The sequence below is a fragment of the Cuculus canorus genome, chromosome W, assembly GCF_017976375.1.
Source record: "Cuculus canorus isolate bCucCan1 chromosome W, bCucCan1.pri, whole genome shotgun sequence".
Lineage (NCBI taxonomy): Eukaryota > Metazoa > Chordata > Aves > Cuculiformes > Cuculidae > Cuculus > Cuculus canorus.
Genome location: NC_071440.1, coordinates 1,736,753 through 1,858,648, shown reverse-complemented (window position 1 = coordinate 1,858,648; position 121,896 = coordinate 1,736,753). Strand labels below are relative to the sequence as shown.

Genomic DNA, 121,896 nt, shown 5'->3' with positions numbered 1-121,896 from the left:
CAGTAAACCTTGAATAGCATGCACAGTGATGTGGAATTTTTAATGTCTTCAGAAGGAAGACTTTTTTTTCTTTTTAAGATCTTACTGGAAATAAACATGAACTATTTTTTTTTCTGTGAGACAAAATAAAGTCCAGTTCTTATACTTTTCCATTCCTAAACCCAAGCATGACTTGTTGACTTCAGTCTGAATACAATTGGTTTTCATATGTATTTCCATAAACTTGTTATTTTTACAGGGGAGCAGAAAAAGTTTTACTTGTCCTATCATTTTCTTTAAAGACTTTTTTTTTTTCTGAATAAAAATTAAATCAAAACCTTTTAAAGTGAAGAGGGCAATCTGCCCAAGACAGAATACCTAGTAGCCCATGAAGTGCTTAAAATGAGGGATTCAGATACTACCCACTGCTCATTGAAATTTCAGGATTAGGTTTTAAGAGGAAGGCAGTCTTACTCCTTGTTTTCTTTCTTGTAAGCCTTTCTTTTGACCACCTCTTCCCTTTAATCGGCTGCCACTTGTCTGAACCATTGGTCAAACTGGCTCAGAAAAAATGGAAAATTAGACTACTAAACTAGCCAAGGAAGAAGAACAGAAATGAGTGGTGGTGGTTTTGCCCAGTTTGCTGGCTTACCAAGTACCAAGGGATGACACAAAGGAGGGGTAAAGCACCATGTAATGAGACTCAGGAACTGAGGAGGAATTAGAGGGTGGTTCATTTTGGCAGCAATGAGCTATGAAATTGGGTCAGCTGTTTTGTGAAACTTCACTGTCACTGATACTAGAAGTGTTCATGAGCCACAGGCAACTGCATATTTTGTGACGGATGAAGCTCTGTTTACAAATACACTGAAACTCCTAGGTGTTTTGGACAGTATAGTACAAAATGGTTTGGCAATCAAGTAATATGATCATAATGTGTGATAGAAGTTTATGTCACAACTATGCACAATTTATCACATAAATACAGTTTCTACATCTATTTCACATATCTAAATATCAAAACTTGCACTTGTATTTTTGTTCATGTTATTCTCAGACATAAAGGTAAAATAAATCCTTCCTCACTGATGCCTCTCCTTCATATTCTGCAACAAGAAAGAAAAATAAACGGCAATCCACTGAAGTCCTTACGTAGGCAAGTTATTTGTATTCCAAGAATCTTATTTAAACTGTTGTAATCATTTTTTATAAGTGGCCTGAAATTCTGTTTCTTCAGTGGTAAAGATGTGAGATCCGATGATTGTTGTTCAGGTATGAGTCAGAATCCTGAAATGCAACATTTAGGCATCTTTCTATTATTGCTGTCATCACTTAGGCAAACAAAATGATTAAAGAAACAGTCTGCTCTTGCAGTACTACTACAATCATGCAAAAAACTTAAGTAGTTCACTTACCCCACAAATTCTGAAAGTTTTCTATAAATAAAGACAGATTATTACTTCTTTTTCCCCATGCTTCTGAGTTTCTGATCTACACAAGCCAAAAGATCTTTACTAACAACGTCAAATAACTGTATTCATTCTACTGAATCTTGAATTTTTTTAAATTTCTGAGATAGATATCCAAGAAATGTTAATATACGAACAATGAGGACAGAGCATGTATAATTTAAAAAGTAATCACTGGAATAATGCATCTATAGAACATTTAGCATAAGAAACATTTTGGGAGAACAAGAAGCCCAAATATATTTCAGAAAAGCTAAATGTCAAGGCATGAAGATACTATAGTACAAAGTTATGGACAAAACCACTATTTTTAACCATTAATTTTTGAGGAGCAATACTTATGCATTAGTTTTTTCAACAAAAATACGCAACCTATATTTGTCCCCCAAACATTAGGCAACACATGCATTTAAATGACACTTTCAGAATAGCAAATGCGATCTTTATTTTTTTAAACTACTGAAATTAAAAAATATATCTAACGCACTCCAATATATTAGTCAAATAAGGATTTCCTGCAGTATGATAAATAAGGAATCTAGCAATAGACTTTAGCTTAGACCATCTTTTGAGAGAAATAAAACAACAAACAAACAACAAACACAAACCCAGCTTTAGAATAAGATTGATCTGGTTGGTTTCTCTTGCATTTTTGACACTATCTTCAACATCAACTTTGGTCAAATAATTGTTCTATTCCTTTCTTTTACACAGGATGGCTATTGTGAAAAAGCTTCAGTGAAAGTTACAGTAAAATCCCTGTAACTAGATAAATAATGACCCACAATTGATTACTGATTACATTGAAATGCTTGTTTTGATTAATACAACTCAAAATATTATGGGTAAATAAAAGCCAGGAAAAAAAAGGAGGAGATATAAGTGGTTCTTATCAAACCAAAGCACACTGTTTTTCAAGATCTCTACTGAACTGACAAATTGGACAGGGACATATGACCTTAGCTGTTTATGTCCGAAGAGGGACTGTCTCTACAAAAGTGTGAATTTTTAATATAGTCATTAAATATCTAGAACAGGCCATTTTAATTTCCTGACTTGTGACAGTCTCTCCAAAATGTTTTTACTTTATTAGTTTCTTAATTAGAGGTAGGTCATTTGTAGGCCTTGTTAATATACTGTACACACTTTAGTAGTTTACTAATGTAATGTAGGATAACCATGCACAGAGCTCCAAGAACAGCAACACACATAATAAATTATTTGGGTATTTTTGTGTGTGTCTTTGTTTTCTCTGATTATTTTACTATTTTGTGAAGAATGCATAACAAGGGAAGGGGCATTCAGCTGAGTAACCTGAAAGTCTTTTGCATCTTACAACCAAAATCTTGGAGTCTAGTGATGTCTTCATACACAGCCCTTTTACCCCCTTTTACAGTTTTTGCAAATTATGCAGTCAGTTCTGACTAACAGCCAACAAACATCAAGTCTCATCTCCACTTTCAGACTTAAAAGTGTTTCACAATCATGCGTGAGTACAATTAAAAATTACAGTTCATATACCTTGGAAGTCCAAGCAGTCTGAATTATAAAAGCAAACTGCCCTTATAGCTTCATCATTCTATATATGTCAGGACAGTGCCAGTTACTAGTGAAAAAAACAAGTTTAAGGTTTCTGTAAAATACATATTAGAGTTGTCTTGTACTAGTGAACACGTAGAATACACAGGTTCCCAAGATGTTTTCCTTCCCTCTGCTTCCATTTACGACATTCAATGAAATCACATAATTTTGGCAAAGTTAAAAGGGTTTCTGTCTTGGTTTTGCCTTCAGCTTCGTTAGATGCACATACTTAAGGACTCAAGCACTATAACGCATAGTGGAAATCAAAGTTAAAACAGCAACAGGAATGGAACATATTGCAAGTGGGAACAGTTATGTCATTTAAAAAGGAAATGGTTTTGTAAACACTGTCACACTCCAATGCTGTGTTAGGTGATTCATGTAAAGCTGGCGTTAGCATGCTATTTTTTCAGAATATGATCTAAACATAGCCACATTTTCAAGTCAAATTATACCAGAAGTAGCTCAGTGGCACACACTCTTGAACTTCGCAATCACAATATATCTGTAATGCATGAGTAAACTTTTGGGTTTTTTTATACAAAACTTAATACCATACTCTTACCCCCTCCAATATCCCATAACAAAGCAAAACAAACCCCAAACCTTCAGCAGACACCTTTTTTTTTTTTCCCTACAGTTCTATTTATATCACTAAATCCAAGGTGGCCACTGTATTACCAGGTTAAAAGAAGGGATATTATCACACTCTCCAGAGTCAGTCATGGAAACAGAAGTGTTGTTATGTTTATAAGCAAGATCAAGACCAATTTTATAATGACATATGTAACAAGAATAACTGTTCTGATCACATATTCAGAATGTCAGCGTCACATTTTAAAACCTACAACTACCTGCTTTAGCTTTATTAAATAAAATTCTTTAATGCCTTAAAATTGTTAACACTAGCAACTTTGGTTTTTGAGCTAAGGTTTATGTAATTTCTGAAATAATGTTTAACTGACACGATGTTCTGTATTTTTTCATGATATTTGTAGGGAAATACCATATACCCATTAGTACTTATATTCAATGGTTTGAAATGCCTCTAAATTCACTTTTCTAATAAAGACTATTAGAAATGTAAAATTAAGCAAAGATGAATCTGCTAAATACAAATCCATATTTAAGAGCTTATGTTCCAATCCTAGATATAATGGCATAAATTCTCTGAAGAAAAATGGTGTCTACATCTGTATAAAGCTCTGATAAGATTTAAGTGTTGTTTTGATTATGAATGTCCTCTGCAGGTCTTCAATTTACTTTTACTCAGAAATGTACAAATGATTTTTTACAGCACAATGCTAGTACCAGTCTGTACTATAATAAACTTGTTTTTGCTTTTTAAATAAAAACAACAAATCCCTAGTCAGAAATAAACTGACAACATTTACATTCTTCTCTTAAAAAAGTAAATAAAATAACATTATAAAATGTGAATTAACTGTAAGAAATACGATACAATTACATAGATATATATCAATGCAGCACATTCAGTTTTCCAAAAATTAATGATTGCAAAGCCAATATGGACGTTGCCATATATATAGAGATGTATGTACAGTGATTATAGCATTCATAATTGCACTACACCTACAACCAGTTTTTAATTATAAGGTGTTTTATGAGGGAGCAAAAAATAGCAATTGTTATTATTTTTGTTTTGGAGTTGGAAGGGTTAAGGATGAAAAACATATCATTAGGTTTTTTTAACTTTTTTACTCAACTAATAAGTCATTCTTTTTTCCACCTCTCCCCCACTGCTGAGAGACAGCAATTTCTGTGCTAAAGTGCATTCTAGTACTACTTGGCATTGTAGACAATCCAATTACATCTGACCTTTGAGTTCTCTGTAGCTTGCTAGCAATCATGAACTTTCAACCTAAGGTGCTTGTCAATGTGTACTACATTTTTGTTGTTAAAAATTTGCCTGTTTAAATTGCAAGAGTGATTTTTCTGTTTCATTTACATTGAATCTTTTTAAAGAACATCAAGAGAGGCTATTTTGCATGAAGCCTATCAAATGCCTGTGAATCAGAGGCAACCTTATCAAGAAAGGTTCTTGAATGTGATCCCTCATCAATAATTTCATGCTATACAAAGGTGCTTTGATATTACTACTGAAAACATTGAATACAATCTCATTCTATCTCTGACATAAGGAGAGAATTAAACTGTCTTCTATATATATACCTAGTAGCATATTCACTCACACTGTTGTTTTTTGGCAAATGGAATGCTTCCTAAAAAAAGAGATCATACGTTTGTTTATCATTTGGCAGTTGACTCAATCAGGTCAGTTCCCTATCCATTGGTTTGGTATTTCAGTTGGTATCTTATGTTTTAAAAGTATTGGCTTTATAAAAAGTCAGATTTGGCAAGATTTTATAAAACAAAAATTCTTTTCTACTGTGGAAAAACACTTAAAAAAAAAGTTCTAACTTAAGAAAAAATGCACACAACTGAAAAAAAAAACAAACAAAAAATCCACTACTGTTTCAGGCTCTAGCCACTGGGGAAAACGTGTTGTCCATTGGCATTTGTGAATAAAGAAAAGACAAAATAATAGCACATGGCAATTAGAAATAGATTCTGTGATATTTCATGAATACCCCAGGTTTGTGTCCTTATTTCATTACTGTCTTCTATGCATAATTCTGAACTGTGAAATTATGGTTATATTCCAAATCCATACACAATTATTTCGATTTTGCAGTCCCTGTATTCTAGCCTCAGAAGTTAAGACAGAATGAAAACACTCACGTCAAGAAAATAAAAAAACCACTATCAATACTTTTGATACATCAGAGAAAGTACATTCTGTAGAATTCGAATGACTGATAATTTCAGTTCTGATGACAGCAATTTTCCTGACCAAATCACTCAACAGAAAATATTTTACCAAGGAATGCAACTGGGAAAATGGCCATTGTACCTTTAAAATCATAAGGAGGAGGAGGAGGAGGGAGAGAGAAAGGGTCAGGGAAAGAAGAAACCAGCTTGATTTTGCTTCAGCTGCAAAAAAAAGTGTTATCCTCTGTGACTGTATGCCTGAGAATTTGAAACACATTGAGTCACAAGGTTTTGACTAAAAAATAAAAAAATGTACTGTGAAGGTATTTCAGCATCTTTTGTTTTTCCTCAATATAGTTTAAATAAAAACATAATGTTAACTAAAAACTTTGTGGACATTCACAGAGTCCAGGCTGGCAATAAATTAGCATTATGCAATTTGTTTTCACAGATAATAGTCCCTCTTGTGTATCTTCAGTCATGCAAAGGTGATCTTGGAGGGCCTCCTAGGCACAGTTAGACCAGGTTGTACTCCTTCAGGTTTAACTGTAGGATTGTGTCCTTGACAGCAGCAAAGACGAAGCGTATATTCTCTGTGTCTGTAGCACATGTGAAGTGGGAGTAGATAATTTTGTCACTGTCTGGATTCAGATCTACAAACATCTTCAAGATAAACTCTCGTGCTGCTTGTGCATCCCGTTGTGGTCCTGATAATTAAGAAGAGAAATCAGTTTTTCCTAAAGTCAATTCAATATTTGTTGTTGTCAAAATAGTTTCTTTAGGAGAGGGAACCTTAAGAGTGAAAAACAGAAGACAGACTTTATCTGTGATCATCATATAAGAGACGAGGGGAATTTTTTTGATAATAAATACTACCATATACTACTTTTTCCGAGTAGGAACCACTAAAAATTAAAAAATGGAAGGAAATTCCACAAGTTGATCATGGAAGAGCTTCTCTTCCTGCTGATTATCCTCTTTCTTCCATAAGATGTTTAAAATGGAGAGATGAAATAGATGATGTACAACCACACAAAATGAACAACAAAAGAAATAGTTGCTTTATACTAATAATTTTTTTTTAAATAATAGAATTGGTCCATTTTCAGTCTATATCTACTATATTTAAACTATACTTAAGTAAGTTCTTTTAAAATGTAGCACAATCAAGATATATCGTAAACTGGTCTGACACTGTCTTCAATAGAATTTCATTTACTTCAGTGATAATAAAATATAGATGCTTGCTTGTTGAAGCTGTTCAACTGCAAAAAGCTAATGTTCTAACAAAACAATTATCTAAATTTTATATAACAATCCTATTAAATCTAAATTAAATCTGTAATTCTCAGAAGAACACTAAGTCTTTGAGTCTATGTAACCAAACTGTATGTTCTGCTTTACACAAGACAGAAGGCAAAAAATAATTACTTCCTATCCAGAACCGTGAAGATTTGTTCATGTCCTCAGCCAAAAGAGCAGCACAGAAACAGGAACATTAGCAACAAGCTATTGTTTTCCTATACTGCAGTTCTGTTCCAGTGCAATTTTCATAGGCCATTATTCCCTTGTCCTGTTTCTGCAATGTGGATTTTTACAAAACATGTATGTTTGCTGTGCCTCCTCCTCCTATCTCCTCATCAGTTCTGGTCTTGTTACACGACAATATAAATATCAGCACTCAGCTGTTGTATGGTTCTGTCCTTCAGTGGTTATAAAATCTGTACTTAAGGGATTAGTGTGTGCCCATCTAACTTTCAATAACTGCACAAAGAAACTTATTTTTAATATTTAAATAAAATTGCAAACATTTCTAATTTGGATAACTGAAAAAAAATAGGTAGTAAAGGAAGCACAGAAGGAGAACATGATTCTGCAATATCCTGGTGTATGCACATGAATATATATGCATATATACAGATACATACACAGAATACGTAACTGCTGAGATGTAGAGAAAAACATGCAAACAGGTAATAACTTCTCTGAGGTAGGACGGAGAGGGCTGTTCGAACTTTTTAAAATTTCTAAACACAACAGATATCAGCCTTTAGCTTCAGCACATATTCTATCAAAACAGCAGCAACAATAAATTTCACTACTATTCTTTTTCTCTTAATAAGTTTAAATATTAGTAAAGGAGGCTCCTAGACTTTCAAAGGCAATAATTTCTTCAAAATAAGGCATTTATTGTTTTAATCAATTTTCTAGAAATTTGTTAAACAGCTTTACAGTGTGTAGACACAGGTAGCATTGTCCCTCTCAGAATCTGCTGCGCTATTCAAAGCCTGTATCCAAAGTTTGCTTACCTAACAACATGTCTGCTGATTATCATGTAATTAAAATTGGTTTTGACTGGGGTTCAAATACAGAAAACTGAGGTTAAAAAGAAAGTTTTCCACCTCAGGAATTTAGAAAAAAGGGAATGAGTCAATGTTAGATTTACAGTGCTAAGTGGTTATAATCTAAATAACCTTGGAAAAGATTTATAACACAAATCAGTAGGTTTCTTGTTCATTGCTTCCTAATTAGCAGTCTTTAAAGGATATCTCGATATGATAGTCAATTCCTATATTAAAAAGTACTATAATTTGGCTTGACTACATTAGCTTTGCGAGTATAATAATTTCTTTTCTTTGAAGACTCTGGAGAGGAGTGTGCTCCTGTGAATAGACATTTTTCTCTTCTTTCCTTCCCAACCATGGCCCCTTTTTTGATTTTTCCCTCTCCCATCTCTTCATTCCAGTCTGTAAGTCAGTCTTATCTGTGAAAGCATACCTTCATGTGATACTCTGACCCTTGAGCACATCTCAGTCTGTCATCCAATGTTGTTATGACATACTACGCAGTACAACTGCTTAGTTTAATCAGTGCAACTTGACATCCTGGTTAGCATTTCTCATCCTTATGCTACTTTCTTCATTGTGCTACCACACAAGAAAATGCACAGAAGTTAGCCAGCTGAAAAATACCTAATTCTGATGAGTTCTCCAAACCTATCTACAAGATCACCAAACAGGGTTCTGGAACAGCAGAGAGGACCACACAGTGACCAGTACAAGACACAGACTGTGTAATCACTCCATCTTTCAATCAGAATAAATCAAATCAAACAATAACCTTGTATAAGGAGTTAAGTCCAGCAAGATCTGCAGAAATAGTGTCAGATGCTTTAAAGACTTTCAAGTCTGGCCTACTGGTCCATAAGCTTCTTTCGTTTCCCTTACCCATGGCAAAGGAGAAGAGGAAGAGGGTTTCTCTGAGCTGACTGATTGAAAATCTGATAACATTCTACGATGAAATGACCGACTTGGTAGATGAGGGTAGAGCAGTGGATATTGTCTATGTAGAGTTCAGCAAGGCTTTTGACATTATCTCCCATAACATCTTCATAGGGAAGCTGATGAAGTATGTGCTGGATACATACATGGTGAGGTGGATTGAAACCTGGCTGAATGGTTAAGCCTAGAGGGTGGTGATCAGTGGCATAAAGTCTAGTTTGGGCCAGTAACTAGCAGTGTACCCCAGGGGTCAGTACTGGGTTCAATCCTGTTTAACATCTTCATTAATGATCTGGATGAATGACAGAGCAGAGTGTACACTCAGCAAGTTTACTAATGACACAAAACTGGGAGGAGTGGCTGCTATCTGGAGGGATCGCAACAGACTGGAGAAATGGGCTGACAGGAACTTCATGTGGTTCAACAAGGGGAAGTGCCAAGTCCTGCACCTGGGGGGGGAACAAGCCCAGGTACCAATATATGCTGGGAGCCACCCAACTGAAAAGCAGCTTGGAAGAAAAGAACCTGTGGGGTCCTGGTGGACACCAAGTTGAACATGATCCAGCAACGTGCCCTTGCTGCAAAGAAGACAAATGGTATCCTGGGCTGCATTAGGAAGAGTGTTGCCAGCAGATCAAGGGAAGCAATCCTTCTCTTCTAATCAGCACTGGTGAGGCCACATGTATACTTGTGTCTAGTTCTGGGTTCCTCAGTACAAGAGAGACACGGAAATACTGGAGAGAATCCAGCAAAGGGGCACAAAGATGATTAAAGGACTGGAGGAAAAGCTGAGAATCAGAATCAGAATGGTTTGAGTTGGAAGGGACCTTAAAGATCATCCAGTTCCAACCCCCCTGCCATGGGCAGGGACACCTCCCACTAGATCAGGCTGCTCAAGGCCCCATCCAACCTGGCCTTGAACACCTCCAGGGATGGGGCAGCCACAACTTCCCTGGGCAACCTGGGCCAGGGCTTCACCACTCTCATGGTGAAGAAATTCTTCCTTATGTTTAGTCTAAATCTGCCCCTCTCCAGTTTATACCCATTGCCCCTCATCCTATCCCCACAAGCCTTTGTAAACAGTCCCTCCTCAGTTTTCTTGTACCCCCCTTCAGGTACTGGAAGGTCACTATAAGGTCTCCTCAGAGCTTTCTCTTCTCCAGGCTGAACAAACCCAACTCTCTCAGCCTGTCCTCATATGGGAGGTGGTCCGGCCCTCTGATCATCCTTGTAGCCCTCCTCTGGACCCGTTCCAACAGTTCCATTTTCTTCTTATGTTGAGGATTCCAGAACTGGACACACTACTCCAGGTGGGGTTTCAGCAGAGTGGAGCAGAGGGGCAGAATCTCCTCCCTTGCCCTGCTGGCCACGCTTCTTTTGATGCAGCCCAAGACACGGTTGGTCAGGCAGGCCTTGCCCCTGGTGAAGCCATGCTGACTGCCTTTAATCACCTCCCCATCCTCCATGTGCTTTAGCATAGCTTCTAAGAGGATCTGTTCCATGATCTTCCCAGGCACAGAGGTGAGGCTGACAGGTTGGTAGTTCTCAGGGTCATCTTTTCTACCCTTTTTAAGATGGGCACAGTGTTACCCTTCTTCCAGTACACCTGTGTTAAATGCTTCTCCAGCAAAAACCAGACAAAATTCACACAGAATGGCTGAGATTGGAAGGGACATCTGGAGATCATCTGGTCCAATCCCACTGCTCAACCAGGGTCACCTAGTGCCAGTTGCCCAGGACCATGTCCATAAGGCTTCCAGCCTTAAACAAAAAAAATCCAACAAAACCAAATACACACGCACACAATAAAAAAGAAGAGTATGTCAGACACTGTGTAAAAATGAGAAATGTATTTTTATGCAATTTTAGCTTTATACTTCAGTTCAAACTGTCACTCCAACTTATGAACAAGGACAGAATATGATGTTACTCATCTAGAATCAATAATTTCACATGAAAGGTACAGTCATCCACAATTAATGGAAGCATAAAATGAAATCCTAGGAATGTAGAAAAGGCCACAAGATTTCAACTGCTTTAAAATTTTGGAGTATTAAAAATTGCTATTTTTAATCACTTTTTCCTTTTCATCTATTTTTTTAAAAAAACACATGACCAGCAAGTCAAACGAACTATTTGGAGTACTAAGTACAATTTTTAAAGAAGAAAATGGGTGTAATGAAGAATGGGTGATAATCTCTGTCCTAAGAACCTCTAAGTAAATTATGGGCAAGGCTTTTACATTTTGTCATTACTGCAGTGTAAATGAAACACGAGCTCTGGTGACAATATACTTACCATCATACTCTGGGAAATAGTCAACTAAATGGGAGTACATAATTTTCTCGTCCAAGAGATCTTTTTTATTTAAGAACAGAATGACCGAAGAATTCTGGAACCATGGATATGTGATAATTGTCCTAAAGAGTGCTTTGCTTTCTTCCATTCGATTCTGGAATAAAAAAGAGAGACAAATTTATGTGAAAATATTTTTTAATTTTTTTTTTTAAATCAATCCATGCAATTTCATTTCATTTGATAAACAGATCCATTTATGCTTTCCAACTTCTTACCAAAATGCAAGATTTAACTGATTCATTTACAATTCATAGGTAAGTGGTAAATTGAATATGCAGGCAGTTTCCTTTTGCAAAGTCAATGACAAGCATAATTTTTCTTTAAAACATGGGTCACGGACATTATAGCTGTAACAGGTAATGTTTTAAATACTGACTATGCACAGTTATGATCAGCCAGCAAATTCATGGGTACTGAAACGCATGTGGTTCAAGGCAAAGACAAGTATACAACAAGACATAATAACCAAGTTTTAAGAACCTTTCCTGAACTTTAAATGCAAGTAATACTTAATTTTCTGAAAGACATCAGCTTTAAAATAATTCCAGGTAAATTTGGAATTTACTCTTTAATAACATGAGAATGTTTCCCCAAATCAAAGGCTTATGACATAAAATCTTCCAAATGGTAAATTTGTTTCTAACATCATTGAGTTAGCCTTTACTTTAATTGCTTAATTGCTTCTAAAAAGCATTTTGCATTATAGTAGAAATGTAAATAAGTGAAGCATACAGTTCTGTTTGTAAGGGCCTTCTGACACTGTAAAATGCTGTTGTGCTTCGATACAATTCTGAAGAACTGTTAGACTGACAGGATGCAGTTAATAAAGAGTTGGAACAAACTGAGTAAGGTAACAGGAATTAACTCTACTTCTTTCTTTATTTGGAAAACTCTAAAGCAGGTCTGATTAGCTATCCATGAAATTGTTTTAGGAGATACCTCCTGAAAACAACAGTTTCACCACAAAACAGGACTCCAGAGAAGAAAATCAAGGAAGTGAATCCTGCAAATTCTGCTGTTAGCCATAGAATTATCTGAGTTGGAAAAGACTCTTAAGATTATCGAGTCCAACCATAAGCCTAACACAGCCAAGTTCACCACTAAACCATGTTCCTAAGCACCACATCTACCCATCTTTCAAATACCTCCAGGGGTGGGGACTTAATCACTCCCCTGGGCAGCCTGTTCCAATGTTTCACCACTCTTTCATTAAAGAAATTTTTCCTAACATCCAATCTGAATGTCCCCTGGAAGGACTTGAGGCCATTTCCTCTCATCTTATCATTTGTTACTTGGGAGAAGAGACCAATACCCACCTCTCTACAACCTCCTTTCAGGGAGTTGTAGAGAGCAATAAGGTCTCCCCTCAGCCTCCTCTTCTCCAGGCTAAACAATCCCAGTTCCCTCGGCCGCTCCTCATAACACTTGTTCTCCAGACTCTTCACCAGCTCCATTGCTCTTCTCTGGACACACTCCAGGACCTCAATGTCTTTCTTGTAGTGAGGGACCCAAAAGTGAACACAGGATACAAGGTGTGGCCTCACCAGGTCTGAGTACATGGGGACGATCACTTCCCTGGTCCTGCTGGCCACACCATTTTTGATACAAGCCAGGATGCTGTTAGTCTTCTTGGCCACCTGGGCCACTGCTGGCTCATATTCAGCCGGCTGTCAACCAACATCCCCAGGTCCTTTTCCACTGGGCAGCATTCTAGACACTCTTCCCCTAGCCTGTAGCGGTGCACAGCATTGTTGTGACCCAAGTGCAAAACTAGGCACTTGGCCTTGTTGCATCTCATACAATCGGCCTCAGCCCATTGATCCAGCCTGTCCAGGTCCCTCTGTAGAGCCTCCCTACCCTCAAGCAGATTGACACTTCCTCCCAGCTTAGTGTCAACTGCGAACTGACTGAGGATGCAGTCATCCAGGTCATTGATAAAGACATTGAACAGGACTGGACCCAGCACCAAGCCCTGGGGAAACCACTTGTGACCAGCCTCCAACTGGATTGAACTGTGTTTACCACAACTCTTTGGGACCAGCCATCCAGCCAGATTTTCACCCAGTGAAGAGTGGGCCTATCCAAGCCATGAGCAGACAGCTTCTCTAGGAGAATGCTGTGGGAAACAGTGTCAAAGGCTTCACTAAAGTCAAAGCAGACAACATCCACAGCCTTTCCCTCATCCACTAGGCAGGCCACCTGGCCACAGAAGGAGAACAGGCTGGTCAGTCAGGACCTGCCTTTCCTAAACTCATGCTGACTGAGCCTGGTCCCCTGCTTGTCCTGTACACGCCATTTGATGGCTCTCAAGGTGCTCTGCTCCATAACCTTCCCTGGCACCAAGGCCAGGCTGACAGGAATGTAGTTCCCTGGATCCTCTTTCTGACCCTTCTTGTAGACGGGCATCACATTTGCTGACCTCCAGTCAACTATGATCTCCCCAGTTAGCCAGGACTGCTGATAAATGATGGAAAGCGGATTGGTGAGTGCTTCCACCAGTTCCTTCTGCACTCTTGGGTGAATCTTATCTGACCCCATAGACTTGTGTGTGTCTAGGGGGTGTAGTAGGTCACTAACCATCTCCTCTTGGATTATGGAGGCTCCATCCTCCTCCCTGTCCCTGTCTTCCAGCTCATGGTGCTGGGTACCCAGAGAACAACTGGTCTTACTATCAAAGACTGAGGTGAAGAAGGCATTAAGTACCTCAGCTTCCTCCTCATTCTTTGTCACTAAGTTTCTCCCCTCATCCAATAAAGGCTGGAGATTCACCTTAGCCCTCCTTTTGTTGTTAATGTATGCAACATTCTGTTAGAAAACTCAGACAGTTTTGCTATGTGTATTTTCACTTATATTACTTTACATTTTGAAGTGACCTGCATAAGAACGCAAATTGGAGCTCTAAAAAAAACCCCACTGCCTAAAAAATTCAATTTTGTAGAAGATGATAGTTTAGTTATCTTGTATCACCACAGAATCTTCAAGCAATTTATTAAACTTAACAGCATGTTGGAGTGGTGAGTGAAAGAATATAGACAAATTTATGGATGGAGAAACTAAGGCAGAGAAAGAAAATCTGATTTTTTTTTCAATTAGTTGCATTGATTTAAATGGTACAAGACTTTCATTCAAAAAGGATAAAAACTGAAATATTAACAGAGTTGAGCATAAAACATAAGTCCTTAGGTTAATTGTTAAAGCATAATCATGACCATTCTTTTTATAACTTTATAATATATATAGCTAATAACAATATCATAGTTAAAACTTAAGGGGATTCAGAAGAGAGGAAAAAATGAAGGAATACATGTCTTCCTCACCAAATTGCTTCAAGAAATAGCCTATTTCAGCTGCAATGGAAAAGGTTGCAGATAAAAACTTGTGAATAACTAATGTACAGAAAGATGCATTTTAAAATTATGAACTTGTGCTGTGTATATATCTATGTGTGCTGGTTTAGCATTGGCTAGCAACCAAACTGCCACTCAGCTGCTCTCTCACTCCCCTGTCACCAGCAGGATGAGAGGGAGAAAACAGTAAGAAATGGAACAATAAAGCTTGTGGACTGAGATAAAGATACGGAGATCAATTACCAATTCCTGTAACAGGCAAAACAGTCTTGACTTGGTGAAATTTAGCTTAATTTATTGCCAATTGAATATTTAATTACTGATGCAGGTAGTGGGAAAGAAAAGAGAAACATTAAAACAACAGCATTCCTCCTCAATTTCCCAGACTCAACTTTACTCCTCTTCAGAATCTTCAACCCTGCACACATACACACACCACCAGCTGCACAGTGGGGTTGGGAGTGAGGGTTATGGTTAGTACATAGCATTTTTCTCTCTGTTGCTTCTTCCTTCTCAGACTTTTCTGCTGCTACATTGTGGGTTCTCCATGGGCTGCAGTCCTTCAGGAATATCTGCTCCACCACAGGTGTCCTGGTTTTAGCTGGGATACCATCAGTTCTTTTCTTAGAAAGCTACATTTCTAAGTAGCTGCACTTTTCAGTAGCTAAAGTATTCCAAGTTCTGAGAAGAAAGGTGATAAGACGTTATGACTTAGTACTGTGACAAGACATGGAATGGTGTTTCCATGGAAATCAAAGACTTTTGCAGATTCAAAGTGCCAGATGCAAAATCCTGTGAGGAGCGGATCTTGTCCAAAGCGAGTATTCCATACCATAAATGTCATGTTCCCTATATAAGCGAGAAACTCTCTCTGGAGAGTCTCTTCTCGATGTCTGCCGTCCCTCAAGGGCCTGCTCACAGAGCTGCTCAGAATCCAGATGTTGCTTCGGCTCCAGTTTTGGTTTTCCTGATCTCTCCATGACAGCTGTGACACCTTCAAGAACTGGAGCCGCAGCGTTCAGAACTGCTGTGCTTGGAGTGTGCGCCATCTTGCGACCATTGCTTGTAGCGCATTTTGAGACTATTTTTATCTTATATTTTATATTATTTTAATTATTATTAGTTGTATTAATACTAAAGGGAGGTTTATTAAATCCATTTTCTATTTCAACCTTTGGGTCCTTTCGTTTCGCCGTTCCCCTTTCCCTGGGGGGGGCACTGAGACTACACTGCCCAGCGTTTAACTGCCAACCTGGGTGTGGCTAAACTGGGACAGTTGGGTTTCCATGGACTGCAGTTCCTTCAAGAATATCCATCTGCTCTGCATTGAGTTCTCCAAAGGCTACAGTGAATATCTGCTCCATCACTGAGCTCCAGTTCCTTCTCTAACCTTGGTGTTCCCTCTCCTGTTTCTCACATTTTCTCTCCATCCAGCATTTATTTATATTTTTCCCTTCTTAAGTATGTTATCACAGAGGCACCACAAATTTTGCTGATTGGCTCAGCTTTGGCCTGGAGTGGGGCTGTTGCAAAGCCAGCTGGAAACAGTTGTGTTTGCTTCTTTCCACAGAGGCAGCCTTCTCCTTCCCAAAAGCTTAGCTCTTTCGGCGACATCCAGCAGCAGGACGGTGAGTACTGCAGCAGGGTGACAGCTTAGGGCAGTGGGGTGCTTGCCAGAGCCAGGGAAAATCCAGGAAAACCCAAGAGGGATCGGGGCGGACGGCTCCTAGCTCCTGACAACCGGAATCGGCAGCTCCCACGTGGTGCCTGACGTAGTAGGGCGGTCCCGGCAGCTACCGCGGGATATTTAAACGGCCCCTAGGGAAAGCTGTGACCTAGAGCGACGCGAACAGGGGTGTGTCAAACAGGTGCGGGGCGTGTTAGAAAAACAGGGCAGTTTGAGTGGCGGTTCGAGCGAGCAGGGAGGGCAAAGAGAGGGGCTGGAGGTCGGCCAGAAGGGACGTGGTGGCCACCCGGCAGAAAATTAAGGCTGCTCCAGGTACTGCACCAGCCAGGACTGATGCAGCCACCCAGACGCTGGGCTGCAGGGAGTGCCCCCCTCTCACACTGACTCCAACCACCAGTGGTGACTTCACTTGTGGAAGCTGTGCTCGGGTGGGGGAACTCCTCTGCTTGGTGTCAGAGCTAAGGGAGGAAGTAACTACACTGAGGACTATTAGAGAGTGTGAGAGGGAGATAGACCAATGGAACAACACTCTATGCTCCCTTTCACAAATTAAGCAGGCAGTCAGAGCTAGCATGGCTGAGAACTCCCCATCCACTACTTGTATGGCTGAGGAGAAGAATGATGGGGAATGGCAGCAAGTTCCTGCCCGGCGCAGCAGGCGCATTGTCCCCATTCAGACAACAAACTCCCAGGTTCCCTTGCAGAATAGATATAAAGCGCTTCAAGTGGAATCAAGCTCCACAGAGGAGGATGGCTCCCACAGCCTAGAAACATTCCCCAGGTTGAGCCATCCTCAATTGACCATCAAAATAACCTCTGAGAAAAAGAAGAGAAGAGTCATTGTCTTGGGGGATTCCCTTCTGAAGGGAACAGTGGGCCTGATCTGCAGACCAGACCCACTACATAGGGAGGACTGCTGCCTGCCTGGGGCCTCTGTGAAAGACATCTTAAGAAAGCTTCCTTCCCTGGTAAAGCCTATGGATTATTACCCTCTGTTAGTGTTCTGAGTAGGCAATAATGATATCCGGAGGAAGAAACTGAGGGCAGTTAAGAGGAACTTCAGGGCCCTGGGAAGAATGGTGAAGGGCTCCAGGGCACAAGTAGTGTTTACCTCCACCATTCCAATAACAAGGAATGAAGAGGGAGAGAAGAAGAAAAATCAGACAATTAATACCTGCCTCCAAACCTGGTGTGAGGAGCAAAACCTTGGGTTCTTTGATCATGGACTGGCCTACACACCTCCAGGCTTCCTTTCCATGGATGGGGTACACTTGTCCCCTAGGGGTGCAAAAATTCTGTCCAAAAATCTAGCAGGGCTCATTAATAGAGCTTTAAACTAGACATGAAGGGGGAGGGAAATGAAGCCAGGCTTGATGGAGGAGCCTGGAAATGGCACTCCAGTGCCTGAGAGATGGTGTACTGGCGAGGACCTCCAGTGTGTCAACTCAGAGTGAGTGGGGGCGGGTACATCTCGTGACAGAAAAGATGCAAACGGCACTGATGAATTAGATAATCTAAGGGCCAGTCATTGTGTTGATTGACAGCCGACTGAATATGACCCAACAGTGTGCCCAGGTGGCCAAGAAGGCCAATGGCATCTTGGCTTGGATCAGAAACGGTGTGACCAGCAGGTCCAGGGAGGTGATTCTGCCCCTGTACTCGGTGCTGGTGAGACCGCACTTCAACTCCTGTGTTCAGTTTTGGACCCTTCACTACAAGAAAGACATTGAGGTCCTCGACTGTGTCCAGAGAAGAGCAATGGAGTCTGGAGAACAAGTGTGATGAGGAGTGGCCAAGGGAACTGGGGTTGTTTAGCCTGGAGAAGAGGAGGCTGAGGGGAGACCTTATTGCTCTCTACAACTACCTGAAAGGAGGTTGTAGAGAGGTGGGTGCTGGTCTCTTCTCCCAAGTGACAGGTGATAGGACAAGGGGGAATGGCCTCAAGCTGCACCGAGGGAAGTTCAGACTGGATATCAGGAAAAAATTTTCACAGGAAGGGTCATCAGGCACTGGCAGAGGCTGCCCAGGGAGGTGGTTGAGTCCCCATCCCTGGAGGTATTTAAAAGACAGGTAGACAAGGTGCTCAGGGACATGGTTTAGTGGCAGATAGGAATGGTTGGACTTGATGATCCAAGAGGTCTTTTCCAACCTGGTGATTTTATGATTCTGTGATATGCATCCAGTACACTGTTTATATCTATAAGAGAGAATTATCTGAGTGAGAGAGAATTCAGTCAGAGATAACTGCAGATGAAGAGGGGTTACTGACACAAGAGAGCTTCAGCCCCCCCTCCAAAAAAATCACAAAGCAGGGATTAATATTTCTGAAGTTATTTAGCTTCACAGTGATGCACTGACAAAAGTTTGTGCATTTCAGTCTTTTTTCTATTGAAAATTGTATATTAATTTGGAATATCTCCATTCTCCAGATAAGACTTAGAGCAATTATTTAAGTAGCAGCACTGTCTGACTGCACAGGCCCTGTAGTGAATACTTTGGCTGGAAATATAATAGGGCTGCTACATGTAAGGTTGGGAAATAAGAGGAAATCATATGTGCCAAGTCCTCCACTATGTAAAAAAGTAAATACAGTTTCAAACCCAGAAACATTTTAATTTTTTGCCATCAATATGAAATATAATCATGCAGTGATAACTAGCTATCTTAGAGAGAATGTAATGGTTCTACAGACCATTGTATTGAGATGAATAACTCAAATGGGGTAAGAGACTACTTCAAACACATACAGAGCTCAGGAATGATTCCTTTATTCTCCTCACTTGTTTTAATCTTTCTGCAGACCAGCCTGATGTAAAGAACTGCTGGTAGAAGACTTAGAAGACATCTCTGTAGCCAAGAACTGTATTTTTAAATCACCTTAAAGAACTCTAACCTCTCCAACAACTTAAATTTGCAACATTCAAAATATATTGCAATTTTATGTATCCATAAGAGAGACAGACAGATGAAATGACAGCTGAAACCCACTGAAATAAATTTGTTCAATAACCATTAAATCACAAAAATATTGTCCAAAAAATGTGATCCAAACAGTGGTCAAAGAACATAGTCCAAACACTGTTGTCAAATTACTTTTTAAAGAAAAGATGGCTGTTAAACAGTTTTTTGATGAAATATCATGAATGCTCGGATACACAGTTTTTCATAAATACCCACATATTTTTGAGGAAAACAGGTAAAAATATTTTAAAATAAATTTGTTGATGAAAAAGGCCCTTTTCTGGTCAGTTTTGACACTGGTTACTGGAAAAAAAAGCAGCCAGCCGTCTTCTTTGTCAGCAATCACGGCCAATAGTAACATTTACATCTGAAAATGGGTGTATGATAATTAAAACTCCTGTTTCCTTTATGAACCATCCATTTCAACACAGAGGAACAAGCTCTAGCTCTTCATTATGCAAATGCTTCTTAGTACTGATACTTTGTATTCAAAAAGGTTTTTTTAATATACAGAAAAAAAAGAAAATATGCATATGCATGTGTGTGTGAACATGCATGTAAAGATACCTAGAGCAAATAATTTGGGACAAATAAACAATGAGTTCTGGAGATTTAATTTCCCATGGAAATAGTATTTTAATTCTATCTGAGAGTTCATATTATTCCTCTGCTCCATGCCCAATTGTTCTGGACTGCCGAATGCCGATGAAAAAACAGGTAACTAAATGTTTTACATGTTTTTTTTACACAGTGTAGAAAAATAAGTGCTCTGTTCTCAACATTGTTTTCTTTCAGCCTTCATAGTAAGCCATGTAGGACTAGACTGTGAATAAGGAACTGAAAGTGCTGGAAGAAAAGTGGAAACATGCCTAGATGTGAAAAGAAAAATAGTTCTGATTTAAAAATGAAATACATTCTTCAGATCACAGAATCACAGAATCACAGAATCACCAGGTTGGAAAGGACCCATTGGATCATTGAGTCCAACCATTCCTAACACTCCCTAAACCATGTCCCTAAGTACTTCATCCACCCATTCCTTAAACACCTCCAGGGAAGGCGACTCGACCACCTCCCTGGGCAGCTGTTCCAGTACCCAATGACTCTTTCTGTGAAGAATTTTTTTCTGATATCCAACCTGAACCTCCCCTGACGGAGCTTCAGGCCATTCCCTCTTGTCCTGTCCCCTGTCACTCGGGAGAAGAGGCCAGCTCCCTCCTCTCCACAACCTCCTTTCAGGTAGTTGTAGAGAGTAATAAGGTCTCCCCTCAGCCTCCTCTTCTCCAGGCTAAACAACCCGAGCTCTCTCAGCCGCTCCTCATAAGACTTGTTCTCCAGATAGTTGTCTCTATGAAGAATGAAAGTATTCTGAACTCCATGGCTTCATGTCATTTCATATTTTTGACCCACATGAAAAGAAAGTGACTGGAACATTGTACCAATTTGTCATAACACGCTGAAGTTCCATCTGAACTTTGAATACTCATCTATTTTATAGATGTATTTTGTCCAGATGCAAAACATGAGCATATAGGCCTGCATCTACATACCTGTATACAAGCATAAATGAATGCATGCTAAAAATATCTATCCTATATGGATGTATTTAATGTAATTTTAATACAACAGACTTTAACTTGAATATTTTTAACAATCGAAACAACTTTCATCTACTCTACCTAGGACAGCTTAAGGATAATAAATTTTCTTATATTCATATTGTTTTAAAATACTAAAAATTTTAGTTGCAGCTAACCTTAATAATTTAAGATGCAATATGTTTTAGAACCCAAACAGAAGCTAAAAACAGGAGCAACACTCTTTATTTGAAAAGAATCTTTTCCTTCTCTAATTAATTAGAACCAATAACGTAAACAACTCTCTTAAGAGAGATTTATATGCAGTTTTAAATGCTAGTGAAATTTATTTCCAGTCCTCTTACAAACTCACATTTTATGTTCATGTTTTTATATATATATATATTTTTTTAATCAAAGCATATTCACTCTGACCAAAATTATTTAAACTGGCATTTCTTCTGCAGTAATTTTGGCCAATGGATGATCTGCTTTACTTCTAAAAATTATCTTTTATCAATGAATATTTTATACCTGTAGATTTTCAGTCTCCAATGATATCTCAGAAAATACTTTTGATTTTTGATAGCTTAAAAACTTTCAAAATTTCATTTAGCCTATTATAAATTTAGCAGTGTTTAATCCATTAATTTAGCTGATCTGGGGAAATCATGTCCTAAGCATCTTTTCTGTTTTACTCTGGGAATACATACAAAAAAGATGCCTCTATATAAAAAGCCCACACTTTTATAGACCGCCATAGACCTACAGAAGTAATATGAAAACGTGTAACTTACAACTTTTAGCATATTAACATGGAAAAGACATTCATCCAAGCATCAATAAATACCATTCTTTGTTTTGCCATTCCTATTATTACTCACTATTTAACGAGCTCTACAAAGGTAATGAAAATCTCTTTTCTATGAACCTAGATTTAAAAACTATACTCTGCTATCTTTAGTCCAACAGATTACTAGTTCTCCTGGAAAACTGGAACTGATTTCTGTATTTATTAACCTGAGACCATGAGATTTTATATATATATATATGAGTTACCTGTGATAAGTGTTTGAAAGCAGTTTATCCTGCAATATGGAATAATAATATATTTTATGTAGGAAAAAACTTTTATTTATTTAAAAATAAATGTAACTTTTTAAAAATATAACTTATTTAAAAATAAGTTCTAAACTCTGCTTTTTGATAAAACTGCAGTTTTCTTTAGATCCACTGGTATAACTCAGGGAAAATTTAACATCATAAATCCCTTCATTTTTCCTCTCTCTGCTAATTCATAGAATCATTAAGGTTGGAAAAGACCTCTAAGATTATCGAGTCCAACCATCAGCCCAACACCACCATCTCTACTAAACCATGTCCTGAAGTGCCACGTATAAAAGTATTTTGAACACCTCTACAGATGGTGACTCCACCACTTCCCTGGGCAGCCTGTTCCAATGCTTCACCACTCTTTCTGTAAAGAAATTTTTCCTAATATCAATCTGAACCTCCCCTGGTGCAAGTTTAGGCCATTCCCTCTCATCCTATCCCTTGTTACTTGGGAGAAGAGACCAACACTCACCTCACTACAGCCTCCTTTCAGGCAGCTGTAGACAGTGATAAGGTCTCCCCTCAGCCTCCTGTTCTCCAGGCTAAACAACCTCAGTTCCCTCTGCTGCTCCTCATGAAGCCTTGTTCTCCAGACTCTTCACTAGCTCCATTGCTCTTCTCTGGACACACTCGAGGACCTCAATGTCTTTCTTGTAGTGAGGGGCCCAAAACTGAACACAGGATTCAACGTGCGGCCTCACACATGCCGAGTATAGGGACACGGTCACTTCCCTGGTCCTGCTGGCCACACCATTTCTGATGCAAACCAGGATGCTGTTGGTCTTCTGGGCCACTGCTGGCTCATGTTCAGTTGGCTGTCGACCAACACCCCCAGGTCTTTCTCTGCCAGGCAGCTTTCTGGTCATTCTTCCCCAAGCCTGTAGCACTGCACAGGGTTGTTGTGTCCCAAGTGCAGGACCCGGCACCTGGCCTTCTTGAATTTCATACAATTGGCCTCAGCCCATTGATCCAGCCTGTCCAGGTCCCTCTACAGAGTCTTCCTGCCCTCAACTAGATTGACTCCTGCCTAATTTAGATTCATCTGCAAACTTATTCAATCCTCTTATCCATCTGATAATTTAACTTATGTTTCCCTTCATCACATCATATCAGACTGAGGGAAGATTTACTTAATTTACAGTGCTAATAATGTAATAAATATATTAAGTCATTGGATCAAATTTTGTCCTCATTTCCACCAATGGATACACTTACTGTATTATTAAGAGTAGAACACATAAGTATCTGCCCTTTTATACTCATTTAAGAAGAGTCATTTCAAATCTGTACAACATCTGAAATTTTTGAGACTGTTTAAATATACTATACCTTAGTATTTTTTCACATTTTGTATTTATTTACCAAAATCTTATGCTTAGTTACGTAAAAACTAGACACATAGTTAAGAGAGGAGAGATGACATTGTTTCTGAGCACTGGTTGTTAGAGGAATCATAGTTATAATACAACTTTGGTACCTATCTATGCATGTTTTTCTTCTCGTTTGAAACCTCCAATTGTTTAATTGCAGATCTTTGTCACTAGTTTGCAATTTCATCAATATATCATTAAGAATCATAGAATCATAGAATGGTTTGAGTTGGAAGAGGCCTTAAAGATCATCCAGTTCCAACCCCCCTGACTTGGGCAGGGACACCTCCCACTGGTCCAGGCTGCCCAAGGTCCCATCCACCCTGGCCTAGAACACTTCTAGGGAGGGAGCATCCACAACTTCCCTGGGCAACCTGTATAGTCCTCACCACCCTCATTGTGAAGAATTTCCTCCTTATGTCTAGTCTAAATCTCCCCTCTCTCCAATTTATAGTCATTGCCTCTACATACCTTTGTAAACAGTCCCTCCCCAGCTTTCTAGTAGGCCCCCTTCAGGTACTGGAAGGTCACTATAAGGTCTCCTCGGAGCCTTCTCTTCTCCAGGCTGAACAAGCCCAACTCTCTCAGCCTGTCCTTATATGGGAGTTGCTCCAGCCCTCTGATCATCCTTGTAGCCTCCTCTGGATCTGTTCCAACAGTTCCATATCCTTCTTATGTTGGGGATTCCAGAACGGGACACAGGACTCCAGATGAGGTCTCACAAGAGAGGAACAGAGGGGCAGAATCACCTCCCTCAACCTGCTGGCTACGCTTCTTTGGATGCAGCCCAGGATACGGTTGGCTTTCTGGGCTGTGAGTGCACATTGCTGGTTCATGTCAAGCTTCTCATTAATCAGCACCCCCCAGGTCCTTCTCTGCTCTCAATCACATCATCCTCCATCCTGTACTGAAATCGGGGATTGCCCCGACCCAGGTGTAGGACTTTGCACTTGGCCTTGCTAAACCTCACGAGTTTTGCACAGGCCCACTTCTCCAGCCTGGCTAGGTCCTGATGAATGACATCTCATCCTTCCAGTGTGATAGCTGCACCACTCAGCTTGGTGTTATCTGCAAACTTGCTGAGGGTGCACTCGATCTTGCTGTCTGTATCATCGATGAAGATTTTAAACAGTACTGGTCCCAGTATGGACCCCTGAGGGACACCACTTGTCACGGATCTCCATCTGGACATCAAGCTGTTGACCTCTACTCTCTGAATGAGACCATCCAACCAATTCCTCATCCACCATACCGTCCACCCATCAAATCCATATCTCTCTAATTTAGAGAGAATGATGCTGTGGAGGACCATGTCAAAGGCTTTACAGAAGTCACGGTAAATGACATCCGTTATCTCTTCCCTTGTCCACTGATGTAGTAACTCTGTCATAGAAAGCCACTAGGCTGTTCATACAGGCCTTGCCCCTGGTGAAGCCATGCTGACTGCCTTTAATCACCTCCCCATCCTCCATGTGCTTTAGCATAGCTTCTAGGAGGATCTGTTCCATGATCTCCCCAGGCACAGAGGTGAGGCACAGAGGTGACAGGTCAGGAGTTCCCAGGGTCCTCCTTTCTACCCCTTTTGAAAATGGGTGCAATCTTTAATTTTTTGTTTTTAATTTTTTTGCTTTTTTATTCTCTACAAAAACTTGTGTCAAGAGTTAATTCTCAACAGATCACAGAGAGGGAACAGCTTTACTACATACAAACCCTTGACCCAGAATCAGATCGTGTATGAATGATTTAGCACCTTGTGCACCATGAACATGTGGTATGTGATGGGGGGGGGGAGGCAGTACCGCATCTGCCCACTCCTCCAGTCCCAACTGGTCTTTGCACCAGGCCCAGCCCTGTGTGGGGTGGGCAGCCAGCTTTCATGAGCCCACTGAGGCATCAGTGACGCTGCGGTATTGCTACGTCTAGGCAGGATTCTGACTTAGAGGCATTCAGTCATAAGCCTGAAGATGGTAGCCTCGTGCCAGTGGCTCCTCAGCCAAACACGCATCAGGGATCTGAATCTGTGATTCCTCTTGTACTGAACAGGAATAATATTGCAACAACACAGTATTGGGTTTTTTAATAATGGGATGGCCTACATGGCACCGGGATTACAGGCTTCAGATGGGAGCCACCTTTCTCAGAGGGGGAGGAGAGTCTTTGTTCAGGAGCTTGCGGGGCTTGTAGATAGGGCTATAAACTAGGTATGAAGGGAGTGGGGGATAATATCAAACTAGCCTGAAACAAGTGGTGGAAGGACAGGTCTCAGGGGTCAGGTTTTAGGGAGGATACTTCTCCAAAACACCTTATAGGTAATAAAGGGTCCACTGGGAAGGTGATGCAACTGGGAGCCCAGATGAAGTGCCTTTACACTAACGCGTGAAGCTTGGATAACAAGCAGGAGGAGCTGAAAGCTACTGTGCTACTTGAAAGCTATGATCTAGTTGCCAACATGGAAACAATAGTGGGATGAATCCCATGACTGGAGTGTGGCTATCGATGGCTACAGGCTGTTCAGAAGGGACAGACCGGGAAGGAGGGGTGGAGGCATTGCCCTCTATCTCAGGAAAGGGATAGAATGTGAAGAGCTGTCATTGAAGAGTAGCCACGAACAGGTTGAAAGCTTGTGGGTAAAAATTAAAGATGGAAGAACCAATGGGAACCTTGTGGTTGGTGTATACTACAGGCCACCCAATCAAGGAGAGACAGCTGATGAAGCCTTCTTCCTCCAGCTACAGGAGGCTTCACACTCACAAGCTCTCATCCTACTTGGGGACTTCAACCACTCCGATATATGCTGGACAAGTAGCACAGCGAGCTGTAGGCAATCCAGGAGACTCCTGGAGTGCATTGAGGACAATTTCTTAGTCCAACTGATAGACACCCCCATCTGAGGAGATGCAATACTGGACCTTATGGTCACCAATATAAGTGAACTCATCAGTGACATTAGGATCAGAGGCAGCCTGGGCTGCAGTGATCATGCACTGGTGGAGTTCAAGGTCCAGAGGGATATGGGACAGGTGAGGAGTATAGTCAGGACACAATTTCAGGAAAGCAGACTTCCAGCTCTTCAAGGAATTACTCGGTAGGACCCCCTGGGACATGGTCCTCCAAGACAAGGGAGCGGAACAGAGCTGGCAAATATTTAAGGAAGCTTTCCATAAAGTGGAAGAGCGCTCTGTCCCTGTATGTAGAAAATCAGACAGGAAAGGGAAGATGATGGCTTTCTGTGATGGGGTAACCGCAGTAGTGGACATGGGTAAACCGATGGATGTGATCTATCTGGAGAGGGGCTATTCACAAAGGCTTGTGGGGATAGGACAAGGGGGAATGGGTATAAACTGGAGAGGGGCAGATTTAGACTGGACATTAGGAAGAATTTCTTCACCATGAGAGTGGTGAGACACTGGAAAAGGTTGCCTGGCGAAGTTGTAGATGCCCCATCCCTGGAGGTGTTCAAGGCCAGGTTGGATGGGGCCTTGGGCAGCCTGATTTAGTGGGATGTCCCTGCCCATGGCAGGGGGGTTGGAACAAGATGATCTTTAAGGTCCCTTCCAACCCTAACTAATCTATGATTCTGTGACCTGTGTTTGTTTAGCCTGGAGAACAAGGCTGAGGGGAGACCTTATCACTGTCTACAACTGCCTGAAAGGAGGAGGATTTTGGTCTCTTCTCCCAAGTAACAAGGGTTAGGATGAGAGGAAATGGCCTCAAGTTGTGCCAGGTCTCACTTAAGACCCTTAATCAAAACTGAATTTTCTTATCTTAATGATGAAGATACAGACCCCCACATAACCACCAAGGAAATGCCCTATTCTGCCACTGAACTGGCAAAGTTGAAAAAGGAATACGGGTGTCTTATCAAAGAATCTGAAACAGAATATGTGTGGCATGTGTCTATAACTGGGGGTGACCAAATTCAATTGAGCGAAAAGGAGGCCGAGGGTTATTGGGGCCACGGAGTTTTCTTAACAACAGGCGATCGCTGGACCCCATAGTCCTTAACTCAGCGCGCTGCTTACTGGGCTGGAGGGTTAAACCCTCTGGATAGGGGAGACCCCTTGGCAATAACAGGCACAGCTGACCAATTACTAGAAAGCATACACAAAATTGCTTGCCTACAAATGATACATGAAACAAAATTAATTCCTGGATGTGAATCACCAATGATGTTGCCCGTTAACCCTGGAATTATGACTCCGTTGATAAGGGGACTCCCCGAGACACTTAAATCCACGGGGATAAGTCTCCAGAGAACCATAGCGTCAATGGGTCCTGTGGAGAGGTTGGAGGGGTTTATGCGCAGAGGTGATAATAGCAGAAATGCAGGCAGTACCGTTACAGACTCTTACGCAAATTCCTCCGACTTTTCAATGCCAGCCCCGCTCGGTAACAGACCTCATGCTAGACCTAAAGTCTGGGCATGGGGGGAGGTAGCACAAGAATTAATTGATTACAGTAGGAAATACTGTCTTCTGAAGCCTTTGGAGGAAAGATCAAGGGGCATCCAACATGTAGGAGTTAAAAATGCACTCCCCCATCCCAGTAAAACTGCAGATGTTGCTGAAGAACAGTCACAACCTAAATTCATTTGGGCCTGACTTGATTGGTGGCATTTAGGGCTTAAAAAAAAGGAATTCCTAAGGATTTAATGGATGGTTTACCTTTGGATAAATTGAGCAAACTGCTAACCCAGTGGCATGTGCTAAAACCACATTCCTTTTCTTCTGTGAAAGAAAGTGCACCTGTCACGGCTTCAGCCCCTCCTTTCATTGATGGCGAAGACGAGACATCAAAGCAAACTTTTTCCCCAGAGCAGGGAAACTAGAATCTCCATTTCCTAGTGGTGGGCGGGGAAATGGAGAATGGATTTTGGCAGCTCACTAAAACAGAAAAGGGAGATGTGTTAATCACAGCTATTGTGGGACCTAAGCGTGCACCAGTGACCTTTTTAATTGATACAGGTGCAGAGATTTCTGCCCTGACTGAGGAGGATGCTAAGAGGTGTGGAGTTTCTCCCTTAAGGCAAAATCTATCCGTGCCAAATGCTTTGGGGCCAACATAGATCATGAATGTCACTCCGGTAAAATTAACCCTGCTGGGGGAAGAGAGCTCGATTACTATTGTAATGGTGATTGGTAATATTCCTTTTAACTTGTTAGGGATAGATGTCCTTAAGGGAAAAAAGTGGGAGGATACAGGACTACTCTGTTTTTTCGGGATACCCGAACTGCACATCAGATTGTTGCAAGAAGCTCCACCAGTACTGTTTAGCAAGATCACTAATGTCAAGCAGTATCCCCTTCCTTTGGGAACTAAGGAGGGTATAAAAACCATTATGCAGGAGATGAAAGAACAGGGAGTTGTGATAAATACTCATTCTCCTTTCAACTCCCCTGTATGGCCAGTGAAAAAGCCTAATGGAAAGTGGCGGCTTATAGTTGATTTTCGAAGGCTAAATGCCAATACTGACCCTTTGACTGCCACAGTCCCAAATTTAGCAGAACTGATAACATCTTTTCAAGAAAAGGCTCATCTGACTATGGGAACAATAGACATCAAAGACATGATTTTTATCGTCCTATTTCTCAGGACAACCAGTTCTGGTGGAACTCCCTACTGTGGAAAGTGTAAATATGCATGGATAGCCACCAATGCCCTGGGAAAGAAACATAGGATTAATACTCACTGGATTGTTCCATCGTCTTAATTCCTTTTTGACTGAAAAGGCAAGAAGAAAGTAACTTAACATGTGGTGAAGCCCAGCTTTCCTGGAGATGGCTAAACATCTGCCTGTCAAAGGGAAGTAGTGAATGAATTCCATATTTTCCTTTGCTTATGTGTGCAGCTTCTGCTTTACCTATTAAGCTGTCTTTACCTCAAACCACAACAATCTGGAAAAATCCTCCTGCTATATTGCTGTATATTATAGTTACAGAATCATAGAATCACCAGGTTGGAAAGGACCCACTGGATCATCGAGTCCAACCATTCCTAACGCTCCCTAACCCATGTCCTAAGCACTTCATCCACCCGTTCCTTAAACACCTCCAGGGAAGGCGACTCAACCCCCTCCCTGGGCAGCTGTTCCAGTGCCCAATGACTCTTTCTGTGAAGAATTTTTTTCTGATATCCAACCTGAACCTCCCCTGGCGGAGCTTCAGGCCATTCCCTCTTGTCCTGTCCCCTGTCACTTGGGAGAAGAGCCCAGCTCCCTCCTCTCCACAACCTCCTTTTAGGTAGTTGTAGAGAGTAATAAGGTCTCCCCTCAGCCTCCTCTTCTCCAGGCTAAACAACCCCAGCTCTCTCAGCCGCTCCTCATAAGACTTGTTCTCCAGCCCCTTCACCAGCTTCGTTGCTCTTCTCTGGACACACTTCAGAGCCTCAACATTCTTCTTGTGGTGAGGGGCCCAGAAATGAACACAGTATTCAAGGTGCGGTCTCACCAGTGCTGAGTACAGAGGGAGAATAACCTCCCTGGACCTGCTGGTCACACCGTTTCTGATACAAGCCAAGATTCCATTGGCCTTCTTGGCCACCTGGGCACACTGCTGGCTCATGTTCAGTCGGCTGTCAACCATTACCCCCAGGTCCTTCTCTTCTGTGCAGCTCTCCAGCCACTCTTCCCCCAGTCTGTAGCGCTGCACAGGGTTGTTGTGCCCCAAGTGCAGGACCCGGCATTTGGCCTTGTTAAACCTCATGCCATTGGTCTCGGCCCAGCGGTCCAGCCTGTTCAGATCCCTTTGCAGAGCCTCCCTACCCTCCAGCAGATCGACACTTCCTCCCAGCTTAGTGTCATCTGCAAACTTGCTGAGGGTGCACTCAATGCCTTCATCCAGGTCATTGATAAAGACATTGAACAGAGCTGGACCCAGTACTGAGCCCTGAGGAACTCCACTTGTAACTGGCCTCCAGCTGGAGTTAACTCCATTGACCACCACTCTCTGGGCCCGGCCATCCAACCAGTTTTCAACCCAGGAGAGTGTGCGCCTGTCCAGGCCAGAGGCAGACAGTTTCTGAAGCAGAATGCTGTGAGAAACTGTGTCAAAGGCTTTACTGAAGTCCAAGAAGACTCCATCCACAGCCTTTCCCTCATCCAGTAGTCGAGTGATTTTGTCATAGAAGGTGATCAGGTTAGTTTGGCAAGATCTGCCTTTTGTAAACCCATGTTGACTGGGCCTGATCACCCGGTTCTCTTGCATGTGCTTCATGATAGAACTCAAGATCACCTGTTCCATGACTTTCCCTGGCACTGAGGTCAGACTGACAGGCCTGTAGTTCCCCGGATCCTCTCTGCAACCCTTCTTGTATATGGGCACAACATCAGCCAGCCTCCAGTCTAGTGGAACTTTCCCAGTCAGCCAGGACCGCTGGAAGATGATGGAAAGGGTTTTGGAAAGGACATCCGCCAGCTCCTTCAATACTCTTGGGTGGATCCGATCCGGCCCCATAGACTTGTGGCTGTCTAGCTGGGCAAGCAAGTCTCTCACCGCCTCCTCTTGGATCATGGGAGCCTCATTCTGCTCCTCTAACTCTTACTTGTACTACTGTTGGTTATTCTGACAAACCCCTCTTTTGAATATGCTGTGGATATTGTTCTTAGGGACAGTCCACCAGTGCCTTGCAAGTTGGGATCCTAATTTGTTAATTCTCACGTTAACAAATGTGAATGGGCACTGTGAATGTCACATAGGGAACTGATTGCTGGTTTTGTACACAACGTCCTGCATCTGGCCAACAAGGGATTCCTGTGGTGGGAATGCTGGTGTTGGTAGCATTTTAGGGCCATGCACCTAAAACTTTTGTCAGATATGTGGTCTAACAGACTTGCTAGTCCCTGGGGATGGCAAACACCAAATTCATTGTGAGTTTGTAAAGGAGAGCTTGTTTTTGCAAAAGAGAGCGGCTGGCAAGAGGGAGCAGCCAGCAATGGACAGTGCATCTGGCAGAACAGATTGATTGAGAGGTGGCCTGACACTCATACTGGGGTGAGATGATGGCCTCGCAGCCTGGTGTTGCTTCAGTTAAAAACAGAAACACCCCAGAAAGCATGGACTGAGCTACCTGCCTTGAAGGCGTGACGACACAAGCGGCCTTGCCAAGGGCCAATCAACACCTATGAACTCAGTCCCCACCTTGCCAAGAGGCGACAAAGAGTTTGCAAAAACTATAGAACTGGCACCTGAGACCCATTTCACTTTGAGAGGAGGAGTCACACGACTACATTACCTGATGGACAAGTCAATGGGCCTGGATCTTACAAGAAGGATGTTGAGGCTCTGGAGTGTGTCCAGAGAAGAGCAATGAAGCTGGTGAGGGGGCTGGAGAACAAGTCTTATGAGGAGCGGCTGAGAGAGCTGGGGTTGTTTAGCCTGGAGAAGAGGAGGCTGAGGGGAGACCTTACTACTCTCTACAACTACCTGAAAGGAGGTTGTGGAGAGGAGGGAGTTGGCCTTTTCTCCCAAGTGACAGGGGACAGGAGAAGGGGGAATGGCCTCAAGCTCCACCAGGGGAGGTTCAGGTTGGATATCAGGAAAAAAATTTTAATGGAAAGGGTCATTGGGCACCGGAAAAGGCTGCCCAGGGAAGTGGTTGAGTCACCTTCCCTGGAGGTGTTTAAGGGACGGGTGGATGAGGTGCTGAGGGGTGTGGTTTAGGGATTGTTAGGAATGGTTGGACTTGATGACCCAGTGGGTCCTTTCCAACCTAGTGATTCTATGATTCTATGATCTCTCTTCCTTTTCCCAAGAAAGGATGCCTTCTTGGTAAGAGTTGCATGCCTCTGACTCTGTTGGATGTTTCCCCAGAAAATAACTACTAACTTGAGTTTTTATTATTACTTGGTTTTTATATATATATATGTATATATATACACACTCCTTGTTAACTGGTTGTAACTAATTATGCACTTCAATGGCAATACTAAATTTTTTTCTTATCTGTTGCTCTAATTAAATCACTTATCACCTCAGCATTGTGAAATTTTCTCTCTGACAGGCATTGCTGCAAGCTGTTCAGTCTGTGAGCTGCAATTATTAACCCTGTGTGTACCAGTCTCTAAGGAGACTCTCACAGGTAACTGGATTCAGACTGGTGGCAAAAATATGTATCAATGCACACACATAACCCTTCAGTCATAAACCATCTACCCGGTCTGGGACTAGAGATGGATTCAACAACACCTAGGCTCCTCTCTGAGGGGAAGCTTAGAAAGCAAGAAGGTCCATCGAACCTGGTGACCTGATGGGAGGGCTTCTGATGAGCAAAAGCAGACGGGGGGGTTGGGAATGCTCACTGGAACTCATGTTGTTTGTTGGTAAAGGCCAAGAGCATTTCTTGGAGGAGATGTTTCAGTTAATGGAATTATTCTTATGGATATGTTTTTTTTTTGGAGGGAAGGGATGAATGGAGACAAAAAGTGATTATTCAGGCCTTTACAATTAGATATTCTATCAAAATATCAGTAATGAACATTTTGATAAATTCATGTTTCTTTTATTTGTTAGGCAACAGCTCAATTGATAGTCAGACAACGAGAAGTTTTTATATGGGAAATATGAAACTAGGACAGTAAGTGACAAAACAGACACACCTTTTTTTTGCCCTGCAGTGTAGCATAGTGTTTATTGTCTTTGTGTCTGATGCAACTTAAAAGTAAATAAGAAAACAGGAAAATGCAGGGCATTGATTTTGGTTGATGAGAAGCTAGACATAAGCCGGCAATGTGCGCTTGCAGCCCCAAAGGCCAACCATATCCTGGGCTGCATCAGAAGAAGCATGGCCATCAGGTCGAAGGAGGTGATTCTGCCCCTCTATTCCTCTCCTGTGAGACTTCATCTGGAGTATTGTGTCCAGTTCTGGAATCCTTAACCTAAGAAGGATATGGAACTGCTGGAATGGGTCCAGAGGAGGCTACAAAGATGATCAGAGGGCTGGAGCACCTTCCTTATGAGGACAGGCTGAGAGAGTTGGGCTTGTTCAGCCTGGAGAAGAGAAGGCTCCAAGGAGATCTTATAGTGACCTTCCAGTACCTGAAGGGGGCCTACAAGAAAGCTGGGGAGGGACTGTTTACAAAGGCATGGAGTAACAGGACTAGGGGCAATGGGTATAAACTGGAGAGGGGCAGATTTAGACTAGACACAAGGAGGAATTTTTACACTGTGAGATTGGTGAGGCCCTGGCCCAGGCTGCCCCATCCCTCGAGGTGTTCAAGGCCAGGTTGGATGGGCCTTGGGCAGCCTGATCTAGTGGGAGGTGTCCCTGCCCATGGCAGGGGGTTGGAACTAGATGATATTTAAGGTCCCTTCCAACCCAGACTATTCTATGATTCTGTGATTCTATGATTTCAGTGTATGATTTCTGATTTATTCAGCTACTCTGTAAGCTTTCTCTGAGCCCTACTAAAAATAAAAAAAAAGAAATATCATAGGTGTAGACATGACTTGTTTTCTTCCATTACTCCAGTGTTTTCTTATATAAAAGTATTACAGTTTAAAGACACATTTTGAACTGAGTCACATTTAAAACTTAAGTTACAAGATATTTTCTTTAAATCTTTCTTTATTGTTTTACTTTAGTGCCCATGAGTCATGGGTTTGTTTAGTCTAAACATGTTATAGACAATGAACAGTAACAACAAAAGTATTCTTTATTGCAGACTCAAATTTTTAGATTCTGTTATGTGCCTGTGGAATTCTTTTTCAAAGAGCATATGCTATTTTTCCTATTCAAATTTAGAATATAAAATAGCGGAGGATGACAAATTCTTTTTTTAGGCAGTTTTGATACCTACTGACCTTTTTCAATAACTGGAGTATGATTAGCATTGTACCAAGGATGCCATCAGCCTTCTTGGCCACGAGAGCACGTTGCTGCCTCATCGTCAACTTGTTGTCCACCAGGACTCCCAGGTCCTTCTCTGCAGAGCTGCTTTCCACCTGTATTGGTGCATGGGGTTATTCCTCCCGTGGTGCAGGACTCTACACTTGCCTTTGTTGAACTTCATTAGGTTCCTCTTCACCCATCTCTCCAGCCTGTCCAGGTCTCACTGAATGGCAGCACAGCCTTCGGCCACTCTTCCCAGTTTTGTGCTATCAGCAAACTTGCTGAGGGTGCCCTCTGTCCCCTCAGCCAGGTCACTGTTGAATATATTCAACAAGACTGGGCCTAGTACCAACCCCTGGGGAACACCGCTGGTCACAGGCTTCCAACTAGACTCTAACACCACCGGTCACAACCCTCTGAGCTCTGCCCTCCGGCCAGTTCTCAATCCACCTCACCGTCTACTCATCTAACCCACAGTTCCTAAGCTTACCTATGAGGATGTTGTGGGAAACAGTGTCAAAAGCCTTGCTGAAGTCGAGGTAGACACCATCCACTGCTCTCCCCTCATCTACCCAGCCAGTCATGACACCATAGAAGGCTATCAGATTGGTCAAGTCTGGTTTCCCCTTGGTGAACCCATGTTGACCACTCCTGATAACCTTCTTTTCCTCCAGATGCTTAGAGATGACATCCAGGATGAGAAGTTCCATCACCTTTCCAGGGATGGAGGTGAGGCTGACTGGCCTGTAGTTTCCTGGGTCCTGCCCTTTTTGAAGACTAGAGTGACATTGGCTTTTCTCCAGTCCTCAGACACTTCTCCTGTTCTCCATGGCCTTTCAAAGATGATGGAGAGAGGCTTAGCAATATCATCTGCCAGTTTCCTCAGCACTCATGGGTGAATCCTATCAGGGTCCATGGATTTGTGGGTGTCCAGTTTGCCTAAATGATCTCTGACCTGATCCTCCTCAACCAAGGGACAGTCTTCCTTTCTCCAGACTTTCTCTCTTTCCTCCAGGGTCTGGGATTCCTGAGGTCCGGCCTTAGCAGTAAACACTGAAGCAAAGAAGGTATTCAGCAACTCTGCCTTCTCTGCATCCTCCATCACCAGGGTACTCACCTCATTCAGCAGAGGACCCACATTTTCCCCAGTCTTACTTTTTCTTCTGATGTACTTGAAGAAACCATTCCTGTTGTCCTTGAAGTCCCTTGCCAGGTTTAATTCCAAGTGATCCTTAGCCTTCCTCATTGCATCCCTGCACACTCTGATAGTGTTCCTATATTCTTCCCAAGTGGCCAGTCCCTTTTTCCACATTCTGTAAACTTTCTTCTTCCAGTCGAGTTTTTCCAGAAGCTCCTTGCTCCTCCACACACGCCTCCTGCCTCCTTTGCTCAATTTCTTATTCCTAAGGATGCATTGATCTTGAGCCTGGAGGAAGTAATGCTTGAATATTGACCAGCTCTCTTGGACTCCCCTATCTTTTAGAGCCCTATCCCATGGGATTCCTCCAAGTAGGTATTTGAAGAGGCTGAAGTTAGTGCTCCTCAGGTCCAAAGTTTTAATCCTGCTTATTGCTCTACTTCTTCCATGCAGGATACTGAACTCCACCATCTCATGGTCACTACAGCCAAGTCTGCCCCCGGCCATCACATCCCCAACCAGACCTTCTTTGTTTGTTAGTACAAGGTTCAACAGCACACCTCTCCTCATTGGCTCCTCCTTCACCTGTGTCAAGAAGTTATCATCAATGCTCTGCAGGTATCTCTTGGACTGTGTGTGGCTAGCTGTGTTGTCTTTACAGCAAATATCTTGGTGGTTGAAGTCCCCCATGAGAACCAGGGCCTGCAACTGTGAAGCTATTTCCAGCTGTCTGTAGAAGGTCTTGTCAACTTCCTCCTCCTGATCAGGTTGCCTGTAGTAGACACCCACAGCAGTGTCACCCACATTAGCCTGCCCCTTAATTCTTACCCATGAGCTCTGAACTCATTCTTCATCTGCCCCTAGGCAGAGCTCGATACATTCCATGTGCTCCCTCAAATAAAGAGCAACTCCATCACTTCGCCTTGCTGGCTTGTCTTTTCTAAAAAGCACGTAGCCATCCATCACAGCATTCCAGTCATGCAAGCTATCCCACTGTGTCTCTGTAATTGCAATGAGATCATGGCACTGCAACCACACACAGATCTCTAGTCCTTTCTGTTTATTCCCCATGCTGCATTTGTTGGTGTGATGAGTGAAAGCAGACAAGGGGGGTTGGGAGCGTTCGTTAGAACTTGGCGTTGTTCGCCTTGAAGACCTTGGAAGTTGATAACAAAGGAGCCAGCTAGCAGAAGTTTACTGATAAGTGGGCACTGGAATGCAGAAAGCTGGCTGCATTTGGTTCAGGAGTTTGAAAACAGCCAAAGGAGACTGCGTCTGCGCAAAGTTCAAGAAGAAAAATATTCATCCCAAGGAAGACTTCCTACTTCATACCTAAGACCCCGGCCAACGACCATCAGGAGACACTACGCAGGTGCAAGACTGGAGTGAACTTTCCAGATCTAATTATAATATGAAGCGAGGAAAGGTTATGAATATGTAGTAGACGCTTATACCTATGCATGTCTTTGCACTATAAGTAGTTGCTTGTTGGGTTATGCAGTGTGCAAGCTAGGAGAACCCCCTTGCACCCCAGCACTGGAAATAAACATACCTGCTTTATAACTCATTTTGGGTTATAGGGTTTGATTCCGCAAATCAATTTGGCACCCCAGATGGGACCCCCTCTCTGCCCGGCTGCAGGATTGGTGGGGAGTGGGACATTCTAAGGCACATCCCGGTAAGTTATTTCTCCGGAGAATCTCTCATCTCTACTCGATCGCTGTGGGGGGAGAGACGGCCTATCAGTGGGCGGACCAGGTACGTGATTTATGTATGATATGGTATGATAATTTGGATTTACCTGCAGGATAGGAGGGGACGAGTCTGTAAATCGTGTATGGGATGCCTCACATGATGGCGAAGGGTTAGGGTCCCTTATTGAGATCCCGTAATCCCATGAGGGGGGATATGAATCCTCTACTTGCCCTGGGTTAGAAGGTGGCACTGCCCGTCCCTGGGAAAAATAGCGAATTCACTGTTGTGGTCTGGTCTGGGTGGTCCCTGCTGTGATAGCAAAGAACCAGGTAAAATATAATCCCCAAAATCTCGTTAGACGGAGACGCAGAGTGAGGGATTATGGTAAAATCCCAAGATTCTTGTAAGGCGGTAAATGCAGAGTGAGGGATTATGGTCTTATATACGGTATTATAGATAAGATAATGTTATTATTATATATAGTATTATTATGAATTGGGTACTCCTTGCTGAGGAAGCAGGAGTGCTGCATATGAGATAACTATCATCTTCTACACTTGTTGCAAATCTTCACTATCGGTACCATGTATATTTTAACATCGTTAAGAGCTCATTTTAAATTTCTCCTAAAATGTTGTGGAGTGTTTGTATGTGAGACGTGCAATTGAGCGCGAAGCGAGTGAGGAGTTCCAATCCGCGGTTCTGCTCTCCTGCGAAGGAAGCAGCCGGAGACGAACAAAGCAAGTGATCACTGCTATGCATTGTGTGTTTTATGTCATAAGTATACTCTGTGAATTGTTTGACGTATAACAGAGTACCAGCGGAATTGAGAGGGATAGCTTACCGGGGGACGTTGTTCCTCCATAGACAGGAGCCAGAGGTGGACTGAGCTCAAAATGTTGAAAGACTTGCAAATTGTTTAGAAGCCCTGTTTGTCTTGATCCTAGGAATGCACCTACGAAGCCTTTTAATTCCAAACGTCCATTGGACAAATGGCCAAAGTGAAAAGGCATATTTTTGTGAATTTCAAAGATATAAACTGGGAATACAGTGGGGCATCCACAGGTTCTTGTATATGCCCAAGTACCCAAAGGCACTTTTGGGAGAGATTTATTAGAACAATTGGGTGCAATAATCAAATTTGAAAAGGGAGAGATTACTCTGGAGGTAAATGACCAGCAGTATATGCAAATAATGGGTTTATCCTTAGTCAGTGTTCCCAAAGAAGGAAAAATCAGCAAACAAATCATGAACCAGGTATACCCCGAGGTATGGGCCACCGATGTGCCCAGGACTTACAAGCTGTAAATAAAATAACAAAACCCCTTTACCCAGTGGTGGCAAATGCATATACCCTGTTAACTGTATTAATACCTGAAGTAACCTGACTTACTGTTTTAGACCTGAAGGATGCCTACTTTTGCCTCCCTCTCCATGAAGCCAGCCAGAAAATATTTGCATTTGAATGGAAAACCCTGAAAGCAGGTGCAGAACTCAACTCATCTCAATATTTAGTAATCAACTTGCAAAGGATCTTGACGCCTGGAAGCCCCACCTGAGGAAGGGAAGACTGTTGCAGTATGTAGATGATACCCTGATTGCCACCAAGACAACACTTGCATGACCTGGATGGTGAGTCTGTTAAACTTTTTGGGGCTCCAGGGATACCGGGTATCTAAAAGAAGGCTCAAATAATTCACCGCGAGGTAATCTATTTGGGCTATGAAATCAGCACTGGACAAAGAACTTTGAGATAGGCCTGAAAAGAGGCAATATACCAAACCCTGAGACAGTAAACACTGAAAGAGTTATGAACTTTCTTGGGGATGACTGGGTGGTGTCAGCTATGGATCTATAACTATGGACTGCTTGTTAAACCCCTGTATGCACTAACCACCGCTGCAAAGAGGCTGTGCAAGCCTTTGAACAGCTGAAGAAAGCCCTGAGGTCGGCCCAGGCCTTAGGACTCCCAGATGTGAGTAAGCCATTTTTCCTTTTCTCTCATGAGAAGCAAAGGATTGCCCTAGGGCCTGGCTGTTTATGAGCAGTTGCGGCCATCATGTCAAACATCCAGGAGGCACGAAGATTTACCCTGGGCCTGAAAATGACTGTGTTAGTGTCTGGAAGTGAAAGGTGGGCACTGGCTTTCTCCACAAAGGTTCCTAAAATACCAAGCTAGAATGTTGGAACATGATGATATGGGAATTGTGGTTACTAACATCATTAACCCAGCTTCTTTTCTCAGTGAAAATACAGGAGAACCAGTGCACCAGGACTGCTTAGAGACCATCGAGGACACATACTTGAGCTCTTCAGACCTGAAAGACAGTCCCATGGAAGACGCTGAGGGCTGGTTCACAGATGGAAACACCTATGTCTTAAGCAATAAAAGACATGCCAGGGCAAAAACATCAAGCATGCAGAGGGATCCTGACACTGCTGGAAGCAGTCCAGCTACCTGAGAAAGTGACAATCATGATATCAAGGTGCACCAGAAAGTGAATTTGGAATTGGGGAGAGGAAATGAGCTGGCAGATAGAGAGGCAAAACTGGCAGCAAAAGGTGAGGTAAAAACAGAAGGGGCTTTGATCTCTGACAGGCGAATCTCCATAGAAGGGAAGCCAGAATATACCAAGGATGATCAGATAATCAGAAATTTATTATAGATCTGGAAGGGTCATATAGTAAAGAGGGGTGGGTCCTCACTCCTCAAGGGAAACTAATCATTCCCCCTTATTTAACATGGCCTTTGATGAGGGAAGAACACAGGAAGAGACATGAGGGGGCAGAAGCTTTATATAAACACCTAATTAAAGGGATTGCAGCTAGAAATTTAAACACCACTGTGAGACAAGTGACTCAGCAGTGTGACCTTTGCCTCCAGACTAATCCCAAAATTACCCCAAACCAGAAATGGGCCAAATTGGAAGAGGCAACGGGCCTGGGCAACAACGGCAGATTGATTTATCGAAACTCCCAAGACAGGGGGGATGTCGATACTTATCGGTATTAACTGGTACCTTTTCAGGTTGGCCAGAGGCATTCCCTACTAGAACAAGGAGATAAGTAGAACATTAATACAGGAGATAATACCACGCTTTGGGGTTCCAACAACTCCTGATAGGGGACCACATTTTATCTCAAAAGTAGTACAACAGATCAGTCACAATTTGCGTATGAAATCATGACCTCCTACATGGTGGCATTGGACAAACAGCTCCAAAAGACTGAAAAACATGAGGTTGAGACGTGAAGTAGGGGTTTGGATGAACCTGTGCATAACATACGACCTGGAGATTATGTATATGTAAAGTCTCTTGCAGAGAGGACTCTGGAACCGCAGTGAGAAGGACCGTTCCAGATGTTCCTTGCCTCCTTCACAGCAATCAAAATCAAGGAGCAGAGTGCATGGATCCATCGCACCCGAGTGAAAAAGGCACATAGATCTCCATGAAGGGTCACGCAAGTCCAACCAGGAAAATTATTTTTCTCATGATTTTAATTATAATCCAGGGAGGGAAAGGCACCTCTAGCCAAAAGAATACTGAGTGGCCTTTGTCTCAAGTTTTTCTTGGATATACTGGAGCCCTGGGAAATATTCTGATCAAAAGGGTTTAAATCTATCAACTGTGGTTATGCATGAAAATCAAGTATATGTGAGGCAAGAATGGATAGAGAACAGGGGACTGTAGGAGGAGAAATCAAAGTAGGATGCTGAATGGTTAATAGGACTATCCATAAAAAGGCATCCCAAATTACTATCTCAACTACGCCTACAGATAAGAATACAAAAACTTGTATTTCCAATAAATTAGATTGTTGGCATAATTTTATATTAGTACAGACTGTTAAGGTCATTTGTCTCTGAGCCTATGATACCACTGGGCTCTCATTCAAATTTAAAATAAATATTGTAGCTAAGCCTGTTACAACCCAGAATTTATGAGATTGGTCCGTATATAATCAGGAATACAGGCCAACAACAAATGCTGTCCAACCCAGAATGGTCTCTTAAATGTGTTGAACTGCTAATGCAAACTGATATTTCTGAAATTCAACCAGCATGCTCTCATTTCCTGAAAACATCCTTCGAGGGCTGGACAACCTGGCTATGAAAGCAAGTGCCCTTCAGGAGTAGAACACAAAGGGGCCTAATCAGAGTGTTACAGACAGGATTGGAGGTCCTAAATGGAATTGACTGTCAGAAATGTTACCAAAGTGGAAAAGGTGGAAGAACAAGACCATGAATTAATAGGAAATGCACTCGTTGTGATCCAAGAAAACGTTTCTTTGGCCCTCAAATGTATACAGGCACAATTATGGATGCAATGAGTGGCTGCCTTAATTATAAGAGAAGGTGGTGAGGGTACTTTCCCACTGAAATCCGGAAAGTGGTTTGGGACAGTGCCACTGGATTAGAGAGGAAGCTTCAATCCTGGTAGATTTGAAACAGTTAATGAAATATCAGGACTTGATTATAATTCTGGACGAGGTCCAGGAAAGTGGGAAAAGACCCTGATAACATTCCACCACGACACAGAGGAAAGAAAGGGGGTCCTAAAAGGGTAAAGAAAATGTGAAACATCATTGGAGGGACATGTTATTTGGATGATCCTCTACCGTGACTGTCATTCTAAATAAGTTGTGTCATCCCATTGTCCTTCTGATGCTAGTTTTAGTCAGCTTTGTTTTCTCTGCTGTGTTATTTATTTGGAATCGGAGAATGCTACAAGGATTAACAATTTTGACTTCTATGTCTAGTGCCCGTGAGAATGAATTAAAAGGGTAATTTTCCAACAAAATATCATCCATTTCCCCTTGGAGAGATAAACTACACAGTTGGCAAATGAATTTGCCCATGTTAAAAAGACAGGAGGGAATTGATGAGCAAAAGCAGACAAGGAGAGTTGGGAGTGTTTGTTAGAGCTTGGCGTTGTTCGCCTTGAAGACCTTGGATGTTGATAACAAAGGAGCCAGCTAGCAGAAGTTTACTGATAAGTAGGCATTGGGATGCAGAAAGCTGGCTGCATTTGGTTCAGGAGTTTGAAAACAGCCAGAGGAGACTGCATCTGTGCAAAGTTCAAGAAGAAAAATATTCATCCCAAGGAAGACTTCCTACTTCCCCTACTTTCTAAAACTGTAAAGAAAGCACTGTGTACCACTGCATTTTGCCTGCTTACTTCATACATCACCCATCATGAGTTTCTTACTTCTATTATTCTTTGAAGTAGCAATACAGGTAGAAAATATAAGCCAATATAAATCCTATATTTGAAGTCAATTGAATGAAGCTTACTATTTTAGTGTCTGTTCTACCAAGGAACCTATGAATTTTGTTTTATTATAATTCCCACTGTTGCTTTTTATGGCCGTGCTATACAACATTAACTATGCAAATAGCTACAGTAAGAATATTTCTCTACAGCAACTATTCCACTTTTAACACAAAATAGATAGGTTCCACTGACCCTCCATAAAGGAGATGAGTTTGTGTCATATTTGAGGATTAGCTTCTTAAACCCTGTAGAACTTCTCATTTCATTACATGTAGTTGCATACAGCTGCTGTTACACATTTGGAAAATAGCCAGGACTAGGCAAGCCAATCTGCTTTGAAAATGAATGAAAGAACTAACAATTCTGAGTTTTGCTGTTTAGCATGAAGTATTCAATCTATCATTATACTTTACAGGTCAAACAAATTTAATATCCAAATAATTATGTAAAACCACACATTTCTACTGAAGCTCTCTACAAACTTGTGCTTTAATCAAATTTTAAATAAGATTTAAAATTTAAAATTAATTTTAGTAAAATTATTTTTTCTTAAAAACTGATGCTTGCTTACCTCATTGTCTGACTCCACAAGCACTTGATCGTATTCACTAAGAGCTACTAGGAACATGATAGATGTGACATTTTCAAAGCAATGTATCCATTTTCTTCTTTCCGATCGTTGGCCTCCTACATCCACCATTCTGCAAAATTAACAATGACCACATCAACTCCACAAATAGCTTAGCAGATAAACATACAGTCACATATGGAACACTGAATTCACAAAATTACTTGAAAACACAATTTGGTTTGTTTCTCTTAAAATTTTTACCATTTGTGTTGCAAATTAATGGAATGTGTTCTAAGTAAAGAGGTTATCACATTTGCTTTTTAGTCTTATATTCTTTCTGAATTGTAATTATTATGGGTATCAAAGTCCTCAAATTTATAATATTCAAAACTCTCATGACTCTGAGCCACAATTCTACAATGCATGCCCTGTATATTCAGCAAAAACACATCTCTACAGAATGAAGTTGGTGACTTGTCTTTCTCCCAAGAAATATCCAGAGTCAAAATTCCAAAGTTGTCAAGGCTGGCTAATTTTAAGAATTTAAAAAGAATACAGTCTGTATTTACTGAAGTTGTTAATAGTCAAAAGAAAAATTCAAATTTGCTGGCAAAGTGTAGCCTCAGTTAATTATGGGTCTCAATGTAACTAGACACTCAAGAGTCTAACTTGAAATAGTAATTGCATATTCTTTAAGCAATTGTATTTGCACTCAAAATGAGCTGTGGGGACAAAATGAGCTGTAGGAGTGGTATTAAAATTACAACATGTCACTCCTCTCTAAAAATCAAGTACAGAAGTGGTACCTTTACATTTCATAATTCATTATTCATAATAAAACCGATATACTAATTTTATTGAAAAATTACTTCCAGCTTTTCTGTCAATAATAACTACCTTCAGAAAAAGACAAGTCTATTTGTCTCTCATCCTGTTGACATCTTTAACAACAACTGCTAATTTTATAAGGACAAAACCATGAAAATAAAATGAACAAGCTCAAATGTTAAAAACATTGAATGAGTTGTACTTTTAAACAATGTTCTGTACATGGTATTACTAAAGTAAAAGGAAACAAAAGAAACAAAGCACATGAGTGTTAAATTTTTTTTCTACCTGAATATGACGCTTTGTAAGTCGAATGGATATTCAATGATCCCTGTTGTTGGGACTCGAACTCTAAGCACATCTTGCTGAGTCGGCAGATATGCCGAATCTGCTATGCGGTCCAAGTCGTTAAGATAACTATAGATGGGGAGAAACAACAGGAATGCAAGACAGTGATACTATAATTCCACTGAGGAAAACAGAAAGGAAGACTTGGGAAAAGAAATGGGGTGAGGGACAGGAAGAACTGCAAGAGAAAAAAAAGCAATATTGACATAAAAGAGGGAAGGAAATATACAAGAGTGCTCCATTCTCCCTTCCTAGTAATTTTCAGAGCTCCAAGTAAATTCTACAAAACGACAGCATAATTATCATGATTTTCATATAAATTTGCTTGGCTTTCACATGTTGAATCACTAACAATTCAAAATTTTGAGTTACTCATTTCTGGTTAATTTAAAGACAAATAATATGATGAAATGTGTAAGAAATGTAAGAAATATAAGCCTATAATTTTATCTGAAACTATAATGTATTTCTTGATAATTACTCTGCAATGTCTACAAAGGATAGATAGTCATGAATCCCCCAAGTGATAGTGAACTATTAATTATCAGTTTTAAAATAGTAGGAGGATAAACAGCACTCTTTCGAGATAAAATAAAAATAAAACCCACACTGACAGATTTATAAAACTCTCCACCTGAAATTCCTGCATCCAGACTGAAACTTCTGATCAAGTTAATAAGCCCGCAGTACTTTAAATGCATCCCACTCAGTTAGCAAATAATCTGAAAATGCAATAAAATTGCTTGTAAAGGCCTGTTAACTACAAAACACAACTCTTCTGCTATTCCTTAATGGTGTTTTTCAAGCATAAAGTAGATGTGTACTGGAGGTTTTAATTAACTTTCATAAGAGATGCTTCAAAAAAAGAGGGATAATATACCAATGTGTGATAAACTGTTTGGGTCCAGGAGTTGCACATTCCTTGGATTCAGTACACCAGGCAGCTTGGGTTCTCCCCAGGGTTTGTGTCTGGGAAAAAGACTGCTGTAGGAAGTTAAGTTTCTGTGTATTTGATTACCTCCAAAACCAAGAATGACCTAGTTGGTCAGTTAGCTACTGGTAAAATAACCTAAGGTTGCCTTGATTAATTCCAAGGGAGAGTAGCACTGTACTCCTTGCAGTTTACCAAATCATTAAATATCACTAAGTTCTGAATGTATTTTTTTCTTTGTAGTTATTATTCAAGGTGTTCTTTTTTTTAATAAATCCACATAAGGAATAATTAGACTACTTTTAGGCACTCTGAATGATTTGTTATGCAATAGTGAAAGTAAGTTGTTATGAACAATGACAGAAGCAAAGTGATTTGTGTTCTACCTTACAGCAAAAACACAGAATTCATTTGTTAACTCTGGGAGAGAGCCAAAAATATTATCACATTTTCCTTGCTATGAATTTATACATGAAAGATTAAACTGATAATAAATGCGGAATGTGAGAATATTACACATATTCAGAAAGATGTACTGAACCATCTATCTCAGAAAAATGTTCGTATTCAGAAGTTACTACTCTGAAAATATTTTCTCAGAACCCTGAACTTTCTGCTAGTAGGAAAAAGGGCTTGAAAATCTGAGCATTTCACCTTCCCTTGGTTGTTTTCCACAGAAAGCAGAATGGATAAGCTGATCATCAATGTGCAGAGGGGTGGAATCCATTACAAATCCATAAGCACCACAACAGGAAATCTAAAAATATGCTGAGATAGTAATTGGTCTCTTTTTTTCCCTCCTACTCCACCAAAAACATTGGTTTGGTTTTGTGACTTCATTTCAGAAAAAGAGGATACAAAGAAGCACTGTGGACCATTACATGCTATAGTGGTATTCATGAAAGCAGGAGAGCTTTAGGAGAATAAATATGTAGGTGACCTGTTCATATAATTGCTTGTTGCATTCCTTTGGAAAGACTCAGCTGTAGTCTCCAGTATGTGAACCTGGTTACTGTACATCTGCACCATGAGCATAGTGGACATACTACTAAGTAGTGCATACGTGACTGATTTTTAGAAATACAATAATTTAAAGAGACATTATTAGTCACGTCTCATTTGTGTTACTGAAAACTGTGTAAAGAACACATGGGGATTTTTCTGTCCTAGCACAAAACACTGATATCATGAAGTTCCAAAAGAACTATCTTACTACTTTATCCTTTAAAATTACATCTTTTCCCCATTCTCATTCAGTTCTGCTCAGGTTCTGCTCTTACACATGTACTAAACAGAAAACTTCTTACTCATTTCACCAGTAGCACCTTGTAGAGGCTATACAGAATCCTTAAACAACTTCACAGTCGGATTTCCTCCCCTAGATATCTTCACTTAATAGATCAAAGGCTGTAGGGTGCTCTACAAAGTCTCTTAAATTGTGCATTCAAACGCAGAATCATGGAAGCAGTGTCAAAATCGGTAAGAGTACCTCACAAAAAATTCAAATAGTATGCATAAAATCCTTCCAAAAAAATCTTTGTTACTAACAAATCACAACTAGAAAATATAGTGCAACAAAAGACATTTAGAATGCAATTTGTTTGAATAATGACAACAGTGAGCCCCTATCACTTCTCCTTCTCACGAACTTAAAATGTAATATATAAATATATCACTGTATTAATGATAATAGATTAAAAGTTCTTTGACGCACAACCTCTCTTTTCAATCTTTTATTATTTTTATATTCCTGTAATGAGCCTATAAAAAATATTCAAAGAATTGTTTTAAAATAAAATGAGCTTTTTCACTATACTGGGCCTCTCTGGCATGAACTTAACTTTCTTCATAGCAGCTGGCATGGTGCTGTGTTTTAGATAGGTGACCGGTGTGTGCGAAGAAGAGCAATGAAGCTGGTGAAGGCACAGGGCTTATGAGAGGCAGCTGAGGGACCTAGGGCTGTTTAGTCTGGAGAAAAGAAGGCTGAGGGGAAACCTCATCGCTCTCTGCACGTATAAGGTCATAGAAATCATAGAATCAAAGAATGGTTTGGTTTGGAAGGGACTTAAAGATCATCCAGTTCCAACCCCCCCTGCAATGGGCAGGGACACCTCCCACTGCATCAGGCTGCTCCAAGCCCCATCCAACCTGGCCTTGAACACCTCCAGGGATGGGGCAGCCACAACTTCCCTGGGCAACCTGGGCCAGGGCCTCACCACCCTCACAGTGAAGAATTTCCTCCTTATGCCCAGTCTAAATCTGCCCCTCTCCAGTTTATGCCCATTGCCCCTCATCCTGTCACTCCATGCCTTTGTAAACAGTCCCTCCCCATATTTCTTGTAGGCCCCCTTCAGGTACTGGAAGGTCACTAAAAGGTCTCCTTGGAGCCTTCTCTTCTCCAGGCTGAACAAGCCCAACTCTCTCAGCCTGTCCTCATAGGGAAGGTGCTCCAGCCCTCGGATCATCTTTGTAGCTCTCCTCTGCACCCGTTCCAACAGCTCCATCTCCTTCTTATGTTGAGGATTCCAGAACTGGACACAATGCTCCAGATGAGGTCTCGCCAGGGTGGAGCAGAGGGGTAAACTGTCATGTAAACTATTAATACATAAAATCAAGATCTGCTATTCCGCAGCACAAATTATGCAAAAATATATCTTTAGAACCTTCAAGTACACTTTTAAAAGTGGAAGAAAAGCAATGAACAATATAAAGATGTTTATTATATGGTGGTGTGCCTGTGTATATTATTATAAATCATGAGTATGAGAATTTGGTTCTCACATCAGACAAATAACTTTTTACAGATAGTTGTTCAAGAGCAATTTTATTCACATATGCATTTTTATTATTGTTGAGGTGTAACAAACAGGTTTTAGCTTAAAACGTTTTTTTCCCACCCTTTACGAACTGAAATCTGTTTTCAGTTATGTGCTTGCCTTCTTGGCAAACATATTATTTCAAGATTAGGTCTTGTTTGTATAAAAGAAAGGCAGTTGAACAAAATACAAGAATACTTGCTTGGTACTATTTACCTCATCACCAGGACCGCAAAAGAGAAAGGAAAAAAGAGAAAGAAAAGGGGAAAAGGAAAAAAAAATGGGAAAAAGGTGTTCTAGGGTATTATAATCTTTGTGACTTGCATAGAAGTCTACCCTTGATTGCACTACTCTAATAATAAACTTAATGTAAGATTTCAAATTATCATAGGCTTGTGTTTTGGGAAACAAACACACACATATAATACTAAACTAGATACACTACCTTCCTTACAGTAGCCTTTACATTCAAGCTATTAAGTGTATGTTTGTGCTGAATATGCATGCACACAGAGATACTTGTACACACACACAGAGAAAACCCTGTACATGTACATGCAAAAAAATATAGTATAAAAAGATAAAAAGTAAGAATTACTTTATGTTAGAAAGAACAGAAAATAAGTTAGAAAATAAGATACAGCTGTTTGTAACCACTATATACTTACTATTTAGTTGAATCCGATAACTGATATTCTCGTCGCCTATCGTAACATTCCTGGATTCCAGGGTCATTCCACAAACTTCTTATTGCATCTACATAGGGGATCTCAAAAGTTGACACTTTCTCTACATCGACTTCTCGAACTAACTGTGCATGAGCCTAATTTGAAACAAAGAAAACAATAACATTTACTTAGTTTTCTACATTTACAAAAAGTTCATATACAGTGAATATGATTAACAGGAAAAATTTTTCAGATTGGCCATCTCACCAATGTGAGGTTATGAATGAATGACGATAAGATGTGTCCAAACTAAGAAAAATACTAATAGGGATGTTATGAGAGAAGGTTAATTAATACATGTGTATATGGGCCCTTATTTCAGAATAAACTCATCCTAATCCAGTATTATTTAGCTGAAATGGATAAAATGTTCACATTAAAATTTATATTTAATTAAGTCAACTTTTAAGGAAGTTCATTTTTCAGGTACAATTTTTATACCTGCTTTTTAAATGATAACCAGTTAACCAACTTTGCAGAGTTTGATGGGAGCAGAAAGAATGGGGAAAAGGGAGGAAATTTGTCTTTTAAATAGATTCATTTATATGTACATACACTAAGAGAAAAAGGACAGATGAAAACTTAGTCAATCAAAAACCCCAAGGGATTCTATTCTCCAATCTAGTCTGCATTTCAGATAGGACACATTTCAACAAGGACAAAAATCTATTTGCATTTTAAATTGCACACAGAAAGGACTGGGGTTTGGTTTTTTTTTTTTAAAGTAATTTATCCTGTTTGCACATGTACAACCCATCACCCCCTCCTTTTAGACAGTTCTGAAGAATGCTATTACTCATTACTTAACAAAATTTTATACCTGGAGCTATTGTTCACTCACATGGAAATCAAGAACTCTAAGTTCAATGTGAAAAACGTTTATCTTCAAGATAAGGAGAACATATGCTCTCTATTATAAGAATGCAAGTCTCCAAGTTATAACAAAGTATATTTTTTTATGGAATATCATGTCCACCAACCCCAAAACAGGATGAATCATGAAAGGTCTCTACTGCCTCACAACAAATTAACGAAAAAATTGTATTCTACCAGGCACAAGGCAATTCTCTTGTGAAACAGGAAAATATTTTTTTCCAAAAGATCTTATATTTTTTTCTCAAACTCAGTTATCTATTTAATTTAGACATAAAATTAGTACAAAACAGTCCAAGATTTTAAATTGTTTCATTTACCAGTTCTGTATGTCCTGCCCTACAACTAATATGACTTTGCAATATGTGGCAAACTTTCTGAAACAAACTCCAACATATGTTCATTACTTGCATACATCAGAAATTTAATTCAGTCTTTTAAAAATAAACTATTTCCCCAGTGAACACTGTTTCTAGTTCCCTGTGAAGTCTCACAGGAGAGGAATCGAGGGGCAGAATCACCTCCTTCGCCCTGCTGGCCATGCTTCTTTTGATGCAGCCCAGGATATGGTTGGCCTTTGGGGCTGCAAGCGCACATTGCCGGCTTATGTCTAGCTTCTCATCAACCAAAATCAATGCCCTGCATTTTCCTGTTTTCTTATTTACTTTTAAGTTGCATCAGACACAAAGACAATAAACACTATGCTACACTGCAGGGCAAAAAAAAGGTGTGTCTGTTTTGTCACTTACTGTCCTAGTTTCATATTTCCCATATAAAAACTTCTCGTTGTCTGACTATCAATTGAGCTGTTGCCTAACAAATAAAAGAAACATGAATTTATCAAAATGTTCATTACTGATATTTTGATAGAATATCTAATTGTAAAGGCCTGAATAATCACTTTTTTCATCCCTTCCCTCCAAAAAAAACATATCTATAAGAATAATTCCATTAACTGAAACATCTCCTCCAACAAATGCTGTTGGTGATCAACCTCTATAGAAAAAAAAAAAGAACAGATTTGGAAAAAAAAAAAAAAAAAACAGAGAAAAAGAGAACTGAAGTGTCCATAAGCAATATAATCTCTACTAAAATGACAAACAGGCAGTTGAAGTTAAATGAATCAGTCTTTCCATGATTCTAGATAACTTCAACCATTAAAGTCTCTGTTATCGCTTTCTCTCAAAAGAAAGCTAGATTTTGGATGTGCATCGTAATCCTGCTTTTTGTGTTAAGTCTAAGCAGAGCAATTTACAAAAAAAGCTGTGAAAAGAGAATCAATTCCTCCACATTCAATGATAAAAATCTTCCTGAACTGATAACTCTACAAAGCAAGTACTGACATTTAGATTTTGTGTTTTATAATAATAGAATAGAATACAATGTATGCTATAGCTTACTTTCTGCTTGTGGAAAGAACTAATTTTTTTTCTGGCAGTTAAAGAATACTCTGTTCTTTGAAGTTGAAGCATATCTTTCTATACCTAATTCAGTCTGGTTTCCTAATGTATAATTTGTCTTTTAAGGATTTTTAAAGAAAAAAAAACACCTCTTTTTGATGCAAGACCCAAGAAGCTCCCCCATCAAACCCATGCAAACCCATGAGCCTCCCTTTCATCTTTCTGTATTTGTTTTTATTTCCTTTTCTTTGTTTTTCAAGATAGTTTTCTGTTCTTCACTGCTCAAAGAAAGAGCATTTTACTATAGTGTGTTGTTTAAGTGTACTATGCAAAGTGTTCTGTGCCAAGAAACTGTCGAGGTTTAGCCCCACCTGGCCTGGTTGGCAGCTAAACCCAAGCAGTTGTGGAACCATTTTCACCCTCCCACCTCTCCACAGGAAAAAGGGAAAGAGAAATGAGACAAAGAGAGAATGAGACAAATATACAAAATTGCATGTCTGTCTGTCCCCTCCAACTACATCACCACTGATGCTGCAGGGCAGGCACGGGGAAAGGTCCTAGACTGGACTTGGTGGCAGGAAGGAGCTGGGCTCAGGAACTGGATTCAGGAATACACAGATCCAGGATCAGGGGGCATAAGGACAGATGAGGTCCTCGCTGGATGCTGACTATCAAAGAAAAGGGCTTGACCTTCATGATCCCTCAGCTTTATACTGAGTACAATGTACATACAATGTAATCCTCTGTTGGTCAGTTTGGGGTCACCTCTCCTGTCCACCCCTCCCTGCAGGTGCGACCCTTTTTCACCTTTTTGACTTATGGCATCCACCAGCTCAAGGATGGCCTTGGTTCCTATAGGAATAAGTATAAACAATGGCCTTTCTGCACACCAATGGCCCATTCCTTTGGTGGTTACTATAAATATTAAGCGTTATCACTTCTAGAGACAGACACTGTCTGAAACACATGCACTTAAATTTCAGAAAATGAAGTTACTTAGACGAAGTTAAGCTGAAAAGATAGAAAACTGATTCTGCTTTAGCTCAAATCCAGAACAAACACTATGGCTCCAGGATGACAAAGAGGATAATTCTGATACAGAATTATATATTCTCATCATTCCCTCTAACCAAAACACTACAATTCTACATATTCCATCAGATACACCAGAGAGCTGTGCTGCTATTCAGAGGGACACTGACAAGCTGAAGAAATGGGCAGACAGGAAACACATGAAGTTCAATGAGGGGAAATGGCAAGTCCTCCATCTAGAGATGAATAACCCCATGCACTTGATATATGCTAGGGGCCAACTGGCTAGAAAACAGCTCTGCAGAGAAGATCCTGGGGGTCCTGGTGACACAAGCCAGCAATGCACCATTTCAACAAGGAAGGCCAACAGCCTCCTGGGCTGCATTAGGAAGAGCACTGCCAGCAGGTGGGGGGGGGGGGGAAATCCTTCCTCTCTACTCAGTATTGGTAAGGCTGCATTGAATAATACTATGCCCATTTCTGGGCTCTCCAGTACTAGAAAAATATGGACTTACTGGAGTGAGTCCAGCACGAGGTCACAAAGCTGATTAAGTGACTGGAGCATCTTGCATATGGGAAGAGGCTAAGAGAAATGTGATCGTTCAGCCTGGAGAAGGGAAGGCTCAGGAGGACTCTTACCAATGTGCATAAACACCTGATGAGAGGGAATATTCTCAATTGTACCCAATGACAGAAGAAGAGGACACATGGACACATGAAAGCACACATGAAGTTCCATTCAAACGCAAGAACACACTTTACTCATTATTTATGTTGAGTTAGAAGGCTAATATTCTGCCCTGCAATTGCTCAAGACAATCTGCATATTTAAACATACTATTCTATTACTGTCACTTCAGCTGACACCTTAAAAAAACGTATGTGCAATGGTGTTCTAATTGTGAACAAAAGAAACAGTTTCCACTTCTTTGATTATGGAATTCAGTATGGTCCATTTATATTAAGTGCTTGATTGGGACCTTATTCCATTAATTCAACAAGTTTAGTTTGTTTTCCATGGTTTGTCTAGTTTTACTTTGAAGAAAATACAGTAACAAGTAAATTTCAGACCCTGTAAATAAAGGGTGATCCAGATTGCTGAGATCCAAAATTCTTTTACTATGTATTTTAAAGCACAAGTCTTCTTTTGACTTATTTTCAAAATGTTACTTTTGCCACCAATTTTTCATAGTTTTTTACCAGAACTTTTTACCAGATGAAGTGGTGTCAAGATTATGGAATTTATGTTCTAGTTCAGATAAATCCCTAAGATTTCCAAGTAAGCAGTGGAAGGTCTTGGTGAAGAAGCTCTTACTGAGTTCTGAAGGAGTTTGAAATTAATTGCAGCATTTGGATTTTTAAATTATTGCTAATATAAAAAATCTGAACATAAAACTAAATTCAGTTCTTGGACATAGTCACTAGCAACAATCTTACAAGCCTCATGACCTCACAATTAGTAACTGATAAGACCAAGTGGTAAAATCTTTTTCAAGTGGTAAAATCTATATAAATTTCACACAAATCTGCAATGACAGAAATAGACTTATAAACATTTCAGGTTTGAAACAACATGAGAAAGAATTTACAATAAAATTTTCCCCCACAACAGTTATTGTAGCTAACATAAATAATCCAAATTACTTCTCCATCTATATAAAGACAGAATTATCAATAAACGTTTTCATAAACACATCCAAGCATGCATATAAAATCAGGTTTTCAGAAAAAAATATGAGCATCCTGGATATATATTTTAGTATCTGCTCATAATCTAACATTTTCAAACAAATGCTGTTCAATAATTAAACACATAATTATGATACGGACAAAAAAGCAATCATGCCATTGCTTCTCAAGCTAGCTAAAACAGTATATACATGAAAAACATAAGCAGTGCTAGATGGCTTCTTACTGATACTCCAGTTGAACCCCCAAATAAATGCCATTAAAACTACAATATCAAGCTTATATGAAGCAGAACAGACTATGCAAAGGCAGAGCTGGAGCTAAAAAAAAAATCACAGAGCTACTTCTATTTTACATGCATCATGGGATTTAAGAGCTTTATAGCAAGCTTCATGTCCTAGCATCTGGCTGACTGGGGAAGTTCCATTGGACTGGAGGCTGGCAGATGTTACATCCATTTACAAGAAGGGCCAGAGAGAGGATCCAGGGAACTCCAGGCCTGTCAGTGTGACCTCAGTGCTGGGGAAGGTCATGGAGCAGGTCATCTTGGGTGCCATCTCACAGCACACGCAGGACAATCGGCTGATCAGGCTCACTCAGCATGGGTTTAGGAAAGGCAGGTCCTGCCAAACTAACCTGATCGCCTTCTATGACAAGGTGACCCGCTTGATGGATGAGGGACAGCCTGTGGATGTAGCGGACCTGGACTTTAGTAAAGCCTTTGACATGGTTTCTCACACTATCCTAGCTGAGAAACTGGCAGCCACTGGCCTGGACAGCTGCACCCTCTGCTGGGTAAACCACTGGCTCGATGGCTGGGCCCAAGGAGTGATGGGGAATGGACTTAACCCCAGCTGGAGGCCGATCACAAGTGGTGTCCCCAGGGCTCAGTGCTGGGTCCAGTCCTGTTCAATATCTTTATCAGTCACCTGAATGAGGGGATCGGGTGCACCCTTAGCAAGCTTGCGGACGACACTAAGCTGGGAGGAAATGTTGATCTGCTGGAGGGTAGGGAGGCTCTGCAAAGGGATCTGGACAGGCTGAATCATTGGGCTCAGGCCAATGGATGAGGTTCAACAAGGCCAAGTGCCGAGTCCTGCACTTGTGACACAACAACCCCATGCAGCACTACAGGCTTGGGGAAGAGTGGCTGGAAAGCTGCCTGGCAGAGAAGGATCTGAGGGTGTTGGTCAACAGCCAACTGAACATGAGCCAGCAGTGGCCCAGGTGGCCAAGAAAGCCAACAGCATCTTGGCTTGTATCAGAAACAGCATGGTCAGTAGGACCAGGGAAGTGATTCTCCCCCTGTACTCTGCACTGGTGAGGCTGCACCTCGAAGCCTGTATTCAGTTTTGGGTCCCTCACTACAAGAAAGACATTGAGGGGCTGGAGTGTGTCCAGAGAAGGACAATGAAGCTGGTGAAGGGGCTGGAGAACAAGTGTTATGAGGAGCGGCTGAGGGAACTGGGGTTGTTTAGCCTTGAGGAGGCTGAGGGGAGACCTTATCACTGTCTACAACTGCCTGAAAGGAGGTTGTAGCGAGGTGGGTGTTGATCTCTTCTCCCAAGTGACAGGGGATAGGATGAGAGGGAATGTCCTCAAGCTGTTGCAAGGGAGTTTCTGATTGGAAATTAAGAAAAACTTCTTTACCGAAAGGGCAATCAAGCACTGGCAGAAGCTGCCCAGGGTGGTGGTTGAGTCACTGAAGGTTTTTAAAAGGCAGATAGATGAGGTGCTTGGGGATATGATTTAGTAGCTGACAGGTACGGTTGGAGTTGATGATCTCTATGCTCTTTTCCAACTTAGGGATTCTTTGATTCTATGAAACAAGGGCACACTCAAATTTTCATTCCATTTTCAAGTGAAATAAGTGGCCATGCTTGACAAACCCCGAAGAAACCACTGCTTCAGTCAACCACTGCTTCAGTCAACCACTGCAGTATAATAGTGAGTGCATTTAAAAACAGAAGTCTGCGAATTCTAACCTAAGCAGCATACACATGCACAGAACTTCTCCTGAGCCTCACACCTGTGCAAAGCCAGAATGCATCTTGTAGAACAGCTGCTTTTAAGGATCAGAGGAATAACAGCTTTGCTTGGCTTCATGGACTTAAATAGCTAGAATTGCAAAAACTGTATGCCTCTTTGCAGACTAGAAGATATGGTCAGTTGGTTCAGAAATTCAGCAATCCCATTCAATTGCATAATCCAAGGAACTGGAGAAGTTTCACTGCCTTTAATATCTAGAGAAGAGCCTAAGATGTATACAGGACAGGTAGAGGGAAACAAAGTGCAAATCCTTTTTAAAAACATCATGCCTTCATATCTCTGTCTCAATTTAGAGGAGGAAGAACTACATTAAAAGTAATCTTGTACTTATAAATTATATTTATGAAATTTAAAACTGAGATAAGTTAAATAAAAGCACTGTGAAGAGAAGTTTTTATTCTCTGTACTGTTAAGCCATTTTTTTCTTGTATTTTCAAAGAAAGAGAGTGCCCTCTGCTGACTATTATAAAGCAAAGAAAGCACTAATTTAATAGCATCATAAAGTGGTTTGGGTTGGAAGGGACCTTAAAGATCATCAAATTCCAATTCCGCTGCCATGGGCAGGGACACCTCCAACTAGATCAGGCTGCCCAAGGCCCCATCCAACCTGGCCTTGAACACCTCCAGGGAGGGGGCAGAAAAAGTTATTTGCCCAGTTTTTTATTTTGTTTACATACTATAACAGTGCCTGCAGCAATAACATATCATAACAGAGAAGAGTTATTCTTTTTACTCATTCCAGTCATCTGCTGATGCACTAAGGCATAATTAGTAGGCAGAGATAAATCACAGAATCATAGAATGGTTGGGGTTGGAAGGGACCTTAAAAGATCATCCAGTTCCAACCACCCTATGATGGGCAGGGACCCCTCCCACTGGCTCAGGCTGCCCAAGGCCCCATCCAACCTGGCCTTGAACACCTCCAGGGATGGGGCAGCCACAAGTTCCCTGGGCAACCTGGGCCAGGGCCTCCCCACCCTCACTGTGAAGAATTTCTTCCCTATGTCCAATCTAAATCTTCCCCCTTCGAGTGTAAAGCCATTCCCCCTCGTCCTATCACTCCATACCCTGGTAAAAGGTCCCTCCCCAGCTTTCCTGTAGCCCCTTCAGGTACTGGAAGGCTGATCTAAGGTCTGCCCGGAGCCTTCTCTTCTCCAGGCTGAACAAGCCCAACTCTCAGCCTGTCTTTGTATGGGAGGTGTTCCAGCCATCTGATCATCTTTGAAGCCCTCCTCTGGACCCATTCCAACAGCTCCATCTCCTTCTTATGCTGAGGATTCTAGAACTGGACATAATATTCCAGGTGAAGTCCATCAGAGTGGAGTATATGGGCAGAATCCCCTCCCTCGCTCTGCTGGCCACATTTCTCTTGATGCAGTCCAAGATACACTTGGCCTTCTGGACTGCGAGCGCACATTACCAACTCATGTCAAGCTTCTCATCCGCCAGCACCCCAAGTCCTTCTCTGTTGGGCTGCTCTTCATCACATCATCCCCCATTCTGTATTGAAACTGGGGATTGCCCTGATCCGGGTGTAGTACCTTGCACTTGGCCTTATTGAACCTCATGAGGTTCTCACAGCCCCACTTCTCCAGCTTGTCCAGGTCCCTCCGGATGACAGCCCGTCCTTCCAGTGTGGCAACTGCACCACTCAGCTTGGTGTCATCTGCAAACTTGCTGAGGGTGCACTCGATCTCGCTGTCAATATCATTGATGAAGATATTAAACAGGACTGGTCCCAGTACAGACCCCTGAGGGACACCACTTGTCATGGATCTCCATCTGGACATCGAGCTGTTGACCACTACTCTCTGAATGCGACCATCCAACCAATTCCTCATCCACCGAGCAGTCCACCCATTAAATCCATATCTCTCCAATTTAGAGAAACCATAGACATATAATAGCATAGTGATGAGTAACTATTTTAAATGTGCCTTGAGGGAAATTGTTCTGTCAAGTTTGACATAAAAAAAGTGGTAACATCTTTATAAATTAGACACAATCATTGTTAGAAACATACTTATTTTGTCTCTGCCAAATCAGATACCAAGCAGAGTTCATTTAAAGAAGGACAGCAAAGCACTGCTGACTTGTCTTTCATGGCTTCAGTCAACTACTATTCTACCGGAACACGGCATCAATTTTTATCATTAGGAAGGAGGAAGAAAACCCAATAAAACCCACATCTCTCCTATTTGCAAAAAAAAATGAGTCTTGTTTATATAAGAGTTAGAAACCTGCTTCTGTGTTGCCTAGTGTGTGCAAAACTGATCCATACTCTGATTTAACATGTGTTTTGAAATGATTAATTCTGTTTACTAACTAATCAGTATTAACAGGGAAAGGCTATTATTTAACAATTATTTTGGGAAGGTTTATTTATCTGCCAAAGCATAAATGAAGTATCCCCTCAAGATTTTAGCCAAAACTGGATACGGTCCCTATAAGAAGGACCATTAGTCATTAAAACAGGTTTTGGAAGTTTGTTTGTATTATGTTTCTTGTAAGCCCCTGTTTGCAGTGTGTGTTAAATATATGTGAAGGAAGGCAAAACTGAGCTTTTGGGAATTAATTTAGATTAAATTAAATATGGAAGAAGCTTTTGGGAACTGAATAAAATGGGTAGAAAAGTGACAAGTCTATTGAGAAAAATGATGTATTCTCATTCTTAGTATAGCAAGATGTCTATACTAAATTGCTTAATCATTCTGTGCAATATACTCTGGAGATTCACCAGAACGCAACAAGGAGCTGAAGACCTTGGGACAAAGTCAACAGCAAAATAATGACATATTCTATCAAATCTCCTGGAGTCAAAAGGTTCTACTTAGCCACAAATGTTCTGAATCTATCCCTGTAATAATTCTTTCACAAATGCTCAGAGTAGTTTCCCAGAAAATCTGGGAAAAAAATCAATCAAGTTAATTTAGGGAAAGTGTAGACAGGCTGTTTGTTAAATTCTATTATCCAGAAAGAAGAGTATTAATAGGACCTATCTACTCTGTTTGTAAGTACTATCAGAGAGAGAAAACTACTTAAGAAATTAGCATGCAGCTACCACACAAGCAAGCACTTTGAACTGGAATTACAGTTTTAATGCAAATTAAGATTGAACTAGAGAGTTAGCAAAATAGCCTGCAGGTTAAAACAGAAGACAGCATTAATTCACATTGAGGAACAAGAGAGCATTATATTGAAAAAGCCAACAAAACACTACTGACCTGACCCAGTATCAACTGATGTTAATACTAACATTTCTATTTTCTTCAGTAGGCTTTAAACTCCCGCTCAATAAGAAAATTATCATAATTAATTTTGTATCTGGCAAATAAGTTGTTTTGGGGTTTGGGTTTTTTTTTTTTCAGAAAAAATAGGTCAGAAAGTCTTTTGCTCTTTGTAGGTCACCCTCTATTAAATTTAAGCAGCAAGAAGACAAACGTTTTCAGTGTCTGTTCCTGAGAGTCAATGCAAAGCTCCAGTATCGGGGGGGAGGCATGACAAAATCCTGCACATGAAAAACAAAAAGCTCTGGATAAGAACAGAAGGTTCTGCCTATGCACACTTCTGTGGCTACTGCTCTGCAGATGCTGTCTCAATATCCTGCACTGCACTATCACAAACCCTGCAGTGTTGTGAAGGTCACAAATACTGTTTCAGCTCTGATAAGTGGGCTCTGTGCATATTTACAAGACTCATTAGTGAAGAAAAAAGTACCAAATTTTTGAAAATGTGGGCTCTTGAGGAGGAAACAAAAAGTTAATTAAAGATCATAGAATATTTTGGGTTGGAATGGACTTTAAAGATCATCTAGTCCAGTCTCGCTGCAATGAGATCAGGTTGCTCAGAGCCCCGTCAAATCATATTTTGATTCCTTAAAGACCAAAGGCTTAACAAGCAATTTCATCAAATTGAGGCAAGCATAATTTTCTGCTCAGCCTCTCAGTGTTATCAGATCTAATTGTTTTTCTCCTGTATAACCTACTAGATTCACAGGAGCCCATGAATTCTGTCAATCACTCCTGATACATCATAAAAACCATAACTCCCTGTAACTTCATTGCTATGTCTGTGAGCAAAACCTTTGATTTACAAAATCATTAACCACAGTGGTTGATTGATACCAACTTTTAGATCTATCAAAACCTTTTTCACCTCCATGACTAACATTATTTTGAGTCTGGCACTAATACTTCTATTTAAATAAATAAATAAATAATGAATGAATGAATGAATGAATAAGCACTCTAGAAATTACTATCCCTACGTGTACCAGATAAATTAGATAAATTCTGTAAGGGCCTCACAAAGATCTGGGCACTGTGTTTTTCTCCTTGCCTTCATATCAGACCATAATGGAAATCCAAGTACCATATCTATTTGATGAATGATGATAACTGGTTCAAAAGGCTGTGTTGCCTACTTACAGGTTTCATATGCTGAAAAGTGCCCTGTAATCTTCTGTGAGGATTATTCGGTGGCCTTAATTCACAGTGCTGCCCTAGGAGTACAATTATAAAAGGAACGGTGTATATCTTAAAACTAAGGGAATTATTTAAAACATTCCTGAAACACTGTTTTAGAAGCATATTTGAAATTATGCTGCTATATTGATCTCCCCACTTCTATTCAGAGATTAAATGAGTCAGACAAATTATTTATTAAAAGTAAATGAGAAACTGTAATAATATTAGCTATAATTACATATTTTAAAATTATTTTTCATGGTAAAGGCACCACTATATTAGCTGTTTTGATGTAGAACCCTCTCAAAATCTCATTACAGAGAAGTCCATTTTCAGTATTAAATGTTCAAGTGATGTTCTTGGTACCAAAACAGGAACTTGACTACTAACTCTTAAAGGTTACTAGGAGTGCATGCCCCTGAAAAAAAAAAAGAGGTTGATAGCATTAGTAGCCCTTTTCTCTTCATCAAGAAGCATGTCCCAGATTAATTCTGGTTCTTCTTTTCAACATGATGAGTAAATAAAGATGTTAGAAGAAGCACCAAGCAGAACAAGTATTCTGGGGAAAAAACAAATTACTTATTCAAACATTGGTGGCAGCTTGCCAAGAACTTGTGAGCCATACACAAATCGTAGAATCATAGAATCATTTAGTTTGGGAAAGGCCCTTAAGATCACTGGGTAAAACCATTAACCTAACACTGCCAAGTCCACCACTAAACCATGTCCTTGCATGCCACGTCTACCTGTCTTTTAACTACTTCCAGGGATGATGACTCAACCCCTTCCTTGGGCAGCCTGTTCCAATTCTTGACAACCCTTTTAGTGAAGACATTTTTCCTAATATCTAGTCTAAACCTTCCCTGGTGCAAGCTGAGGCCATTACCTCTCGTCCTATCCCCTGTCACTTGGGAGAAGAGACCAAGGCCCACCTCTCTACAACCTCCTTTCAGGTAGTTGTAGACAGTGATAAGGTCTCTCCTCAGCCTCCTCTTCTCCAGGCTAAACAACCCCAGTTCCCTCAGCTGCTCCTCATAAATTTGTTCTCCAGCCCCCTCACCAGCTCTGCTGCCCTTCTCTGGACGCACTCCAGCCCCTCAACATCCTTCTTGTAGTGAGGGACCCAGAAATGAACACAGGATTCGAGGTGCAGTCTCACCAGTGAAAAAAGACAGAGCAGAAGACAGCCGTCCCTACAAATATTTCTAAACTCTAAAATGAAAACATGAAGCTATATTAGGAAACAGCAAGGGAACCTAAGATACTTATCAACTACATCATATCTCAAAATGTGTGCTAGAACATACCCTAAAGGAACAAATGGGGAAGCTACTGTGGCTTGAAGTAGGACCTAGAAAAGAACTGCATTTATTTACTTGTCAGAAATAAGCACATTTATAGTCTAAAGAGGATTTAAAAAAAATAGAAAAAAAAATCAGTGATGGGGAAAACAGGCAAGAAAAAAACCTTCAAGGTTAAAATTGTTTTCCCTGATATCATGCAATATGGATGAAAGGGCATTCTGCATCTTATAAGTAGAATGTATCATTTATCTATAAAAAATAAAAAATCATGTCTATTTAACAGCTGAAATCAGTGATCAAGCATTCAGAATAGAGCTCTTTGTCTATATCACAATTAGCCTGGAGTCTAATGTCTAAGTATTTATACAGCTCAGGTTGTGAAAAGAACAGTAGGACATAAAAACTATAAAGAAAACATATAATTGCATTGATGACATGTTAGACTGCTGGAAGACAGTCTTCTGGTTACTTTGGAGACAGAGAGAAATCTTTTGAAGCCAGCAGAAAGATTAAATAGATTTCTGGAAAACTAAATTAAAACTTCATTTGCTATTGCACTGCAAAATTCTTATTACTCTTGCTTTCTTGTGAAACTTAGTTCAAGACCCTGACATTTAACCCTTTATTTCCTTTCAAGCTGCTAAACTGTTCTGGATTCTTTCAGACAGCTTGGAAACCAGCTAGCTTTTATGGTCTTGAACATAGGCTTATCACCAAAAAAAGACCTTCTTGGAAATAAAATTGAGCTCATTCTTTAGCAGTATGAGAGTTTTTACTGACTCACAGGCTTCAATGGATTCCAAAGCCACATACATTTCTCGTGCAGTTCTTGACAATAAGGGTTTGAAATAATGGCTTTGATTTTTTTTCTGGTACATTATACTTGCTGTTTTATATCACAGCTGTAGCTCCAGTAAGTGCTATGCTTGCTTCAGTTATGCTCACTGATTTATTTTCGTATAGAATTAGGTTATTGCTTATAGGGAGCATTTTATTTTTATATTGATAATTGCATTTCTGTGACCCCTTTTGTGAACAGTGAAAAATATGGTACCACACCATAAAGCTAGTTTAAGAATAAGTTAAGTACTCCCTATATTTTTTTTTCCACTGTAAAAAAAAAAACCTCCCTGCATTAGAAGGCATTCACTATTAAATCAAATTATTTCTTCACAGAAACACTTGTGAAAATTAATTAGAATTCACTTTTAAAATGTTTATCAAACCACATTGCATCATTGTGTATGCATACTCATTCAGCAAACAGTCCTTCATTCAAATCAGCCTTTGGAAACTAAGTCTACTCTTGAAACATTTTATTGTTATTATAATAAAGACCTAATCTTTGAGCTCTGCCCTAGTTTGAACTTTGATACAGAGGCATTTGAAATGTTAATACATGAAACATACTAATGGAGATTGTTAGTTAACCTTTTCTCAATTACTTGCTCAATGAATGAGATACTGGAAAAGCCTTCTGTGTGATTTTTTGGCCTCTTGAAAGGATGGACTAATGTAGTTTTCAAGGGCCTAGATTTGCTTTTCTATAGAAGTACATTACAATAAATGTTCAGGAGTTTGTAGAAAAATAAGGTCATTTAGATTCATCACTATATATTTTATAATATTTATTATATATAATATATAATGTACATAATACATATATATTATATATATTTATAACTATATATTCACTCAAGTTATATTTGCCTCAAAGAATCATGCAGACAGGAGCCTGCAGGCAGAAAGCCTCTAAGGATTTCTGGTCAACATTACAAAGCATCCCAAACAATCATGTTTCACTATGAAAAATAATGTGAGGAGGAGGTAACCAGAAATGGTCAGTATATTGTGTGCCCCTGCTGCAAGTTCCACTACAGCAGCCCTTGCCCACCCACTAATAAAAGAGAAAGATGGAAGAATGACTGTATGGAATATTAATGAGTCAAACACTAAGACAGAAACTTTTGGAATGTCTATTTCTTTTTTTTTTAGTTTCGTTTTATTTTGGTTTTTTGCTCATGTTAGAAGAAAATTTCTGCTAGAAATGTGACATATAAATGGTAATAGAAGAAACTAACTTTTTTAACATTTTACAGTATTTTTTTAGTACAATCTCAACAAAATTGTTCAAAATGCGCAATCCTTGGCTGACAGAATTCCAGAGATATTCTGATTTCTGACATCTAAACTGCAATAATAGCTGAACAAAGAGATTTATAACACAGCATTTACTTTTTTTTTGTTGTAAGCATAACAAATTCTCTCCAAAGTTGACCTAGGCTAAAAACCTTTTATTAATAAAACAAATCAAACAAAAACTTCACAGAAATTTTGGTTATTGTTTGCAATTTTTTTTAATGAGATCCAATGTTACATCAATATCACTCCTCTCTCACTAAAAAGAGAATATTAGCTATATATTTATTACACTAATAAAACTTGATTATTTTTTGAAAAGTTGAAATCTTTAAATGGGATTTACTGTATTAGAAGATATGGACTTACATTATATTTGAAATAGAATGATTTTGTCTCAAAGCAAAATGTAAAAGTCTTAAAATTTTTCCTTTTTATTCAGTATAAGTCTTAAGAAATCTCTTCCTGCCACTCTCTGTTGAATGAAATGTATTACCAGTGTTCATAGTATTATTAGAATCTCTTAAAAGAATCTGCAACTGAAACAGATCCTGCCTTTCTATATGACAAACATCTTTTATGGTATATTATACAACAACAGAAGAGGGAGATTCAGAGATTTATGGCTTTCTGTAACCATTCAGCAGTATCTAGATTTGACCGCATATATTATTCAAAAGATGTACAGTTGAAAAATATCAGGATCTAATTTTGTAACAAACAAGCCTTTGATGACAATGTTGATTTCTTTCATCACATTACCAACTACACAAAGTGCCCAAGTCACTGTTGTCTGGTTTGGCTGGAAGAAAAAATGCTATTTATGTGCATTATGGTATCTATTATGTAGGAAACACCTTACAGTGTGACATATATTTTGAAAATAAAAGGAAAGCACTAAGCACAAAAATAAATTTAAAGATGAAAATATTTATTTTCTTTCAGAAGTTACAGTTCATTTAAATATCTTGGGACAATTAAGGAAAAAATATTTCTCTTGTGCTAAAAAGCAATATTTTAGAAGATAAAAACACATTCCCTTCCAAAACTTGCTAAATCAGTGAAAGATCTCATTAACAGTAATCTGTAATCATTGAATGCAGGGCCAGCTGATGTGAATCAGTGTGGATACATTGAAACCAATATTGATTTTTCAAGACTGAGAAGTCTTTACCAGTGTCTCATTCAAAACCTTTCCTTATATCATCAAAATAAACATTGCTTTTTGATAAATATTACTCCATCCCAGTAAACAGCAGATGTATGAATGGTAAGAATTCAAAATCCCTTATGTCAAGTAGATTATTAGTGTTCACAGTCATTCTGGAAAGATGAAATAACTATCATATATCTGAAGTTAAAGGTTAAAGGAAGATTATTATATATCAAGTAAATCATTCTACTAAGGGGGATCTAGTCTGATATTAATTCATCTAAATACCACTTGGTTTGGAATGTAGGTCTTCATAGTTAAAATTTATAGTTTATGTTTCATTTTCCATTTAGATGTTTAAACAGTATATGATATTTCACACCAAAAAAAAATGTGACTGTGCCTGTCTCTTTTTATTTAACAAATTAAGAAAGTCAACCACCGTCACCTTCAAAATAGTTTCTTGAGTTGACCCACAGCTGCATACGATGCTGCCAATGTTCAAAGCAATTCCACAGATCATTTTCTGAAAGGCTGTTTTTGCTCTCCACTGTTTTTGCTTTCACATCTTCTACTGACAAAAAATGGGTTCCTTTGAGTACCAACTTGATCTTTGGGATCTCTTCACCGTAAGCCTCAGTCAATACTTGAAAAGTTACCATCACAGATTTCTTCAGTTTTCCCAAGAAACTTGATGTTCACTCACTGGTCACTCTTGCACACTGACAGTTTCCGACAGAGGGTAAGAAAATGTCTGTATTTGAACACATCCACTGGTACTGAGTGAAGGGGTGGAGCTGAGCCTTGTCTCACTGTGACAGGTTACAACATGTTCTAGAACCAGCAGTTTGTCTCCCCCTTCCCACTCTTGGTTCCCAAGCTGTAGGGTTGGTCTCGAGGTTTTTGTGTTAAATCTCATATATTGCAATCCATAGAAAATAATATAAATTCAAGAGGATTCTCATTAACTTTGTCTCATTAACTTTGATTTAAATCTGAGTAAGATGTAAAGTTATACCGGAAAACAAATTTTTAGCCTGGTCTTTGATGGAAATACTAGAAAAAAATTAATTCAGAACCCATGTGGATTGGAAGGTGGACATGAGCTAGGAATGTGCGCTCGCAGCCCAGAAGGCCAACGGCTTACTGGGCTGCATCAAAAGAAGCATGGCCAGCAGGGCGAGGGAGGGGATTCTGCCCCTCTGCTCTGCTCTCATGTGAGGGAGACCACATCTGGAGTATTGTGTCCAGTTCTGGAGCCCTCAGCACAGGAAGGACATGGACCTGTTGGAGCAGGTACAGAGGAGAATACTAAAATGATCAAAGGCCTGGAACACCTTCCCTATGAAGAGGGGCTGAGAGAGTTGGGGTTGTTCAGCTTGGAGAAGAGAAGATTCTGAGAAGACCTTATTGCAGCCTTTCAGTACTTAAATGGGGCTTATAAGAAAGATGGGAAAAAACTTTTTAATCAGGGCCTGTAGCAATAGGACAAGAGCAAATGGTTTTAAACTAAAAGAGGAGAGGTTTAGACTAGATATTAGGAAGTCATTTTTTACACTGAGGGTGGTGAAACACTGGCACAGGTTGTCCAGAGAGGTAGAGGATGCCCCATCCCTGGAAACATTCAAGGCCAGGTTGGATGGGGCTCAACAAACTGATCTGGTTGCAGATGTCCCTGCTCACTGCAGGGGAGTTGGACTGGATGACCTCATGGTCCCTTCCAATCCAAACCATTCTATGAGTCTATGATTCTATGAGTCTATATTCGAATTGTAAAGGCTGAATGCTATTTTAAAACAAGCTAAATTCATTCAAAGTTGTACTGGTTCAGAGTGGGATAGTTAATTTTCTTCACAGTAGCTGGTATGGGGCTGTGTTTTGGATTTGTGCTGAAAACAGTGCTGATAATACAGGGATGTTTTAGTTACTGCTGAGCAGTGCTTGCTCAGAGTCAAGGCCTTCTCTGCTTCTCAGCCCACCCCACCAGCGAGCAGGCTGGGGGTGCACAAGAAGTTGGGAGGGGACACAGCTGGGAGAGCTGACCAAAGTGATGTTCCATACCATAATGATGTCATGCTCAGCAATAAAAGCTGGGAGATACAGGTTGGCCAGGGCTGCCATTGTTCAGGGACTGACTGGGTGTTGGTTGGTTGGTTGGTGGTGAGCAATTGTTTTCTTTTGGGTTTTATTTTCCCCTCCCTTTGTTTTGTTGGGTTTTTTTTTACTTTTTAAAAAAAAATTATTAAACTGTCTTTATCTCAATCCATGAGTTTTATCACTTTTCCCCTTCCAGTTCTTCATCCTATCCCACTGGGAGGGAGTGAGCAAGCAGCTATGTGGTGCTTAGTTGCTGGCCGGGTTTAAACCACGACACTAAAGCATAGTATTATAATTATAATATGTTTCATAAAATCACTGGCAAAGGACAAGTACAGTGCTCTGAGATAGTTATATCTAAGCTTCAATTGTTTTTTGCTATCATTAACAGTTGAATTTTAATTAATTGATCTATTCCTCTTACTGTGCATTTTAAGTAATTGCACTAAGGGAACAATAAGGAACAGCATATATAGGGAGTTTTCTTCATTATGTTCTAATTACATTTATTTTCCTCAAAAAAAGGGCAGATGTCCAAAGAATGAGAACTCCCAAAGCTACACATAATTTTCTGTTTTCATAGAAACCAAAATTGAAGTAACTTTGAATTACTGTACAATCACTATAATAATGCATTACAAAACAGATTATCCAATGCATTTGGAGAAATCTAAAATACAGGCAGAAAGAAAGAATTGGGAAGGTGCTTCATTACTTCAGAAGGCAAAACTGCAAGTGGAAAAAGAAAAATTTACAGAATCATGTTTTCACACCGCTACAAGTTCTTTATACAGGGTAAACAAGGACAAATTTTCTCAGATGGAAACTAAAGAAAAGAATATCAATTTGTAATTCCTTATATATCTCTTTTCATACTTATCAGTTTAGACTACCAGTAGTTTCGCAGTCCTACATAACTGATCTACTTCAAAGAAATTTTATCTAGGAGATGTAAGTAAAATGAGAAGTGTAAACAATATAACCAAAATATTTCTGCTGTCCTAGACTATATACAATATTATGGAAAGTGCCATTAAAAATTCCCATTCAAGAAGTTAAACTTCTCTGCTTCCCTGCAACCTAGTAAGAAATGTGTTCCCAACTCCCAGTGCACCTTCTTCTGGTTCCCAGCTTGATAATCAGCAAGACTATGAGAAAAGAAGAACAATTTTCAGAGAACAAGTTGTATCAAGTGTTTTGAGTTTGGATGTTCTTTCATGTATGTCAAGCCTGGACTTTATGTCAATAATCCTTAAGAGTGAGGACATAACAGATTTCACAGAAAGCTTATATTTCAAGGAAAGTTGAAAGCAAGTAAAGAAAAAAAAATGCAGAAAGGGGATATTATATGGTGTGGAATATGCCTTCGGTCAATTTGGGTCAGCTTCCCCAGATGAATTCCCTCCCAGTCTCTTGTCCACCCCCACCTTACTTGCTGGGAGGGGCAGACTGAGAAAAAGAGAAAGCCTTGATGCTGTGCAAGCACTCTTCAGCTGGTATGTTATCAACACTGTTTTGGTCACAAATCCAAAACACAGCACCATATTGGCTGCTGTGAAGAAAATTAACTCCATTCCAGTCAAAACCAATATAAGCAGGAAGGTAAGCATGGCTGTTGTGGGAATTACCAGATGACAGTCTAAAATTGGTCTCATGATCCATGGAGATTGTGTTAGAAAATTTCCTCTTAAAAAAGAAATCTACATAAGACCCCATAGAACATTTTTAAAAACTGAATTGTTCCAATATTTACAAACTCCCTAAAAGGAAAAAAAAATTAGGATATAAGTGATTTTCCCCAAACACTAGAGAATTTTGAAATTCAAAGCTATTATTTCACTTGTTAAGAAATATATTTTAAAAGAACCATAAAAAATATGCTCCAGAAATAATTAAAATTATAATGAAAAATGATACAATGGTAATACTGCCCCAGGTAACAGCAGCAAACACAAAGCTATCTTTATCTCATCCAGACTCTGAAATTTAACAAGTGATTTGAGCAAAGTTGTTTGTTACTGTACTGTAACAGAGTAACATTACATCAGAGTAATCTGATCTTAAAACAAATCACTCCGAAAGGACTATCCAACCACAGAAAAGGATATCTACATGTCTTTACCAACCAGTTGTCAAAACAGCGGATAAACCCATTTACCTAAATCCATGAAGTTGCAGAAGTAAAAGTATCAGTGATCCACTGCAAATTTTAGCATAATACTAGGAATAAAAGTACTCAAGAATGTGTTTGGCACAATTATAAAAACATTTTAAGCACAATGTCTTCATTTTATCAGCACATATCACAGGTATAGCTACAGAAACTTGCAGGAGAAAGAGTGCCCATTTAAAACTGTACTAGTGATATCAACCTTTTCAAATTATAGGGGGTAGGAGGAAAAAAAGTCCATCGTGTAATATCCTGGGCCCCTCACCACAAGAAGGATGTTGAGGCTCTGGAGCGTGTAGAGAGAAGAGCAATGAAACTGGTGAGGGGGCTGGAGAACAAGTCTGACGAGGAGCGGCTGAGAGAGCTGGGGTTGTTTAGCCTGGAGAAGAGGAGGCTGAGGGGAGACCTTATTGCTCTCTACAACTACCTGAAAGGAGGTTGTGGAGAGGAGGGAACTGGGCTCTTCTCCCAAGTGACAGGGGACAGGACAAGAGGGAATGGACTCAAGCTCCGCCAGGGGAGGTTCAGGCTGGACATCAGGAAAAAATTTTTCACGGAAAGGGTCATTGGGCATTGGCAGAGGCTGCCCAGGGAGGGATTCAAGTCACCTTCCCTGGAGGTGTTTAAGGGACGGGTGGATGAGGTGCTGAGGGGCATGGTTTAGGGAGTGTTAGGAATGGTTGGTCTCGATGATCCAGTAGGTCCTTTCCAACCTAGTCATTCTATGATTCTATGATCCTGGCCAGTAGTTCTGATTAATGAGAAAGTAACAAAAATAGCACACAGCAAGCTTCTCTATTTAGGGCTTTTCCTTTAAGTATGTAAAAGCTTAACTACAGCTCAGCAAAATGGGGGTGATGTACACTTTTTGTACACAAAAGTCTCTGAAATAGGACAGGATTCACTGGAAATATATAGCTATTCATATGGAATAACTGAAATTCTTAGTTCAAAATAAATGAAAAATCAGAGAACGCTTCACACATCAAGGGAGGGAGGTGTCATCAATGTGTATAAACATGTAATGGGCAGAATAAGGAAGAGGGAGCCAGACTCTTCTCAGTAGTGCCCATTGACAGAAAAATAGGCAATGGACACAAATTTAAACACAAGACATTCATCTGAACACAAGAGAACAGTTAAACAGTTTCTTACTTTGAGGGTGACTGAGCAGGTTGCCCAGAGCAGTTGTGGAGTCTCTCTGCCTAGAGATATTCAAAACCCAACTGGACTCAGTCCTGGGCAACCTGTTCTTAGCTGACAGTGCTTGAGCAGGGAGGTGAACTAGATGATCTCAATAGGTCCTTTTCAACCTAAAATATTCTGTGATCAACAGAATATCAGTCCTCTAGGGTATGTTGCATTCTACCACAATTTGAGAATTTGAAAAAAAAAGTTGCTATGCATTTTAGTGCTTATCACAGTTGCTATCATCAATAACCAACATTTTAGTCTTTCTGTACAGTAATCATTTAAGCAAGGGGGGAAGGAGTTGACGATGGTGGTGGGAGGAGGCTGAAGCAATTCCTACTTATCCTTTGGTAACCCAGTAAATTAAACGAGTCAGAGGAACCTATCAGAACAGTTTGGTATCAACTACTTCTGAAGGCAAGTGCAGAATTATGCTCTCAATAGAAGCTTTTACTGTGGAAGGATTTCTTCTGACAGCATAAGAGAAATGTCCTAATTCATAAACTATGTACAGTCTAACTATTCTTGCTTTGAAGTATCTGAGGATACATGAAGATGTCCAATTTCAACAAATGGACAAAAAAAAAGAAGAGTAATGCTTGATAGGTCATTAAAGATCTTACAGGAAAACTAGGAAACCCTATATAAATGCTGAAACAAAAAAATTCAAGGAAAGGTGAGAACTATATTCCTTATTTGATAATGTTTCCTTTATTTTTTATTATCCTTTTGAGAGTACTAGTAGGAATAAATAACTATTAAACTCTATAACTGATGTAAACAAACTCTGTGAGAAATATTGATGATGGGAGTGTGATCAACTTTTTATTAAACTAGTTAAGATAAAACTAAGTAGGGTCCTATACTGGATCACATGCTGCTGTAATACAAGTTATAATAATCCTATTTTTGCAGCCTCTACTCTGTTCCTCTAGTATTCTTTTCCATTTTTCATGTATTTTCCATTGTTCCAAGTATTTCCTTTTTTATTTGCACCCTCTGTTCCTTTACCCTTCAAAATTGCTGCCTGAACTTATTTAACAGTTAGTGTTAGTCCGCAAATTACCTAAAAGCACTCCAGCTTCCAAAAGATGTGTGCAGCTTGGTAACATGGAAAATCAGAAGTGTGCCCAGTGAAAACATCTGTAACTGATACATGCTTATGGTGATGTATGACATTTTTTGAACACCTCCAGGGATGGGGACTCCACCACTGCCCTGGGCAGCCTGTTCCAATGCTTCACCACTCTTTCGGTAAAGAATTTTTTTCTAATATCCAATCCAAATCTCTCCTGGCACAACTTGAGGCCATTTCCTCTTGTCCTATCATTTGTTACTTGGGAGAAGAGACCGACATCTGCCTCCTTACAACCTCCTCAGCCTGCTCTTCTCCATACTAAACAACCCCAGTTCCCTCAGCTGCTCCTCATAACACTTATGCTCCAGCTCCTTCATCATCTTTATTGCCCTTCTCCAGACATGCTCCAGCAACTCAATGTCCTTCTTGTACTGAGGGGCCCAAACTGAACACAGGATTTGAGGTGCAGCTGCACCAGGGCTCAGTACAGGAGGACGATACCTTCTCTATTCCTACTTATGTTATTCTATAATATAAGCCCCCAAACTCCTATGAGACTTCTAATTATACCTTTCATTCTCTTCTTTCACCTTTTTTTCAGTTTGCATTAAAAAAAAACAAAATGAAACCTAAACAAACAGATCCAAAACAAAACCAAAACCAACCAACTCACTACACTTATTTTCATGAGGCACAGTACAGGAGAAGCAAAAAAAGCCATTTAGTGCATAGGACTGCTGAATTGCATAAAAAGTAAGAAATTAAAAAATTGTCCTGATTCTTTAGGCCTCAATTTATAATTAACTAATTATTTTTCCTTCTTATTTCTAGAACACCTATTCATAACTCCCTAAGCACTACAAATTATGCATGCTATAATACCTGAAGATATTAATATATGTCATATACATTAATGTAGCTTTTAAAAAAAATAAATTGAACCAGATTTAGGTTCTAAGTTTATTTTCATTGTTTCTTTTCTCATATAGCACAGAGATGAAGGCATTCTCTATGCTTTCAATTGATATCATCTGAGATGTTGACGATTTCTTTTACTACAATAGTGAAACATTAACAATCAACATAAAATTATTTTAACACAGATTGTTTAGGACTGTCATAGTTTTATGCAGTTTGGTCCAAAATTTCTTTAACCACAAATACTGAAAGCATTCATGTTCATAAATTCTTACGTGAATAATCTGGTATCAGTTGGAACAAGTGCGCACCAACTTGATTAAGATGACAACCACTGGACTCATAACACTGAGTCATGAATGCCCCAGGGGGAGAAAAAAAATTATTACAGGCCAAATCTAGTTCAATTTATACTAAAAAGTTTAAAGATTTTTTTCAACTATTTCTTCAAATTAGTTTTACAAAAAGGTTCTTACCTGAGGCTTCCACTAAAAGCATGCTTGGAGGGACACATGTCAAGAGGGATTCTGACTGCAAAGCGAATACAAGGCAAGAGCCTTCACATTTTTAGTTACAATTTCAACTACATATTTCATCTTTCTTGTTTTGTTGAGGTAAATAGTAGGAGACCCTTTCATGATCCCCTTTTAAACTGAAATGAAGCTACTAGGTGTCCAGGATGAGTAGCTAAGTACTCCTTAACTGCAAAGAATAACTCACAACAGATAATCTTCATAAAAATCAGAGACAAAAAGGGTTCCTATGGAGAAAGAGCTCTAGGGTAAACTATCCCTTCCTGTTAACTGCACGCAACTCACACAGCAGCTTAACCACAGACAGCTGGTTTGGGGTGGTGGTGGGGTGTTGGTTTAAAAACAAACAAACAAGGACTGAATGTAATCCAGAGGGACCTGGACAGGCTGGAGAAGTGGGCCTCTGAGAACCTCATGAGGTTCAACAAGGCCAAGTGCAAGGTCCTACACTTGGGTCAAGGCAATCCCCGATTTCAGTACACGATGGGAGATGACGTGACTGAGAGTTGCCCTGCAGAGAAGGATGTGGGGGTGCTGGTCGATGAGAAGCTCGACATGAGCTGGCAATGTGCACTCACAGCCCAGAAGGCAAACCATATCCTGGGCTGCATCAAAAGCAGCGTGGCCAGCAGGGCGAGGGAAGTGATTCTGCCCCTCTATTCCTCTCTTGTGAGACCTCATCTGGAGTACTGTGTCCAATTCTGGAATCCTCAACATAAGAAGCATATGGAGCTGTTGGAACGGGTCCAGAGGAGGGCTACAAAGATGATCAGAGGGTTGGAGCACCTCCCATACGAGGACAGGCCAAGAGAGTTGGGGTTGTTCAGCCTGGAAAAGAGAAGGCTCAGAGGAGGCCTTATAGCGACCTTCCAGTACCTGATATACCGTGTCAGTATATCCAACTGAACTGACCTACACTTGCACTAAAGATTATGTTTGTGTTCATTGTGTTTCTGCTGCGAGGATTTTGTCAGGATTGAAGAAGTTGTAGCGGATGATTCCACTTGCACTGACCATAGCTTGCTTTTTATGTAGCTTTGGTTTGGGAAAGCGTTTTGGTGCTTCACCTTAGTCAAGTAACTGCCACAAGTGTTGCCAGGAAATCGACACAATGCACCTGGAACTGCAACATTTACATCCAACATTGGTCAATTGAAAAGGACCAATTCTTCTCCATGACAATGCCCAATGGCATGTCTCGCAAATGACTCTGCAGAAGCTGCACAAACCGGGCTACAAAAGCAAGCTCTCCCACTGATTACCACACTTTCAAGCACTTCAACAACTTCCTGCAAAAGAAGGTTTTCCACAAGCAAGCAGCAGCTCAAAACGCCTTCAAAGGATTCATCAGTTTCAGGACCTCAGGATTCTCTGCTACCAGAATAAATAGATTTGTTTCTTGTTGGTAAAAATGTGTAGATTCGAATGGTTCTGATTTTGATTAATGAATTTTAATTTAAATTAATTAAAATTTTAATTTAAATTAACAAATTAATGATTTTATTAATTTTAGATTAATAAGCTGAGATATATTGCTTTGAAGTTGATGGGGGAAAAGGGCAATTATTTTTGCACCAACCTAATAACACATGCTGCACTAAGTATGTAAAGCAAGTAAAACAAATTAAGGCATTATTATAGGATCTTTAGATTGAATTATCCAAATTTAACAAGCATATGCAACACTTGCAGCAAAATTGTCTTTCCTGGGGCCACATAATGAGTTGCTGACAGAGACAGGGATCAAAGATGGAAAGATCCCTGCAACCCACCACACATCATTTACACAAAGAGGACGTAGTTCCAAAGAGATCTTTTACCTTGTGGTAAACCAAGGCAGCACGTGCTAGGCATGCTACTACTGCATTCCATTAATGAGTCTCCACTGTAAAGCAAATGTTGGGTTATTATGGGACTGCTCACTATAAGACTATAAGTAGGGCAAGGCATATAGAGGTTGGGACAGTGGATAGTACCACATTTTAACACTTGGGGGAGAAGAAGAGTTCCGTTTCAAATAGTGTCTGGATAGCAGCTTTGACCATTTTCCAGTATTCTTCCTCATTTTAAAATCTATTATAGCAATATTTCAGTCCTAATCATAGGTCTCTAACAACATTGGGTTACTAAACAGAGAGATGCTGTAAAAGCATGAAATATAGCACAAACAAATGCTCAAAATGGCAAGATTCCATAAAAACAGAAGAAACAAGCCTTTCCCTTATTCAATAATTGATTATGCTGAGGAAAAAAATCTATACAGTGCAGAAAAAGTTATTTGCTCAGTTTTTTATTTTATTTACATATTATAACAGTGCCGGCAGCAATATCATATCATAACAGAGAAGTGTTATTATTTTTACTCGTTCCAGTCATCTGCTAATGCACTGAGGCATAATTAGTAGATGGAGATAAATCATAGAATCATAGAATGGTTTGGGTTGGAAGGGACCTTCAATATCATCCAGTTCCAACCACCCTATGATGGGCAGGGACACCTCCTACTAGCTCAGGCTGCCCAAGGCCCTATTCAACCTGGCCTTGAACACCTCCAGGGAGGGGGCACCCTCAACTTCTCTGGGCAGCCTGGGCCAGGGTCTCCACACCCTCATCGTGAAGAATTTCTTCCTAATGTTCAATCTAAATCTTCCCCCTTCCAATTTGGAGCCATTCCCTCTCATCCTATCACTCCACACCCTTGTAAAAAGTCCTCCCCAGCGTTCTTGTGCCTCCCTTCAGGTACTGGAAGGCTACTATAAGGTCTCCTCGGAACTTCTCATCTCCAGGCTGAACAACTCCTTCTCTTTTATACTGTCCTTGTATGGGAGGTGCTCCAGTCTTCTGATCATCTTTGTGGCCTCCTCTGGACTTGTTCCAACAGCTCCATATCCTCCTTATGTTGAGGATTCCAGAATTGGACACAGTACTCCAGATGAGGTCTCACAAGAGAGGAATAGAGGGGCAGAATCACTTCCCTTGCCCTGCTGGCCACGCTGCTTTTGATGCAGCCCAGGATATGGTTTGCCTTCTGGGCTGCGAGCGCACATTGCCGGCTCATGTCAAGCTTCTCATCGACCAGCACCCCCACATCCTTCTCTGCAGAGCTGCTCTCAAGCACGTCATCCCCCATCATGCACTGAAAACAGGGATTGCCCTGACCCAGGTGCAGGACCTTGCACTTGGCCCTTGTTGAACTTGATGAGTTTCACACAGGCCCAATTCTCCACCTGAATTTTTTCCGTCTGAATGACATCCCGCCCTTCCATTGTGGCGACTGCACACTCAGCTTGGTGTCATCTGCAAACTTGCTGAGGGCGCACTCAATCCCTCTGTCAATATCATCGATGAAGATATTAAACAGCACTGATCCCAGTACAGACCCCTGAGGGACACCACTTGTCACGGATCTCCATCTGGACTTTGAGTCATTGACCACTACTCTCTGAATATGACCATCTGACCTTATCCACCATACCGTCCACCCATCAAATCCATATCTCTCCAATTTAGAGAGAAGGATGTTGTGGGGGACTGTGTCAAAGGCTTTACAGAAATCCAGAGATATCACATCCGTTGCCTTTCCCGTGTCCACTGCTATAGTTACCCCATCATAGAAAGCCACTAGGTTGGTCAGGCAAGACTTGCCCGTGGTGAAGCCATGCTGGCTGCTACTAATCACTTCCCTGGTCCTCGATGTGCTTTAGCATAGCTTCTAGGAGGATCTGTTCCGTGATCTTCCCAGGCACAGAGGTGAGGCTGACAGGTCTGTAGTTCCCAGAGTCGTCTTTTCTACACTTTTTAAAAATGGGCACAATGTTACCCTTCTTCCAGTCACCAGGGATTTCTCCTGACTGTCACGACTTTTCAGATATCATGGAGAGCGGCTTGGCAACCACATCGGCCAATTCCCTCAGGACTCTGGGATGCATCTCCTCAGGTCCCATAGACTTATACATGTTCAGGTTCCTCAGGTGGTCACGAACCTGATCCTCCTCTACAGTGGGAGGGGATTTACCCCCCTGGTCCCCATCTTGTTGTCCCTTGACCCAGGAGGGGTGAGGAGAGCAGTTGTCAGTGAAGACTGAGGCAAAAATAGCTGTTGAGTCCCTCAGCCTTCTCCTCATCTGTTGATACGAGGTCACCATTCTCAACCATCAGTGGGGGTACGTTCTCTTTAACCTTCCTTTTCTGATTGATGTACCTGTAGAAGCCTTTCTTGTTTGTCCTTGCTTCCTTGTCAAGTTCCACTCCAGCTGTGCCTTGGCCTTCCTGTCCCCACCCCTACACAACCGGGCAGCGTCCCTGTCTTCTTCCCATGTTCCCTGTCCCTGCTTGCACTGCCTGTGCAGTTCCCTCTTGCCCTTCAGTTTGACCAGCAGGTCTCCACTCAGCCATGCTGGTGGTCTTACTGACTGACTCCTGGAAGAACTGGAAGTCTGCTTTCCTGAAATTTAGGGTCCTGGCTATACTCCTCGCCTGTTCCATGTCCCTCAGGACCTTGAACTCCACCAGGGCCTGATCAGTATTGCATCCCCTCAGGTGGGGATTGGTGAGGCCCTGGCCCAGGTTGCCCAGGGAAGTTGTGGCTATTACCTATATTAAGAAATTATCTTCAATGCACTCTAGGAGTCTCCTTGATTGCCTACAGCTCATAGGATGAGAGCTTGTGAGTGTGAAGCCTCCTGTAGCTGGAGGAAGAAGGCTTCATCAGTTGGCTCCCCTTGATCAGGTGGCCTGTAGTAGACACCAACGACAAGGTCCCTTTTGTTGCTTCAGTCTCTAATCCTCACCCACCAGCTTTCAACCTGGTTGTGGCTGTTCTTCAGGGACAGCTCTTCACATTCTATCCCTTTCCTGAGATAGAGGGCAATGCCTCCACCCCTCCTTCCCAGTCTGTCCCTTCTGAACAGCCTGTAGCCGTCGATAGCCACACTTGTCATGGGAATCGTCCTAGCAAGTTTCAGTAACAGCAACCAGATCATAGCTTTCTAGCACCACAGTAGCTTCCAGCTCCTCCTGTTTGTTGCCCAAGCTGTGTGCGTAGAGGCGCTTCAGCTGGGCTGTTGGCCGTGTCACCTTCTTAGTGGAACACCCCTTATTTCCCTTACAGTGTTCCATGCAGGTTTCCTATTGGGCCCCTACTACCGCAGGAGCCCCCAGCTCATCTCCACATGACTTCAACTGTTCTGCAGCATCCCCAGCATGCCCTAGGACAGCAGGTGGAGGTCCCAAACCAGCACCCCATCCCTCTACCCATTGTGTGTCCTCCCACAGCTTATCACAGGCAAGCCTGATATTATCCCCCTTCCCCTTCACACCCAATTTAAAGCCCCGTCAACGAGCCCTGCAAGCTCCTGAAGAAAGACCCTCCTCCCACTCTGAGAAAGGTGGCTCCCATCCAATACCTATAAGCCTGGTGCCATGTAGGCCATCCTGTTGTCAAAACCCCCAAGTTGTTCTAGTGACACCAGCCATGGAGCCATGTATTAATAGACTGGGCCTGTCTGATCTTTCCAGTGTCACCGCCCACAACTGGAAGGAGGGAGGAAAACATCACGGCTCCCAGATGCCCTCAGTAGCCGTCTCAAGGCCCTGAAGGCTCTTTTGACCACCCTTGGGCTCTGTACTGCAGCTTCATTCACCTCCCACATGGAAGAGCAGTAACGGGTAGTAGTCTGAGGGCCGTACCAGACTGGGGAGTTCCCTAACGATATCTCTAACCCAGGCTCCCAGGAGGCAGCAGACTTCCCTGTGAGTAGGGGCTGCCCAATGTATTGGACCTTCTGTTCCCCTCAGCAGTCTCCTACAACTATGACTCGTCTTTTCCTCCTCATGGCGGTTGTAGTAATATGGAGGGGGGGGTGTCATTCTGGCCTTGGTCCCTCCTCTGGTGTAGACGAGTCATCCCCCACATTGTCCACTGACTGGTTCTCCACAGCTAGAGCCTCATATCTGTTGTGCAGGGGCACCTGGAGAGGCATGGGCAAGGAGGAGATTCGCTTGCTGCCCTGTTGGTGGACATGCTTTCACTCACTACGTCCCTTTAAGTCCCTGCCTCCATCCCAGTGGGGGAAGGATACTGGATCCCTTTGATCAGGGGCTTTCTCCGGTGGCTGTCTGAATTTGGGGTTTGGTATGGTTCTGGTTAAGCATATTTTATTCAGCCTATCAAAGTATCTATAAACTCCATTTTCGGAGACAAAATTAATTCATGGTAAAAGTATGCATTATATTTTTGCTCTTCATAAGTAAAATATACTGTTGCTTCTTTACACATAGTTTATAGAAGGGATGGTTTGTATTTTGCACAATACCATCAACTGTAAAGCCTAAACTTATGACACCATTTTCTGTTTGGTTCCACAACCACTTGGCGTTATTATTTTAACAAACACTGTATACAGTTCTCTAAAACACTGCACATAACCATCTCTCCACAAAATAAGTGAAAATACTACTAAATCAGAAAGACTGTACTTCACAGCCATCTTAGCTTCATATAGTTGGAGAAAATGAGGTTATGTCAAAAAATGATCCCCATGTGATGAATTCCACAATCCATACTGCTGAAAAAATTGTCCTGAGAAACTCAACAAGTTTCAAATATAGTAAATACTCAAAAGAAATAGGGGAAACAGGAAAAAAAAGCAGCAGCATAGCATTCTTGTTTATTTTCCTCCTCTTACTCTCTTCAGCAAAATACAGTTGTACGAGATCATATATGGAGAACACCCAAGGTGAAAGATCCCACCAACCTGCCTCCCCCACCAAACCACCACACACACACAATCCTAACATGATCAAAGGGATCTAATTGCCAAATCCATAATAGGCAAAAAAGCTGTTTAGAAAAAAAACTTAATTTGGTATCCTGCTGAGAAATAACTGTCATGTTAAAGGCATAATGACTTAATGGACCATATACACTGGAGAAACATTACTGAATACACTTATTCTGGCATTAACCCTGACCTTAAAAGTAGGTTTGACAATTTAACCTGCATCTCAGCTATATCACTACCTTCATACAGTGAAATCCCCTCCAAAGCACATTTATGTACATTTCCTCTCATTGAGATAGCTTCATATGAGAAATCTAATTTTCATTCCTTTCCCAAGGGGAAAGAAATCATACAATCTCATTCTAATGTAGTTCACCTCAGTAATGCATGATATGATGAAAACTTACATTAGAATGTGGAAAGCCACAATTTGATTACATTTTATGTTGAAAAGGCTTCTGTAGATGGCATCTGTTTCAGTACACCCAGATGGTTGTAACATCTGCTTGGGATGCATTCATAAAAGGCTATGTTCTACTGCCTATCCTAGTCAGTACATGACAAATTAAAAAAGACCTACTGGATCCCATCAATTCATTCCAGTGCAGTTTAAGGTAGTTCTCTTAACAGAGCCAATCTCAATGAAGAATATTAAAAATATTGTTGTTGCAGTTTTCTTATTTGTCACATGGTTAAAACACCACACATGCCACTAATTCATATGATATCCAAGAGTAATACACAGGAAGATCTACAGGAAGACCACAAAAGATGACGAGCATCCAAAAAGGGACAGATAGGGTTCTTGGAAACTTCCTGAAGGTAGTTTAGAAACTACCTGAACACTCTTTGCTCTCCCTTGCAGAGATCCTATTGTGCAACTCCTGAAAAGATCTGTCCATTCATGTATTCCTCAAATTTCTCATGCATATCCTTAAACGCCTTTCCCTGTGAGCAAATTTGAAACAGAGAAGTAACTCAAATTTTCTTTTAGAAAAATCAATTTTATACTGTCTGCCACAGTACATACATGTACTACATGTACTAGTCAAATATTCTTCATATCTTAGTCCAATACTGTTGGCACCTGTATTACCACAAAACCATTTAACTTTTTTCGCTACAGAAAAATGTTTAAAAATCTCAAACAAGTTATGAAATGGCAGGTAAGTGAAAAAACCTTTTAAAAATGAAAGTAAATGTTGAAGTTATTTTCCTTCCCAAATTGTTACTGCTCATCTAAATTAAATGTTCCACAAACTACTTCTGAAAAATGTCACAACACTGGAGCAGAGATTGTCCTGCAGCCAGCAATGAAGACCATGGTGAGGCAGGCTGTCCCCCTGCAGCCCATGGAGGTTAACGGTGGAGCAGAAATTCCCCAGGAGCCTGTGGGGACCCCACGCCAGAGCAGGTGGATGCGCCTGAAGGAGGCTGTGACCCCATGGAGAGCCCACGCTGGAGCAGGCTCCTGGCAGGACCTGTGACCCCGTGGAGAAAGAAAGCCCATGCTGGAATGGGTTTGCTGGCATGAACTGCTCCACACTGGAGTTCTTAAAGAACTGTAGCCTGTGGGAAGTACTCATGTTGGAGAAGTTTGTAGAGGACTGTCTCCCATGGGAGGGACCCCACGCTGGAGCAGGGGAAGAGAGTGAAGAGGAAGGAACAGCAGAGAAAACGTGATAAACTGACTGCAACCCCAGTTCCCTGTCCTCCTGTGCCATACCAGGGGAGGAGGTAGGGAAAATCAGGAGTGAGGTTGAGCCTAGGAAGAAGGGAGGAGTAGGGGGAAGGTGTTTTAAGATTTAGATTTTAGTTCTCTTTATCCTACTGATTTGATTAGCAATAAATTAATTTCCCTGAGTCGAGTCTGTTTTGCCTGTGATAGTAGTTGGTGAGTGATCTCCCTGTCCTTATCTCAACCCACAAGCCTTTTGTTATATTTTTTCTCTCCTGTCCAGCTTTGGTGGGTAACTGGCATCCAGCCAGGCTCAACCCACTACAAATATCCAGTACATTTCTGTGCAGTTTTGAGTAGCTTTATTTTCAATCCTTCAGTTTTAATGTTTTAAATTTTCAAAGGCCAAGGCACTATTAAAAAGTTCCGGGCTGACAGAAAAAGTAGAGGAAAGGCAATTACACAGGTGTCTTCTTATGTATCTTTAAGAAGCAAGTTCAGCTTTCAGAGGCTGGTACAACGAATCATTCTGGTCTTAGTTTCATTATCAAATGATAGAGCAACATATGACATTATATATAAAAATAACCAAAACTGGAATACACTGCAGAAAGGTTCTGTTATGTCAGAACAGCTGTTAAAATACTTAGATGAGGCAGAAATCCTGTTTCTGCACAACTACAAGTTGCTAGCGTAGTCCAAGTGAACCCTGCAGGTGTAAAAGCTATGTCTGTTTTGTACTCAGCAGATTCCATTTTAAATAAGCCTTAAAGGCGCTTTGAATGGAACAGGTGATCTTGAGTGCTATCATGAAGCACATGCAAGAGAACCGGGTGATCAGGCCCAGTCAATATGGGTTCACGAAAGGCAGATCTTGCCAAACTAACCTGATCGCCTTCTATGACAAGGTGACCCATTAACTGGATGAGGGAAAGGCTATGGATGTAGTCTTCTTGGACTTCAGTAAAGCCTTTGACACAGTTTCTCACAGCATTCTGCTTCAGAAACTGTCAGCCTCTGGCCTGGACAGGCGCACACTCTCCTGGGTTGAAAACTGGTTGGATGGCTGTGCCCAGAGAGTGGTGGTCAATGGAGTTAACTCCAGCTGGAGGCCAGTCACAAGTGGGGTTCCTCAGGGCTCAGTACTGGGTCCAGCTCTGTTCAATGTCTTTATCAATGACCTGGATGAAGGCATTGAGTGCACCCTTAGCAAGTTTGCAGATGACACTAAGCTGGGTGGAAGCATGGATCTGCTGGAGGGTAGGGAGGCTCTACAGAGGGATCTGAACAGGCTGAACCACTGGGCTGAGACCAATGGCATGAGATTTAATAAGGCCAAATGCCGGGTCCTGCACTTGGGGCACAACGACCCTATGCAGTGCTACAGACTAGGAGAAGTCTGGCTAGAAAGCTGCCTGGAGGAGAAGGACCTGGGGGTGTTGACTGACAGCTGACTGAACATGAGCCAGCAGTGTGCCCAGATGGCCAAGAAGGCCAATGGCATCTTGGCTTGGATCAGAAATCGTGTGACCAGCAGGTCCAGGGAGGTTATTCTCCCTCTGTACTCGGCACTGGTGGCACCGCACCTTGAGTACTGTGTTCAGTTCTGGGCCCCTCACCACAAGAAGGATGTTGAGGCTCTGGAGCGTGTCCAGAGAAGAGCAACGAAGCTGGTGAGGGGGCTGGAGAACAAGTCTTACGAGGAGCAGCTGAGAGAGCTGGGGTTGTTTAGCCTGGAGAAGAGGAGGCTGAGGGGAAACCTTATTGCTCTCTACAACTACCTGAAAGGAGGTTGTGGAGAGGAGGGAGCTGGCCTCTTCTCCCAAGTGACAGGGGACAGGACAAGAGGGAATGGCCTCAAGCTCCACCAGGGGAGGTTCAGGCTGGACATCAGGAAAAAAAATTTCACGGAAAGGATCATTGGGCAGTGGAATAGTCTGCCCAGGGAGGGGGTTGAGTCACCTTCCCTGGAGATGTTTAAGGGACAGGTGGATGAAGTGCTGAGGGGCATGGTTTAGGGATTGTTAGGAATGGTTGGACTCGATGACCCAGTGGGTCCCTTCCAACCTAGTCATTCTATGATTCTATGAATAATTTGTGCTACCATGTTTCTCCAATGTCAGGTAGGCATGTGATCAGAATCACATATTGTGAATGTGTAATCAACTCCAGTGTTTAGACTTTATACTTATTTTAATCAAGGAGAAAAAAAAATGCAAGAAAAATAGTAGACAATCAAAGCAATTACGTGAATACCTCTATCAGGCAGTACATCTCACTTTAAATACAATAATAATAATAAATCAAACATTTCATTTTAAAAAGTTGGTTCATTTATATTTTTTTTAAAAAACACAACTAATTTGCTTAATAATTTGTCAATTTTCTAAACCAAAGCTGAATTGTGTAATAAGAGGACAATTTCTTGCATTTCAGACATTACAACTTCTATCACATAGGAAGCACAAACTGAAAAAAGAGAGACCAACAAAATCTTCAGAAAAAATGGTCCATTTAAGCAGATGGCTTCTTAATTCATGGAAGTAAAACTTATTTCAAGCAAAACTTGTGAGTAAGTAGAGATGAACAATGAAGACATGAGACTGAAGAGTTTTTAGTAATTTCACACAACATAAATGGAACATAACTGGATTGGTCAGTTTCCCAAAAAATGTTTCCTGGGAGAAGGAAATATTTTCTTAAAATTTCAGAGGAATTTTAAGAAAATATTTCAATCTGAAATTATTTCAGAATTAAATGCTGGACTATCTAAACACGTAACTTGTACAAATGAATGAACTAATTAGGAGGTTAACAAATATTTTACTCTAAGAAAATATTCTATTTATATTTGTATATAATATGATATAATATAATTACCCATATAGTTATATAACAACTGTTAATAAAGGAAAATGTCAGAATTGTTCCAAGACTCTGACATCTCATTCATTACCTTAAAATAAACTCCAGACCTCTATTACATAGAAAAGTTGCCCTGAGAGTATTTCACATTTTTATTGTGAGAATGCATGCTCACATGAATGTTCCTTTTCAGACGCACAATAAGAAAAATAACTATGTGACAAACATATCTGAAGTAAAAGAGAAAAAATAATTATAAAATAGAAACTACAATGACAAAAAAACCCAAAACCCTAGAAACGTCTTCCTATAGTTACTGTCCTTTAACCCCTGCAGGAGCAATCACAAAATCTACAAGAATCTGTAAGCACGTATTTTCACCACCCATTCTCTCTACTAGCAGCAAAATGGTAGAATCGGAAAGATAAAAGATGGACATCATACCCCACACATATGCTTTTGTATATGACTTATCACTTACCATTAGCAAAGGGTAATTAATCAATTAAAATATTATGTTTTTAAAAAATAAAGTGCTTCTCTTATAATGAAATATAAAAAGGAGGAATGAAGAAATTTTAATGCACTGAAAAATGAGTAGCTAACATTGAAAATTTATGTCTACAGAATCCTATATTTAGCATCTCTATTCTATAATCAAGGTCCTACTCTGTTCAAAATAAAATGTTAGTGCATGCATGAACTTAAATGTGATCAATTCATTAGATTTTGGGGGCTTGCAGCTGTTCTAAAATGTGAACATTTAAGTAACTTTGCAGAACTGAAGGCTTAGACAGTCTCATTTCATATAGGTGAAATTACCTATCATTTTAATTTTTAAACATTACCTAAAGGAAATAGGCTTAAAAACAGAAACAACTTCAGCAATGGAACCATTCTTTGAAACTTACATCAAACTTATTGGTCTACAATAAGACGTAATTTTATGTTTTCAGTCTCTACATTTTCTTGCTACCTGTTCTGCTACTATCTTACTCACATTAGGTATCTTGTTATAAATATTTAAGAAGTCTCACAGGAAATTATGGGCATGGATTCCAGTAAGATTTCCTGCCTGCTAACCACTACTGAGTGACACCTTCCTGACAGTCTGTAAGAAGAGGCAACTGTCTTCTGGAAATTATATTGAAAGGAAACAATAAGAGGTAAAAGTAGTAGTAGTAGACATATTTAGTAAAACTTCTGTAACAACAGGAGAGAAAAAATAAAAAGCCATCCTTCAGCAATTAGACATGAAAAAAGATAGAAAAGGACAAATGGAGGACTACATTACCTGGAGCAATGGCTTCTAAGCCACCATGGACAACACTTGGAACATCAGAAGTTTAAAAAGCTAAAGTTAATATTTTCTTAATTCAGTATTTGAAAGGATTGACAGGAACATGGTTTAGTGGTGAATTTGGCATTGTTAGCTTTACGGTATGAGTCGATGATCTTAAAGTTTTTTTCCAACCTAAACAATTCTGTGATTCTGTGAACATAGATACACAGGTCAGATTTCTAAAAAGACAGTTCCTTAAAAAGATTTTAAAATATATACAACTATACCTCAGCTTTTAAAAAAGTTAATTTGAATGTCAGCGGTTGGATGTGAGTTACTATTACACATTTACAAAAATTTTGCAGACAGTCAATTTTGAGAATTGTTCAAGTCCATTTCTATAAAAACAAAAACAAACCTTCCTATGATTTTTACGTTGCAAGCTAATGAGTTTGCTTTCAATGGAGGAAAAAAAAAAAAAAAAGGAAAAAAAAAAGAAAAAAAATATAAGCTTGCATTTTTTAATTCCCCTGAATTTTAAAAAATGCCCAAGTTTTTAAAAGAATTGACAACTATGGTAAGTTTTATTTTGCTTCACACCTAGCCATATTAGAACTGATGGGAATACTTCTGAAGTAGCTGAGCACAAAGATAGACTTGTCCACTTTCATTCAAGTTATTTTTATAGAGAGAAAGTGAACACAACTCTAATTAGAAAGGTCTGGACACGTGTATACAGCTATGCCACATCTAACTAATTCACTTCAACTATATAAAAACATTTTATATAAATTCAACACTCAATTTGAAAAATAACTATAATATATACTTTGTAGCACAATACAAGGAAATAATTTACTGATTTATGATTAGGGCTTTCATATACTACAGCAGAGTGACAGTCAATATCAGTTCTGAAGAAAAATGTGCGCTTCACAATCAACTAACTTTTCAAGTCATCTTGTTAGGAAATTTAGTGCTTTATGTACAGCAAAAAAACCAACTGAAATACACATGCAAATTTCCTTTTTAATACTAGTTATATCAGTTATACATTTGATTTCAATTTCTGAATGGAAAAGTATGGAAAGAGTTAGATTAATCAAAAATAAACCTTGAAAATGCTTTAAATGTATTCTCTCTTTCTAAATTTCAATGATATCATCACTTTCAAAAGAATTTGCTGATTCTTAAGGTCTTGTGTCAAAAGTTTTATTTCATAATATACTCACACACCAGCAGATATCCCCATCTATTTTTCTAATAATTTTATTTTTTCCCCACATAATATTAATGGAAAACCTTAAGTAGCACTGGTACAAACCAGAAAAATGGCTTAACTGTACAAGAACAGCACCTGTGTTGTCAGAGCAGTGCAAAGGGCAGAAAACTAGAAGCAGGACTGGAAGAAGCCATTTTCTTCTAAACTTTAGGTAGAATATAGTATGCACGTGATGTATAATTTTTGAAGACCTTCAGTACATTTCCTAAAGATAAAAGAGGAAAAGTTTTTTAATCTATGGAAATAAACAAAAATCTCACCTTATTATGTTCATACTTGTATGGGATTTTGAGGGTATCCATGGCTCTGATCATGGCCTGCATTGCTGTAAATATATTCTGGTACACCAATTTTGTAAAGCCCCTTTTATCTTCATCGGAGTAACCTGATCCATGAATGATTCTCATCTGTTTGATGAATGTGCTTTTACCACTCTCACCTGTGCCTGCAAGACAAATAAGAATATACTTCAGCCACAGGACATAAACATGACTTTTTCTGCACAAAATAGCTTGTTCAGTGCAGGACAGAACACTGTTGAGTGGTTATGGTGCTTGCAAGGTGCTTGATACAAGGACCAGTACAATATCAAAACAGCAGTAACACAGTAACAACTGAAGCAGCACTGAATTAAAACTTTTATTTTGAAGACAAAGCAGATGTAGGAAAAAAAGATAGCAATAAGTTAATAAACTAATAACTAAGACAAAATATACTCAAAAATATCTAGAAAATACCACTGTGTATTCAAAATTATAAGCATAAATTTCCATTCCTGAAAGTTGTTCTCAAGAACAACTAACTTTAGGGAATTACCATGAGATATTCTATCACAAAAACTCACAGAGTAAGAAAAATAATGACCTTGTTTGGCCAATCTTCATGACATTATGGTAAGCAGCAATATACAACAAATACATGCATTCGTTAGAAAGGCAAATGATATAACAATTACAGTTCTGCAAACTTCAACCTCAGAAGCATATAAAATCAGCTTTAATTAAAATTTGGGTCATATTTGTTAACAAAATATCATTGCTTCCTTTAAATTTCTTTTCATCTTTGTACTTTACACAAAGCACAAATAATAACTTATAAATTAACATTCTGAATGTTTAACAATTTAAAGTTAAGATCTGCTGGTTGGGAATTTTGCACTGAATATATCACACAACATTTTTTCCTTTGGTCCAAGTCAGTCGCTCTGTGATTAGGAGAGCTTATCTATGCAAACAAATCATATGAATAATTTGTAAGGAGGAACTGAAATTTAGAACAAAAAGTTGCACAGCCATATGAATGCTGTATGTTCAACCTAGCTACTTAGCCCCCTAAGAAATGCAATGCATTTACCTGTGCACAGTGTTTCTTAGCCTTTCAGCCTGGATTTTATTTTGATCATTTTTTATAAAGTTTTCATGTCTCATTCATGCTCTAATATTTGGCTCCCAGGACAAAGAAAACCTTTATGCTTTACATGATGTTTTAGGTGTCTCAGAGTAGTGTATTTCACAAACAGTGCAATGTAAGGTGCTGGCAACCCTTAAGTATTTCTGAGGTAGTACACTGCAAAATCTAACTTGGAAACCTCTAAAAGCTGTTATCTTTACTGTGCGTGACTGCTCACTCAACTCCTGCTCAGCTTTTGGCTATCACAGCTCATGCTAAGGCCAAATGTATGCTGGGAGCAGCATCATTAGGTCAAAGTGAGCACCACGCAGCACCACTTCAGGTGGCCAGAAAGAGCTAAAGGAACCTTATGCAGCCATGATCACCTGCAGCTTGCTCTCTCCTGTAGCCATCATCTCTGCATATTGAGTGTCTGGCAGTTTCAGCAGAATCTGCTAGTTTGTGGAAATGGCATAGACCAAAGTTCCAAGTTAGAAAACTATAAAAACATCAGCTTACCCAAAAAGCTTCCGAAGCAGATCCAACAGCAGCTGGACTGCTGAGGCTTTCATGGTGTGATAAAGGGGACACTCACACCATGACAGAGGAGGAAGCGTGAGCACTCTCACCATCGGTTAGGTAACTGATTTTTGCTCATAGGTACACAGATTAAGAGTTCTGGGTTATAAATTATGAAACCTTATGACTTAAATAGTGGATAAATGAATTCACATGATAGACTAGTCTTGGCAAAGGGGACTGAGCCCTTGTTTGTTGTGTTTGTTTATTATGTTTCTCAATGACCTCATGAAATAAAGTTTAAATCACAGAGTATGTTGTCCTGAAAATCTGAGATCCAAGCAGACCAAGATACTGTGGACTTTGTTCTGAAACCTTCAGCCCCATCTCCCATATGTATAAAACAAACTTCTGACACAAGTCTTTCTTACACACACATTCCCAGAAAATCAAGCACAATATTATATACTATTTTTACTTCTGATGTGAAAACACAAATGGTTGTTCTTGCAATGAAACTTCTCCAAAGCTGAAATGTTAGATTGAGTCTGCTTCCATAACCACCCTTCACAATGATCCCAAGACTGTGCTACAGTCAAGAACAAAGCCCCAAATACACAGACCATGTCTGCAGGGCAGTGACTGGCCACCAGGATGTAATCTACCAGAGGGGAGAGAACAGCACTTTTCTCAAAAGTTTATAGTTAATTCTACCTAGATCAAGGCAATGCAGAACCACCGCATACTAAAAAAAAATGTATCAAGCCACCCTTAGATATCAGTTTTTCCCTTTTTCTGAAATCTACACAATGGAGTCATGTTCTTATATAAAAAGTACCATATCACACATTGCTTTAATAATTCCATAATATTTTTAACGGATACAGTTGGCCTTCTGGGCTGCGAGTGCACATTCCTGGCTCATGTCGAACATCTCATTGACCAGCACCCCCAGGTCCTTCTCTGCAGAGCAGCTCTCAATCACATCATCTCCCATCATGTACTGAAAACGGGGATTGGCCTGACCCAGGTGTAGGACCTTGCACTTGGCCTCGTAGAATCTCATGATGTTCTCGGAAGCCCACTTCACCAGCCTGTCCAGGACCCCCTGTATGACATCCCGTCTTTCCAGTGCGGCAACTGCACCACTCAGCTTGGTGTCATCTGGAAACTTGCTGAGGGTGCACTCAATCTTGCTGTCTGTATCATCAATGAAGATTTTAAACAGTACTGGTCCCAGTACAGACCCCTGAGGGACACCACTTGTCATAGATCTCCATCTGGACTTTGAGCCATTGACCATTTCTCTCTGAATACGACCATCCAACAAGTTTCTTATCCACCAAACAGTCCACCCATCAAATCCATATCTCTCCAATTTAGAGAGAAGGATGTTGTGGGGGACCATGTCAAAGGCTTTCTAGAAGTCCAGATAGATCACATCCGTTGCCTTTCCCGTGTCCACTGCTATAGTTACCCCATCATAGAAAGCCACTTAGGTTGGTCAGGCCAGACTTGCCCCTGGTGAAGCCATGCTGGCTGCCATTAATCACCTCCCTGTCCTCCATGTGCTTTAGCACAGCTTCTAGGAGGATCTGTTCCATTATCATCCCAGGCACAGAGGTGAGGCTGACAGGTCGGTAGTTTTCAGGGTCGTCTTTTCTACTCTTTGTAAAAATGGGCACAATGTTGCCCTTCTTCCAGTCACCAGGGACTCACCCTAAACGCAGAATGGTGACTTCTCCTGACTGCCACGACTTCTTAAATATCATGGAGAGTGGCTTGGCAACCACATCAGCCAATTCCCTCAGGACGCTGGGATGCATCTCCTCAGGTCCCATAGACTTATGTCTGTTCAGGTTCCTCAGGTGGTCACAAACCTGATCCTCCTCTACTGTGGGAGGGGATTTACACCCCTGGTCACCATCTTGTTGTCTCATGACCCAGGAGGGGCGAGGAGAGCAGTTATCAGTGAAGACTGAGGCAGAAAACTTAAGTACCTCAGCCTTCTGCTCATCTGTTGATACGTGATAAACCATATCCCCAAGCACCTCACCTACCTACCCACCTTTTAAATACCTTCCGGGATGGGGACTCAACAATCTCCCTGGGCAGCCTCTGCCAGTGCCTGAGAACCCTTTCTGTGAAGAGGTTTTTCCAGATGTCCAGTCTGAACCACCCCTGGCACAGCTTGAGGGCATTCCCTCTCGTCCTATCACCTGTCACTTGGGAGAAGAGGCCAGCACACACCTCTCTACAATCTCCTTTCAGGTAGTTGTAGACAGTGATAAGGTCTCCCCTCAGCCTCCTCTTCTCCAGGATAAACAATCCCAGTTCCCTCAGCCACTCTTCATAACACTTGTTCTCCAGCCCCTTCACCAGCTCCATTGCTCTTCTCTGGACACACTCCAGCCCCTCAATGTCTTTCTTGTAGTGAGGGGTGTAAAACTGAACAAGGCATTTGAGGTGCGGTCTCACCAGTGCAGAGTACAGGGGGATAATCACTTCCCTGGTCCTGCTGGCCATGCTGTTTCTGATACAAGCCAAGATGCTGTTGGCCTTCTTGGCCACCTGGGCCACTGCTGGCTCATGTTCAGTCGGCTGTCAACCAACACCCCCAGGTCTTTCTTTCTCCACCAGGCAGCTTTCCATCCACTCTTCTCCAAGCCTCTGGCGCTGCACAGGGTTGTTGTGTGTCAAATGCAGGACCAGGCACTTGGCCTTGTTGAACCTCATCCCACTGGCCTCAGCCCATCAATCCAGCCTGTCCAGGTCCCTCTGTGGAGCCTCCCTACCCTCCAGGAGATCGACGCTTCCTCCCAACTTAGTGTCATCCACAAACTTGCTAAGGGTGCACTTGATCCCTTCATCCAGGTCACTGATGAAGATACCGAACAGGACTGGACCCAGCACCAACCCCTGGGGACACCAATTGTGACTGGCCTCAGCTGGACTGAACTCCATTTGGAGGGAATTAGTCCCTATTCTGATATTCTGACAAAGAACCATAATGCAATTTCAGCTTACACAAGGGGAGGGAGGACTTGTAGCTTGTCTGTCATCCTTTTTTTTTTTTTTTTTTCCATAATGGAAACTTTTACTTCCAGGAAATAAACATTTATTTTATATGTCATTCCTTTGCACAACAGTCAAATGAAAAGTGTTCAAGTTCAATTTTTAGCTTAGATTTTCAGCTATGAAAACGTTATCCACACAAGTCAACATTTTTCATAAGTTTTTTTAATATAATTTCAGTTCAACTGAAAAAACAAGCAACCAGGTACACAAACAGCTGTCAACTGGCTTATTTAAAATTATACCAGGACTGCAAGTCCTTCTTCAGCAACTGTAAGAAGGCATATGTCCATGAACTTGTGGAGGAAACATAACTGATCTTAAATTCTTTTAAGTTAAAAGCAGAAAAAAAACTTTCTGATAAATTGTAGTCTCTAAATCAGATAAAATGGATTTAGAGGCTACAGTTTAGGTAGGATTGGAACATATGAAATCATCTTGTGAAAAATAAACTCTGGGAAATACAACAGAAGTTAAGGACATTTTCTTTGTTCCCACAGGACTGCCCTGGACACAGACAGAAACTACAGATAATAGCTTATAATGACTAAAAATTATAGCCTAGCCCTTTTAGATGTATAAAAAATAACACCATAACAACACTATTATCCTAAAGTCCTTCAATTTTTTTTTATACAAGTTCCTTTGAAAACTATCATCTTTCAACACAAGGAAAAATATTAATATAAACACTACTCCTTCCACTAACTTCACAATTTCTGATAAACAGACTCCGCATTGACTTTAGATATCATTTCGCAGAATTTACAATTTAGAGATCCCCATTCACCACCAAAGAATGGTGTCACCTCCATTGAATGTGCGTGCCGTTCAGACACAACTCCTTCTTATAAAACCCCACACCCAGCTGTTCAATCTCTCCTTGAAGATCTTTGTACCATGTAAGTGAACAGAAGAGAGCTTCAGACCATTTTCAATAATAATAATAAACCACTTCATGATCTCCTGTTACCAATTTTACTGATTTCAGTAGTAGAGCAAATATACAGTCACACTTATTAAAAAAATTAATTTACAGAATGGTTTGGAAAAATAAATTAAGGAAAGTGATAATGATTTCAGGAAAGGTTATTCATAGAAATCTTATTAACGATTTTATTCTTATATCCTTACTCTTTAGGTAGTCCTAACACGTTACTGCAAAATATGGCTTTATTAACATGAATAAGGGTAGAAAACTCAGAGATAAAGAGAATATATTGCAAAAGTTTTTGATCACCAGAGTGAAAGCAAGAATTAATTTGGAATATCTTCAATTTCTCTACTGTTAAACCTTGCTCCAGTTGATTAAATTATAATCATAGCATATTTATTTCATAAAAGTTGATAAAACTGATACATGGAAAACAAAGGAGATTTTGTAGTGGGTATCTGCTACCCCTCACCCAGACAGGATGGTAGCACTGATGAGTTATTCTATAGGCAATTAGGAGAAATTTCTGCATCGGTAGCCCTTCCCAGGCATCAACTGGGAACGCCATACTGCTGTGACGAGCAGGTCTGGGAAATTCCTGAAGTTTGTACTAGATAGCTTCTTGTCACAAGTACTCAGCGAACCAACTAGGAAAGATGCCCTCCTAGACTTGTTGTTTGTGAACAGAGAAGGACTCATGGGGGAGATGTGACGGCAGGTGGCTGTCTTGGTCACAGTGATCACAAAATGATCGAGTTCAAAATTTTCAGTGGAATGAGAAAAAAGGTCAGCAGAGTTGCTGCCCTGGATTTCAAGAGAGAAAACTTTTAGTTATTCAGGGAGCTACTTAGCAGTGCCCTTGGGAATCTGCTTTGGAGAGCTTAGGAGTCCACGACTGCTGGTCAGTCTTTAAAAACCACCTTTGAGAAGCACGGGAACAGGCAATGCCATGGTGTCACAAGTCGAGCAAGAGGAGCAGAAGACCAACTTGTCTGAACAGGGAACCCCTCTTGGAACCCAGGAGGAAAAAGAAATGGAATGATCTCTGGAAACAAGGTCAGGCTTCGCAGGAAGATTACAGAGCCCTGGTTCACAAATGCAGGGAGAAGACATGAAAGGCCAAAGCTCTACTACTTTCTTGGACAACAAGAAAGGCTTTTGAAGTGTGGTAATAGCAAAAGCAGGTCTGAAGAAACATTGGACCAACACTTGAAGACGGTCGCCTGACAAAGAGGGATGAAGAAAAAGCAGAGGCATTCAATGCTTTTTCTGCCTCAATCTTTAACGATACTCATTGACCTTGGGCTGCCCTGTCCCCTGAGTCAGAGGACCACAACTACGGGAACAGTGCCTTTCCAATTTGTGGACACTGCAATGGTAAGGGACCAGCTGTATTGGCTGGATGTTCATGGGGCCTGATGGGATTCATCCCAGAGTACTGAAGGAGGTAGCCAATGTTAAGGCAGGACCCCTCTCAACCATCTTCCAAAGGTCTGGGGAGTCTGGGGAGGCCCTCACTGACTGAAAGCTAGCCAGCATTATTCCAGTCTTCAGAAAGGGCATGAGGGAAGACTCAGTAAACTACAGAGCTATTGGCCTAACCTTAGTATGCCCTAAAATTATGGAGAAGATCAGACTGGGTGCCACTGGAAGACATTTAAAGCATAATGCAGTCATCAGGCACAGTCAACAGGGGTCGACAAAGGGAAAGTCCTGTCTGACTCATTCAATCTCCTACGATAAAGTCACACACCTAGTGGATGGAGGGAAGGTGGTGGATATGTTTTTTTCAGGATGTTAGGAAGGCTTTTGATGCTCTCCCTCACAGCATCCTTCTGGATACACTGTCCATCTGTCAGATGAACAGGTACACGGCACGCTGGGGGAAGATCTGGCTGAAGGGCAGGGCTCAAAGGGTTGTAGTGAATGGGGCTGTATCTGGCTGGCGACCGGTCACCAGCAGTATTCCTCAGGGCTCAGTTCTAGGGCCAGTCCTGTTCAACATATTTATCAGTGATCTGGATGTTGAAAGCACCCTTAGCAAGTTTGCTGGTGATACCAAACCGGGAGGTGCTGTTGACTCTCTCGAGGGAGAAGAGGCCTTGCAGAGGGATGTGGGTAGGTTGGAGCATTGGGCAATCATCAGCGGCATGAAATTTAACAAGACCAAATGCTGGATTCCGCACTTGGGAGGGAGTAATGCCAGGCACAAGTATAAATTGGGAGAGGAGTGGCTGGAGAGCAGCCCTGCAGAAAGGGATCTGGGGGTGTTTGTCAACAGCAGGCTCAACAGGAGTCAGCAGTGCCCTGGCAGTCCAGAGGGCAGCAAAGCTGGTGAAAGGGCTGGAAGGCCTTATGAGAACGGCTAAGGAGTTTGGAGAAAAGGAGGCTGAGGGGCAACTGAGAGGGGGCCTTATCAATGCTTATAAATACCTAAGGTGCTGGTGTCAAGGATGGGGTCAGACTCTTCTCAACAGCACCCAGCGACAGAAGAAGGGGCAATGGATACAAACTGGAACACAGGAAGTTCCACCTGAACATGAGGAAAAGCTTCTTTACTGTGAGGGCGATGGAGCACTGGAACAGGCTGCCCAGAGAGGTTGTGGAGACTCCTTCTCCGGAGGTATTCAGAACCCACCTAGACGCTTTCCTGTGCAAGCTGCTCTAGGTGAACCTGCTTTAGCAGGGGGGTTGGACTAGATGTTTTCCAGGGGTCACTTCCAATCCCTGCCATTCTGTGACCTCATTGCTCACTACAGCTTCCTGAGGAGGGGAAGTGGAGAGGGATGTGCTAACCTCCTCTCCCTGGGATCAAAACAGGATATACAGGAATGATTCAAAGCTGCACTAGGGGAGGTTCAGACTAGGAAGCATTTCTTTACCAAGAGGGCGGTCAACACCAGAAGAGGCTTCCTAGAGAGGTGGTCAATGCCCCAAGTCTGTCAGTGTTTAAGAGGCATTTGAGCAATGCCCTTAATAAGATGCTTTAACTTTTAGTCAGCCCTGAATTGGTCAGTTGGACTAGATGATCATTGTAGGTCACTTCCAACTGAAATAGTCTAGGCTATTCTGTTCTGAGAAAAGGAAAAACCAGAAATCTGTCTGCCCTTTTCAGTAAATAATGGCAGAGCCAATCATAACTACTTGAAGGCTAAAGGAGATGTATTTGTTGAGGCCTAACCCTCAGAAATAAGGGTTTCACTGTTTTTCCTCAAGCAACCAGTTATAGTGGCCCAGAAGTGTCTTCAAAATAATCTTTTTTAAATCCCAGAGCACATGAGCAACTGATAAGCAAGGAGCAGCACAGTAAGATTCCAAGCCATGCTAATTAAAGGTCTGGGTGAAATGGCAACATACACATCTGCAAGATGATGCTGCAGCATACTCACTGTGGACTCACTAACCCCAAACTTCCCAAACAAGCAGAATTAGTCAAGGGCTTAAATGTTCTACTCGACAAGGAAACTAATTTCCAGGGGGTACAAAAGCTCAGGCTGCACACATCAGTGCTTGAGAGCAGGAGTCTAATCCCAACTATGCTTCAGCTGTTTTCATCCACATCTGAAAATAATGCACAACCTGCTGGTCACCACAGGCACATAGGACAATATAGTCCCACAGGCTCCAAATCCTCCTCTTCATAAAATTAAGTCTGACCATGACCAAAAGTTAGACTATGATCAGAGAGAGAAGGGATACCGTAGGCATCCAAACTCTATCGCTTGCAGTTGAGTCCTAGAGCATTCAATTCCTTCAGGAGAAAAACCATGCACCAGTTAACAACACACTTTGCAGAAAACAGAAGGACTTACAACAGTCCTTCAAGCTCATTGTTTCTCAAGGTGTAACAGGACACTTCCTTCATATTTTGCAAGTGCTAAATAGCTGCTGCCAACATTCACCAGGCATTGCCCAGCCAAACCATGAAGCCTTCTTCCTCCAGCTACAGGAGGCTTCACGCTCGCAAGCTCTCATCCTACTGGAGGATTTCAACCACCCAGACATATGCTCAAAAAGTAACACGGCAGCTGTAGACAATCCAGGAGACTTCTAGAGTGCATCAAAAAGAACTTCTTAATTGAGGTAATAAAGACCCCCACCTGAGGGGATGCAATACTGAACCTGATGGTCACCAGGGCAAGTGAGCTCATCATGAGGACTGGAAGCAGCCTGGGCTGCAGTGATCACGCCCTGGTGGAGTTCAAGGTCCTGAGGGATATGGGACAGGCAAGGAGCATAGTCAGGAATATTTCAAGAAAGCTCTTCCAGGAGTTAGTCAGTAGGACCCCCTGGGACATGGTCCTCAGGGATGAGGGAGCAGAACAGAGCTGGCAGATCTTTCCATGGATGCTTCCATAAAGCTGAAGAGTGCTCAGTTCCCAGATGTAGGAAATCGGGCAGGGAAGGGAAGAGATCAGCGTGGCCGAGTGGATTTCTGCCAGTCAAGCTGAAGAGCAAGAGAACTGCACAGGCAGTGCAAGCAAGGACAGAGAACCTGGGAAGAGGATAGGGATGCTGCCCAGCTGTGTAGGGGTGGGGACAGGAAGGACAAGGCACAGCTGGAGTGGAACTTGGCAAGGGAAGTGAAGACCAACAAGAAGGGCTTCTACAGGTTTTGTCAGACAGAAAAGGAAGGTTAGAGAGCGCATCCCCCACTGATGGATGAAAATGGGGACCTCGTATCAACAGACAAGGAGAAAGCTGAGGGACTCAACAACTGTTTTGCCTCAGTCTTCACTGATAACTGATCTCCTCATCCCTCCTGGGTCAAGGGACAACAAGATGGAGACCAGGGGGGTAAACGCCCTCCCACTGTAGAGGAACAGGTTCCTGACCACCTGAGGAACCTGAATATATAAGTCTATGGGACCTGAGGAGATGCATCCCAGAGTCCTGAGGGAACTGGCCGATGTGGTGGCCAAATGACTCTCCATGATGTTTGAAAAGTCATGGCAGTCAGGAGAAGTCCCTGGTGACTGGAAGAAGGACAATATTGTGGCCATCTTTAAAAAGGGTAGAAAAGATGACCCTGGGAACTATCGGCCTGTCAGCCACACCTCTGTGCCTGGGAAGATCACGGAACAGATCATCCCAGAAGCTATGCTTCTGTAAAGCCTTTGACACGGTTCTCCACAACATCCTTCTCTCTAAATCGGAGAGATATGGATTTGATGGGTGGACTGTTCAGTGGATAAGGAATTTGTCAGATAGACCATTTCAAAGAGTAGTGGTCAACAGCTTGATGTCCAGATGGAGATCCATGACAAGTGGTGTCCCTCAGGGGTCTGTACTGGGACCAGTCCTGTTTAATGTCTTCATCAATGATATTGACATTGGGATCAAGTGCACCCTCAGCAAGTTTGCAGATGACACCAAGCTGAGTGGTATACTTGCCACACCAGAAGGACGAGATGTCATTCAGAGGGACCTGGACAAGCCAGGGAAGTGGACCTGTGCGAACCTCATGAGGTTCAACAAGACCAAGTGCAAGGTCCTACACCTGGGTTGGGGCAATTCACGGTTTCACAGAACCATAGAATCCATAGGTTGGAAAAGACCTTTGAGATCATCAAGCTCAACCATACGGGTCCACTATCAAATCATATCCCTAAGCATTTCATCTACCCATCTTTTAAATACCTCCAGGGACTCAACCATGTCCCTGGGCAGACTCTACCAGTGCTCGATAACCCTTTCAGCAAATAAGTTTTTCCTAATGTCCAAACAGAACCTCCCTTGGCACAGCCTGAGGCCATTCCCTCTCATCCTATTACTTGGGTGAAGAGGCCAACACCCACCTCTCTACAGCGATAAGGTCTCCCCTCAGCCTCCTCTTCTCCAGGATAAACAACCCCAGTTCCCTCAGCGACTCCTCATAACACTTGTTCTCCAGCCCCTTCACCAGCTCCATTGCTCTTCTCTGGACACACTCCAGCCCCTCAAGGTTTTTCTTGAAGCAAGGGACCCAAAACTAAACACAGGATTCCAGGTGCAGCCTCACCAGTGCAGAGTACAGGGAGAGAATCACTTCCCTGGTCCTGCTGGCCACGTCGTTTCTGACACAGGCCAAGATGCTGTTGGCCTTCTTGGCCACCTGGGCCACTGCTGGCTCATGTTCAGCTGGCTGTCGACCAACACCCCCAGGTCTTTCTCCACCAGGCAGCTTTCCAGCCACTCTTCCCCAAGCCTATAGCGCTGTACAGGGCTGTTGTGACCCAAGCACAGGATTTGGCACCTGCCCATTTGAGCCTCATCCTTTGACCTCAGCCCATCAATCCAGCCTGTCCAGATCCCTCTGCTGAGCCTCCCTACTCTCCAGCAGATTGACACTTCCTCCCAGATTAGTGTTATCTGCAAACTTGCTGAGGGTGCACTCAATCCCCTCATCCAGGTCATTAATTAAGATATTGAACAGGACCGGACCCAGCACCGAGCCCTGGGGACACCACTTGTGACCAGTCCCCAGCTGCACTGAACTCCATTCCCCATCACTCCTTGGGCCCAGCCATTGAGCCAGTGTTTTACCCAGCAGAGGGTACACCTGTCCAGGCCAGTGGCTGCCAGTTTCTCAAGCAGAAATCTCTGAGAAACCGTGCCAAATGCTTTACCGGAGTCCAAGTACACTACATTCCTCTTCTATTTCAATCCAGGCTAGGGGATGATGTGATTGAGAGCTGCCCTGCAGAGAAGGACTTGGGGGTGCTGGTCGATGAGAAGCTCAACATGAGCCGGCAATGTGCGCTCGCAGCCCAGAAGGCCAACCGTATCCTGGGCTGCATCCAAAGAAGCATGGCAAACAGGTCGAGGGAAGTGATTCTGCCCCTCTATTCCTCTCTTGTGAGACCTCATCTGGAGTGTTGTATCCAGTTCTGGAATCCCCAACATAAGAAGGATATGGAACTGCTGGAACAGGTCTAGAGGAGGCCACAAAGATGATCAGAGGGCTGGAGCACCTCTGCTGTGAGCACAGGCTGAGAGAGTTGAGGTTGTTCAGCCTGGAGAAGAGAAGGCTCCAGGGAGACCTTAGAGCAGCTTCCAGTACCTGAAGGGGGCTACAAGAAAGCTGGGGAGGGACTTTTTACAAGGGCATGGAGCGACAGGACAAAGGGGAATGGCTTTACATTGGAAAGGGGAAGATTTAGATTAGACATTAAGAAGAAATTCTTCACAATGAGGGTGGGGAAGCCCTGGCCCAGATGTCCCAGGGAAGCTGAGGCTGCTCCATCCCTGGAGGTGTTCAAGGCCAGGTTAGATGGGGCTCTGAGCACCCTGATCCAGTGGAAGGTGTCCCTGCCCACGTCAGGGGGGTTGGAACAGAATTATCTTCAATGTCCCTTCCACCCCAAACTATTCTACAATTCCAGTTCTGCATGTATGCCAAGGAGTAGTGCGTATGGCTGGGATAGAGTACACTTTAATGGAACAGTTATTTGGATGCAAACAAGGGACTTGCTTCACTATATTTAACACAGACAATGTCAGCAAGGTTGAACATGTGTATACGTATCACCTGTGAGTATCCACCGATGATACTTCAGTTTTGCTATGAAGCCAAGTATTTTGATTCTTCCATATCATAAATATCTAAACACCTCCCATTTATTAGCTTGACACCCAACTGAAACAACAATCCTGTTCCAGGAGTAAAAAAAAAAAAAAAACACTACAACACCTAGAGGTGAACTCCTGGGCAGGTAAAGAGTATACAATAGAGTTTTGTTTTGGAGAATAGTTGCTGAATGTATATGGAAGACAGAGTTGCAGTTTTTATAGCGCTCATTGTTAGAAGGGGCATTCAGAAAGACAGACTGGCCACTGAGGTCAGAGTATCATTTCACTACTGAAAGGGAAGAATAAGATTGAAAACAGTAGTCCACTTACTTAGTAGGAAAAAAAAATAAAAATAAGATTAAAATTAAACAAAGCATCAAATTAAAAGAGGAAATTCAACTGTCTGTACAAAAATGCTTGATGTGTAGGCAATAAACTCCAAAATTTGCTAATATAGAGATTAAATTTGAACAGGGAGATATAACTGAAGCAAATATTTACATGAGTGAAAGTTCAAAATTGGCCTCTAGTCGGTAATCTTTAAGGTTTTCAGTTTAAATTCTAATAGATAAAAAAATTGACACAAAAGCTGAAGCCATGACAGATGACCAAGTCACAGCTGATTTGACAGCCAGTTAAGTGGGGTTCTTTGAACAGTTAACTTGAATGAAAGGGGAAGTAGGTAATAGCCTCCCAGGGCTACATAACATATGCTAAGTCTCAAGCAAATGAACTTTTTACATTTTTTTATTTTTACATTTGCTATGTGCAAGCAAAAGAAGTCTAAAACCAATAGTGCAAATACTTCATCTTCTCACGAGAGAGACTTGAACAAAAGCTGACAGAATTAGGAGTGAGAACAACTGCATTTAAATTTAAAATAGGAACAACCAAGAGTAATTTCAGAACATTTCATTAAATAGTTAGATGGTCTCTATTCCACAAACAAGAAATCCTATAAAGCAGCAGAAGCAGTCTGAATAAGAGGGGAGGTAAAAAGAAAGCTGAAATAGGTAAGCCAAAACCTTGTGAAGTATTAAAAATTCTTAAGGAAAAAAAAAAAAAGTCAAATTAAGAACTCAAGGGTTCCAGAGATTTGGTTTGTGTTTTTTCTGGGTTTTGGTTGTTTGGGGTTTTGTTTGTTGTTGGTTTTTTTTTGTTGTTCTTTTTGTGGTTTTTTTTTTTGTTTTGGTTTGGTTTTTGTTTTTGTGGTGGTAGTTTCTAAACTTCACATTAACATACAAAAAATACTTAAAACAACACTGGTCCTTTTTGAAATAGATATGGCTCTTCATATTAACACAGCAAATTCACACAGTTACATACTCTGTAAATATTTCCGGTTCGTTTTTAGAGAAAGATCATATTTTAAGTGACAATGAAAGAATTTCCACTACAACAGTTACTGAAGATGTTACAGAGCAGTTACTTAAAGTTAGAACATTGTTACTCAGCCTCAGCAGGTCAAGACATCTCTTCTCAAAGAGTTTTAGAAGAACTGACTGAGAAGCCTTCCTGCCGTATAAGTCTTGAAATATAACAAAAAAAATAAAAAAAAAATCAAGGATGGGAATGGGATAAGGGAGAGATAACCATGAGTTATGCATAACCATGAGTTATGCAATTACAACAGTTCTAATGGTCTGGTTTATAAATACAGCAGTTTTGAGCAACTAGACCTGCTAAGCAACTGATTTTGGTGTCATACAACAGACACACCACACATTACAGCTGTTTAAGCATTAAGTATTAAATTGCTTAAAAGAAAGTCCTCAGACAACTCTGTTTCTAATAGAATCCCAATGATATCCCCATCTTGATAAGAAACTTAAGCATCTTTACACACAAGATAAAAGAAAAAAAATCTACTGACAATACCTCTGTGTGACACAAAAGCTGTGAATTAGTAAATTTAGAAAAGGATATGATAATGTCAAATAATTGGAATAACCTGTTGTAAGAGGAGGGGACCCAGGGCAACCCCTTGTGTCCCAGATTGAGCCATACCACCTGTAAACCAGGAACAGGCAGAGACTGTGCTTCTGAATACAGCTAAATGTAAGGTTAACTATAAAGGAATAGAGAAAGCAGATTGCAAATTATGAATTAATCCTCCTTGAAAAGCAATTATTTTGAAGAATTTTAGTTATGGTAGGTAGTTATCTAAACATGATGTCATAACTAAAAAGGCTGTTGTATTCCTTGTACATAACAGTGGCATCTCAACTAGCAGAAGAGAAATTTTACTTCTGTACTTGTAACAAAGAATACATACACTTCAGTGTTCATTTCTTATTGTCTGTAATTCAGAAGTGATGTTGGAAAGGATTAAAAAGAAGACTATGAGAATGATTAAAAGGATTAAAAAAATCACCCTACAGTTAATGTCAGGAAATCAATTCATTTAGTGTCACAACTGATACAAAGATCAAGTATCTTGCTCTCAGTTTCTAAGTGTCCACGGGTCAGATATCTAATATCAAAGGTCAAAATAGACAAGATATAATAATAAGTGGCTAGAAGCAAATCCTGGACAAACCCAAGGTAAGAACAGGAACGAAGTTTTACAAGGGAAAGTCATTTTTTTATAATATACCAAGAATTGTGCAAGTACCTCCATCTCCAAGAGTTTTTAGCTCAAGACTACATTTTTTGTCCTAAAATTAATGATCTTGGTCATACATTTCCTATTTGAAGGGGGAGGGGGGAAATCAGTCTTCTTTTATAAGTTCATATATATCATAAAAGCTTTTATACAGGTGAATGCATATACCCACATTGACCGTCTAAAAGCCAGTGGGCAGGTGAATGCTCAGCACCTTTAAATAGTGGGCCACAAGTTCAACTACTTGCCACAGTAAAAGATTAACCCTCAGGCATTCATATTCACTCTCTCCCCTTCCCCTCAGAACCTGCTGAAGATGCATGAACCATTCCTTTGTTTTCAGCATTCAGCACTGTGGTGGGCCAGCAGCTGGCCCCACCCAGTCAATTGCTCACTACCCCTACAGCAGGATGAGGAAAAGAATCAGAAGAGCAAAAGCTGAAAACTTGTGGATACAGATAAAGACGGTTTAGTAGGTGAAGCAAAAAGGAATCATATGTTATGGAATAGCTGTCCTGTCTGCATCCCCTCCAAACTTCCTATACACACACACACAATTATTCACTTTGGGGGGGCAGAGTGCGGAAACAAATAAGAGACAAAATCTTGACACTGTGCAAGCACTGTTCAGCAATAGCCAAATATCCCTGTTATCAGCATTATTTAAGTCACAAATTTTTGTTGCTAGCATTTCCCTGCTCTATGAGATGAAGTGGCACACATAGTGCTTAGTCAATTCAGTATGAGAGTAACAAAAAAAAAAAAAGTGCTCCCATATTAGATTAGACTCTCAGTTTTCCAAGCCTGATAGGTTCCTAAAAGTACAAGGAATAATGACATCTTTCCCAACTTTTTTGCATCTGAGTTTTTCTGGCCTTATAAGTTAACATTTGCCGCTATGAAAACCTTCTATCTGACTCCTGTTTACCCAGAACCAACTCCTGTTTACCCAGAAACAAGGTTTGAAATGGTTTTGTGCATTATTATCCAACATTTTCTAACATGAGCAAGAGAACTAACATTCAGATTAAGACTTAAGAGTTGAAAAAACCATGATGGGTTTGTAGAACAAGGAAAAAAGCAACTTTCCTTAACTTCCATAAATGTTTTCAATCAGTACAAGGACTCTTGCCAAAGAATATTATGTGGCATTTGACTTTGCACCTAGCAGAGCAATGAACTAGCCATGTGTCAGTAAGTGGTGCACTAGCAGCCAGGGAGCATACAGTTCAGGTACAATGACAGGCCTATGAACAGGACTATGCAATAAGGCAAATTCTGTGCCATAAATGAAAATATTGTGATGTCTAAAATATGTCTAACAGAAAATTTCAAAACGTATTTACAACACATTTCCTTACGTAGTTGCTCTATTTATAAAGCCATGAGCAAGAAGGTGATTTTTTTGGGTTGAGATCATGCCTAATTTATAAATTCTAAAGTAATTCTAACTTGAAGTTCACTAAACCTATGCAGAAAAAATTCTGATCCACATTTGATGACATTTACCAAGATCAGAACTCTATTTTGAATAATTTCAAATAGAGTTAAGTATTTAAATGCACTGATCTCTTTGTAGAGGAGATAATAGTTTTAAAAAAGAAGGGCAACAAAGCAGGTGAAGGGTCTGGAGCACAAGGCTTACAAAGAGCAGCTGAGGGAACTCTGTTTGTTTAGCTTGGAGAAAAGGAGACTCAGGGAAGACCTCATTGCTCTCTACAACGACCTGAAAGGAAGTTGTAGCAAGGTGGCTGTTGGTCTCTTTTCCCAAGTAAGAAGTGAAAGGACAAGGGGGAATGGCCTCAAACTGCACCAGGGGAGGTTCAGACTGGATATTGGGAAAAAATTTCTTCACCAAAAGGGTTGTCAGACACTGGCAGAGGCTGCCCAGGGAGGTGGTTGACTCACCATCCCTGAAGGTATTTAAAAGACAGGTAGATGTGGCACTTTGGGACATGGTTTAGTGGTGGATCTGGCAGCGTTAGGTTCACTATCTGATTCAATGATCGCAAGGGTCTCTTACAACCTAAACAATTTTGTGATTTATATTTCAGATGCTGACTTACCTTTCCAGTTTCCCCTCAAGGAAAAAAATATCTCCTGTAACAGACTCTTAATAGCTTGCAGTGATTCCTAAAGCATTTCAACAAGAACCACCATGGTATTTTCCTATATCTAACACAAAAGGCCTAGTCCAGGGCAGGACCTTCGAAAGACATTCAGTCCAACTATTTGCTCCAAGAAAAACCCTAGTCTAGCGCCATTCCTGTTGGATGATTCTGTTTGAATGGACCAACAGAGGAGGAAACTTCTGTTTGATTGATGGGGTTTGTTTGTATCTGGCATAGCCACACAATCCTCTAAAACACAAACAAAACAACAATAACATTTTTTGTTGGCAACTGCATCCACATAAGAGTTCTGTGACAAAACTCTATAGTACTGACCCAGCTCTAAACACAACACGCAAATTAAATAGTTTATTTCAAGCAATTTCTTCTTCCAAAATCCACAAAGCACAAAAATCTGTCAACAATTACCTTTCAGTTTATTTTCTATATTACTGTTATTCTTTGGGAGACACAATGTGCTTTCAGAACATTTAAGATTTAATCTGAAATTTATATTTGTGTCTCCAGACAAGTATATTCTAATCTTACGTAGAAAGCTAGACCACATGGCTCTTACTACTTAACAATAAATACATACATACGCACTTAAAACACAAGCATGCAGAATACTGTACACTGTTTGGTACATGCCAATATAGAACACTATTACAAATATTTTTGCTACAGCAAACAAACTGATATTAACAACTTTACACTCTGGAGAACAATCATAAGGTTTTACAAAGTGTTCAGCAGTAATGAGGTTGAGAAGAATTTGAAAACACAGGAGATGAAAACCAAATTCAGTGGAAGACTGAATTTGTTCCAAAGTATCTTAAATATTACAGCCAAGTTGTACTAGCTGAACTGTTACTATGTCTTTGTAATACACTTCAGTGCATATGTTAGAGTTCTCACTTTTTAGAATTACAATAATAAAAAAGATACTTTGCTTAATTTTTCGAATATATTACGGCAATGTTCAATGCAGTACCTAAAAGTGGTATTTTAATGTTTAATCATGGAGAGGGTTTATTTTTTAACTAATAATTTAAAATAATCTTACCATGAAAAAAAGTTTTCCAGAAATTACTTTCAACTTTTTAAACAGTTTGATCATATGAAAAGTAAAAACATTAATACACAAGAAGGTAATACACAGCATAGTGTGTGTCACACAGTAAGAGTAACCTAAGCAGTTAAGAGGGAAATATTTCACTTTGCAAGGAAGCACTATAATTTCTACAAGTGGAGGGGGGGGAACCTCTTTTCTGACCCAGAATTTATTTTTTTTTATATTTGCTACATACGTGCATCTGTATGTACATCTAATTTTTAAACAGGAAAAAAAAATGTGGCACAGATATATTTGTTCCTTAAAACCTTTTCAGTTAATATCTTTTACTTTGCACTTGCAACAAGTTCAGTGAGCCCACAAGGTCAATTAACACAGCTCAGTTTACACTGTGTTCTCTCCTTATGATCAAAAGGATATACCTTTGTCCCACGTTCAAAAGCCTTTAACCCACTTAGACTTCCAAGTCCAACACCACTTACCAAAGTGGGGCTGAGAATTTGGCACTTTTAAAAAGGCTTGCCTAACATTTATGTAAAATAAAGTTAAGCAATACAGCTACTTTAAGTTTTGAGAGACAAAGATATGCAACGGGACAGTAGAGGTCAAGTCAATTAAAAAAAATGATGACACTGCGCAATTTCAGACACTTATGTTCCCAGTCTCACCACTTTATTATTTTCCTATTTTTAAAATGGTTTTGTCCATCTAAACCAAAACATCTAAACCAAACAAATAAACTGATGAACTGAACAAATTATTATTATGGGGAAGGAGTGAGAATGACTGAAAGAAGTACTGTCAGATACCCAAGAGAAACTCACTAATAATAAAATAATTTATGTTGGTGTCATTCAATAAGCTTCAAGCATTTTTTAAAACTTGGGAGAAACCTCTAGCAAATGATACTGAGAATGCCGGCAAATCAAACTCTCCAAGACTCATTTTGGCATTTTAGAAAGCAAGCAGCCTTTATCAGGCCTGGGCAACATGCAGGAGTGATCTCCATCAATCACATGACACGAGACAAGAGCTGGGACAGAATATATTTCCCACTTACACGCACACGTATACGTCTTCCCAGAAATCTCATGCATATTCTATTACTTTCCAAGGTCTAATTTTAATGTTGTTATGAAACTGCACAACAGTCAAAACTCTTGCTCATTTGGAGCTGGATCCAGCTCTCTGCTAACCTTGCATTTGAGACAGGGAGAGACTGCAAACAGAGGGGATTACAGAAGAAGAGACACCTGTTCAGCACAGATCACACTGAACACAAGGTGTTATCATCTCCAAAGAATGAACAGTGTCTGGGAAAACACCATTTTAAAGAAAACCTGCTCTCAGAGGGACATTCTGTCTAACTTTCAAAGAACACAATTACTTAGATGAAACTGAACTCTACCTTACATCAAAATATTCCACTTTTTGTAATAGTAACTACTTCTTGTATCACGTTACTGCAAGAAAACTAGGAAATGCAGGAACAATTTGGAGCTAATTAACAAGTCAAATGTCAACTGTCTCTCTTGTACCAAACGTATATAGTTAAGTAATTATACTTAAACATCCATAAAAATAAACAAATGCAAGCTATCTGTCTTCTATTTTATCTTGGTTTTGTACCTTCAATAGGCCAAAATGAGTCAAAACTATTAGCATTTCCACCCCTCCTTTTTCCACATCAGTTAAGGATCCCAATACCTTTATCCATATACAGAAGATCAACTGTATTATTTAAAGTAGGAAATAACACATTCATAAGCAAGCACTAAAATAAATTCTGACTTCCTTTCAATTCTCCTTAAGTTATAAAAAATACAGTTTATTCCCCAATATAAAATCATTACTTTTATGTACATGATCCAAGACAAAAGTCTTTGGCATAAACACCCCACATCCACTTGGAACATTCCCATAAATTCACACACCAAGCACTAGTGCTGATATATTTCAAGGCCTGCTAGTCTAAGACAGAAGCTGTATTACCACAAGAACTACACAGTGTAGTAGAGCACATCAGATATAGACAAATGTATTTTAGTTCAAAAGGCTTATTTTAACACAAGCCAAATTCTTATTAAACAAACATTGCCTTTGCATGCTTTTTGGTTCCAAAATAACAACCTCTTTATGGTTTCTTTCTCTTTTGCTTTAAAAAACAGTCTACAATCTGGGCATAAGCTCCTTATCCTAGTTTGCCTCAGTAAATAAAAATTACTAAAAAAACGCAACCAATGACCCAACAACCTTTCCAAGGCTCACATATCAACGCAGATATTAAAGCTTGTCACCATCCACCTCCATAGCAACTTCCCCAGCGAGTTCTTTCATCAATCTACTTTCCTTACCATCACTTTCTCATACCCCTCATTGCCGTTATTCCCTGAAAACCCGCTCACTCACCAGCCATCCTTTCCGTCCTATTTTGGAAGACCAAGTTCCCTACCACATAACGCCCACCCGTAAGAACCACATTTATTTACCTAGCTACAAGCGCCTCAGCAAAGTCTGCACACAGGCGCGCACACACACAAGGTGGCGAGCGCCCGAAAGAAACCGAACCGACCGCGCCATGTAACGCACCGATGGGGGCAGCCAGAGTGAGCCCGGGACTGCAATATCTGCGCCGTACCCCCAGCGGCACTTAAGGCGTGTGTGCCGACAACGGCCCGCACTCACCCAGCAGCAGCAGCTTCAGTTCCCGACGGGCGTCCCGCTTGTCCCGGCGCAGCTGCCGCTCGATCTCGTCGTTGATCCGCCGGGCTTCCTTGGCTTCCTCGCTCAGGCAGCACGCCATGATGGACTCCAAAGTCATTCTTCCTAACTGGTTCAGACACAACCCCCCCCCCCCACCCTAAAAACGCGCGCGCACACACAGAGCACTAGCCCCGGGGGACACGGCGCTCTCTGCCCGGGAGCCCCCACCCGGTCACTGCAGGGGAAGCGCAGGGAGCTACCTCGATGCCACACACGGGCAAGGAGAAAGAGAGTTAGCCCCCGGCAGCACAGATTCCCCCGTTCCTTTCCTCTAATAGTCGCCGTTTCCAAGTCCTCCTCTCCTCTGAATTATGCACCAAGCAACATGAAAACATCTACCATAGCAGCCGCGGCGACAGCAGTGCTGTCTAGGCGAGCCAAGCTGCTCGGCGCAGACACCACTCTCCCTCCTTCCCTCACGGCTATCTCTACTACCACCGCCTCCTCCTCGCGCAGCCAACACGGTCCCCAAGCGTCCCTCGCAAACTACACCCCCACTGACCTTCGAAATAACCACCCCACACGGAAATGCTAATACGCCTGAGGGGAGAACTTCCTTATGGTAGACCTTTCTTCTAGGCACAGTCGCTCGCCCCTCTCGCGGGGAGAGCTGCTGCCGAAGAGCTGTCGCGGCTCGTTCTTGCGCTGACAGTAAGAAGAAGAAAGGGGGCAGGTAGAAAGGGTGCTACCGGAGAGGAAGAGAAAGCAGGTTGAGACTAAGACACATACACCGTGAGCCCAGCTCGCCAGGCTTTTCAATGGCTTGGCTCCGTGGGCGTGGTGAAACAGAAATATGGCGGACTGTTTCTCCCGTTGCCTCTCCCGCTTCTCCTGCGCCGCTGTGCGCCGGGAATGAGCGGCTGGTGGAGCCAGGAACTCCCGACATGCTGCCCCCTACCCAAGCCCGGTGCTTGAAGACTGCTTCTGCCAGGCCCACAGCCGTTGGAAAGGGGATGAGAGGGGAGTAGATGGGCTCTCCCACCAAACGGCCGCGAAGCACATAGTCTTCTCTTATTTTTCCTGTAGGGTAGATATTTATTTGATCTTAATTCTGCACGTTTTGTTTGCTTTTTCTGCCTTTGGTTTTAGCCGATAATGCACATTTTTGTTATACCCTTGCGTTCTCTTCCTAGAATAGATGTCTTTGGTTCATAGGGAAAAATGTAATAATTTACACGAGAGGAGAAGTATCTTTTCCACCTTGAGCTCGAAATTAAAATGTGAAGGGTAAAAGTATACTAGATACTAGTATATTTTTATGCCAGTAATCCTGAAAATGGTATTTTAATAGTTCTATCGTATACAGAAGAAATAAAAGACATTTACAACAAATAAAACCAGTAGGATACTTACCTTGCTTATAAGACCCTAATATTCTATCATTTCAAGGCACTGATATATTGCATTTTATATTCTGTTATTGTGACCTTTATTCAACCAATGCTTTTAACTACCATCCTCCACAACCCCAGACCAGCTTGCATTCAATTCCAGTACTAGAAAGACTGCCCTTAATATAGTCTTAAGTAGCCCCTAGAGTGATAGAACCCAATTTGATGGATATTTTAAGTTCCATTTTTTATGAATTTTTAAAATACCTTTTTTCACTTCTATATTAATTTAGCTCTCAAGGAATGTTGCAAAATCTTCCAGGAAAGTCATAGTAGTCTACTAAATAGGTAGAGAGGTGCATCACTTTCCATCTTTTAGTTTCATGAGTGATGTCCTCTCCAGCACTTGTTGTCATTTGTTTGGAAAATCAACTGCTCTTTCTTACAACTGTTCATATATGCTGACAATATGAATTAAGCAGAGTCCACCATAAGGTGTAAGACTAAGAGGAAATTAAGAAATGAAAATGTAATAATCAGTAGAATAATATAGTTCTCATTGTTTAGAGCATGAAAATGTCTTGTGTTACTTTAAAAAATTATTACTTTTGTTTAGATCTATATAATATTTTTATAAATAATGTATAAAAGCATTTAAAAATATGGAATATTTTATAAGTGTTTCTTTATTCCAGTAAATGAATATGTTAATTTTATTCTAAATTGGGCAATCCTATTTAATAATAAAAAATATTTTAGTAAAAGCATCTTTATTTACCTGATGTAGATTTTAAAATTCATGTGTATGCAGGTAGATGTATGTATCTTTTTGTCTCTCTTGTGGTCCCAGATTAACATGTTAACATTAAATTCAGTGATAAAAGATTTCTATACAAATATGATAAATGTAAAAATGCAAATAACTAACCAAGAGGAAAAAATTTTTCTTCATGAAATAAATTATCAACATATCAGAATTTCCTCCTAAAAGGTGTGGCTCAAAAAGATGAAAAAGGATGTGTGTGGTACAGGTTACAAGAAATATTCACAGAATCATTTAGGTTGGAAAAGACCTTTAAGATCATCAAGTCCAACTGTTGGAAAAACATTGATTTAGCTGAAGAATCAGGGCTCAATTATAATAAGATTAAAATCATAGGTTATATATTGTGTTTAGCATTTGATTTTGTTGATCTTTATAGTTAAGTTTGTGCAGACTTTGTGTCTGTCTCTGCAGACAGTAACGGTTTTCTCACAAACCACATATAACCTTCACATAAGTACATGGTATTAGGGAGTGCTTAGAAAGAATGTACTAACAACCTTATCTGAGCAGAGCCTATGCTTTTACTAACAACCTTATCTGAACACTGTCTACGTTTGTGAAGGCCAGAAGCATACCGAGGGCAGTCAAGTGAAGATAAGGAAATGCTGGTGTCCACACAAAGGATGGAAGCATACCAAAAGCAGTTGTAACGGGTCCAAGACTAAAGAGGTGAAAAGGACATGGTGAGGAAGACTCTTACTTCATCTGAGGAAGACTCCTTACTTCATCAGGACGACCACCAGAGGGGGCTACGGAGGCGCAGAAGAGACTAGTGTCGTAATTGATTGATTAGGCTATCCTCAAATACATATGCATGAAGAAATGATGTAATCTGTTGAATATACATTAGATTGCGAAACACTTAAGGGTTAAATTGCAGACGCGCCAGGATCGTCTTTGAACCAGATTTGGGTGTGCATACCCCTGGTTCCCGGGGCCTCGAAATAAAGCACCACATATAACCCTCCTGGAATGGTTATGTGTTTGTCTCTACACTAGCACAACCATAAACCCAACACTGCCAAGCTCACCACTAAACCGTGTCCCTAAGCACATCATGTTATAAACATGCTCTGGAAACTAAAGTTCCGAGACTATAAAATATCTCTTTATTGTGGAATAAAGTCAGCAAAGCAAGATATACAGCGCTGGGCACGCGACTGAGGCAGAGCTGCGTCTAGCCAGAGTCGCGCCTGGTCTAGCCTCCCCTCTCATTTTTATATATTTCGCGAAAACAGTTCCATTTGGGCGCGAAAGCAGTTAACAATAAGGCCCGTTCGCGCCCCCCGCCCCCATCAGCACGTGTTGGGGTGGTCTTGCCACTGTCTTTCGAGAAGGGTCAGCCCAGGCGGTCCGGCGGGCAGAGGGGGCGGGTGGGAGGGGGCGGGAAGGGGGTGAGTAGCGCCCGCTGGTGCAGCACTGCCCCTCTGCTGAATCCCGCATCACAGGCAAGCTGGCGCCATCAAAGAAAGAAGACATTCCACCCCATGACTTAAATATTTGTCCTAAACTCAGGTATCAATGCATTTGGATCTCCATCACCCCACCCCCACCCCACCCCCCCCCCCGAAGCCATAAATGCTGAGTAGCCTGTTTATTACATACACATCTTTGAAACACTTCCAGGGATGGGGGCTCCACCATTGCCCTGGGCAGCCTCTGCCAGTGCCTGACAATACTTTCAATGGAGTAATATTTCCTAATATCCAATCTAAACCTCCTCTGGCAGAACGTAAGGCCACTTCCTCTCATTCTATCCTTGTTACTTGGAAGAAGAGACCAGCACCCAACTCACTACAACCTCCTTTTGGGCAGTTGTAGAGAGTGACAAGGTCTCCCCTCAGCCTCCTCCAGACTAAACAATTTAGTTCCCTCAGCCTACATTTTGAATCTGTATTTTGGCAGCCTAGGAATACTGTCACTTCTGTCAAGATTCCTTTTATGCTTATTTATTGCATTTCTCAGCATTCAAGTACATTTTTCCTTTCCTTTCAATGTCTTGAATTAGCACTATTTTTCAAAAGGCAGCTTTTATTCTTTATAGGCTTTTTATTTTTGTACAACTCAAACTATTGGGCATATGATCATACATTCTTATTACACTATAGACACTTTCCATGCTGACTAGTTTATTTGCAGCCATCTCATGCTTTTCTGGTTTATAAATATTAACATTAAATGTTTGGGATGTGTTTCTAAGACTTCAAACATTCTTTTCCCACTGTAGCTTTTACTCTTCTCCTACAGTATATTATTTGGCAGCCTAATTCTGATTTCATTCAAGTTTTAAAGGACCATAAATACATCATTTTCAATGGAATTGCATTGTTTTTCACCATTGTACATAGTAGTATCAGACCCTGGATTCTCTTTTAAGCTTTTGAATATACACAATGTAACTGTGTAAATCCTCCACTGGTGGAGTGAATAAATAAAATAAGTGAATATTTAGATCCTGCATCCTCAGAAATATTCTAACCATTAAAATAATTTGGTAGACTATCATTCCCACCTTATTTCTTTTTGTGTCCCAAGAGAGGGAGAAAAAAGTTATTCAGTATGCAGGTAGAGTTAGAATTAGTATATAATTAGAAAGTATTATTCATCATTCTTTCCATCGTCCAAAGTGTGTATCAAATGAGGCTATGTTTTTGCAATCCAAAATATGTCACTAAAATAACTGTGGATAACTATCTCATTGGACATAATATTATAATGGAAGACTAGTCCAAAATCAAAGCATGCCACAACATTTTTCACAGCATTATACCAAAGGTTAGTTTGGAAGATGAAAAATTATCATCTTGCATTATATCATTTCCCAAGTTAAAATACCTGAGCAATGCCTAATCAAAACACATGTATATAGTAGATATAGGAGATTTGGGCTTTAAAAAATAAATATTTGTATTTCAATGCAAGCAAGGTGTTCCAGATGGGATCAAGTGCTTATAGCACATAATGCATTATCTATAACTATAAAAATAGTGATCACCACTATAGCAAAACTGGAAGTCAAAATATTTCTATATTGTTCTGCCCAAATAATTCTGTAGCTGAGTAAATCATAATTGGATACTCTTGGTGTGATTCCAGCAGCTATCACACACTATCATTACAGTTTTAGATATCACTCAGCACCACAAATAAAACAGATAACTAAAGAGAGTTTATCATCAGCAAAAAATTTAAATGAACAATGCATTTTAGTTCTCTCACATTTATATTTGTATTATCACTTGGTTGTCTTAAAAGGAAACACATTCCTGATTAGCAAAGATTAGAACAAAAGGACATAAATTGAAAAGAATTCAGTATAAAAAGTAATTTGTATGTGAATGCAAACTGACAATTCACAGCTAGGGAACTATGCAAATATCTCTTTCCACAAAATTTCCATACACGTAGTATTAGAGTATGTAAAATCATGTCAGTATATTTTTCCAGTAAATAAGAACACAAAATAATTGCTGTCCTTAGTGTAATAAGACTTCTTACAGTTGTCTTTTCAAGAATATATAATTCAAACTTAAATCCACTGCAAGAATGTGGAAGTTTCAGTAGTGAATCCTACACTATGAATATGCTTTATAACCTGTATTAATAGGAGCAGCAAATATCTTTTGCACATTACTAACAAATCTCTTAATGGAAAATAAAAGGAAATGTCTGTAGTCAATGAGTGATAAGTGACATGAGGATAAAAATTGACCTGGTCAATTGCATTTTCAAATGGGCAATTAAATGCTTTTTGCAGCTATGTATAATTTTATGAAATGATAACAGAAGTCCATCAGGAGACTGATTTCAGTCTTTATTATTTTAAACTGAGTGAAGAGAACTATAATGACAACTTAGCATATGAAAAGGTAAAAAAATAGTCTAAAACAGTGGGGAAACATCCTGAGAAAGTAAGAATTGGTAGCTATCATTAGCTGTTCTAACTGCAAGAACAGGAAAATATTCAGGAAAAATAAAACTGCTCTGAAAGAACAGAAAGTAATCTACCATAAGCATATCTGCTGTTATATCACTAACGAGTTTGCTTCACTAATGACAAGTTTGTAGTAACCTGTAGTAGTATATACCTACTTGGTCGTTGCTGTTATTGGTTGTTGGTATAATTGATTGTTGCTACACCATTGATTGATGCTATACTATCAATTGCTATTATTATAATAATGAATAATAATTTGTAATAGCCTTAGAATCATAGAATCAGTAGGTTGGAAAGGACCCACTGGATCATCGAGTCCAACCATTCCTAACACTCCCTAAACCATGCACCTCATCCACCCATCCCTTAAACACCTCCAGGGAAGGTGACTCCACCCCCTCCCTGGGCAGCTGTTCCAGTGCCCAATGACTCTTTCCGTGAAAAATTTTTTCCTGATCCTCCCCTGGCAGAGCTTGAGGCCATTCCCCCTTGTCCTGTCCCCTGTCACTTGGGAGAAGAGGCCAGCTCCCTCCTCTCCACAACCTCCTTTCAGGTAGTTGTAGAGAGCAATAAGGTCTCCCCTCAGCCTCCTATTCTCCAGGCTAAACAACCCCAGCTCTCTCAGCCGCTCCTCATAAGACTTGTTCTTGCCTTATATATATTCACTTTATTAATCATAGGTATACTTGCTATTGGTCAATTTTGTGGTATTTGTGGTAATCTGTAATAAAGTAGAGAAATTTAGAGGATAAAAGCCTCCATTTCCTTATGTATTACAGAATCCTACAAACCCACAGTCACAATCTCTACACACCTGTAGGCTGGGTAACCCTTTAGGTTGTGACACCAGAAAAGCTGGACTTCATCCTGATGGGTCCACAATGCTAATGACATCCAATGGATAAAAATAATATTCATATATGATTTATTTTTTTTTACTTCTGGTAAAATGTCTGTCAGGTACAAGAAAAAAAAAATTTAAGAGGCTATTTTCAGCTTCTGATAATGTGCTATGAACACCAGAGAGCTGAATGCCTAGTCACAATAGCCAAATGAGATTTCATGGCTGGAAGCAGAAGTCTATCCTGTTACAGAACAGTTGCAAATTCAGTATAAAAGTCAGGCATAATGTTGAAATAAAGAAAAGTTATCTGGTGATTTACTGCTGCAGAGCCATTTTATGTGGTTGCAATGAAATTGCACTTTAAAAAGGGTACACTAGAAATGTTGTCATGCCACAGTCCATATGACATGCCTTTCACATTCAGGACCTGTTCTGCATAATTCAAACCCTATAACCCAAAATGAGTTATAAAGCAGGTATGTTTATTTCCAGTGCTGGGGTGCAAGGGGGTTCTCCTCCTAGCTTGCACACTGTATAGCTTAACAAGCAGCTACTTATAGTGTAAAGACATACATAGGTATAAGTGCCTACTACATATTCATACCCTATCCCCGCTTCGTATTATAATTAGTTCTGGAAGGTTCACTCCAGTCTTGTACCTGTGCAGCACCTCCTGGTGGTCGTGGGCCAGGGTCTCAGGGATGAAGTCAGCAGTCTTCCTCAGGATGTTTTCAAACTACTGAACCAGGTGCAGCCAGCTTTCTGCTAGAGCTTGCATTCCAATCCCCGCTTAACAGTAAACTTCTGTGAGCTAGTTCCCTTGTTATCAACTTTCAGGGTCTTCCAGGCCGTCCCTAACGAACAGCGCGAGTTCCAGTGAGCTATGTCTTTTCCAAACATGGTGTGATTTACATTTACAATTAACTAAGTCCTTCGAACTTCTCAGCTTCCCAACCCCCCCGTCTGCTTTTGCTCATCAATTCCCCCCTGTCTTTTAACATGGGCAAATTCATTTGCCAAATGCATAATCTATCTGTCAAAGGGGAATTGGATGATATTTTGCTTGAAAATTACTTTTTAACGCATTCTCATGGGCACTAGACATAGAAGTCAAAATTGTTAGTCGTTGTAGCATTCTCTAATTCCAAATAAACAACATAGCAGAGAAAACAAAGCTAACTAAAACTAGCATCAAAAGGACAATAATGGGGTGACACAACTTATTTAGAATGTCAGTCGCGGTAGGGGACCATCCAAACAGCACATCCCACCAATAATGGTTCGCATCTTCTTTTACCCTTTTTAGGACCCTATTTATTTCCTCTGTGTCGTGGTGGACCATTATCAGGGTCTTTCTCCCATTTTCTTGGACCTCCTTCAAAATTTTGACCAAATCCTGATGTTTCATTAATTGTTTCACCAATGTAAGATTCATTCCAATAGGTACAGGTGATAATTTGTGAAACATTGTATAATTGGATTTTATCAGCTGATGGGATATGACTGTTGCTAAATAAGAAAAGTCACACCAAACAATCTTAACAAAATTGCAAATACAGAAATTAGAGTAATTCTTACTATCCATAATTATCTCATCTATTACTATAGAGGTACAAGCAGATCTCAAACACACACAACCCTGCCCCATATACACAAGTACAGTCCTCTGATTAGTGTCTGGATGGATCTCAAAGTGACAGATGTTTTGCTCAGTGTCGAGGCAGATGTCTTGAGCATCAATTGTATTACTTTCGCAAATGAATCCTTGTTTTTCTTGTCTAATGCAAGACTCTAAATTTATAGTTTGCCATCTCCTGTTCACCGTTCGTGCCCGTGTTCTGTGTTCAGAAGGACAGAGCACAATTTTATCATGGTTTAATCCTAATGCATTGATGGGGTGGTGACTCGCGGAGTGACAACACCAAACGCAGAGTTAGGTGCAGGTATGCAGCTGTGCACAGGGTGCACCCTATACCTATACCCCCCTTTCCCTGGCAATTCTGTGAAATCAATTTGCCAATGCTGTCCCGGGTGATTTCCTTTTATTGTTTGTCCTAACTTAGTCTTCCAGTTTACTGGAGGATTTCTTTTTAGACATATTTCACACTGTTGAGTTACCTGCTTGATGGTGGTATATAGGTTGCGAGCAACTATATTTTGACTTAAATATTTATACAGGGCCTCTGTTCCCCAATGCGTCTTTCCATGCTCTGCCATAATTACAGCCCATAATATTGTAGACGGTATTATTATTTTCCCTTGCAGAGTCTTTGCCCACTGCCCTTCTACCTTTCCCCCCAAATCTTCAATTAATTTTTTATCTTCTCTGGAGTATTTAGGGTCACAGTTATCAATTTCTATTTTACCGTCAGGGACCAGGGATTGCACTTCTATTTGTGGTGGGCTAAACTCAGCCACTCTTTTAGCTTCGCGGTCTGCCATAGAGTTTCCCAGCTCTAGACTAGTTGTTCCTTTTTGATGAGCATTGCAGTACATGATAGCCACCTTTTCTGGCAATTGGACTGCCTCCAATAACTTCAGAATTTCTTCCATGTCATAGATAGTTCCTTCGTTTTGGTGGCTATTAATAGGTCATCTACATATTGCAGTACTACTCCTGCCCCAGATGGATGTTCTCATTGTTCCAGATCCTTGGCTAATTGATTTCCAAAAAGAGTAGGACTGTTTTTAAATCCTTGAGGTAACACTGTCCATGTAATTTGAGTTCGTCTCCCAGAGTCTGGATTTTCCCACTCAAAAGCAAACAATGGCTGGCTTTCTGGGCTCAAAGGCAGACAAAAGAAGGCATCCTTCAAGTCCAGTACGGTAAACCAAGTTAATTCAGGTACTAATTTGGTTAATAATGTATAAGGATTAACCACCATAGGGTATAAGTCCTAAGTTATTTTATTAATAGCCCCAAGATCTGTACTATGCTGTATTTCCCATCTGTTTTCTTTACTGGTAGAACAGGGGTATTATATTCTGACTCACACTCTATCAATAGCCCATATTTAATAAACTGATCTATTATCAGTTGGATACCTTTCCAGTCTTCCATTCTCAGTGGATATTGTTTGATTCTTGCAGGATTTGCCCCTTGCTTTACCTTAACTACTATTGGGGAGGCAGTTTTTGCTTTTCCCGGTGCCTCCGATGCCCATACCCCTGGGTATACCTGATTTTGGACTTCTTCAGGTATCTCAGTTTTGATGGGACTATTGATGAGAGCTAAGCTTAAAACGTCAATCAATTGTTGGTCTCTTACCTTAATTTCTACTTTTCCTTTTCCAAATTTTATTTCTGCTTCCAATTGTTCCAACAAATCCCTCCCTAACAGAGGTTTTGGTGAATTTGGCATATACAAAAATTTATGTACCCTCCATTGCTTTCCCTGTTTAAAACCAAGGGGTTTCAAAAAGTATGCCTTTTCCTTCTGGCCAGTAGCTCCCCTTACCATTACAAAATCATCATCAATAGGTGTTAAAGCTTGGTTTAAAACTGAAAATGTTGCTCCTGTATCAACTGAAAACTCTAATATTTGTTGTTGTTTCCCTAGCTTTAATACAACCAGTGGATCTGCTAGGGCAGATTCCCCAGGTCCCCGTCAGTCCTCCTTGATATGAGCCTGTATCCTGTTTCCTTTTCTTCTATCAGGACACTCACTTTTCCAATGACCCTCCCTTTTACACCATGCACATTGATTTCACCCTCAAACCCTCCTAAGCCCTGGTTTCTTCACTTCTCGTGCTTCCTGCAATGCTGCGACCAGCATCCTCCTATCCTTCCTCTTTTCTTCTTCTTCTCAGTTACTATATATTCTCCAGGCTTCATCTAACAACCTTTCTATATCCCTACTTTCCTTCGGCCTTAACTTTTGTAACTTCCTTCGAATGTCTGGTGCTGATTGTCCTAAAAACAGGGATACTGATTGCTGTATTCCTACTTCAGATCCAGGATCTAGGGGAGTGTGCTTTCTCATGGTGTCTTGTAATTTTTCCAAAAATTCTGAGGGTGTTTCTTTTGGACCTTGTCTCACTGTGTATAACGCTGACCAGTTTATTGATTTCAGGATGGCCCTTTCCATTCCTTTAACTATCCAATCCCGATATGCTGTTAACGAGGCTTTATGTGTGTTTCTGTTAGGATCCCACCCTGGATCTTGTAAAGGGAAATGTTCCTTGACCTCTTCTGGGTCTTTTATTTGATCACTTGCCGAATTTTGAGCTGTTCTTATTATCAGCTGTTTTTCTGTTTTGGTCATATGTTCTAATAGCAGCTGAATGTCATTCCAGTCGGGGTTGTGTTGTCTTATTATAAACTGGAAATGTCTCGTCACCCCAATAGGGTCGTCTCAATACTTTTTAGCCATATTTTTCCAAGTTTCTAAATCAAAAGAAGAAAACGGGACTTTTAATAAAACTGATGCCCCATCAGGACTCACTGCTTCCCTTAAGGGAGCCTGTATAACTCCCTGTCTCTCTTTTCTTCGCGTACAAGAAGAGACAGGACTATCCGAGGGGGTTAAAGAGCTGTCTGAGTCACTCTCCTCATGTCGTTGGGCTTCAGTTGGGGGCTGATAATGCTCTGGGAGTTCACTCATTTCAGGCTTTGTCCCTTTACCTAATTTAACACACCTTTGACCAATACTACAGGTGGAACAACATCTCCTCATTTTCCCTTTTCTTTCCTTTTTATTTTCTTTTTCCAATGCCAGCACCATAGGGTCCTGGGGAGGTGTTAGTCCGCAGGCCCTCTGATACTCTTGATGATTACGGAGAGAAAAAAAACATATCTGCATATGATGTTTCATCCCATTTTCCTTCTCTCCTTAAAAACATTAACTGTAAAAGGGTATTGTAGTTCAAAGTTCCACTAGGGGGCCACTTTTCTTCATCATCTAATTTATAAAGGGGGCACTATTGGTTACAATATTTTATAAGAATTTTCTTATTCTCTGTTCCCTTACGTCCAACTATTTCTTTCCAGTGTGCTAGAATGCAGCTTAAGGGTGTTTTCTTTGGTATCTCTTTTCCCTGCCTTCCTCTCATTCTCTTATCTCCGTCTCTGCTTGCCGCGATTGAGAGACGGGATGCAGCTTAATGCAAGCAAATGTCGTTTTTATTGCGCAGCTAACATATATTTATACTACTAGTTACAGATAATTAAGGCTCCTCCTTAAGATACATTTTTGTGATTTCTTGTACTTCTTTATCTATATCCTGTTGTTCTATAACAGCTATGCTCAAGGGTACTGTGGCCTTGCTTATAAGGATTCTAGAGGCTGCTTAAGGGTCAAAGTTCTTATCTCACTCCTTCCCAGGGCCTGTGGCCGACAAGTTCCAGCACATCCCCCTTAAACAATCCTTCTGTACTTTGGGTTTTTCCACTGCCTGTCAGGCCCTGTGCTACATCTCCCCCTTCCTGTTGCACAACAAGAATCCCTTTCATAGACCGTGCTACCAACCTTTGCAAGCATTGTAATAAACATGGCAATAAAAGTAATAACAAAATAAAGACACCTAAAGCATATACGACCATTTTTACAAGGCTTCTCAACCACCCTTACAGTCCCCATCCTTCAAAGAGTTTATCTAATCAGTCCCAACTATCACTCTGTTGTAATTTGGAGACTCCAGTCTTAAGCTGTTGAATGCTCGCATGAATAGATTCCGAATGGTCGGAAAGATTCATGCAACACATACCTTCAAAATCTTCACAACCATGTCCCTGTGCTAAAAGCAAAAAATCTATTGCAGCTCTATTTTGTAACGTAACATGCCTAACACTATTAACATCAGCTAACAAGCCACTCAAAGCCATTGAAGTAGCATTAGTCTGCTTACTCAACCAACATCCCAAATTTGTCAGCTTTGTCAAGGCTGCTGCAGTTGCTACCCCAGGAGCCAATGCTGAGGCAGCTACAATTTCTCCAGGTTCCCAGAAAGATGACTGTACTCTCACAGTCAGCCCCAAATTGATGGATAGATTGTTTATTTTGTTTACTTCGTTTCTTGTTATAAATCATAGTGAGATTGGGAGTTAGTAACGTAAGCCATCCAAGGCTACATAGCCTGCAATTAAATTTTGACAATATTCCTCTGCACACTTTACCTCCATTAATCAGAGAAAAATTTTCTACATGCAAAGCAACTGGAAAAGAAAAAGAACGTGATACTTTAGGAAAGATATGACTATACAAGGCTGTAGCGTTTCTATACACAGGTAAAGTAGCATTTACATTCTGACCTTTTTGAGTGATGTTATAGGTACAATTGTACATT

The 121,896-nt window shown here is 40.7% G+C and overlaps 1 protein-coding gene across 1 annotated transcript; it reads right to left on the bottom strand.

Annotated features, from left to right (window-relative positions):
• Window positions 1-6,338: 6,338 nt before the first annotated feature.
• On the bottom strand, window positions 6,339-108,732 carry LOC128850251 (guanine nucleotide-binding protein G(q) subunit alpha-like). The gene is made up of 7 exons (XM_054053248.1): window positions 108,597-108,732; window positions 86,913-87,097; window positions 48,612-48,766; window positions 44,137-44,265; window positions 43,021-43,150; window positions 11,402-11,555; window positions 6,339-6,529 (listed from the first exon to the last, which is right to left on the bottom strand). The coding sequence occupies exons 1-7, from the start codon at window positions 108,730-108,732 to the stop codon at window positions 6,339-6,341; spliced, it is 1,080 nt and encodes a 359-aa protein (XP_053909223.1).
• Window positions 108,733-121,896: the final 13,164 nt, after the last annotated feature.

Coding starts and splice junctions, on each gene's coding strand:
- LOC128850251 (XM_054053248.1), bottom strand. CDS start 108,732: ATGACTTTGGAGTCCATCATGGCGTGCTGCCTGAGCGAGGAAGCCAAG. Junction 11,556..43,020: donor TTGTGGAGTCAGACAATGAG/GTAAGCAAGCAT, acceptor TTTTTATTCCAG/AATCGAATGGAAGAAAGCAA. Junction 6,530..11,401: donor CTATTTCCCAGAGTATGATG/GTAAGTATATTG, acceptor CTTAATTATCAG/GACCACAACGGGATGCACAA.